Genomic DNA, 113,547 nt, shown 5'->3' with positions numbered 1-113,547 from the left:
TCATTATAGGTTGCAGATTCTCATGGTTTCTCCATTGCATGGTTGGCTTACTCTAGTTTGGCTCCAATTGCATGGAATCTAAGATTTGCTAGAAATCTCACTGATAGAGATTTTGGGGATTTAACCTCCTTGTTGTCTCGCATTGATCATTTGTCTTTGGATTCTTCCTCGAGAGATAAATTGGGGATTTAACCTTCTTGTTTTAAGATTTCCCAAGCATCTCAAGAATATTTTGCACCAATTATCCTAGGAAAAATAGTTTTGCTTACCCCTTGTTGTATGTTGAGTGACGTCTTTGCATCTTTCTTGTTATTCTCTTTGTACTCCTTTGTTTGCCTTGTGTCCACGATGCTAATGTTTCATGAACTCCTGGAACAAGGAAACCTTTCTCCACTATCTCCCATAGATCTTGAGAAATAAAGAGAGTCTTCATTTGAATACTCCAATAACCATAATTTTCCCCATCAAAAATGGGTATTTGATTGGAAGTATGGTTGAAGGTAGTGGTGTTTGAGTTTGATGCCATGGACAAGGTTTAAAGTAGAGTATGAACAAAAAAGGGTTTGGCTTTGATACCAAAAATATGGTGGGTGCAAAGTGTATTGTGTGAATTATGGCGGGACCACAAATCTAGAGAGACATATTGCAAGACCTGAAAATATAAAGAGAGATTTTTAGAGTTAGAGAGAGACAGAGAGAGAGAGAGAGAGAGAGAGAGAGAGAGCTTTGTATTGCTTGCTCTGTTGGTGTGATTTCAAACAATGCATACATGCCTTTATAGAGGCTTGGTTGCCAACCTATGAAACACAGCCACATAACGGGTAGGCTTATACATGAATCTGATACAGATGCATGTACAGAGGCAAGTTGGGCCATGCAAGTTGGGCAACTTGCAAACATATTTACAAATTAACCCAAAACAAAAACTTTATTACATATTAGTTTTTATTTTTTATTTTTATAATAGTTTTTCTCTCATTTTATTTCTCTTTTAAAATTCTCTTTTCCTTTGCATGTTGCCCTTCTTCATGATCTTCTGGCTCAGCATTTTCAGTTGCCATGAAAGAAAAAATGTGGTCTTTGATTGGGGTTCATTGTTCTGGAAAAAATATTTTTGCTTCTCCTCAAAATTCAAAAGAACCATGCATGGCACCTTTGTGCCTTCGTCCGGTGCTTTCATTCTTATGTTACAACTGAATCTGTTGGTAACATCTTACAGCTTAAAAATGAAGTTGAGATATTATTTCAACGGCTTAATACATTTGACATCTGTGATAGAATTTGGTTAATTACTAAGTATCAGCTGTTGCAGTTGCTTGTGTAGTATTAGAGGATAGTACAAAGGAATTTGCTAAGGCAGGTTCATGACCTCCTTGATAGATATGAGGGTGGATTATTTGATTTTCCTTCAGACAGTGGATCATCATAGGTTTGTTGTTATGTACCTATGTACTTGTGCCTATTTTATGGATAACTGTATCTTTTGGTAGAGGACATGTTATAGCTACAGCACTTTTCACTTCCTTGAATAATGCTTTATTTTATTATTTATTCTATATTTTCATCAATTGATTTATTTTATTTATTGTAAACAAGATTGGAAGATTTTTTCACAACCTAAATGTTTATTGTCACGAGTTTTGATTGGCAAATGTTGTCAATCTTCACCTTTTCACTATGTTAACCCTTCTAGTAATGCCTCGTGGGGATGGAAAAGCATTTTGTGGGGTAGAGATCTTACTTGTTCTAGTTTACGTTGGGTGGTGGGTGATGGCCAATCCACAAATCCCTTAGAAGCCAGTGGATTCCCTCGATGTCAGCCCCTATAAGTGGACGTAATCTGTCCACCTTGTTTCATTCTCTATATCCCTATCTCATTTTATTGATCATTATTCCCACTATTGGTGATTGAGTTTTCCTTCGGAATGTGATAATACCCATATGGGGTTTTACCTGCAATGGGAAATATTCTGGCAAGTCCGGCTATATTTGTGCTTTAGAGCTGGGTCGTATGGAAGGGGCCCCAACTGTTGTCGTTGTTCCACATAATGTGTGGATTTGGTGTCGGAAATTAAACATCCCTTCAAAATGTTTTTTTTTTTTTTTCTTTGGAAATGTCTTCATAATATTCTTCCGGTTAAATGAAATTTGCTGCAAAGGGTAATTGATTTGGATCGTTGTTGTTCATAGTGCTCAAAGGATGCTGAAATGCTAGAACACATTTTCTTTCAATGTCCTGATTCTCAAAGAATCTGGCGTGCTAAGCCTCTGGGCTTAGATTTTACATGTGATAATCCAGTCAGCTTCATTGATTGGTTTAGAAAGTGAGTTGAGATTGTTCCTGATAAGGAGGTGATCATTCATTCCATTGCTTTGTTGTGGGTGATTTGGAAGTAGAGGAATAGTGTGTTATTCCAAAACCTTAAGATTCCTACCTGTCTTAATGTGAGTCATGCACAAGAATTAATTGCTTCAACATAATCCAAAAACATGGACGACACTGGCTTGGTGGTTCAGGCAAGAGTTGACTCTATTGCTGTGTTATTTTCAATTCTTTGCATAAAATTGATGATTTTCAGGTATGAACGTTCTTTGTCGCTGGTTCTTCGTGAGTGGATGGTCACAAGACAGGTTCTGCGTGGGTTTGCTACAATCACAACCAGGAGCAGATTGCCCAGAGTGAAAAACCACTTCACCTTCCATCCCCCTTCCTTTCCGAAGCTAGAGCATGTTTGGATGCCTTACAGTGGGCTTGGGAACAGGGGATGCGGTGCATATCTATCTTTACAAACTCAAAAAGTGTCCGTCAATGTTCTTAATGGCATATCTTATCCGAATTGGACTGTTGCGACTGTTATCATGGATATAAAGAATTGTGGTAGTTCATTTCTTTTTGTAGATATATCTAAGGTGCACAGGTCTATTGTCCAGCCTGCACACAAACCTGCTAAAAAAAAAGAAGAGGTTCCCTAATTTCTAATATATCTGTTTATCTTTGTTCTCAAAAAAATAAAAAATATAAAAAGATTTTGTTTCTTGTCAAATAAGATTTGTTCAATAATTTTTTTTTTTTCTTTGTAAAATTAAAATTTATTTAATCCGCCAACCCTATTCGTATCGACCAGCCAATCCACCGCTCAATTCAGTCAATTTCAAAACCTCAGCAGATTGGCTATGAATGGAATTTTTCTCAACCTAAACCCCATTCCATCGGGTGACATGATTTGGAACCCACACGAACCCTTAGCACCCTTATTTTTTATTAAGATATTGTTGTTCAGTAAAAATGCTTTTAATTCATATTATATTATTGCCCAGCTAGCAAAATACATTATTTTACTACACCAATAAACCGTAAAACCATACCTAATCAGGGAAGTGGCGTGGAAAAATGTCACTTAAAAAAAAGTACTAACAAATCTGCATCTGATCAACTTTAATTCAAAATTAGACTTTAAAAATGACGAAACAAGTTAGAGCATTCGGGCTTCAAATGATTTTTATTTGGACTGGAAGTTTAAGTATCAAGCTCATCTGTTAATGTATTTCTCAAGCACAGTGGCTAGCAATAAGCAACCTTAGTTAGGCCAACCAAACTTATCCATAAAAAATCTTCACTAATCCAAATGCAACATAATATGTCAAAAAACGTCTTTAGAACTAAAAGACGAGTGTTTCATTTATTTTGTATGCATATTACAAGAACAAAATTCATACAAACGAAACACTTGTGCAGAGCCATTGATAATGGAAAAGTAAACTGACAGAAAAAAAATCAAACAGGTATGCCTAATTCTGAAATCTTCATTATCCTTTTGTTTATAGCAATCCTCTGTTGTTGGAGAAGTGATGCCGTAGAAGCAACCTGATCACACACACACAAACACTGTTGAATACAATGAAGTCAAGAATATATGTGTGTGTGTGAGAATGGCATTGTTGTACTTGCCTCTGCTCGAAGCCTCAAAGCCTCCCTACCAGGAATTTCTCGCAATCCTTCCATCAATTCTACAGGAAAAAAATTTAAAAAAAGAAAAAAGAAAAAAAGTGACACGAGATCAATGTTGTACCAGTTGGGAATAAAAATTTAAAAAAAAAGATACAAATGATATTCAATGATAATTGAGAGGGGTAAAGTGTTAATTAAGCCTAATGCAAATCAACCCCACCCCTTGGAAAAACTAGAAAAAATGAAATCAAATGACAATGACAAGCATGCACAAGTAAAATAAAATATACATTAGAAACAAAACAATCAAACATTATGAACAAGGAAAGATTAGGAGATATGTACCTTACATTCGTGATTAGGCCATACCAATAACATGCTGCAACAGAGTTTCTCCCACATCTCTGCCTTTGTTTATGAACGTGCATTTGTGTGTGCATACATTCTTCACACACCCCCCCCCCCCCCCCCCCCCTTCCCCCTTTTTTTCTCTTTCTGCGTAAACTATCAATTAGTCCCTCTCTCAACCAACTTTGTTATAATTTTCAATGTCCCTCAAACTTTTAATTTATTTATTTAAGCCCACCCTTTTACTTTTCAATGCAACCTTTGAACATTTTAATGTAAACCTCAGACTACTAATTTTTTTTTTTTTTTTTTTAATTTTGTTTAAGCCTTCCAACTTTCATAATTAAGTCAATGTAGTCCAATCCACTATTTGGATTAAAAAATATATATCATTTTATAGCACATGCTTCCTACGACCTAATTTTAGGGTTTACACTAAGAAAATGATAAATAAATGAGAAAAAAATTAATCAAAATTATGGAGGCAAAATCGCAAACAAATGAGTTACCTATTTAGGGTAAATTATAATTCTGTCCTGAAATATAAATAATTTAATCCAAAACTGTTAATAGTTTCCACTGCATGTTTTTTTCTCCTCACATTTAAACTATCATATTCTTAATTTAAATCTTATCTTAAAATTAAACAAATTAGGAAGCAAACAATAGTTTTCCCACACTAGGTTTTAAAAACCAAACCGGACCGGACTGGCCAATTCAATTAGTTGAATTTGTGATTAGTCTTAGTTCCGGTCCAAATAACCCATAAAAACCGTTCTAGATTGAAAACCAGAGTATTTTTGCAAAACTGTTCAAACTACAGGTTTAATCGGTAAACCTACTGAACCAGTACTGGGTCATCTTAACTAGCCAATTTGATGTCCCCTACAATTTTTTTCCAAAATTAGAGCTCTCATCTCACTTTTACATTTCTATCTCTCCTCTCATTCTATCATTGGCAAACAACGTGAAGGCTCAATCTCTCATCTTGTAGCTGTCAGGCTCTCTTCTCTCACAGTCTCATCCACAACCAGCAGCGGCAACACAATCCCAACATTCGGCAAGCAAAGCGGTCTCTCTCTCTCTCTCCCCAGTGATCGAGGCTCTCTTGCGATCATCTCCTGCTGTCTTGTGTCTCTGGTCGTCAAGTCCAGCTCCAGCCTCCACCATGGTACCCACTCTCCTCTCATCCTCCCCCTCCCATCCTCCTCTTCCCCATTGTCTCTGGTTCCTCTACCCTTCTACCTCTGTATTTCATGTTTCAGAGATAACATATAACAAATCTATATTTTTTATGTATTATTCTAAATTTTAAGTAGGTATATAAATGGGATTAAGGTTTGTTTAAAACAGGTCCATGGTGTTGGACTGGATCTCTTTATGTGTCACTGCATTTGTCCAATTTGTAAGAAGGAAAGTTTACACTACTTTACGTTTGGCTTGACAGCATCAACCGTCATTCTTTACTTCTTTCATGTTTCTCCAATACATGAATTTGTTGGTTTGACATGTAAGGCTGATCCGAACTCAAGGTTGTTAATATTGATACAAAATCTAGGAGCTGCTTTTAAAGTTCTTAAAATCCAAGAGTTGCATTCTGATGTGCTAAATATATTAGTTTTATTTTAAATTTATAAATGAATATATACTGTAAAAGTGCAAATCCGATGCTACTTGTATTTAATTTGATTTTGTTATAAAATTGTATAATGGTTGAAGCAAATAAACTTATTAACCAATGTGGTTACCTACTTTAGCTTTAAAAATTGTTACCAATATCTTAGGCTATGAAGCACGGTTACTCCGAAAATATTGTCGTACTTCTGTGGCACTTGGGTACTTCGTGGGTACGGGTTGGGTACATCAAGGGTACACCAAGCTATGAGACATTGGTGAAGACATGTTTAATTTATTAAAGAATTCTTATTTATTTTAAATTGCAAATCCTTTATTTAATGTGCCAGAGATGAAAAATGTATTTTTTTTTTTTTTGATACATCGGAAATAAATAAAAAAAATGTATTATTCAATGATGATATTGATGGAAGTGAAAATTGAAATTTCAAGTTTCTAAATTTTGCTTAACTTGCTTTTGAAATGAAACTTTATTTTGTAATTTCTCCTATTTAATGGCCATTAAAATAGCTTATAGACTTTGTTTTGGTATTCATATTGTTGAACTATGATTTCTCTTTTAATTTTTTAATTTCTTCTTTTAGTTTTGGTATTACACTTTGATTTGTAGGTTGAATCTCAAACTATAAATTATAAAAAAATAAAAAATTTATTGAAGTACTCCAGTCGTGCCCGTATCCTATTTTTTTTTAGGTCTTGCTGTATTGGTGTACCCATACTAATATCCGTACCAGCACTCATGCTTCATAGATCATAGGAAATGTTTTACATATTTTATATTTATATATAATTTTTAAATATGTATTATGTAATTTCAAAGTCGTGATTCAATTGCGGTCTGACTCCGGTTGACCTAACAATTGAACTATTAACCCATGACACGGTCACATTTCCAGTTCTCTTAATGAACAGGAACTTACAACATTGTTCCCACATCTATCAATAGACTAGATTATTAAAATTGGAGGTCACATAGAAAAATTAAGAGTTTAAGAGGGTCCAATGAATCTTGAGCAAAGTTGGAGGGCTTAAATGGAAAAATTAAACATTTGAGGGTCATATCAAAAACTAGACCAAAGTTGGTGGGATAAATTGATAGTTTACCCTTTTTCTTGTTTTTATTCTTTTTGTTGTTTATTTATTTTTTTTAGGGATGGTGACACAATCTTTCATGCAACACAAGCTCCAATAGATTTTAATTGTTTCCTTTTAATTTTCTTCTATCTTTTTTCTAAATAAAAAAATTGAATTTCATAATGCTACAATAGACAAAGAAAACCTTTGCAATCTCCTATGTTATCGTAGTTGGCAACAGAACATCTAGTTTTAATATTCTTCATTCTCCTATTGTACAACATCCTCCATTTTGATACTAACACAAGTATAAGAAGTCCATTGAATTATGATTAGGCTTGACAATACTCCACAGAGCAAACCACAGCACAAACCACTGCCTATGGCAAAAGGAATGGCCCAAAGACCAAGTAAAGACCCTAACATCATCATACCAGCCAGCAAAAATGTTATTAAAAGAAAGATATACATACCAGAAGTATGGACTTCAACGTTGGTAACAGATTTCGCAAGACGTTGGATCTGAGTTCCAGCATTCCTATCGATATTACACAAAACAATCAGTTACAAATAATTGTACAAATATGGCTACACGTGCATTAAATATGATCAGAAACAATTTCTACATTAGATCAGATTGGCCATGTTTCATATCCTTTTCAGCAAGGGCAGCCCTTTCAAGCAGTTTTCTACTCTCTTTCTTCATTAAATCAACTGAAAGGTTCAACTCTTTCACATTCTTCTCAGCTCTAAGAAACCGCGCCTGCAATATATTTGTAGCTTTAATTTGTGAGCTGAATGCTTAATTGGATTATGACAATATGACCCAATTTATCAATGCACATAAAGCCAAGAAGCTGAATACTTGTTCTTGTGCAACATACAAGTGTCGATGAAAACTGAATTCCTAAAACTAAGAGCATCAATTTCTGAATTTCACTAACAAAACTTCAAGACAATTGAGGAGAATACCTCATCACTTTGAAGTCGACCAAATGTATGACGAAACAGAAACCTTCTTGAGCCTACAGACAAAACGGGTCTGAGATATCAGGAATTAAGAATAATTTTGTAGAAAAACAATCAACAGCATTAGTAGATGTGTGCATGATTCTCGATTAAATGCTTGACAAAGAGGATAACAAAGTCTAACTGATCAAAATAAAGATGTACATAACAAAGTCTAACCGATAAGAAGATGTACATAAGACATGAACTACAAGAAGATGCTGAAACCAAATTATGAATGGGTTCCACAACCAACACCCCATGCAAAACTAGCTATTCTGAACAATTTAATATTGACTACGCAACTTTACCCTTTTTTTATGTTAACCAAATATATTATTAAAAAAAGGCACAAGGGGGTTCACAACCCATGTACAAAAGAAGACCTATAACTGGACATCAAAAACCTTATCAAAAGCTCTCTACAAGAACCAAAAATCGGTCTGCGGATGGGTTAACCTCCCCCGTGGACCAACTATGAGCATTGCTATTCAAGCCCAAAAATTAGACCCATTTTTCAAGCCCAATAACATGGCAATCAATTAGGATTATCTAAGGCAACACACTCTCTCATACATTCCCTAACCATCAACCAATCATATCACTTACACATTATTGGGTCTAGAAAATAGGTCTAGAAAGTGGGCTTATATATATCATTTTCCGACCAACTGTACAAAAAAGACAAGACTCGACTCTTAATTTTAATAATAGGTCCCTGAACACAATTGAAAGATTTTATGTTACACTTGCACCAAACCCCAAACCTTCCTCCGTTTACCCACCCGACCTACACTCCAACGAAAAAAAAATCCTTCACCTTTGTTGGAAACACCCAAGTAACACCAAACAAAAGGAGGACCAACAACCACAATTCCCGAGCCACCTCACAATAAAGAAGCAAGTGCTCTACCGTCTCTGATCATGCTTGCACATGCAACACTAGTTCACATGTGCTTGCCTTCTAATAAAAAAAGGTGAGCATTTTATGATAAACCACACACCAAACCAAAACAAAAAGGCATTTTTGATCGAGCCTTAATACCCCACACCACTCTCCCAGGGAAAGTAGAACCACAATGGCCCAAAAACACCTCATAATAGGACTTCACACTAAAAAGGCCTGAATTGTTCCTCATTCATTGGGCATCACCCCCATCTACAGTACGGATGGCATAAAAACGCCACTTCAGATCCAAAAGCTCCCCCAATGCAACACCCCAAAGGACGCCACGTGCTATAATTATATTATTACCTATCCTTGAATACCCTAAGTCAAATTTACCATCTTACCACACAAATATTTAAGGAAAAGCTTAAAAATGAGTAGTTAGGTAACTTTGAACATGAGAATCCCACTATCAACTGTTAAGACTTAGGAACTAATCACCCTTTTGAGCATAGCAAGCTTACATCAAAAGTATTTTTACATGACATAACCAAATACTTACCTTAATTTAATCAGCTTAATATACCCTAGAGATAGATATATGAATTGATAAGATGAAACCTTAGAAGATGAATACAATTGGCCAGAAATTTAAAAGTGAAAAACATGCCTTGATGAGACAAACTTAAGAATAGAAACACTTGAAGATTATTAAGAGTTAGGGGATACCTTAAGTTTAGAATTTGTGGCTACTAGGATGTGCCCATGCACTAATCGAGGAGCTTAAAGATCTTAGACTAATGTACTTGTCATTTTAATACTATACGTCATTTTGCTAATCAGGAGCAGTGTTAATTAAGTAGGATTAGTGAACCCTAATTGAGATTAATTAAGCTAAGCAAGATTAAGTTAAATCTTAATTAACTAAAGACTAATTATAACTAAAATTGATTAACTAAGCTGAGCAAGTGAAATTAGAAAAATTGGTGAAGCATACACATAGGTGAAACACACATCTCTTCTTTTGTACAAATGTCCAACTTTGTCCTACCTAGCTTTTGTCTTACCTTTAAATAAGCCAAATGCAGGGAGTGAAATCAGATTTCACTAGAAAGAGGGAGAAGAAAAGATAAAAATAGAAGAGAAGAGAAGAGAAGGAAGAAGAAAGAAGAGGAGAAAGACAGAGCGGAGAAGAAACCTTGAAGAATCAACCAAAAATCCATCTTTTAATCATCCTAAGGTAAGATTTCAAGCCTAATTCTTGTAGTAATCCTACCTATTGTCGAAGATTGAAAAGAAACTAAGATTTAATTAAGTTATTAGTGAAGAAATAAGGAAAAGAACGAAGAGAAGTACAAAAGGTTGAAGAACAAGCTACATAGTCACAGTGTTGTGAAAAGCGCGCCTAGGCACAAGGCGCAGCGAGGCGCAAGGAGTGCGCCTAAAGGGGACCAAGGCGAGGTGCATTTGATGAGTCGTGCACCTTCGACGCCACTTGGACCAAGCACAACGAAGCTCAAGGCGCGAGCCTAAGGGGTTTTATTCTGATCTAACGGCTGTGATCTGTGTGGGAGAGGCTCCAACCACATAGGATTACAACTCATATGATACAACACAACACAACCCAAATCAGTATACGACTCAAATCCCTAATCTATCGAAGAAGAAATCTGTGTTGTCTCTTTCTCTGGGCTTATCTCTCGACTTCGACTTCGACTTCGATTCATCAGGTCAGCGTTTCTTCATCTTCTTCTTCGCTGGTTGCTTTTTTTTTTTTTTCTGCTTCACTATCAACTTGCTTTCTTTTTTTTTTTGACTTTGACTTCGACTCTCTCCGCTTCTTCTTCTTCTTCTTCTTTCCTCTCTCTTTGAGTTGAGTCCCTATTAGAAGAAAAATAAATAAATAAATAAAACTTTATTAGTCTCTGTTAGTATTTTTTTTTTTGTTTTTTTTTTTCCCTTTGCTGTGATGTTGGTCAATTATTTTTCCTTTCTTTGTTAGGGAAAAAAAATTACAAATAATTAATTAATCACACATTACAATACACTGAAATTATTTTCCATTTATTAAATTTGTTGTGTAGAAAATGACATCTGAAAGTAATAGAAAAGATTCGGTGTGGCAACATGCCCATTTGGTAGAGCCTAATAATTTAAACTAGTTTTGAGCGTAATTTTTGTGGTAAAGTATCAAATAGAGGTGTTTATTGGGTGAAACAACACCTCGTGGGAGGTTATAAGAATGTCACTGCTTGCCCGGAGTGTCCAACTCATGTAAGAGAAGAGATTAGAGAGTTCATGTCAAAAAAGAAGACGCAAAAAGAAGAAACATGTTGCTTGATTTCGATGACATGGACATGGAAGATGAGGATGAAGATGATGATGTTGTTGAGATCAATGTCAATCAACGCCGTAAGTTGACAAGTAGCAGCCAAGGTTCATCCAAATCCAAATAAAAAATGACAAAGAGAAAAAGGCCTATGGATGTTTACTTGACACCCAATCCTAAATCAGTGGTAAAAAATCAAAGAGACCAAGCAAAAGGGAAGCAAACACAAATTGATGAGAATGATCCTTGCAGAAAAGAAATGAGAGCTCAAGCAATGCAAAGATTTGCAAGGTGGATGTATGATGCTGGTATCCTTTTCAATGCTGTAAGTTATAAGAGTTTTGGACCAATGATTGAAGCCATTGGGCAATATGGTCCTGGTATGAAGCCACCAACTTATCATGAAGTGCGGGTTACCCAACTCAAAAAAGAGGTGAAACATACTGAAGATGTGATGAAGAATTATAAAGAGGATTGTGCAAAATACGGGTGTTCCGTAATGGTTGAAAGCTAGACTGATAAGAGAGGGAGGACATTGATTAACTTTTTGGTAAATTGTCCAAGAGGAACAATGTTTGTTGAGTCGGTTGATGCTTCTAGCTATTTAAAGGATGGGCAGAAAGCTATTTGAGTTACTAGACAAGTTTGTGGAGAAAGTTGGAAAAGAGAATGTGGTGCAAGTTATCACTAATAGTGTTACAGCTAATGTGTTGGTGGGTAAGAATCTTTCCTCCTTTCTTACTTCAAAATTGTTTACTCATAATTTGTTTTGTAGTTAAAATTTAAAAACTTGAAAATAATAATTCTTTTTAATTGTGTTACATTATAGGGAGGTTTTTTGAAGCCAAGTATGAACACTTGTATTGGACACCATGTGCTGCTCATTGCTTGGACTAGATGTTAGAAGACATTTTCAAGATACCCCGACTGAAAAAGACATTTGAAAGGGGTATTGCAATACATGGCTACATTTACAATCAGCCTACGTTGCTAGACATGATGAGGCACTATACAAATATGAAGAATTTGATCAAGCCTGCAAAAACTAGATTTGCAACCGCCTTTCTGACTTTGTCTAGGATGCATCAACAAAAAACCAATTTGAGAAAGATGGTCACCTCCGAAGACTAGACCTCAAGCAAATGGGCAAAGGAGCCACAAGGTAAAGGAATGGCACATACTTTGTTGATGCCTTCATTTTGGAATAATGTTGTGTTGGCCCATAAGGTCTCAGGTCCTCTCGTCCAAGTGCTTAGATTGGTTGATACCGAGAAGAAACCTCTCATGGGATACATTTATGAGGCAATGGACAGGGCAAAAGAATGCACTGCAAGTTCGTTTAATCATAAAGAAGAGAAATATAATGAATCTTCGAAATCATCGACAAAAGGTGCGATATCCAATTGCATCGGCCTTTACATTCAGCTGCGCACTTTCTTAACCCAGGATTCTTTTACCCAAAAGCGTAGAGGTGCAAAAAGATCATGAAGTGATGAATGGATTTTATGAATGCATGCAAAGGTTTGTCCCGGATGTCACTATTCAAGATTTGATCACTAATGAGATGAGTATTTATACGAGGGCAGTGAGCCTTTTTGGCAAGCCTGTTGCGATTAGGCAAAGAAATACAAAGGCACCAGGTAATATATTATAGACTCGTAGAACTTATTCTTAGTAATACTTTTATTAAAACTCAATACTTGGCAAAAATTATTTCTAACTAGTAATTATTGTAGTTGATTGGTGGGCATCATATGGTTCAAAAACCCCAAACTTGTGATTAAAAAAATAGTCTTAATACTATAAATGATTAGTCTATGTTAATTTATCTATTTTTTACTAAGACCCGCACCTCGCCTTGCGCCTAGGCCCCGAGAGACCTTTAGCGCCTTGAGCCTTTAAAAACACTTGGAAGTCATGATTCTCACCATTTTCGATCTTGATTTTGGTGTTCTTGATGCATAAGAAGCTTCATCTTCATGTTTTCATATGATTTCTATGAGCCTTGCAAGCTTAATTTCTGTTTTCAAAAGGTAGAAGAGAAGGGTTTGAATAAAGAATTGAACTTAATAAAATCTCATGTCTAGATCCATGAACCTCCAAATTAAACCATGTTTTGATGTTATTGTTTTGAAAGGAGTCTTGTCTCTGTGTTTTTCTATGAGTTTTGCATGTTGTTCAATAAGTTTTCAAAGTCCCAAGTCAAGGAAACGAGAAGAGGAAAGCAAGAACAAAAGGGAAATTTCGAACTGCACTGGAACAGCCATACCCGCACGACGTGCGGTTGTGGCTCCTGCACAGCCCAATTTTTTGAGCACCAAAAACCATTCTGAAATAACCCCACATGCGGCCCCTAAGCCCCGCACGCGCAAGACCCCTGCATAAACCCATTTCAATGTTTTTCAAGCCTTGTTTGCTTATTAGGCCATTCCCATGCTTGCATTTGACATTTGTTATGCACTTGTTTAGAACTTGAATTAAGCTTAGGTAAGCCTTGAATAGTCTAAGGGGTTAAGAAAAACTAAATTAAGTTAGAGCATTCAAATTGATTTAAGGACTTACAAGTAAAGTTGCTTTCAATGCTTTATTCATGTTTTGTGTAGGACAAGCACGTTTGAGAAGACACCCTTATAATGTACAAAGACTTAGAAAATATGAGGAAGAAGAATTCCGAAAATATGAGGAAGAAGGAATATATTTCTGTTTATATTCAAAACTTCTTATCTTACAAGACCAAATGACACTCCTTATATAGGAGATATTACAAACATCATTATAACCCATTATATGCCACTTACATATTATATATTACCACTATCTACCACTATCATATTATATACATGCCACTATCTACCACCAACACCACTATCATATTCTATACATGCCACTATCCTTCACCAACACCACTATCATATTATATACATTAACACAAATTTCCAGCACTCCCCCTCAAGCTGGTTTGAAGATATCTTCCATAGCCAGCTTGCTAGTCAGCTTATCAAATTGCTTCTTGTGTAGTCCCTTCGTTAGCACATCAGCTAATTGTTCACCTGTTGGAAGGTAGGTCATACAGATTATGCCAGCATTGATTTTCTCCTTGATGAAATGTTTATCCACTTCTATATGTTTTGTGCGATCATGTAGAACTGGATTATGAGCTATAGATATAGCTGCTTTGTTGTCACAATAGACCTTCATAGGTGTCGGGTGAGAAAGCTTTAATTCTTCAAGAATTCTTTTAATCCACATTACTTCACAGATTCCATGGGCAACAGCTCTGAACTCTGCTTCTGCACTACTTCTAGCTACCACATTCTGTTTTTTACTCCGCCATGTAACTAGGTTCCCACCTACAAAGGAGCAGTATCCGGATGTTGATCTCCTGTCTGTAACACTTCCTGCCCAGTCTGCATCTGTGTATACTTCAACTTGAAGATGCCCATGTTTCTTGAACAGTAAGCCTCTCCCTGGAGTTCCTTTTAAATATCTTAAGATCTTATAAACGACCTCAAAGTGCTCTGCCCCTGGTGAGTGCATGAACTGACTTACCATGCTGACTGCAAAGGCAATATCAGGCCGCGTATGAGACAAGTAAATCAATTTCCCTACAAGTCGTTGATATTGTTCCCTCTCTTTGACTTCTTCAGCCTTAGCAGCTTGTAACTTCAAGTTAGGCTCGATCGGAGTCTCCACCATCTTACAACCAAGCATACCTGTTTCTCCAAGGAGATCAAGAACATATTTTCTCTGATTAACGAATATACCTTCCTTGGATCTTGCAAATTCCATTCCGAGGAAATACTTGAGGGCTCCCAGATCCTTAATGTGAAATTCTTTTGCGAGTTTCTCTTTGAGGGCTGCTAACTCTGCTTCATCATTACCAGTTAAAATGATGTCATCAACATAAACAATCAAAATTGCAATTTTACTATTTTTTGAATGTTTATAAAATATTGTGTGATCTGCTTGACTCTGCGAGAAGCCACAACTGATAACTGCCTTCCCAAAGCGTTCAAACCACGCTCTTGGTGATTGTTTGAGTCCGTATAATGACTTGTTCAATCTGCATACTCTGTCGCTTCCAAGTCTCTGCTCAAATCCCGGCGGTAGGCTCATGAACACCTCCTCTTCAAGATCACCATTGAGAAATGCATTTTTAATGTCAAGTTGATGTAGAGGCCAATCTGAATTTACTGCAAGAGATAACAGTACTCTGATGGAATTTATTTTCGCAACAGGAGCAAACGTCTCCTGATAGTCGATCCCATAAGTTTGAGTGAAGCCTTTAGCCACCAGTCTCGCCTTGTATCTCTCAACGCTTCCATCTGCGTTACATTTTATCGTAAACACCCATTTACACCCAACTGTTTTCTTGTCTTTGGGTAGATCAACTATCTCCCAAGTACCACTTCTCCTTAAAGCATTCATCTCCTCCATGACTGCTAATTTCCAATTCGGATCATCCAATGCTTCCTGTATATTCCTTGGAACAAACAAGTGTGAAATCCTAGATGTGAAAGCTCTATGGTTTTTAGACAGTCTTTGATAGGAGAGGTAATTTGCAATAGGATGTTTAATGCAATTTCGGACACCTTTCCTAATTGCTATAGGAACATCAAGGTCGGAAATAGAAGGAATAGGATTACCTAAAATTTCGATGCCAGAACTCGGGTGGACATTCGGGTCATTAGGATGGACATTCGGGTCATTATTCCTCAGATGAAATCGCTTCCTAGTATAAACCTGAAGCTCAGGATTTAGATCATTTTGTAATACTTCTCCCCCTAAACAAGAATCTTCTTGACTAGGCACCATAGAACTTGGTTCTCCTAAGTGATCATTATCAGACAGATGTGGTTTTTGTGTAGGATAAATGACATTGGGCAGCAGGATAGAAATATCCCAAAAACGGTCTTCTACTCCACTTGTCTCCCCCTGAAGAGAAGTGTTGGGGAAATAGGATTTTGTTTCCACAAATGACACATCCATACTCACATGAAATTTCTTGGTTTGAGGATCGAAACACTTATACCCCTTTTTGTTTGAGGAATAACCCAAAAAAACACATTTTATAGCACGGGGGTCAAGTTTTGAACGAAATTGACTGGGAACATGAGCATAAGCAGTACATCCAAAAACTTTGGCGGGTAAATCAGAAAACAACCTCGTGTCAGGAAAAAAAGTTTTGAGACAATCAAAAGGTGTTTTGTATGTTAACACCTTTGTAGGCATCCTGTTTATCAAATAAGAGGCTGTTAAAATTGCTTCACCCCATAAATATTTAGGAACATGCATGTAAAACATTATAGCACGTGCTACTTCAAGTAGATGCTTATTTTTTCGTTCTGCAATGCCATTTTGTTGAGGGGTATCCCGACATGTAGATCGGTGAAAAATTCCATTTTTTTCCAAAAACTCACCCAACTGCTCATTGAAATATTCTGTTCCATTATCAGAATGTAAAATACCAATTTTGGTTTGAAATTGATTTTCAATCATATTGTAAAAATTTGTGAATAAATTTTTCACGTCAGATTTTTTATTCATCAAATAAATCCAACATAAGCGGGTATGGTCATCAATAAATGTAACAAACCATTTTTTACCAGAAAGAGTAGTGATTTTAGAAGGGCCCCAAACATCACTATGAATCAAATAAAAAGGTTTGGAAGCCTGGTAAGGTTTTGGCAAATAAGTAGAGCGATGAAATTTTGCAAAAATGCAACTTTCACAATGAAAAGAAGAACAATCAATCCCTTTAAATAATTCTGGAAATAAATGTTTCAGATAAAGAAAACTAGGATGCCCTAGCCTATAGTGCCATAGCATTATTTTTTCTTGAACAGAGATTGAACTAGTACTATTAAAGCTCTGAGCTTTTTTATTACTAACAGGTACTTCATCAAAGTAGTAAAGACCTTCAAGCATCCTAGCACGCCCAATCATCATCCCCGAGTTCTGGTCCTGAAATTCACAATGAGATTCAAAAAATGTAACACGACAATTAGAATCCTTAGATAGTTTACTGACAGACAAAAGGTTACAGGCTAAGTTGGGGACATGAAGAACAGCATTGAGATTAATTTTCTCAGTTAGTTTAATAAATCCTTTTCCTGCAATAGGTGAAAAACTACCATCGGCTATTCTGATTTTGTCATGACCAGAACAAGGGAAATAGGTACTAAATAAATGGGAAAAACTAGTCATGTGATCGGAGGCACCGGAATCTATGATCCACGGAGAGAAGTTTAGGCAAGAGAAGGCTTTAGGATTTCTACCTGTTTGTGCCAACAAAACACTAGGAGTACCGGATGAGGAGTTGGATTTTATCAGCTTTAAGAGTTGATCAATCTGCTCTTTGTTGAAGGGACCTGAATCGGCTTCATTAGCGGTAGGAAAGCCACGATTCTTCTCTCCTTGTTTGCTGCTTTTCCAGTTGACAGGTTTGCCATGGATCTTCCAACACGTTTCGCGTGTATGGCGAGGCTTGTTGCAAAAATCACACCAGACCCGTGGCTTATCATCAAACCTGCGCTGGTAATTTGCAGCCTTGTTGGCCGCAGCATCGCTAATTAAAGCAGAAATTTCAATTGATTCACCAGTACTTTTTTTCTTAAGCATGACGCTCCTTCGGCTCTCTTCCCTTCTGACTTCGGCAAATACTTCGCCAATGGATGGGAGAGGAGGTCTGCCAATAATTCTTCCTCGCACTTCATCAAACTCAATGTTGAGGCCGGCAAGAAACTTGTAAATACGGCTGTCTTCCACAGTTTTCTTGTGGTGGTTGCAGTCGTCAACCGATTTCCATTCGTATGTGTTGAAGATGTCAAGATCCTGCCACAACCTTTTCAACGAATTGAAATATTTGGTGACGGAATCATCTCCTTGACGAATCTCTCCCAACTTCAAAGTTAATTCGAAAACTTGAGATTGATTTCCTAGGTCAGAATACATCTGACTAACATTATCCCACAATTCTTGTGCAGTAGTATAGCACATGTAATTAGAGCTTATATCCTCCTCCATGGAATTGACCAACCATGTCATAACCATGGAGTTTTCAGCGTCCCAACTGTCGAACAGCGGATCATTAACAGCAGGAGCCTTCTTGTCACCAGTGATGTAACCGATCTTTCCTTGCCCACGGATATACATCCGGACAGATTGTGACCAGCGGAGAAAATTATCACCATTTAGGCGGATGGTGGTGATTTGGACAGAGTGAGAGTTGGACGTTTTCACCGGAATGGCAGTGGCAGGGGTTGAAGTGGTTTCGGATGTGACTTCCGACATGGCTATGACGGTTTTAGGGCTGCTGTGTTTTTTGTTGCTCTGATACCAACTTAGAAAATATGAGGAAGAAGAATTCCGAAAATATGAGGAAGAAGGAATATATTTCTGTTTATATTCAAAACTTCTTATCTTACAAGACCAAATGACACTCCTTATATAGGAGATATTACAAACATCATTATAACCCATTATATGCCACTTACATATTATATATTACCACTATCTACCACTATCATATTATATACATGCCACTATCTACCACCAACACCACTATCATATTCTATACATGCCACTATCCTTCACCAACACCACTATCATATTATATACATTAACACAAATTTCCAGCTTGCAAGTTAAGCTTTGTTTTGTCTTAACAAAATTATATTATGTTTGAAACATGATCTTGTGCTTGGTTTTATTAAAAATCATTCATTTACCACTTTATTGCATTACTATTCACTGGGCAATGGCTCACTCCTCTCACACCACTTATGTCTCCAAAACTTCACATACTCCCCACTGTCCACCATAAACTGAATGTGACGGGAAAAGCAATCACATCCCCTCCGAATGGCTTTCCATAACACCTATACTCACACTCCCATCTCTTTCCTCCAATACCTCTCCCTTTCACAAACCTCCACAACCAATTCCCTAATGGCACCTAATTAAAAATGGCAAGTTAAGAACACCTAAGACCCTTTCCACAAACGGCGTGCACACAATATCCCAATCTACCAAATGATTACTTGAACTCTTCCCCGATCCCTCCCCAAGGGAAGTCTCATTGTGATTCTCCAACCTCTTTCACAACTAAAATTGGGATAATGAACAAGGACATAAATTAAGTGGGGAGGTTGGACAAGGTACTTTTAATCAAATTCAATATTGCATCTTTAGATAATTAGTGCACTTCCAACCTGCCAAAAGTCTCTAAAATCTCTATCATCGAATCCCAAACTAACCTTGCTTTAAAAGAGAAACCTAGCATACAACCAAAATAGGAAGAAGGAAAGAAATCAACCTTGTAACCAAGAATATCACCCAAAGCTTCCACGTGAGCCACCTCCCCAGACGGAATAAGAATAGATTCCACCAAATTCACTTTTAAGCATTAAATTGCCTCAAAACAAGCAACACATTGCAAAGATACCCCAAAATCAACATAGAGAAGATGGGAGACCACGATAGGGAAGCTCTCAAGTTGATTGACCTCAACGCCTCTCTCCACAATTTTGCAAAGAACCTCTATAATCAAAATAAACAGCAAAGGAGATAAAAGGTCACCTTGACATATACCTCTCGATTGCCAAAAGAAACCCAGCCAGAGAACATACACCAAAACCGATAACCCAACAAAGGAAATGCAAAATCTTATTCAATCTCTCCATTTTTGCCCAAACCCCATTTGCTCCAAACAATGATGGAGGAAATCCCAACTGACATGGTCATGCACTTTCTCAATATCGTACTTATAAATAATCCCTAGCTGACAACTCCTCAATCTAGAATCTAGCACCTCATTAGCAACCAAGACCATATCCAAAATCTCCTTCCCCCCAATCCCTTCCCTCCCACCCACAAAAGCATTATGAGACTCTACACCACTGAAGACAACAAATCTTTGAGACATGTGGCTAAGGCTTTAGCTAGCAACTTTTAAACCTCACCAAGCAAGTTGATGGGCCTTAAATCTTCAATATCCTACACAAGCCCTTTCTTAGGAATCACAGCGATAAATGGACCATTAAGGCTCTTCTCAAAAATGGCCAATGTAATAAATACTTTGACCATTCCCATAACCACCTCCTTGACTACATCCCGACAGTGCTAAAAGGAGTCATCCCATCAGGTCCCGAAACTTTTTTCACTACTCAAATAAATTTTGAAGCACAAAACACCTCAGAAAAAGGCCTCTCCAACCGACATGGCTCAACACCAAAAAACTGGAAAAGCCAGAACCCATCACAAGAGTACAACAATATCCCTGATTATCCTGACCATCTGACCTAGAGGGTTAATATTAACCAATGAGGCAATGCAACCAGCTCAGATGATTCCTTTGAAACTGACTGATGCCCATTGCGCAAGTGTGGTACCCAGAATAAAGGAGTAGTAGTATGTCATAAGCTTAGGTGTAAGGCTGGATGTGATGTCTTATGCTTGTACTTAAAAAAGCAACAGAATGTTTGTACTTGAAATAAGATATTGTGTTTGCTTATAATAATTAGAGGGCCTATATAAGAAGTTCTGGGGCTAGAGGAGAAGACATTTCTCCCTATAACTTGTATACATGTATTCCATGTGTTCTAACTACAAGACTCCTCAAAAATATGCTCATAAAAACTCACAATGCCCCCTCTAACCTCCTATGAAGAGAAATTGTTATTTCTGATAGAAAATTTTCCTATTAAGTTTCCCCTCAGTATTAGCCATGCGAAAAGTTTTCTCGTCCCCCTCTTTAAGCCACAGTTGTCTCAATCTCTATGTGACAACTCAGGTCTAACCCGACCGACCCTTAAACATTGAATAATTAGAGGTCATTAATCATTCAGGAACTTAGAACGTTGCTTAATTAATTGAATTGAAAGATTTGATATTGTGAATTTACGTTGCACACTAGTGAAAAACAGGGGGAAAGTTTGCATTTTCTGGGAGTGTGACCGATTGCACTTCCTTGGGCAATCAATCGCTTTGCAAAGATAAATTGTTGGGTTTTGAACAGTGCATATCAATCAAAAGGCAATCGATCGCAAATCTATTGCTTCAATTTGAAATTTTGAGCAGAATGTACCGATCAATAAGGGATTGCTCCCATCTGAGTGTGATTGATCACTCAGTCATTGTGATTGATCGCCAGTCCAAAAATTTGTTTAGTGTGTTTTTCTCTTTTTTTTTTTCTTTTTTTCTTTTTTTCCTTTCCTTCTCCGATTCTATCCTTCCTCTATTTACATTTTCTCTCTCTAAAAATACATTCAAGCCAACCTGCCCTCTAGCTGTAAAAGCTTTTTGGCCTATCGAAATCACAAGTTTGAACCAGCCATGACAGTCCTATTCCAGCCCTCAATAGTTCTTAACCCCAATCTACCTTCATCCTTCGGCCTACATTGGACCAGCGATTTGATCTACTTCAAGGTGGAGTTTGGCAAAAACTCAAATACAACGGTTGTAGAGCATACTAAGGGCTACATTCTCTTCGGGGTATATTTTCATTTGGACCACTTCGAGATCCTAGCGTTTTCTTCTCTTCATTGAGGTAGGAATTTTCTTGCTTTTGTTTAAATATGTATGGTATAATCTTTATGAAAGATTTGCATGTCTTGCATGAAGAGTTGAGTTTTGTTCAAATCTTTTTCTTGATATATCCTCTTAGAACTATGATTTGAACTATTAATACCTTGTTTACTTTTATTGGATGTGAAAAGCCCTAATTCTTGGAGAAGCCCTAAATTACATGAATTTCTACAAATTTGAGGAAATTGGAAATAAAACCTTTAAATGAGAAATTGGGGATGAATATTCTGAGTTGAACCTATTTTGGGAATTTGAAAATTGAAACATAAGAATGTAACTATGTTTATGAAAGCTTTGAGGCAATTCCTTATATTGTGAAATGTTGAGCTTGATAGAGATTTTTTGTGCACATGTTGGCAATCAGTGGAGGATTGCATGGTTGTGAACTTGAACTATTGTTAAACCATATTATTATGATTGGTATGAGTAATGAATCCAAGTAGTATATTTTGGTGAATTAAGCTGGCGAAAGTATCCATAATGAAAGACCGGAAACCTACGCAGAAGTACGTACCGCTTTCCTTCCGACCTATGAAGCACGGACACGGACACGCGACACGACACGGACACGACACGGACACGTAAAAACGTAAATTTTTAAAAAATAGGGGACATGATACGCTAGGGACACGTTCAATATATATAATTTTTTTTATATATTATATGTAAAATTAAAAAATATATACTATTTTTATTTATTTTTATTTATTTATTATATGTAAAATTAAAAAATATATACTATTTTTATTTATTTATTTTATTTATTATATGTAAAATTAAAAAATAAATATATTATTTGTATTTATTTACAAAAGAAAGGCATAAAAAAGAAAAAAGAAAAAAGAATAAAGAGGGAGAGCCAGACACGGCAATAAGGAAGAGGGAAGAGAGTGAGAAACAAAAAAACAGGGAGAGACAGAGAGCGAGAGCGAGAGCGAGAGGCAACGGTGAGAACACAGAGCGAGAGGCGACGGCGAGCGAGAGGCGACGGCGACGATCAGAGAGCGAGAGGCGAGACCAGAGAGAGATGGACAGAGAGAGAGGAGACGAAGACGATGAGAGACGAACACAGAGAGAGGAGACGAACAGCGACGCGAAAGAAATACCTCGATCAGAGACGAAGAGGACTCGATCTAGCCTCGATCTAGGCTACAACAGGTTCTTCCTCTCTCACTCTTTCTCTTTCTGTCTCTCTCTATCTTCAATAGGTTAGGTCTGGTTAGGGTTTCTTTCTGTTTGCGTGTCCGACAGAGTGTCCTCTTGCAAAAATTCAAAAAAAAAAGGGGACACGTTAGGTCGAGTGTCGGACACGTGTCTACCGCGTGTCCGACGCGTGTCCGTGTCCGACACGTGTCCGACACCCATACGCTGCCTCCAGAGACGTGTCCGTGCTTCATAGCTTCCGACTAATAACCGATAAAGTGGGAGTATTATTGGTGGTTCATGTATTTTAGAACCACTGACAGATATTGACCTAGGGATTCATTGTTGTGGCGTCTCAATTTGAACTTGATTACAAAAATTATTTTGATTATTTATTATGGTATTGTGAAGTTGAAAATGACAAGGTTTTAAAAATTTACATGTTATATCACATTGCATCATGATTATAGCCCATTTCTCTACTGGACTTTGGTTCAGCCCTTCATGGTTAATATTTTTTTCCGCCACCCTAATGATGAGGCTAGCGGATTACTAAACATGAATGTCTTTTTTGTTTGTTTTGTGTAGGGCCTAGGGCCATATGTGTATTCTTGTAAGGGTAAATTACACTGACACCCCCTGAGGTTTATATTTATTACAGTTTCCCCCTCACATTTGGAAAATTACACTGAGCCCCCTTGTCAGTGTAATTATTTGACGGTGTTAACTTTTAAGTTAAAATGACATATTTACCCTTAACCTTTAGATATGCTTTAAAGGGTAAATTACATTGACACCCCTTAAGGTTTCAATTTAATACGGATCCCCCCCTCGACATTTAAAAAAAAAACTAATTTAATAAAAATAAATATGAAGAGAAATATTTAATTTGTAAAAAATTATTTCTAACCACTCGAAAGATAAAAATTATATAAAAATGATAATTATTTTTTATTTTTTATTTTTTATTTCTTAACCAAATTAATTTTTAATTTTTTTTTAAAAAAATTCTAAAAATCAAACCATACATAGCTTAAGATTTTTTTGATAAGTCATTTCTTACGTTGGTAACTTATTTAATTATTTGTTAATTTTACGACATTTTTACCGTCTTATGCCTGTTTGGTAACCATTTCGTTTTCAGTTTTCAATTTATATTTACAAAAATTTAAAAAACTGTGATAAAAACTTGCTTGATAATTTTTTTTGGTTTTTAAATGGTTGTCTCAATTTATAAATTTGAGGAAAAAACATAAATTCAAAAAATGAGTTTACATTGGTTTTTAAAAAGAAATTTAAAAATTTGACTAACAAAATTTTTTTTCAATTAATTTTTTTCCCAATTAATTTTTTTTTTCAATGAATTTTTTTTTCAACTAATACTAACCGAGGGAGCAATTGGTAATGCTACTTTAAACCTTGGGGAGGGGATTGTAATTCTAAAATGTGAGGGGTGTCAATGTAATTTACCTAGTGAGGGCAAAATTGGTATTTAAAAAAATTAAATTGCTGACATGAGCAAAATCTGTTAGTTGACTTAACAGTCAACTAACTGAGGGAGCAATCTGTAATAAAATTTTAAACCACAGGGAGGGGATGCAATTTCCAAAAGGTGAGAGGGAGAACTGTAATAAATATAAATCTCAGGAGGCATCAATGTAATTTACCCTTCTTATAATTAGCCAAGCACTCATATTTGATAGAGGGAATGCCCTCTTTTACTTGTGTAAGACATAAGGCAAGATGATGTTGCTTTATTTTGATGATAGAAATACACACACATGCCATATATTCATGCCATTGAGAATGATGAATATAGGTTAAATGTGTCTTTGTAAAGTCATGTTTTGTATGGAATACATGAAAATTTTGAAGAGCGAGTTATTTATTCCATCAATATTGATCTTGTACCTTATCTGTCTTCGAACCCGTGACATTGTTAAATTGCTGTTATTGTTATCCTCAATCTAGGTTCTTCACTCTTTTCCACCTGGATCTGAGTTTTATTATTTCGGGTCATCACATTTCGCCTCCAACTAACCTCTTCCGTTTTAGCTATCCTTCTAATTCTTCCTTCACAGTAGATTTAGTAGCAAAATCCTCCACCTGTTAACCCTTCTTTTTCATCCAAGTCATGAATCTTTGATAACACTTGCACTTCCAGACTCCTAAATTACTAAACACCTACACATTCCAAATCTTTGAGCATATTTGGTACGATGAAATGGAATGAAGTGGGAATGAAATAAGAGTGAGAATGGAATACAAAGTTGAATGGAATGGAATGTCCATTCCCATTCCATTGTTTGGTTGCCAACATGGATTCACATAGGAATAGAATGATAATTCTCATTCTCATATTTGGTTATACCTATTAAACTAATAGAATGAAATAAGTTTTTATTTATTTATTTTTTTTTTATTTTGTTAAAAATTCATATAGATCATAATAATGTTGATAGTTGTAGAAGTGATGGTGTAAGTCATGGTAGTGGTGGTGGCAATGGTGGCGGTGAGAGCAATGGTAGTAGGATGGTGGTGGCGGTGGTAGGTCGTGGTGGCGGTGGTGGGTAACGGTAGTAGAGTGGTGGTTTTCTTGATGGTGGTGGTGGTGGTTTGATTTTGTGAAAGTGATGGTAGTAGTGGTAAGGTATTGGTGTGGTGGTGACAGCAGTGGTGATAATGGTGGCAATAGGTGGTGGTCATGGCATTGGCGATGGTAGTGGCGGCGTGGTGGAAAGAGGTTGTACCAAAAGGGAATGGTGGTGGTAGCTAATTGATAATCTTTTATGGTAATTTTATGATAGAATGAAATGGAATGACTATTCCTTAGGTTGAAGGAAGGAATAGGCACTCCAACATTTTGTTGGAAACTGTAGCAAACAAGGGAAAGGGAATGTAAAGCTAGAATGGGCATTCCATTCCAGCCCATTCCATCATACCAAACGTGCTCTTAAAGTTGTTCTTTAGCAATTCAACTTTTTTTTAGAACCCAACTAGAGAATCCATCTATTGAATAGCCATCCCATAAACCCGAAACTGTCCCTGAAGTCATCTAGCTCAAGCCACATATTCTCAAATCTGAAAAGACTTCACCCCCACCTAATACATGCACAATCAAGCAAGATCAACCAATGATCTTAAACAGTTCTAGGAAGAACTGATTGCACAACCTAGGAGAAATGCTCCTCCCAATATGGAGAAACCAGAACTGTCAATCTGAAACATGGTTGGTTCCTCCTGACTACCAAATCACATAAAGGTATCCCCATAAGAGGTATCATCAATAAAATTAAAAAACTCCCTCATCAATCTGACCTACTAGGCACAGCCCAACATTTCAGAAGGATATTGCACCATATTAAAATCACCGCCCGCACACCATGGGTCCTCCAATCTAAAAATTGAGTCAGAAAGCTACAACCACATCTCCTTCCCACCAGCCACTTGGCCATATAACCCCGTAAAGCAACCCTTCTCACAATCAAACTTCTCCACCAATATTTGGTCGCCCCAAAACAAACAAAATACTTCCTGCATCCCCACCACCCCCAAAGATTGCCAATCCACAAACCTGCAACCCCAAAGGCTCCTAATCTCTATTATTTAGAATATCACAATTCGATACAAACAGGTTGCATGAATTACAAATAGCTAAGAATCGTAAAAGAATTGGTGAATTACAAAACTAAATTATTGAATCGTGAATCAATACATTCACTTTTGATTTGTTGAATTCGATTTTTGGACTTTTTGTTTGCCAGAAAGGGGTCTTTAGGGTCATTGTATTCCATCATGTGCATTTTTCTCTCCATATTTACTTTCAAAGACTCAAAACATTGAAAAAGTAAGTTTTTTTTCTGTGTCTACAACATTGAATATTTTACTATCACCCCCCCCCCTTCTCTGAGGTGAGCTTTTTTATTACTTTTATTGTAAAAACTGTCATTGAGTTATTTGTTGTGTAGAAATTGAGAGTTCGAATTTGTTAGCTTCCTTTATTAAGAATCGTTGATAAAAATAAAAAATAAAAATCTAATAGGGGAAAGGTAAGGTGTCGATCGTACATAGGACCATTGTACCTTATGTAACTTTGTTAGAATTTACCATCACCTACCACCACTACCACCTCACCTACTCCACTAAACCTAACCCACTCCACTAAACCTAACCCACTACACCACTACCACCATCCACTACACCTACAACTATATAAGGAACCATTTGTAATAGACAGAAAATAAACAATTAGATATCAATCAATAATACATCAATTTTAACATGGTATCAGAGCAAGGTTAAGAATCTAGTATTTTTCGCTTCACCGGCGGGCGGCAACCTCGCCTTGGCCGCCCGTCGGACCTCAACCTAGTCCGCTAGAATTTTCTACACGTACCTTCACTCTCCTGAAACCACCGCCGTCTACAGCAGCGAAGCTCTCAACAATGGCTGCTCCGAGAGTCTCGATCGTCTTCGCAGCTCTAATCCTCTCGTTGCTGATGTATTTGGCCGAGTCAAGAAGCGACTCAAACCCGGTGTACATGCCGTGCGCGGACACCACGATCCAGAAGTCCGACGGGTTCAGCTTCGGGATCGCGTTCTCGGATAGGGGTAACTTCTTCGTCAACACATCGGTCTGCTTCGCTGCAGTGGGCTGCTCGCCGGAGTTGTTGAACGTTGTCCATGGTGGTTACGAGCATTATGTGGTGGTTCTGCAACATTTGAGTTTTGGGTGGTTATGAAAGATGTTATCTGCGGTGGGCTTTGTTTCATGGGTGGTTGTGCAATACCGTGTAGGTATGTGTACAACTGGTTTTGTTGTATGGTATTGAACTTTCCAGCCGAAAGTTGTTCAAAAGATTGTTTTGTGTCTTCTGCAAAGATGTCTAGTCCATGGGAATTTGTTCTCAACGTGGGGCAGATCAATATGGTGGCTGTTTTTCTAAATTGGTGGACTGAATTTCAGTTTTGTCTGCCATACAATACACACACAGCTGTATGATTCTTTTCTTTATTCTCCACCCACACAGCCCAACACTCTCTCTCCTCACTTTGCATCCACCGCCCAAACTTTTTTTTTTATAAAACTTATTGGTGCACTCCTTGTTCCCCACTTTCGTTATTGTATATATATATTTTTTAATATATTTTTCGTTATTCAAATATATTTTTATTATTTCTTTCTTTATTTTTCTTTCACATTATTTTTAATCTTTTTCCAATTCCATTCATACCCATATAGCTTTGCACACCAAACCATCTTTTATTCTTTTCACCGATCAACCCCGATCACAATTTTACATCATAAAAAAAAAACAAAAAAAACAAAAAAAACAAAAAAAAAAACAAAAAATCACAACAACAACAGCTTTGTTTTCTTTTCTGCAGACGGCCACCCACCGACCTACTCTGCCGCCGGTCTTTTCTTCTTGCCTCCGTCCTGGGCGGCCCTTGCCGGTGTTGCTTCCGTGTTTCCCACTCCACTGGGCACGATCACTACTCCCTGCTCCTCCACTGCAGCATACGGCAAACCTCCGAATCGGAACATCACGGTGGCCTTCCGCTTCAGCTCCTTGTTTTCTGCCTTTAGCACACTCATCTCTGCTCGCGCATCCTTATACATGCGTTGGAGCAGAGCCAGTTGGGCGTTTAACTGCTGCACCTCATTTGTCCTACTCTGCAGCCGGTGCGACAAATTTGTGACCGCAGTCATGGTTTCCACGCATGACTTCAGAGTATACTGATTGGCCTCAATATCAGTTTGCACAGCCATTTTTTGCTCCACCGACCGCATCGGAAAGTTCAACGGAGCAAACTCCGGGGCGCTTGGTTGAGGTTCCAGTGCCACCGCACCAGTTCTCTCTCTTGTTGACTCGTTGAGGTCGGGAAAAAGGGTGAGCAGTCCACGGGAAGACGAGGACGAGGCCATTTTCTGGGCAACAAAGTGTTACAGAGTGTTACAAAGTATCTTTCTCAGCAAAACGAAGAATTTTTCAGAGATTTCTCTCAGTTTTTTTGTCTCAGCTTCTGCCTCAGCTTCAGCCTTCGTCTTGGTTAAATAGCCAAGGCAGCCACGCGTATCGCGCGCCACTTGACGCCAGACGACAAACGGGCACGCCAACCAAGACATTCACGTGCCTCGCCATCATGTCCGGCACACCTTTTGATGGCACGCCTTTTTATGGATTGGGCACGCCTTTTGATGGCACGCCTTTTGAAAAATTGGGCGCACCTTTTGAGGGTGCGACTTTTTAATGGGTCCGACAAGACTCTGTAAACTGTCCCGACATTGATTCCGGTTAGCTCCTTTATGGGTCCGACAAGACTCTGTAAACTGTCCCGACATAGATTCCGGTTAGTTTCTACAAGGGTTCGACAAGACTCTGTAAACTGTCCCGACATTGATTCCGGTTAGCTTTTACATGGGTCCGACAAGACTCAGTAAACTGTCCCGACATTGATTCCGGTTAGCTCCTTCAAGGGTCCGACAAGACTCTGTAAACTGTCCCGACATTAATTCCGGTTAGTTTCTACAAGGGTCCAGCAAGACTCCGTAAACTGTCACCACAACTGTCACAACATTGTCTGCTACAACGGTCCGACATGACCCCATAAACTGTCTTCTACAACGGTCCGACATGACCCCATAAACTGTCTTCTACATCGGTCTGACACCACCATACAGTGTCCTCTACCACGTTATGACACCCCCATACAGTGTCCTCTACAACGTTATGACACCACCATTCAGTGTCTTCACCAATGGTCTGACACGACCATACAGTGTCTCCTATCCTTTTTTATTTTTCTGTATTTTCTTGTTTTGTTCCTCTCTTCAAACTCAAGTTGGTTAGTTTCTATCCTCCTTGAGTTTGCGGGGGGCTGTTAGAATTTACCATCACCTACCACCACTACCACCTCACCTACTCCACTAAACCTAACCCACTCCACTAAACCTAACCCACTACACCACTACCACCATCCACTACACCTACAACTATATAAGGAACCATTTGTAATAGACAGAAAATAAACAATTAGATATCAATCAATAATACATCAATTTTAACTAATGAATCTTGAATTCTTTCCTTCTAATTCGTATATATACATGAATGACATGGATTGCCATAAAACATAGCATAATCGAATATACAATCATCATTCAAACATAGCATAATCGACTATAACACACCCTATTAGATACATTTTTCCTACGTAGCTCCACCCCCAACAACCACAAGACCACCCCTCTCAGGAGGCAAAAGAGATACCAGTTTCCTGCGTAGCTCCACCCTCAACAACCACAAGCCCACCCCTTTTAGGAGGCAAAAGAGCAATATGGTGGCCAAATAGGTACAACATACCCTCCGAAGTCGATTATCCCATACTCTTGACCCCTTCTGAGTTCTAATAAGTATATTAGTTGCCCCTACCCCCCACTAAACCAGGTCATAGATCAGATCATATGACAATTCAACAGCACCTACAATGTCAACATAACTACAAACAATCGCCATAGAACCCTCGCCACCAATGTCCAAAAAACACAGGCCATCATGAGCAACCACCCCACAATCCTCATGAAAGCCCTCCCTAAAACCTAGAGGAGACGAGTAACAAGCCTCCTTAGATTTTGAGGTCGATGCACCACCTTCAATTGAAAGAAGTCATGATTGAACCCATACCCAAGAAAGGCACCATTGTAGAAAAAATGGATGCCAATGAAGGCAAATAGGATTGCTGCCAACTTCAAGAAATACTTGAAGCACTTCAACCCATCACCCCTCTATTCTTTAAGCATGAATTGTTCCAATGAAGCACCACATTACCAACAACCCTTTTGTCCTTGTCCATTCCAGCTCTCAAAGAATATTGAATCCCCTACAAGCTCATAGTCCAAATCATTTCCAAAAAGAGAGAGAGCTCCACTTGTCTCAGTAAACAGTGTTGGGCTCTGCGCAAAACCCAAGTTAGCCTTCAGCCTAAATAAAAAACTCCTTGAACTGGCTTTTCCCCCACCCACACCTTCAGTACTACTAGGGCCCTACATTAAACTCAAAGTCCTTCAAGATGGGCCTAGTATCAAAGCCTGGTGTTCCAATCAAGTGGGATTGGCTACAAGAATTCTTTTCTACAATTTTGCTCTGTCAAGGATATATGGTCAATGAAATCAAACAAATTCATATCTTTTCGTACTACCGCCTCCCATGTTAGTTTTAGGTCTTTTCCTACTAACATTTCCATTTATGGTAATCATATTGTACAAGACCAAACCATCTTAGCATGTTCTCTCTCAATTTATCTTTAATTGCCACAACTCAAATCATTTGACCAATATAATCATTCTAATTTTGTCTTTGTTAGTTTTACCACACATCCAAGTATCCTTACATCAATCTCAACTACACTAGTTTTACAAGTATGTCATTTCTCAGACACTAACATCCTATCCTACAAAGTATCATTGTCCTTGTAAATATATATTATAAATAAATAAATTTTGTTGGTATTCATTGATCACCTCCAACGCCCTAATCAATTGCAAATCACCTCCAAAGTACCATATATACTATGTTCTTGGTCCCAACTCCTACCATAATGGTAGAACATATCTACATCCAACCCCATCCAACCCCTTTTTTTTTTATCAGTCCCCACCCAACCCTTACAACAGCTGGAACCCTTCACCTGTCTCCTCTAACCCTGATATGAGCCAACCTGTAGTGTCCCTATCAAGTAATATCGTCATCTACCATCAAGAAACCTACCCAAAACTCTCCAATAGATTTGAATACTTCATTATCCCACAAATGAGCCAGAATAGACATCATCCTATAACCCAAAAGCAATCAGCCTAGCAACTGACCTATAACAGCTACCCACTGGCATTCTCTTTCCAAAGCTCCATTCTCCTTCCAAGATTCATTGGTCCAACCTCTTCGAAGGGAACACAAATAAGTGAAAGGCTCCACTCCACTCCAATCCAATCCAAAACCTCTCACTCCTATCAACCCTTTCCAAAGCTTTGAAACTCAACTACTCAAAGATTCAGCCTTTGGCACCGAGCCTTCAATTTTCCACAACCTACTTACATGGCATCTATCCAAATCATTTGCTAAAGAGAAGGCCACCTCTGCATAGCAATCACTCTGCTTCCTCTACGACTTCACTTTTATCACCTTGTACGGCCATTGACGACCTTTTGCTACTTGAAGAAACACCATGGTTGACTTTTCTTCTGTCGTTCTCCTCCTATGCTAAAATCCATCAAGACCTTTGGGAAACCTAGTGATCCATCCCATAAATCAAACTCAAGTACGAACAACACATCAACTTTACACAAACTACGAGCCCTAACCTACAAGAGTTCCCATCTTCATTTTTCAAACTAAAACACTCTAGCTTCCTAGATCCACCTTGCAGACTTCCGAGAAAACCCTTACCCTGTAAAAAGCTTTAGGACATCCGCCATTATATGAAAAGCCAAGGAACCTCAAAACCTAGAAAGGTTAGGGATCTCTGAAAGCCACAACTACGTCCATGTTCCACAACCAAAACTTATGTCTGGTCATCTGGTCATTAGGAGCCTCACAATCATCAAAAGTCTCGTTCACGAGCTGAAGAATCATCCTCTTCAGCATTCATAAATAACATTGGATTACTACTTAACATCACATAGTAGATACATTTTAAAATAGGAAAAACTTACATTTTTTATCATTAATCAAAAAAAGGGCACCAAAGGAATGTCTTTTGTATACAAAAAGGAAAGGGAACAACTCCCAAAATCTCAAAGCCAAAAACCCCAGACTTGTAATACTTGACTCAATTTTGAGGACCACCAATAGAGAATGGCCTTTTTTTGGTTCTTAGCAATCTGTCATCAGTCATTCTTCTCATTTCTAAGTTGAAGCAACAAGCTCCCCCTCGAACTTAAAAGCCAAAATTTCTCTATTGTGACTTGCACTAATGCAATCCTTTATGCAATTGCCTTCTATAAATGGAATCAAAACACATGGTTCAATTTTGAGGACTAGCAATGGAGAATGGGCTTTTTTTTTCTGATTGCCAACAAAAGAATGAGAATATTATTAATAAATAAATAAAGAGTACAAGAAACCAAAGAACAAGAAGTCCTCCAAGAAGAAAAATAAAAAATAAAAAGCAAACAAAGCCTCTAGCCTACACATCATACAATAGCCTCTAAACAAACAAAAGTCAACATGGCCTTTTTTGGTTCCTAGGAGGAATTCATCCACTTTTCATCTCTAAGTTAAGTTGAAGCCACAAGCTCCGGCTTGAACTAAAAGCTAAAATTTCTATTGTGCCTCTTGCACTAATGCAATTGCCTTCTATAAATGTGATAAAAACTCCCTTTCATTCTCTTCTTGAACATTTTCTTTGTTTTCATCCAAAAGAAAGAAGAGAAGTTGTGCAGACATACACATCAACTCAACCCAATAAAACCTTGATCAGTATTAGTTGGCATTGGCTATATGGATCTACAAATTGTTTTATATCTTCATTGCCCCATATTGAGATTAGAAACACATTATTGGATTTATTGCAAAATGCCATACAATGAAACACGTAGGTGTAAAACATTTGAGGGAAAAATTCAAAATCAGCTACCATCATTTGGCTGAATTTTTCTCTTTGTTTTCGAATAACAAAAGGTGTTTCATCCTCCCACTATTGGTAGAAGTTTGAATTTCATGAGATGGGAGCTTTAATTAATTGTTCTCTGACAAGTATTAGATGCATAATTAAATTAAGAGGTCAATGGGTAAAAATAGAAAATAAAAAAAAATGCATCAGATCTAATCCATACCTTGCATAAGAAGAAGGCTAGCTATAAGAGCAACTCCCCCTGCCACAAATGGATGTTCTCTTGCATCGATCAATTCATCTATAAAAAGAGATAGAACAGTGTAAAAACAAACTAAAAAAGACCAAACCCAATAATCAAAACTAACTCATTTGCCAAAAAAATTTGGCCAAGACATTAATTATTCCAAACTAATGATCCTTTAAGCATATCCTTGATGCATTGTCCACATTTCAAACCAACCACAAGACACTAGTAAATAAATATTGAAGTGATAAACTCCTGAGGTATGTCTGTATTTTGAGCCTTTAGCATATAGGAAGAATGAAAAGATTAACAATCCAATGAAATACCGAGAGGAAAATGAATTCTCACAGATGAACCCCAAAACCAGCAGTGGACTATATGGCAAAGTTATTTATTATCAAGCCATCCTTAAAAACTTCATCAACCACGTCTTTGAAAGAGAAGAAAAAACACATTGTGTGAGTCCATGGGGGTGCTTATTGCTCATTACAAGTTATAGCGAGTTACCTTTGACCTTGTTGAAGAAAACATCTTCAAAAGATTTGTAACGGGATTTAATTTGTGGAATGAAATCCTGCAAGACAACTTTAGAACAGGTTTGAGAAGCTTGAAGGACAAAAGGGAAAATGCAAAATGAGCAAGATAGAAAAAGAAAGTGAAATACTTGACCACTCTTCTACAGATTATAAGATATTAACAATCCAAAAAGAAGAACAAGTACTGCACCATAATGAACAAAAGCAACACCACTGTCACTTAAAATTTTAATCTATTTTCATAAACTTCTCAAAACTGAACTACATATTAGCAAATATGACATGGAAAAAGATTGCTCATCATCTAAAACAAGATAGCATCCAAAGAAAATCTCAAGGATCAAGATCCCACATCATTCAAAAACTTGTGAGGACTATAGTATTCATGTCAAATAAACCACACTGTTTGTCATAGCCAACTTTATGAACAACATGGGGAATAATGGTAAATTCATTACAAAAGTCAGTTGTCAGAGCTATAAATTTTTTTCATTCGCTTGATATGGCTACATAACCAGTACTTCAATGTATAACCATTGCCATGGCATCAAGAGCATCCACATCATCAACCATAATGTGGGAAATGTGGACCTTCAACACGAGGACATTTGTGCCTCCACCACTTGTTCCCTCTATAATTAAGCTGATTTGGTCTGACGTTATAGACCAAAGCACTAGATGCCTAAGCCTCAAAAGCAGAGACAAGAGGTCACAAGACACTTCAAAACAGCTGTTACAAAAATAGATTATTGGCTTGTAACAGCTGTTACAACACACTGATAACTCATCCATATATGATCTAGTATACAAAGGATTAGAGGATGCCTGGCAGATGGGTAGCAAGTGAGCACTTGATATAGGATTACAATAGCCTAATATATTGATATGTAACAATAAGAAACATTTGGATATCAATAGTTATGGTGTTATGTAACAGCATCACCTATCTTTACAGCCATGGTAAATAGTACTCTTAAGAGGATCACCTATCTTTACAGCATCACCTATCATTAGTTATGGTGTTATGTAACAGCATCACCTATCTTCACCACATATGTGCATCACATACAGAAGTGAAGTACTCCTGCTAATTTTTCAATCGAAACTCACCATTGCTTAGTTTGGCTACATATAAATATTACTGTAATGTAATGTAGACAAGTGCAAAAGATTACTCTCTTACTAGCTCGGAAAATAAACTTAAAGCAAGAAACCAAAAATGACTCAGTGCCCTTGATTATCTACCAAAATAGGTAATGTAGAGTTCATAAAATTAGGATTTTAAGAGTGGGTCAAATAAGAGTGAAAAATATTATTTTCTTGTAAGAAAAATAGACCGCTTAATAGGAAAATCTTTGTAAAAGAGGCACACAAAAAAGGAAGAAAAAAAACGTTTGCATGCACCTGATGCTAAGTCACTTCTTTTTTTTTTTATGACCGGGTGTCCGAGCCAGCTTACGCGCATCTCGGGCAAAGCCTGGGGGAGTGGCCTCTAAGCCTTGTTTGGGTTAAACTATGTAAGTGCACTTTTTTGCATAAGTGCACTTATTTGGGTCACATCAACCAATATCTCCTCTCTACTTTTCTACACATCTTTTCCTAAAAGTCAAAAAATATACTTATTTAGAACATCCCAAACAAGTCACACTTTTTGACCACTATCAAGGGAATAAATTGGTCAAACATTCACTTTGGATCCCTTAGGTTGTGGGCACCCACACTTCCTATAATATACCTTAACTCAAGAAGGCTTATCTTTAAGATGTTTAACTACAATTATTCCTACACCATTATATATTTGTCATTTCCACTACAGTAAATAAAAGTTTATATCCAGTATTTTCTATTTCTTTTGCTGTCGCACCTACGCATTTAGCTTCTTATAAGCTTACTATACGAACTTTCTTCTAATCACAATATCTACAAATTCATGGTTTTACCTTCTTTTTTTCTTTTTCTTTTTTGATAAATAAATTTATTGCCAAAAGCATCAAGAAGATGCTAAAAAACAAAACTAACACCCCATGAAAAAGGGAGGAAAACACCTAACCAATCAAATCATCTACAAAGTCCAAATAAGTAGACAAATCTAGATCTACCCTTCCCGATATCCAACTATGTGGAACACCAAAGAACCGATTCTCTAACAAAGGTAACGTCTGAGCAACCCCCTCAAATGTGTGTCGATTCCGCTCTAACCAAAGCAACCACATTAAACATAATGGGGCCAAAGCCCAAGCCTTCTTTTGCCTCTTTCCAACCCGACCCCATCCTTAACTACGGAGAACCTCCAACACCCCTTTCTGTTGAACCCACACCACTCCAAAAGTAGAAAAAATAAGCGCCCACAACCGAGAAGTCACGAAACAATGAATGAGCAAATGATCCACTGACTTTGCTTCAGCATAACACATACAACACCAATTGACTAAAACACGAAGATAGTGAACCAGATTGTCAATATGGTTTTCCCTATTAGTATGCCTATATACTAAGTCGCTATTCTAAATCCACAGTTTACCCACACTCGTCCAAAAAAGCACAAGGACCGTTACCAATTTTTCACCGCATCTAAGTGTTGATGTAGCGCCCTTAGTAGCAGAAAACTCCTACTTGGGTGACGTTTCTTACTGAGAAACAAGTTTATGCACTACCAAGTAAGAAACTTGTAAAAAACTCGCTCCCGTCAAAAAAGAAACTTGCTCCCAACTGAGATAGAAACTTTTAACTATTCAAACTTCAAACAAACAAAAGAAAAACAACTTAAACATATTGTAGTACTTCCTATTTACATAATTTGTACTTATACTTGACAAAAACAATTTGTAATTGACATTAGTCTCAAATATTTATTCATATTTTAACACATGCATTACAACTAAGTAGAAAAAATAATTGTTAAAATATATTTATATATTAAATATATAAAATATAAATACACTACCAAACTTAGAAACTTGTATATGTCCCCGTCCCCGTCCCCGTCCCCTGCCCCCACTTCGTGCAACTAAGGTGGCGTCCCTTGCCCATTTTTTGAAGCATGTAAAGGAAAGCAATGCATCGCTTACTGGGAACACCCTAGCCCATACTTGCATAGTCCTATTAAAATTCACGTTCACAAGGGATTTAACAAAGATTTTTACGTGTTGACTGTGAGGCCACTTGACACAACCCTCCTTTTCTAAGCTTGGGCGTTGTGTCCATGTTCGACACTTGCCAAACACCAACACAGCGCGAACACATGTGCATGTGTTGAACACACCACGTGGCATGTCAATTTTTGAATTATTATTTTTACAAGACACGTTAGGGACAATTCATGGGCATGTGTGTCATGTGCCAAGACCCATGATATGTTTGTGGGCTTGTTTATAATTTTATAAAACTAGTTTGGGTTCAAAGTAAATATATAAAAACAAAAATAGAAACAAAGTGAGAAAGAACAAAAATGCAGCAACATATACATTGACTCCTCCCATATCACTATGCCCTAGATTTATATTTGTATACATAACAAATAAAAATATATAAATTTAATTTGTTTTAAAATTATTTTTAAAAAAAATTTGCTATATCCATGCAATGTTTGTAATCCTAATTTGTTTTAAATTGATGAGTCTCGTATCTATACAAATGTCTGTGTTCCTTCACATGCTAATGTTCATGCTTCAAGATAAATAAATAAGAATATCCTAGCTCCACCACTATGACCACCAAGGCATTTGGTTAACCTATGAACTAGTGGTGTTCACAAGTCAGTGGGCTCAGGTTCACAGCTAGAACCGTCAATTTGACACTTCCAGCAACCGGCATCGACTGAAGTATTGCACGAACTCGACCGTACTTTGATTCGGTTTTGTCGGTCAATTTCATCGATTTCATACAAAGAACATAGAAGAAGCCACATCAGTCACATATGCAGATCTAAGAACCCACAACCATGAGAAGAAAGAGATATGAAAGAGAGGAGATCTACTAGAGTGAAGAAAAGAACTTAGTGACCTTCGAATCCCCTATTGCTATATCGATCTGATAGAGTGAATAAAACATCTGCACCATGGCCATCGCCACCGTGAGACCATCACTGCTACATCAATCACTGCCGTCACCACCACGAGTTCAAACGGGTGAGGTGAGCTTGTAGAGGAGACTCCCATCGTTAATGTCCCAGAATGAGAGAACCCAGCTATGCCGAGAGAGAGAGAGAGAGAGAGAGGGGTTTGGTTCCCTAAGTTGTCTTTCTGAATTCTACAAACTATTTTTAGTTCTTCAAGTTATATTTTTTTTAATAACTGCATTAAGAGAGAGGATGGATTTAGGTTCCTTAGGTAGTCTTTTGGATTCCATAGCTATCTTTTGAGTTCTTCAAAGTTATTTTCAAACAATACATTATGAGAATCTGACAAGAGTAATCTAGATACCATAAATATCTATACATGTGAGGACTGAATGGTTTTCTAAAGATTATCAGTCGGATCGGATTGATCGAGTTTGAGAATGACCTACCTGTGAAGGACCTCCAAGTCGCAAAAATTTAAGCCTCAAACCTGAAGTGCACCAAGCTTACACGTGAAACTGTTCACAACCCATCGGTTTGGGTCAAGTCGGACAGTTTGCTCAAGCCTACGGGTTTCATCAACACCCTTACTATGAACAATTGTATCAAAATTCTATGAAGTAATGGTAACTCTTTATGGTCGCGACTTGTGATAACACTTACTCATGTACCTCTCCAAGTGCTAACCACCACAAACCACCTATACACTTCTAGTTCTAGTCCCTAAGAGTGAGAATGCAACAAACTCATAAACTTTTAGGGCTATTGGCCAATTTGATGGAGATTTCTCGTAAACTTTCATTAGAGCCCTAGAGAAAATAACTTTAAGAGTCGATCTTCTTTGCATAAAACCAAAATACTTATGTAATACTAGCAGTACATGTCTTGCTAAACTACTACGACTGACAGCTACAGGACAAACTCATAAGTTTTTTTTTTTTTTTTTAATCAACAAGAAAAGGAATAATAATAAAAATAAAGAAGGCATACATAATGAGGACCATGAGTCCTCTCAAAATGACGACAACAAAAAAAAACCAAAAGAAAAACAACAAGAAGCCTTAAAAAAAACAAACTATGCATCACAAATAGCTTTCCAATCTCTAGATATAAAAAATCGAGGAATCCTTTAAACATGAAAAAATGAAGGCCTAAAATCTATGAAGAACAAACACCTCTCCGAATATGACATACAGGTGTCCAAAACGAGTCGAACACAAACACAGACACGTGGACACATGTTGAACACGATAAAGAGAGTCAAACACATTGGGACATGCTGAGGACACACTAAGGAAACCCTACAGACATGTTGAGGACCATTTTTTTCAAACAATATTAAATTTTTTTTTTTTTACTAAAATAGCATACTTATAAATTTAATAAAATTAAACATTTGACATAAAATAAATAATAAATACTTAAAAATGACATACAATAAATATATAAAATTATATGTTTTGAACGCGTTCCCAACGTATCTTATCCTGTATTTTTTGAAAATTTACATGTCCTCGTGTCTATATCCGTGCTTCACAGCCTAAAATGATACCAACAAACATACTCTATCTGACATTGACTCCATATTGGCAAACTTTTCATCAAAGATCCTTTCATTCCTTTCCAAACAAATAACCCAAAAAATTGCAGAAGCCACACAAAACCACAGCACCTTTGTGCTCTTATTACCTCTGAATAAGTTTAAAGACACAATTGCAGGGTTCATCCACAAACATCACTTCCTTGTGGGTGAAAAGTTTTAGAGCGCTGGAGTCTATGAATCATGTTTCTTGTGGATCACATTTTCATGCAACCAAATCTTATGAAAAACCAGTTTCTAGACAAGTTTGCACAAATGGATATTGAAATCAAACAGCAAATCAGCATAATATTGTCCAACAACCAACTGAACCTTTAGTTAACTCCTATCTAAGTAGATAGCCTACATCTATGAAGCATAGGTACTCTAAAAATATTGGCAAGTATGGAAGCAAGTGTAATGCATACGTGAAATAAGTATCCAGTAGGTGAAATACTTTGAGTACAGCATCTACATGGGACTGGTACAATATGGGTACCAGTGTTTTAAAAAGCTTCAGGCACACTGATGTGATAAGGTTTCCTATAGCATAAGCGTAAGGCGCAAGTTGTAGAAGATAAGCACAATTTTAAAATAGGCAAAGTTTTCAACATAAACAAATATATATATTGAATTCCAAAAATCATAAAACAAGTTTCACCGTTTCAAATAATTCTAAACATAACATTCAATCTTCTCAAAACCAAAAATATAATATTCAACAAAAGATATAAAGTATCACACTCACATACAACAAAAACCTCAAATTTTAAGATCATCCAACAAAAAAATGGTAAATAGAAAAAACAGAGGAAAAGAAGAAAAGGTTAATAACAAGCCACCTTTCTTGCATGCACAAGCATAACAGAGAAGAGAGAACACAGCGAAAGAAAGAAAAAAGGAGGACCCAGCAAAGAAGAAGAAGAACAGAACCCATCGAAGAAAAGAAGAAAACACAACGAAGAACTTGAAGAAGAAGCCAACATCTTTTCACTTTTTGATCGATTTTTTTAATCGTTCTCCACCTAGGGGTTTTTTTTGCACTTTCTAATCCCTTTTCAACACGTTTGGTCATCTTATATTGAAAGCTTTTAATTCCCTATATGCACACAGAAATATCATTTAATCAACAGTTGAAGTAAAAAAATACATAAAACGCATGAAGCCCGCACCGCGCGCCTCACAATAACGCCCTCACCTTAGCGTCTAAGCTGCGCCTTGCACATGTCGTCTCGCCTCGATCTGTTCGAAGCGTAGGGCAGTACCTCATTCCGCCTTGCGCTAAGGCGTGTGCCCCTTTTAAACACTGATCGGTACAGCTCGGGTACCTTGCGAGTACTTCGAGACATCAATGTAATTTTTTTTAAATATAGGAGTATCAAAAAAATTATATTGTGCGTATTTGAAGTAACTATAAAATATAAAATACTTTTGCAATTATCAAAGATATAAAAAGTACTTTGGTTATTTTTACCATTACAAAAATACTTTAATTATTTGTTGAATTTAATTTTTTAATTGTTATATATCATATTCTACAATAATATACCAATCAATGTACATGTGATGTACAGGTGCCAGCATCCGTACCCAGCTCTTAACTCCGCCAGGGTTGTTTAACAACTCCGCTGGTCCCAAGTCCTGGTAAAGAAGGAGGGTTGTGTGTTAGGTAGCTGAGAGCCAACACATAAAAAAGTCGCTCGGATCCTTTATGAAAATAAATCCTACTTTGAATCAATTAAATGCTAGGTCGTTTCCCTTAAGTGACGCTGCCTCGACGCCTGAGTGTGGTGAACAATGAGCAAAAGTTTTCGCGCTTTTCTAGACGAGCGCGGATAAAGAAACTAGTCCAAGACTGTAGGTTTAAGGTAACCACATGGAATGTAGGAACTTTAACTGGCGAGACTATGGAATTGGTAGATGTCATGATCAGGAGGAGAGTTAATATAACTTACGTACAAGAAACTAAGTGGACGGGTAAGAAAGTTAGTGAAATAGAGGATACCGATTTTAAATTATATTATAGTGGCAAGGATAGACATAAGAATGGGGTAGAAATAATAGTTGCCAAGGGCCTTGTAGAAAATGTAGTTGCAGTCAGTAGAAAATGTGGTTGCAGTCAGTAGAAAATGTGATAGAATTATGTTAGTTAAACCAGTTATTAGAGAGAATATAGTAAACGTTATTAATGCATACGCCCCCCAAGTAAGATTAAATGATCAGACTAAAAGAGATTTTTTGGACCAAATGGATGAGATATTACAAGAAATACTCGTAGAAGAGAACCTAATTATAGGTGGAGATTTCAACGACCATGTAGGAATAGATAAACTAAGTTATGAGAGGGTGCATGATGAGTATGGCTTTGGTGATAGAAATGAAGTTGGGGAGAGTATTTTAGATTTTGCGTTGGCTTCTAACTTAGTGGTGGCCAATACTATGTATAAAAAGAGAGAAGAATATTTGACAACCTTTAAGAGTGAGTCAATTATGAGCCAAATAGATTACTTTCTAGTAAGAAAAACGAACCGTCTAAAATGCAACGACTGTAAGGTGATTCTTGGAGAGAGTCTGACGTCTCAACATAGGATTTTGGTACTAGATTTATGTTTTAAAGAGCAATACCAAGTTAGGAAGAATAGTGGGCGTCATAGGACGAGATGGTGGGACCTAAAAGGAGATAAATTAGAAATATTTAAGAATAGAATAGATAAAGAAGGTAATTGGAACTCGGAAGATAATGCTAACATTATGTGGAACTCAATGGCCAATTGTATGAGGAGAATCTCAAGGGAAGTCTTTGAAGAGTCAAAAGGAAAAAGACCCAACTTTAAGGAAACTTGGTGGCAAAGAAAAGAGATTCAAGCGGTAATAAAGACGAAAAAAGTGCTTTAAAAAGTGACAGAAGGATAGAACTAAGGCAAACCTTAAGAGCTGCAGATTGGCTAATAAGGAGGCTAAAAAAGTAGTGAGAGAGGCTAAGTTCAAAGCCTATGATGACCTATACAATAGACTAGATAGTAAGGCGGGAAAGAAGAGAATATACAAACTTGCTAGGATGAAAGAGGAAAATAAGAGATTTTAATCAAGTTAAGTGCATCAAGAGTGAGGACTCTTAAAGTGTTAGTGAAGGATGAAGAGATTAAGAAGAAGTGGAAGAACTATTATGAGAAGCTGTTAAATGAAGAACATGGAGAAAGGTCAAAAGGGGAAAATGTAGCCAGTAATAAGAAAAACCAAGACTACAAGTTCTATCGCAGGATTAGAAACTTTAAAATGAATATTGTACTTAAGAAAATGAAATCGAATAAGCCTTTAGGACGCGATGATATCCCTATTAAAGCTTGCAAATATTTAGGTAAGAAGGGAGTTACTTGGTTGACTAGGTTATTTAGCAAGATTTTGTTGACTAATGCCAAAGGAGTGAAGGAAGAATATTTTAGTATTAATCTATAAGAATAAAAAAGATCTCTAGAATTGCAACAATTATAGAGGTATCAAGCTGATGTGTCATATAATGAAAGTGTGGGAGAGAGTGATGGAACGTCAATTGCAAGATATAACATAGGTGTCAGAGAATTAATTTGAATTTATGCCTGGTAGGTGAAGAATGAAAGCAATCCATCTTTTGAGGAGAGTAATAAAAAAATATAGAAAAAAGAAAAGTGATATTCATATGATTTTTATCGATCTTGAGAAAGCATACAATAGAGTGTCTCAGGATATAACCTGGTGGATGTCAGAGAAAAAAAGAATGACAAAAGGTTACATTAATGTGATTAGGGACATGTATGAAGGTTTGGTGATCAGTATTAGCTCGCCTGCTGGAGAGACAAGTAAATTTCCAATTATTATGGGGTTATACCAAGGATCAACTTTAAGTCGTTATCTTTTTGCTTTAGTTATAGATGAGTTGACGAGAAATATTCAAAATGATGCACCATGGTGCATGCTTTTTGCAAATTATATCGTGTTAATGGATGAGACTAGAGATGAAGTTAACATTAAGTTGGAGACTTTGAAAGAAGCACTTGAATCTAAAGGATTTAGGATAAGCAGAACTAAGACAGAGTACATAAAGTGTAATTAGTAACAGTAACAATGGAAGCAGATAAGAAGTGAAAATTGAGAACCGAGAACTACCTAAGAGTGAACATTTTCGTAATTTAGGATTGATTATCGCAACGGTTGAAGAGATTGGAGTGGATGTGGTTCATAGAATTAAGGCGGATGGCTTTAAGTGGAGGAGTATGTCTTGGGTACCGTACAATAAATGAGTACCCACTAGACTAAAAGGAAAGTTCTATACAATGGTTATTAGACCAGTGATGTTATATGTGACAGGATGTCGAGCAACTATGAAATAATATATAGATAAAATGAGTGTTGCTAAGATGAGGATGCTAAAATTGATGTGTAACAAGACTAGAAAAGACAAAATTAGAAATGAGTATATTTGTAAATGAGTAAAAGTAGTACCAATAGAAGATAAATTGAGAAAGAATAGATTAAGATGGTTTGGTCATATACAATGGAGACCAACAGAGGTAGTAGTGAACAAATGTGATACAGTGATGATAGATGGAAGTGTTAGGAAAAAGGACAGACCTAAATTGACGTGGGCTAATGTAGTAAATATGAATCTCCTTAATTTAACTAATCAAATGCCCGTTGATAGAGTCGAGTGAAGAATAAGGATTCAAGTAGTCGATCCCATTTGGTGGGACTTAAAGGTTTGGTTTGATTTAATATTCAGCTCTTGCACAAATACTAGGTTGGATATCTCATGAAATTCTTATGCTTATCATCAACCCGCCAAGAAATAGGCATTAACACATGGTATATATATATATATATATAGATATAGATATATTAAGAGTCGAGTAGAGAACAATAATTCATATAGCCGATCCCATTTGATGGGATATTCAGCTCTTGCACAAATACTGGGTTGGATATCTCATGAAATTCTTATGCCTATCATCAATCCGCCAAGAAATTTAGGCATTAGCACATGGTATAAAAAAATATATAGATATAGATATATTAAAAAGCAAGCAACCCAAAAACGATACAACCATAGAGATCTAGGATCAGCTAAGTCCTCATGCAAATAAACAGGAGAAGCATGTCGCGAACAAAATTTACAGGGGAAAAAAGAAACACAGAATACGATAATATGAAAACAAAGAAACTCATATTAGATTTTAATTAAACTAAAACTCAATTGCCTTGAGAAATTACTATGAAATTATAAATAAATAAAGAAAAGCAAAGGAGTAGACCTGTAGGGTGCGAAAATGAGTAGTGGAGTTGTGGTGGAGAGAACGGGCGGAGCGAATGGCCGAATCCGTGGACTGGACGACAGTCCGTGGGAGATCCTCCGAGATGTACGAATGCCATGATGATGCCGACGATGATGATGATTTCTCTTGCTCCTGCTTCGCTGTTGCTTCTCCAGTAGTCGGAGAACCAGATGCTTCCCCCATTTTCCTCAAACTCCCCCTCTCTCTCCGATCTTCTCTTCTTCCTCGAGTACGGTATTTGTTTCTTCTTTGTTATTAATTGATTAATCGGCCTCGTTTGGTAACAGATTAATTCACTAATTTTTTTGATTATTTGACTAAAAAAATAGTTACAAAAAATTTATATGTTTAAGATGATTTTTTAATTAATTACGAAAAGATGTGTAAAAAAAGAGAGAAAATAGAATTTTTAATTTTTTTGTATGAATTTTTAACTTTTTGACTAAAATAATAACTTTTTTGACTTTTTGACTAAAAACGTAAGTCCCCAAACGGGACCTTAATGCTAGGTAGGGTTGTTCAAAAAAGAACGGCCCATCCTCCAGAATAGGGTATCTTTCAGCTCAACCTTAATTTACATCGTTTTAACTATTAATTATAGTTTAAAGGGGTGTTTGGAATGTTCTAAATAATTGTATTTTTTGACTTTTTATAAAAAGATGTGTAGAAAAGTAGAGAGGAGATATTGATTGATGTGACTCAAAAAAGATAAAAAGATAAAAAATGTAGACTTATTCAGTCTTCCCAAACTTAACCTAAATTTTAAAATTTATAATTTACCTTCTAAATCGTTCCTTTTCGCTATAATTAATATATATATATATATTAACCTCTAATAAAATATTAAAACAAAAATGAGTGTAAGAGAAATTTAAAATATAAAATTTATTATAAATTAAAAGTTATATATATAAAACAAATTATGTAAAATTACTTTGTGTTATATATATAAAAAATATTATATAAATTAGTATTATATATTATGCAAATGTATGATAATTAATTAGAATATTCTTCAATTTGCCAAAACCTTCCAAACCGTAATTTGTCAATCCCCGAATCCGTCATTCGATTTGTAGTTTTACTCTCAAACCGTCTGAATCACATCGCGCACACCCCTACCCACAATATAGACAGTAGGATAGTATAAGATTTCTTAACCAATTTCTCTCTTCCAACTTTATTTTCATACTAGCGTAAATTTTTTCTTTATTCTCGAACAAAGGGTTAAGCCAATTTTGAAAAGGAAATTGTTTGAGATCTTCAAAAAATATTTATAAGAATATAATAGAATATGAGTCAATTTTTTATTTGTTATGGCATTTCCAATGGTGTATCAAATATTTCACTAAATTTGGTAAAAATTTGAGGAATTTCTCGATCTGATATCCAGCTCCCCAACGGTGAATTTTTGGTTGTCAGCAAAACGCCAGTCGACCGAGGGGACGATTAGCCGGAAGTTCGACCAGTCGACTGACAACTGCAATACGAAAAATTTATTTCCCTCCAAACCATTGGGTGTCAATGTTTCTAAATTCTCAACATTCTAAAGTCTTATTTGGATGTCTTGCATAACCATTTCAATTCCTCAGAGAGCATCTCAGAAGTAATCTGTACATTATTATCTTCAAGGGCTTGAAAAATAATGTATTTTACAACTTACAAGCCACCAAATGCATGAAGAAAGCAAGGAAGATAAATAGCATCTAACACAACTGAGGCAAAGAAATAGAACCTTTACAAACCTTGGACTTATGCTTACATTTAAATTTGCAAGAGCACCAAAATGTTAAAAGGAATTTGCAGAGATATCTTCGGGAGGGAAAAGTATCTCCTTTGCAAAATTCAGACATGCCTGACAGTAGCAATATGAGTATAATGTGTTATAGAGCAGCCAGTCAAAAGCTAAAATAAAATGGAATCAACAAAATCTGTAATATAATCAAAAAATAATTAGAGAAACATGCACTAGCAAATAGAACTTACAATGAGAGTACATAAAAAAAAGAGAATCAAAGAAAGAACCAAAACCACACTTTGGCAGAATACAACAAAACAACCGGTGAAGCAATTTAAATAGTAATTTTGAATAAAAAACTGGGTTCCAATAAAATGCCACCCATTTACCATTCAGTGAAATTTTCAACTACGATGATGACTAGGTAGACGTTCGACCGATCATCCGATAGGTCCACAACTCAATGGCCATGCACAGTAGAATGTTGAAAGGTGCCAAATATCCTCAGTTTGGTTAAACATTTTGTGCATTCTTAATTTGATATATGTTTGATGAAACCATTAGAGTAGGAAAAAAGGATATTTTTCACCAAATTTGAATTTGATGATGGATTTGGTACAACGTTGGAGATTGCCTTACATATATAATGATGGTTGGCTCAACTTTCATATCACATCATTGTGGGTGAACATACGTATTTTCAAAATACGTTTTTTTTTTAATTTCAATATTAATTAAAATCTACTACTATTATAAAAGTGTAAAGAGTCGGCATGTTTTTATTTTTTTAAATCTCAATTTTACCCTCTCAAATATACTATTATAAAAGTGTAAAGAGTCGGCACCGTTTAAACGTTAACCCTAAATGCAAGCCGATTATTCAGAAAAGCCGGCGGTCAGCCGCAAAACACACTGCTGCCATTGTTGAGGAAGTTGACCAGTTGCTTGATGCTGGGGCAATCCGGGAAGTTACCTATTCTACATGGCTGTCAAACACTATGGTTGTCAAGAAGAAAAATGGGACTTGGCGTGTTTGTGTGGATTTCACGGGCTTAAATAAAGCTTGTCCCAAGAATTTTTTTCCTCTCCCCATAATAGACCAACTCGTGGACGCCACGACGCATCATCAACGTATGAGCTTCCTCGATACCTATAGAGGCTACCATCAAATTGCCATGCATCCAGAAGACCAAGACAAAACTGCATTCCTCACCCTAAGAGGGACCTATTGCTATAAGGTAATGCCTTTTAGGCTGAAAAATGCGGGGGCAACGTACCAAAAACTAGTCACTGCCATGTTCAAGGAGCAACTTGGCCGAACTATGGAAGTGTACATTGATGATATGGTGGTCAAATCCAAAGAAGAGAAAACCCACCTGGCCGATCTGGAAAAGACATTCAGCATTCTACGCAAGTGAAAAATGAAGCTGAACGCCTCTAAATGTGCATTCGGGATTGGATCCAGCAAATTCCTTGGCTTTATTGTTAACCACCGCGGAATCGAAGCCAACCTGAGGCAAATCACTGCAATCCTTGAACTCGGTTCTCCTCGGTCGGTCAAAGAGGTTCAAAAGCTGATGGAGATGGCTGCCACGCTCAACAGGTTCATCAGTCGTTCCATAGATCGCTGTCGATAATTCTTTTATACCATTCGACAAGGTAAAGCTTTCGAATGAACCTCCGAGTGCGAAGCTGCCTTGAACGTTTGAAGACTTACCTCCGATCAGTTCCACTCTTGACGACTCCTTCAGCAGGGGATCCACTCATTTTATATCTGGCAGTCTCCGACCGAGCCGTCAACGCCGTACTGTTAAAGAAAGAGCTTAAGGAGCAACGAGCAGTGTATTATGTGAGTAAGGCAATGGTTGACGCCGAAACACGTTACCTTCCGTTGGAAAAACTCACTCTAGCCCTCGTCATGGCAGCAAGAAAACTGATGCATTACTTTCAGGGACATATCATCGGGATACTAATGGACTACCCCCTCTAGGCAGTACTCCGCAGTGCAGAAGCATCATGGCGCGTTTCAAAGTGGGCTCTTGAACTTGGCCAGTACGATATTCAGTTTCTTCCTAAAACCTCAATTAAGGGGCAAGTGCTTGCCGACTTTGTGGCCGAATTCACTAAGGGTCTTACCGACTTGAAATCCGATCAAATTCAGCAGAAGCCGAACTGGAGAATTTATGTTGGGGACATTTGGTAGTTGTACTGTGATGGATCGTCCAATCAATGCGGCAACGAAGCCGGAGTAGTGATCATGGCTCCCGACAGAGCAATAATTGAGCAGGCTGTCAAACTCGGTTTCGAAGCATCAAACAATGAGGCCGAATACGAAGCCCTGCTAACCAGCTTGCGGAATGCACATCTCTTGGGTGCTCGGCGTTTACTTATATTTTGTGATTCAAAACTTGTGATTAATCAACTAAAGGGGGAGTACGCGGCCAAAAACGACCGCATGGTCACTTATATGAAAATGGCAAATTCCTCGCTGGCAAAATTTGATCATCATGAATTGAACCAAATAACCCGTGATCAAAACACACATGCAGATGCCCTGGCTTGCCTAGCCTCCGCCATTAACTCGGAGATTAAACGGACAATTGAAGTGGGTTTCATCCCTAAGTCGAGCATTGGCCCTTCAGAGGAAGTCCAGATCAATGTCATAGAGTCAGGTCCGAGTTGGATGGACTCCATTGCTGCATTCCTATCTTCCGAACAGCTCCCGTCAGATAAGAAAGAAGCACACAAGCTGCGAAACAAAGCCCTACGATACTACTTGGATCCGTAAAGAAAGCTTTACAAAAAATCCCTTTCTGGCCCATACCCAGAATGCATTCATCCGAATAAAGTCGAGGAACTCCTGACTGAAATACATAAAGGTAGCTGTGGTGTCCATTCTGGCGGGCACTCTTTGGCCCATCGAGCTATGACACAGGGGTATTATTGGCTGACAATGAGAACTGATGCTGAATGTTACGTGAAAAAATGTGAACAGTGCCAGAATTTTTCTCCCTTAACCCATCTGCCTGTTGAAAAGTTAAGCTCTATAACCAGTCCTTGGCCATTCGCCCCAATGGGGACTTGACATCGTCATACCATTGCCTCGCGTCCCGGGCAACAAGTGATTTTTTAGTGTTGCAACAGATTATTTCACAAAATAGGTGGTAGCGGAGGCACTAACACACATTCGAGATACTGATGTGAAACATTTTGTATAGAGAAATATCATAACGCGATTCGGCATTCCAAGAGCACTTATTTCGGACAACGACACCCAGTTTGATTGCGGTGTCTACCGGGAACTGTGCAGCAAGTATGGTATTCGGCCCTATTATTCCACCCCGGCTTATCCGCAGAGTAATGGCCAAGTTGAAGCCTCCAACAAATCTATTTTGGACGGCATCAAGAAGAGGCTGGAGAAAGCTAAAGGCAGATGGGTCGAAGAATTGCCGAGTGTGTTATGGGTTCATCGCACTACTTCGAGGCTGTCCACTGGGGAGACAATGTTCACTTTGTGCTTCGGAACGCAGGCAATTATCCCCTTGGAGATCAGCCTCCCAACCTTGAAATCAAAAGTTTTTGATTTGGACCGAAACAACATGATGTTGGCCTTAGATTCGATTCTGATTGAAGAACGAAGAGACCGTGCCCTTGCATCCATGGCACGGTACCAACAGCAGCTTGCTAAGTCGTATAATCAACGTGTTCAACTACGCCGATATACACCAGAAGAGTTGGTCCCGAAGAAAGTGCTTCTAGCTGCCAAGAATCTGACTGATGGAAAACTGGGTCCTAACTGGGACGGCCCCTATCAGATCATGGGAGTAGGGGCATATCGGCTCAAAGACATGTCTAGGAGGAGTCTGCCACAGCCTTGGAATTCTACGAATTTGCGTAAATTCTATCATTAACCCGACTTGTGGGGTATGATACTTGTTTTGAATGTTCGCCGTGTACAAGTTTCATTTTTGCAATACAAAGTTTGTTATTTCCTCACTGAAATTCAGCTCATTAAAACAAGTCTTCCGATTAAGCCTCCGGATTTGGAGCGCCCTTCGTGGATATCACGATTGGCCAAGTTATAAGTCTCCGAATTCGGAGCCCCATCAGTGCATGACACTTTTGGGCCCATTAAGCCTCCGGATTCAGAGCACCCTTTGTGGATATCATGATTGGCCAAGTTAAGTCTCCAAATTCAGAGCCCCATCAGTGCATGACACTTTTGGGCCCATTAAGCCTCCAGATTTGAAACGCCCTTCGTGGATACTACGATTGGCCAAGTCTCCAAATTTGGAGCCCCGTCTCCAAATTCGGAGCCCCATCAGTGCATGACACTTTTGAGCCGATTAAGCCTCTGGATTTGGAGTGTCCTTCGTGGATATCACGATTGGCCTAGTTAAATCTCCGAATTCGGAGTCCCATCAGTGCCTGACACTTTTGGGCTGATTAAGCCTCTAGATTCGGAGCGCCATTCGTGGATATCATGATTGGCCAAGTTAAATCTCCGAATTCGGATCCCCATCAGTGTATGACACTTTTAGGCCGATTAAGCCTCCGGATTCGGAGGGCCCTTCGTAGATATCACAATTGGCCAAGTTAAGTCTCCGAATTCGGAGCCCATCAGTGCATGACACTTTTGGGCCTATTATGCCTCTAGATTCGGAGAGCCCTTTGTGGATATCACGATTGGCCAAGTTAAGTATCCGAATTTGGAGCCCCATCAGTGCATGACACTTTTGGGCCAATTAAGCCTCCGGATTCGAAGTGCCCTTCGTGGATATCACGATTGGCCAAGTTAAGTCTCTGAATTTGGAGCCCCATCAGTGCATAACACTTTTGGGCCGATTAAGCCTCCGGATTCAGAGCGCCCTTCGTGGATATCACGATTGGCCAAGTTATAAGTCTCCGAATTTGGAGCCCCATCAGTGCATGACACTTTTGGGCCGATTCAGCCTCTGGATTCGGAGCGCCCTTCGTGGATGTCACAATTGGCCAAGTTAAGTCTCTGAATTTGGAGCCCCATCAGTGCATGACACTTTTGGGCCCATTAAGCCTTCGGATTCGGAGCGCCCTTCATGGATATCACGATTGGCCAAGTTAAGTCTCTGAATTCGGACCCCCATCAGTGCATGACACTTTTGGGCTGATTAAGCCTCCCAATTCAGAGCGCCCTGTCGTGGATATCACGATTGGCCAAGTTATAAGTCTCCGAATCTGGAGCCCCATTAGTGCATGACACTTTTAGGCCGATTAAGCCTCCGGATTCGGAGCGCCCTTCATGGATATCACGATTGGCCTAGTTAAATCTCCGAATTTGGAGCCCCATCAGTGCATGACACTTTTTGGCCCATTAAGCCTCCAGATTCGGAGCGCCCTTCATGGATATCATGATTAGCCAAGTTATAAGTCTCCGAATTTGGAGCCCCATCAATACATAACACTTTTGGGCCTATTAAGCCTCCAAACTCGAAGCGCCCTTCGTGGATATCATGATTGGCCAAGTTAAGTCTCCGAATTTAGAGCCCCATCAGTACATGACACTTTTGGGCCGATTAATCCTCTGGATTCAGAGCGCCCTTCGTGGATATCACGATTGGCCAAGTTATAAGTCTCCGAATTCGGAGTCCCATCAGTGTATGACACTTTTGGGCCGATTAAGCCTCTGAATTTGGAGCGCCCATCGTGGATATCCCAATTGGCCGTCTCCGAATTCGGAGCCCCATCAGTGCACGACACTTTTGGGCCAATTAAGCCTTCGGATTCGGAGCACCCATCGTGGATATCCCGATTGGTGTAACACGTCCGCAAGGGACCCCGCTACAGTTCGGACTCGATTTGTGTCACGGTTCTTAATCTGAACCAAAGAGTCCAAATCTGGCAAATCGTTTTGAGAAAACAGATTTTTAGAAAAGAAGTGCCAAACATGGACTGCTTTGCCAGATACAGAGTCGCCACCTAAATATTTTATTTTGGGAGAATTTTGAAAACCCTGACTCGGTGCCAAAGGCCACGTGTCCGTCATCACCAAAGTTGCCTCGGCTCAGGAGCTTGGGTACGATTGGGGAAAGTCAGCTATGAGCACCCCCTCTCGCCCGATCCGAAGATCGGCCTCTACTAACCATGATATCTTGTTTTGAAAGCATTATGTGTTCTTATTCCAGTTATTAGCCTAGAATTACTATGTTATGCGCACAGCAAATAAGTATAGACCAAATCGCCTAAATTGGAACAAAACATTTCATGCTTGTTTTGAAGATGGTTTGCTACTCGCAAGTAGGCTAAAATACAGATTTTGCCACCCTTAAGTGGACTTTTAGAAAAAATAGTTTTGCCACTATCGAGTGGGCTTAAAACTCACAGTTTTAATGCATTGTCCCAATTTAAGCAATTCAACCTTCATCCACAGGCATTCAAGCAGTTATATCACATAAGCGGCTAGCCTCATGGTAATCATGCAATTATGGCAACACTCACACGCATGCGGTATGCTAAAGCAAAAGGACTTACAGAGTACTCCAAGCTAAAACAAAAACTAGTTAGTAATCATATGCATGATCCTAGTTCATGTTAAGATGGCTAATGTAACACATGCATAATGCAGCTAGAATAGGCTCGGCTATCTTGAACATAGCATGTGAAATGCAACAGATAACACGTATTCAATTTGGAATTGAAATACAAATACAGTTAGAATGATGCGCCGAGCCCGGTGCATGCAAGACAAATGTATGAATACACGCATGCATAGCATAAGGTATGCTAATTTAAATATGCCCTAGTCTACCATCATAAGCGGGTAAATAAAAGGGAAGAAAGACGTGGGGTTGGAAGACATACACACACTCACGCACACTTATTACACAATTGCCCTCACTCGGAGGGTCCAAATAAATATTACAGTTCGAATAAATAATATTAAATTAATTATTACAAAATTTCTAATCTAATTAACAAATTAAATGCAAAGAGAAGATGGCCGTAGCCCCCGCCTCGGGATGCGTGAGTGATGCATGCTCGGATTTATCTTGCCCCGAAAGCCCGTACCATACCACTGCTGCCTCTGTTTACACTGCCCTACTTCTCTGAAAACTGCCAAAATCCTGGGACAGGTTCCCTGAACCCTGTAGGACACCATCGGCTGAAGGGAATACCTACCGGCCATGGAACTTATCTATCGGTTGGGGTTTCATATTATCGGCCACCAATCCATGGCCGGTCGGCACTCTACAGTGCCGATCGGCAAAAACTCCCTGCAGAAACTAGTTTTTGACAGCAACAAGGACAGATAGTGTATGGCATAGAATTTCAAGCAAATGTATGCGCGGGCACACTCCCTATCATGCAAGGGACTCAAGGGAGTATGACCTTCGACCCTCGGGCCATCAATCATGCATTTTGATGCGTGATGGCCTAAGGAGCCAAGGTTGCAATTCAATGAAAATGCATGCAACATATAAATGAATACCAAAACCCTATCATGCCAAAGTCAAGGGCCTCGGTGACCGAGAGTTGAGACGCGTTACATCACTTGTAGTATGAACACTTCTCCCCCCTCACACTTGGTTTGACACCCCAAACCAAGCAATGCAATGCATGTTATGCAAACATGGCTCGAAAATGCAACATATCACTAAAGTGCAAAGCATGCCAAATGTAGTGCAACATATCATGGCAAGCATGTAATGTTCCTAACATGCAATGCTACAATGCAACTCATCATGCAATGCTAATATGGTACAATGCAAGCATGCGATTAGAGGCAACAAGTCACGCATACAACCATGTCCGAGAAGGGACTTAGATTGAAATGGGAGGCCTCAAACACCCCCCAAAACAGTGGCTAAAATTGCCTCAAGTGATGGACAAAATGCACTACAAACATGCAAGCCAAAAGGGGGGCCAAAGCTAAGGCATAACAAAGGGCATTCTACCACCACTAACCCAAACAAACATGGCATGAACTGTACAACCAAAAACAGAATTTTAGCATGTAAAAAGAACTCCAAAACCTACACATATGGCATCCCAAATGAAACAAACACCTAGGCATACACAATGCACATTTCAAGGCATAAGAGGGTACAACTTCAAAGCATGAGAGGAGCGATGAATGCAAGTATACAAGCATGGTTTAGGGACTGAAATGATATGCTAAGTGATTCCAAATCACCGAAATAGCCTAACCAATGCATGTTCATGACCCATACCCTTAAGGCTCTCAAGCCAAAATGCAAAGAGGTGACACCAAACATGGCAAGCATGACTGAAACAGTGGCCAACAGACCTTGAACATGGCAAAATGATGCTAATACCTTCATAATATTAGGCTAGATCATGCGAGAATCATGGCCTTAATGTATGGCATACCTCTAGGCAACCTTGAGGAGATATAAAGCAAGTATAATATGCATGAAAGAGACCAACAAACCCACATAAGATAGAGGTAAAACATGTTGTGTAAACACCAAATAAGCTCTGAAATGAAGCTAAACAAGATTAGACATGCATGCTACCACATTGAGCCAAATATGCAAACAAGAGAGAGACCAAGGGAGAGGGGTGTCCCTCCCCTATGCAAGACCTCAAACCCTCTTCTTTACCACTGAAAATCCACTGGATTTCAGTGGTGAAAAGAACCAAACACTCAAGCAAACAAAGCCTAACAATGGAAGCACCAAAAGGGCCAAACAAGGCCTAAGAGGGTGAGTTCGACCCCAAACCCCAAAACACCCTTAATGAAAGTTCTTAAGCAAGAAAATGTAAGACTTTTTTATGTTATACTCAAAGCTTGAATCAGTATGCAAGACAGGTCAAGAACCAATGCAAGATTGGGGATAATAAAGTGAAAGTCTTACCCTTGAAGAACACTTCAAGAACAGTTGGTCCAGCCACACTCTACTGAGCAAAATCAGTCCAAAATCTCAAAAAACAACCCTCAATGCCTCTCAATCTCGGAGCAAGGTGTAATGGTGTGTGTATTAGTGCAAAAGTAAGATCAAAATGCACTTTTAGGCCAAGAAAACACACACAAGGGAGGAGAGAGAGGAAAATATAGAGAGAGAGTGTGTATATATCAAATGTATATGTATATAAGCTTTGGTTTTTATGTTCAAAACTCCAACCCTTGACAATGGGCGAAGAGGGGTCCTTATATAGGCAAAGGGAAATGGTTTAAGCTTCTCAAAGAAGCTAAGTGAAAGGGGCAAAGGGGGCAAAGGAGTCAAGGCTTCTAAAGGAAGCTAAGACAGCTGGCCAAGCTTCTTGAGGAAACTTTGACAAAGGGTCAAGCTTCCTCAAGAAGCTTTGACCAAGAGGGGGCAAAAGGGGCAAAACAACCACTTCACACACGGGGAGGAGTGTTGGTGCATTCCAGCTGGCATGCACCAAGTCTGAAGGGTGCAAAAGGGGTACACCGGCCAGCAAAAGAGGTTACCGGCCAAATAAAGTGCCGGCCAACCATATAGAGTGCCGACTGGCCATTGGTTTTAAGAAACCACTGCCGGTGGCACCAATAAACGGCCGGTGATGTGCGGGGATGCCTCACAAGGCATTCCTTGCCCCTTCAAGGCAAAACACAAGTGTTTGGTGCAAAACCAGACACAAAAAGTTGAGTCGAGAGATCATGAGGCAAGGCGCGCAACCGAGACCTCCGGGAACCCAAGACGAACACAAACATGGATGATCACCGAGTGTTCAAGCGGTGACGTCCAAGTCTTGAGGACGGTCAAAAATAGGGTGTCTACAATTGGCCGTCTCCAAATTCAGAGCCCCATCAGTGCATGACACTTTTGGGCTGATTAAGTAATAGACGGAAAATGGCAAATAGCAGAAACAACTTTATAGCATTTAAAATGATAGGTTTTATTAATTAGATCATGATTACATAATTTACGTTCAAACTTGCGTTAAAAATGCTATAGTAGAATCATATATATTTGGCGTCCCCTCGTCGTCGCTCTTTTCGACTTCGTAAGCCGCAAAAGGAAAATCGTTACTCTGGTATAACGGCGACGCCGAATCAATGCCTGCAGCTCGGAGAGCCTCCGCGGCACGGAGGGCCTTGACCCACCCGTGCTTGAATCCATGATTCTCGTACCGACAAACTTCCTCGGCGAGCTTTTCTCTCATCTTGTCTATCCCAACTTTTCGTCCGTCATGGAAGCCTCGTTCATAGGCCATGGCCTTCGCATTCTCTATCGCAAACATACTTGTCGTATCTCGATCAGCAATTGCATGACTTATCAGCCGTTGCGTCACCCTTTCATCCACAATTGGGTTACCTAGACCGGCTGAGTGTGTCTCGGCAGTCTTGGCCTTCAGTTCACGCTCAGCCTTCTCCGCGCAAGCTTCTAAGTTCCGAATGCGCTCATCCTTCTGCTCTATCTCCCGTCGCGCGGCACGTAGGCGGATGCCGATTTCATAGGCGGTGTACAACCCTCTCACCACTCCATGGATGTCTTCCCGAAACACTTCGAAATCCTGTCGACTGACCATCGACTGTTGGACTTATGGTGGAAAAATTTGTCGAGTGAACTCGGTTGCCACAGTTGGGTCATGCACAATTGAATCCACCTCCGTCATCGGTTTGTTCTCCACAAAAATCGCAAAACTTAGCGATCGCAGCGTTGTACCGGATTCTCCCTTTGAGCGCGGTTGAGGAGAGCTGTCCCGTTACTGTTTCTCCCTTCTGCGCGACCTACTTCAACAACGTGGGGACTGGCGTCTCCTCTGCTCCCTTGAGGTCCTACTACCTGTGCGCATAGGCTCGCCACTACGATTCATCTCTGCGTCAAGCTCAGCCAATGTCCTCCCCTTTCCTCTGCTATTAAAGAATAGTCTATTTGACATTCACACTTATCTAACATTCTTCACAGACTGGTTGAGTCGAGTTTGAACACACAAATGGGACCTACGCACACGAAGCACTCATCCCATTTATTCCATACGGGTGCACCATCCCCAAGGTGATTTCATTAATGCCAAACTCCAAAAGCCCGGCGCCGATTGAATCATGTGCCCCAGCCGCTCCATGGGCCAATATCATTCGGTTTCAAAGTTCATGTACCTACTGGGGCAAGGGCAGATTCATCAATCTAATCGGCCACAAGGCAAGTCCTTACGCCGACCAAGTTGAGTGCCCTTGCCGCTCCATGGGCCAATATCATTCGGCGCCAGAGTTCATGCACCTGCTGGGGCAAGGGCAGATTCATCAATCTAATCGGCCACAAGGCAAGCCCTTACGCTGACCAAGTTGAGTTCCCTAGCCGTTCCATGGGCCAATATCATTCGGCGTCAAAGTTCATGCACCTGCTGGGGCAAGGGCAGATTCATCAATCTAATCGGCCACAAGGCAAGCCCTTACGCCGACCAAGTTGAGTTCCCCAGCCGCTTCATGGGCCAATATCATTCGGCGTCAGAGTTCATGCACCTGCTGGGGCAAGGGCAGATTCATCAATCTAAGGGCCAATAAAGGCGATTTCATTAATGTCAAACTCCAAATGCCCGGCGCCAACTGAATCATGTGCCCCAGCCGCTCCATGGGCCAATATCATTCGGCTTCAGAGTTCATGCACCTACTAGGGCAAGGGCAGATTCATCAATCTAATCGGCCACAAGGCAAGTCCTTATGCTGACCAAGTTGAGTGCCCCTGCCGCTCCATGGGCCAATATCATTCGGCGTCAGAGTTCATGCACCTGCTGGGCAAGGGCAAATTCATCAATCTAATCGGCCACAAGGCAAGCCCTTATGTCGACCAAGTTGAGTTCCCCAGCCGCTCCATGGGCCAATATCATTCGGCGTCAGAGTTCGTGCACCTACTGGGGCAAGGGCAGATTCATCAATCTAAGGGCCAATAAAGGCGATGTTATTAATGCCTAAACAAGGACGGATTCAATAATATAATCGGCCAGGCGCCGAATCCTTAAGCCGTTTTATTTGTTAGTCTATCGAATTTTCATGCACCTTTACAAATTGTTAACTGCTGATTCTTTTAGTTATTTGGCTAAAGAGCAAAGAGGCAGAGGGTGTTTAATTGATTCGGTTAACCTACCAGATATACTACTTACTCATATAATAAACAGAGAAGCATAAAGAATTATCATTAACAAATTAAAGACAAACAATACATGCAATAAAATGGAAAGCATGGAAAATTTTCATTAATAAATTGAGCGCTAACAACAGTCATTTTACACATGAAAATTAGCTTACATTTAAAGAAATGAAAATCTACTAACAAAAACCTACGAGAGTTGTGCATCTAAGATGCCTACCAAAAACCAAAATATCCCTTAAATCAATCTTCAGGGTCAGACACCAGCGATTCAACGTCCACCTACTCATATGGAATCGGCTGCACCAATGTCACATTCATAGCAGTGAGGGCTTTGATCCAACTGTGTTTGAAGCCCCGATTCTCGAACTTCAGCACTTCTTCCACGTAGCTTTCCAAGGCGGCATCCTTCCCAGCTTGGAATACCTTGGAAATCTCGGAGTCGGCTATTTCCTTTGCCTTCTTTGATTCTTCCAAGTCGGCTTCCAGCTTGGTGATTACCTCATTGGCCAATAGGAGCGCATCTTTGCTAGCCTTCGCCCTCTCCTCGGTGGCAAGCCTCAATTGGTCGGAATTCCTCACTCGCTCGGCCTTATAGTCGGCTCTCGCTCGTTCTTCCGCCGCCTGCGTTGCCTCAAAATCAATTCTTTGAGAGGCCATCACAACCTTGTTCTTTTCATTATCAATTTCGACTTTCAAGAAGCTGATCTGTTCTATCGCGTCATGTTGACGGCGGTCGATCTTAGCTATCCTGCCCACCGTCTACAAAACAAGGAACTAGAGCTACAACAAACAAATAAAGAGAAAAATATTTATACATATATATATGTATTAAGATGGGAGGATGCAGATAAGGCAAGTAATATACCGATAAGGCCGATTGAGCGGCCAAAGCAATTAACATTAGATCGGGCTCCGCACGGAATGTGGCTCTGTCAATCGGCAGGGATATTGAAGAGGCCATACTTAGGGCCACCGCCGAATCCTTCAACGCCGACGCATCAGAGGCAATTGGCATGTTTCTTATCCTTGGTTGAACAGTGAATGGAACAACCAAGTCCGATTCCTCAATGCGTGGCCGTTTGTCGCTTTGGTCCTCGTCCTGCACGGCTTCTTGCTTGGCCGGGCGCTTTTCCCTCCTTTGTTTAGCCTCATACGTCCGTTCCACCTGCTCCATCTTGGTGGTTTTAGTTTGAGCCGTTTCTTCTGCAATAACAAGTGATGACTCAATGACCGTGGCGGGTGGAGTTTTCAATCGAACGGCCTCGGCTCTCCTCCTAGCAGCCATCCTTTCGGCGTTCTTCCTCCGGGCAAGTTGCGTGAGCGATTCCCCAGCCATATCCTCAGGATAAGCGCCGGGAAGGTCTTCCAAGTTGTAGAAATATCTTCGAAGGAGACGTTCCCACAGCTTGATGTGGAGGGAAGGTCAGACGAATTGAGTCCGGCTTCCTTAAAGGCCCAGTTAAGAGCTTTGTCTACCTCGGTTGCCAACGGGTTCGGGTCTTCGGCGATCAGTTCGGCTGCTTATTTTTCCACGTGTTCTGAATCGGAGGCTTCTAAACCAATCTGTCTTAAATTTTTGAAGCTGGAGAAGATAAGGGCTGTAAGATGATCGTCGCCTCTCGGGATTGAAATGTTGTCTGCTGCCGAAAATGTCGCATAAGTCGACTCGTACCGCAAGAGAATGTGGGCCGCCCTTCCTTATTTTTGAAGGTTTGGACGGCTGACAAACTGTAGTGTGATTTTAATTTCTGCAAGTATAGCGTCGTCGGTTGAAACCAACACTCTCTTGAAGTCGTTGCCCGCATAAACAAAACGATAAATAGATGGATGGAGAGCAGAATACAGCTATGGTTATAAAGGAAACAAAAATGAGCTATACGGCCACCTGGTTTACCTTTTCGCATTGGCACATGATCTAGGCGATCTTCACTCTCGCCGAATTCCCAGTTGCCTCGGACAACGACCATCACGTCATCAACACGCTTGCCAGAGTTGGCAAGCATAGTCACTAAGTGATGATCGGTATCCTTGGCCCTAAGAAAGTAGCGTCCCAGTTGGCCAGTAGACTTGGCTAGGGCATAACAATGCCGAATAGCAAATATACCTAGGTTTATCCTAAGACGCCGGTTCAGCGCTATAATCCCTATTATGATGCGAAAAAAATTCACGTTAGGCTGGGAAGGGATTAGACCCCAGTGTCGAAGGACTGCCCTTAAAAATAGGTGGAGGGGAAAGCGGACTCTGTCCTCAGTAATTGACAAGAGAGGAAAGACAATTGTGCTCTCATCAGTACTCTCCATATCAGTGGTGCTATCTGCCAAAAGTGACAGATGGACGTCATCGGGAATGGAAAAATGGCGTTGGAAGCCGGAGATTCGATCCGTTGAAAGGAGCTCCTTTAAATGTTTTGCCATCCTAGCCAGCCTAAGGATTATGAAAAACTAAAAGCAAACAAGGAAACGGGATTGGAAGTGAAGGAGAAAAAAACTTACAGGAGGTAAAAGGGAAAATGAGAAACAAGGAGTTGCAGAAGCCGCGAAGTGAAGGAGTTGCACTAGAAGGCGAACTAGAGACTTTTGAGTATTCAAAACATACATTCAAAAAGACAAAATTTTAAATCACATTAAATGGAGGCAGCGTACGAAGGGGTGGGAAATCGCAATGATGACCAAAAAGCGTGTGCGTTCTGACACACATTGGGATTAGGATTAACCGCCGAATTTTTGACTTTCGAAGTTCGAAACCAAACACGCCGACTGACTAGTGCTAGTGGGGTGTTTGGGGGGCAATTGTAGGAGCTGAATAATTGGAGGTCAATAGGGCCGGATGTAGATATGAGATCAGTCAGGAACATAACTTTTATTCGGCATTGATCCTAGTCGATTGAGGAGTCGAATACAAGAATCGGCATTCCAACTAGTAGAATAAATGCCGAGTAGATGTACATGCAATGGATTGAGAGTGGGCCCGACCCTAAGGCCCAAGGGGAATAACATAAATAGAGGATCATCAGTCAGAGAAAGGTATGTGAGAACTAGTACGCTTAACTTAAGATACAAGCAATCGAGAGAGTATATACTGACTTATCCGTCGGAGTGCTAATTCCGGCACCCTTGACCAGAGTTTTCATTCATTTTTAGGTTACTAGCTGAGGATCTCGAGTGCCCCATTGGATCAAAAGAGTATTTCCAGAACCACTTCCCCACAACTAATATACATAATATTTATAATTATCCATTATAGATCAAATTACTGTGAATAATTTTGGTTGAATCTTGAAGTTGTATGCATTCGTTTGAATCTAAACAGAGGAAAGCGCATGGTTTATTTTCAAACACTTTCTTTTTGCTTAAATTATATTTTATGAACTATAATATTTTACATGGTACTTTAATAACCAAGGCATAATGTCAAAATTCTAAATAGGAATCACTTTCGTTGGTTTTATTTTTTAAATTTGTTTTTCAGTTTTTGATTTTTCATATTTTCTTAGTTTTGGTGATTAAAATTACTAAAATTTCTTCATATTTCATATTTAAATTGTACTTTTACATGAAAATCTAATATCTAATAATTTAAATAGAATTTAAAAGTAAAATATTGGTAAAAAAGTTTATAAATTCAAACATTTATTATTTTTTATTATATATATATATATATATTGTTATTATTATTATTGTTTAATATTAATAAAAAAAGTTTCCAAAAAGAATACACAACAAATTATTTTCTAATGTATTTAGATTAAGTGAATCTAAATCAAAAAGTAAAATTTTTTTAAAAAAAGTAATAAATTAAGTGAATCTAAAAAGAAAATAAAAGGGTTATTAAAAAAAAAAAAGCGTCAAAGACAAAAAAACATGAAAATCAAAAAATTCAAAACAAAAGTTTGAAAAAACAAACCAAACCAAACACTATAAACTGCTCTTTTTTTAAATCTTTCTTCACTAATCTTTAATTTTACACAAATTATTCACAAATTCCTTTCAATTTTTATGTGAATTTAATAATCTAATTAAAAAGTTGTGCATACACACAAAAATGTACACTAAACATCTACATTGTGGCCAACTATGTAATTATGAATAATTAACTTCTTATTGTTACTTATATTATATTGTTACAAAAGATTTCATATATTACTTTTGTGATATCTTATATATGTCAATGTCTACATATATAAATATATAAAAAAAATATAAATATAAATTTAAATATGTTACTATATTTATGCATTGTCAATCTGTAATGTTATATTAATATCAGATACTTTAATTTTCTAACGTGGATCGTTTTAGTAATATAGCTATATTTGCTAGGAAAAAATCGCAGAATTATATATTATTCTCCTATCAACTTGTGTTCAATGCATATATACATACATGTTATACAAACAAGTGTCCACAACAAACACTTTCAATAACAAGTCAAGACTTTGCAAAATGCCTCCATCACAATAATAATTGTATTTTTTTTTCCTCATAGAAAAAATCACATTATTGAGGGAAAATAGATTTTAAAATTCATAACAATATGATATCACCTCAAACTTCTACTCATCAAAATATTTTTATTACAATGAGCTATAATGATAAGTAAGAAGAAAAACATGAAGATGGTGAAATAAAAACTATAGAAGATCTATTGCAACTCCAAGCAAAATTAGACGAGTTGAAGTAGGAATTATTCCATATGTTATGAAGTTCAAGAAAAATAATGCACCTCATGTACACATTTTAGTCAAATTACAAGGAAAAGAAATCAAATGATATCCAAATATTATCACAGTAACTCAATGATGTAGAAAATAAATACATCAAATAAAAAGTTTTGATTAATTTTTGTCATATGCTGATTGCTTATAGATGACATAGTAGATTATGTAACTTGACATTTTCATGAAAGTGACCATACAAACACTTATAAACATGGATCTCTATAAACATCGTGAAAATAATTATGAAATTCCTATATTGATCGAAATATTAAGTTACAATATCATTGCATTTTCTTAAAAAAACTACTTCATATTTTCTACATAAATGAAAATATACTAATAATTAATGTTAGATTTTTCATCATACAAAATATTCATGGCACATAAAACGAGACTCAATATCTCTTGATGTATAAAAATATATTGTATTGATATTAATGCATTCTTACACCAATAGTGTGAAAATAATATGTAATAGTTGGTTCAATGAATTTGTATTATGAAATGAACTATTAAACAAAATTGTGTAATTGTGCAATTAATTTCACACCTTCAATTGTATTATAGGTACGGATTATGAAAAATTGAAGTGGAAAGTTAATCGAAAAATGTTTTTGTAATATTATATATTTAAAAGACCTGTCTATTGTTTATTGTTTAAGATTAAAAAAAAAAAAAAAAGATTGTGATCTTAACAATCTAGTTACAAATTAATGTTTATATTTATAAAATTTCTCATTTATCATTTAAATTCTTCAGTCGAGTATATATTCATTTCTTACTTAGTTGTATTTTAGATATAGATCAATTTATCTATACAGGTCTCCATACTTTGTATACATATCACATGCCAATTTAAAAGACAAGTATAATTACAGTACTAATAATTGATGAAAAAACACTTGTCACGTGTAACGCACGTATCCAACCACTAATAATAATAAAAATATCTCATAAGAAGCGTGTTTTCAAGTATTTAATTAAGTCTGTTTTTAATTAGCTTTAGAAACTTAATTAATAAAAAATGGATACTCTTAACTCTCACTTCTCTCACACAGACACTGACATTGCACACACTCACACCTCTCTCTCTCTATCCCTCTCTCATTGCCACACATTAGGAGTGTTCAAATTACCCAATGAATTGAAAAACCGAACCAAATTGACTTCTTTAAGTTGGATTGTTTTGATTTTTGAGTACATTGGTTTGATTCTGGATCTTCAAATCATCAAACCGTTAGTTATTGGTTTAAGCTTGGCCTAAGTTGAACCAACCCAATAACCAAACCTATTTATATATATATATAGATATATATTAAAACTTATTGACATGTCTTCACCTTATTGGTCTATTACAATGGACTTAATTATACCTAATAATTTTTCATATACAACAATTATTAAGTAAAAGAATAAAATATTAGAAGTTTGAGTAAAGTTTCGCACTTAATTTAATTTTTATTGGTTGTATTAGTGGATTTCATTTGTATTGATTATATTTAAGCTTTAGTTGGATTTAATTTATATTCGGCTGCATTAAACAATACATTGCTCTTTGTTTGTTTATCGTTAGCTTTTTGGCTTTTGAAGGTTAATAGTGTAAATTTAAGCATGCCAATAAGGATCAATCAGTCTTTAGGGAATTTTTATTGCCAACCAATTATCAGACGATTGTGTTAAAGTTCTTGCAGCCTCAATGAACATGAATTTTACTGGTCGCTTGTTTTAGGAGAAATTTATAAGAAATAATAAGTACAGAACAATTCAGAAACTGAATTTCATTGAGTGAATAGGAACTTACAATGAAATGACCCAGTCTTGAAAAGGTTTATAGCAACGACTACTTGAAAACTCCTCCTAGGAAATGAAGTGCAATACATGAATTGAAGTGCTAAAAATATAAAGAACTAGAAATGTAAAAACTGGAAAGAAAAAATGAAGTAAATAAACTGGTTTCTGGATCTGAGTCTGGGTCCCTAGATTCTGGGGCCTTCTCCTCTATTTATATTTCTCAAAGGTAACCGTCAAAATGGGCTTCCAACTGTCGAAATGCATTTCCACGATCTCTGGTCATGGCTTCGCACAATCAGCTTCCACTACGTCATTCCTTCAGTTAGGCTTCCCTTTTGTATTTGAATTCGAACTTTTGAATAACCGTTGGACCATATTACCCTGCGCCTTCTCACTGCTTCCATGTAACTAGGGATGGCAATTTGAACCTGGCCCGACGAGGACCCGCCTCCCTAACTCCGATTAGAGTGGTTTTTTCTCAAAAAATATCCCCCACAAGCTTGGGATGGTATTTAAAAATAAATCCCCGATGATTTTCGGGCCGAGGATAGTGATATATTTTCCAACCTTGGCCCCGGCCCCGACCCCGTCCCCGTCCCTGTTACCCCCCGAAGTAAACTAACTATATATAATATACCCCAGTAAACTAACTATATATAATATACCCCTCTGTTCTGTATCTCTCATTCTCTCTCTCTCTCTCTCTTTTCCTTCTACTCTCTCACTCTCGCACCTCTTCTCTCATCCTCTCACTCTCGCACATCTTTTCTCCTCCTCTCACTCTCGCACCTCTTTTCTCCCCCTCCTCAGCGCCACCGCCGAAGTCACTGTCCACCTCGCACCGCCACCTCCTCCATCCCCTCCTCTCATCTTCGCCGTCCTTCTCAGTCATCCATCACAGTCACCGTCATCGCAGTCACACAAAGATCTCAGATCTATGTTGATCTCCTCCGTCGTGTTACCGATCTTCGCCGATCTCCATCTTTGTTGATCTCCTTCATTGTCGCCGCTGATCTCCGCCGATCTCCTCTATCGTCCTCTCTCTGTGTGTATGTATACATGTATGTGTGTGTGTGTGTGTGTGTGTGTGTGTATGTATACATGTTGTTGATGATGTTGTTGTCGTTGATGATGATGTTGAAAGTTGTTGTTCATGATGTTGTTGAAACAGATTTGGGCGGGAAATTTTCGGGGTTGGGGAAACCCGATCCCCGTTGGGGGCGGGGGCGGGGACGGGGAAGGTAATAGGTCTCCCGTTGGGGATCGAGGCCGGGACGGGAAATTTTTTGCCATCGGTGATCGGGGACGGAGAGTGTGATCTCTGGCCCCGCCCAGGCCCATTGCCATTCCTACATGTAACGCAGACCCACCATTACCAATATGAACTGCCACGTGTCCATTACTGATTGGAGACTTGCATTAATTCCCCAAAACACCTTTCACGAGCCGCGTGTTAAGCTGCGACTAGCCTGTACAAAATATATAGCCAACAATTTTGTTTAAATGTGAAAGACTTGTTTGTTTTAATTATTTATTACTAATTGATTTGATTATTTTTAATATAGTGGAACTATGGTTCTAACCCAAACTAACTCGAGTTACATTCGGTTGAGTTGGATTGGTTATAGTGCATGATTGGTTTGGTTCTAGATCCAAAAATTTTAAATTGATCATGTTGGACCATTTTAATATCTTTTATTTATTTATTTATTTATATTTTTTAATATGTCATTTTGTCTTGTTCATGAATCTCATTTTGTTTGGTGAATGGAGATTTATTTGTTTTTGGTGACCTTTTGTTTTGTTTATGAATGGAGATTAATTGGAAGGTCATAGGGTTGGTGGTGAGTTAATGGTCATTATTATTATTATTATTTTTTATTTTTTATTTTTTATTTTGTAAGGTCCTAGTGGCTTATAAATTATTCCTCTCCTCTACTCTTTTCTACACCAACTATTTTTTATACTTGAGAGATTACTAGCCAAAGAAGGGTGTTTTTTCTTGGTGGAGCTTTGGGTTCACCATCTTGTACAAAGTTGGCCTGAACCATACGATAAGTGGTCAGACTCTTATATCTTGGAAAGGACAAGTCATAGTTTAGTGACTGCTACATCGGTATTTGTATTCTTCCCACTACAGTGGGGTTGATCTCCTTAAAGAAAATGAGATATCCGTGTCTCAGCCTGATCTAGTTGTATCTCATTTTCTTGCATTATTTATCAATAAAATGTAATTATTCTGGTATTTTCACCAACAATTTTAAGGAGATCAAAATGGAACAAGTACTAGAAAAAATTAATGACGGAATTGGAGATCTCAACAAACCTTTCATGTTCAAGGGAGTTCATTTTAAGAGGTAAGAAGGAAAAGTTCTTTTTTACCTCAACCTTTTGAAAGTTGCTTATGTTCTTACCGAGAAGAACCCAAAGAAAATCCCATTCGAGGATATGAATGATAAAGACTACGAGGCACATGAAGCAAAAGTGGCTTCATACGATACAGATGAGTATAAATGTCATTTTTATCTCTTAAATTGCCTTGCTGATCAATTTTATGATTACTATGACACCATTTACACTTCCACAAAGAAAATTTAGAAAGCTTTACAAACTAAGTATGATAATGAAAAGGCAGAAACAAAAAAGTATGTAGCTAGTAGATTTTTTCGCTTCCAAATGGTGGATGGAAAATCTGTTGTGAAGCAAGCACAAGATTTCCAAATGATAGTTGCAGAAGTAAGATCTGAAAGCATCAAGATTGGTGACAACTTGGTAGTTGCAGGACTTGTTGACAAGTTACCGCCATCTTGGAGAGAATTCCAAAAGAGCATGCGCCACAAACAAAAGGTGACTTCCTTAGAGGCGTTGATCACTCGTATCCGAGTCGAAGAGGAAGCTAGGGGCCAAGATGCATTAATAACACAAGAGGGTAATGACAATTCCACTACAAAGGTAAACTTTATTTCATTTATATGTTGTCTTCTATTAATTTTTGGCATGCTCACTTGTGTCATATTAATGGTAAATATGTGGGAATAATGAGTAGTTTAGGATTAATTCCTAAAGTGAATTTTTTTTTGAAAAATGTGAAGTTTGTAGTAAAGCAAAAATTACCAAGAGGCCTCATAAAAGTGTTGAGAAAAATACCGAATTGCTAGAACTATTTCACACTGATTTGTGTGAGTTTGAAAGAATTTTAACTCGTGGTGGTAACCAATATTTTATCACTTTTATTGATGATTTTTCAAAATACACAAATGTGTATTTATTAAAAATAAAAATGGTGCTTTTGAGAAATTTAAAGAATTCCTTCTTGAAGTAGAAAATCAATTCAGTAAAAAGATTAAAAGAATTAGAAGTGATAAAGGCTGGGAGTATGAATCTCTTGGATTCAACTCTTTGTTCAGTCATTGAGAATTATTCATGAGACTACTCCTCTATATTCACCTTCATCTAATGGTGTAGCTAAAAGAAAAAATAGAACGTTAATGGACTTGATGAATGCTATACTTATTGATTTAGGTGCTCCCTCAAATCTTTAGGGCGAGGCTATTTTGATAGCTTGTCACGTGATAAATAGAGTGCCACGTAATAAATAGAGTGCCACACAAAAAGACTAAAATTGTACCTTATGAGTTGTGGCGTGGGACATAAACCAAATCTAGGTTATTTAAGGGTTTGGGGTTGTTTAGCTTTTGTGAGGCTTGCAGATCCTAAACGACCTAAATTGGGTGAACAAGCTACCACTTGTACTTTTCTTGGGTGTGCGTTGCATAGTACAACTTATAGATTTTTGGATAAAGAAAATAATGTTATTTTTGAATCAGGTGATGTTATTTTCATGAAAATAAATTTTCTTTCAAATGTAGAAATAATGGGGGTCAAATAATTTCTAAAAATATTTTATCCATGCCTAGCTCTTCTATTCCATCTCAAGTTTTTCAAAAACAAGAAAATTTTCAAATCCAACCAAGAAAGAGTAAACAAGTTAGAGTTGAAAAAGATTTTGACCTTGACTATTATCTTTATAATATGGAAAAAAATTCCTCTTAGGGTGCAAGAAACTTTATCATCATTTGATGCTATTTTCTGGAGAAAGGCTGTAAATGATGAGATGGGTTCACTAATTTCAAATAAAACATAGAAGCTAGTAGATTACCTTCAAATTGTAAAACTATTTAGTGTAAATGGGTCCTTCGTAAAAAATTTTAACCAGATAGAACTATAGATAAATATAAAGTGAGGTTTGTCATTAAAGGTTTTAAGCAACAAGTTGATCTTGATTTCTTTGATACTTTTTCTCCGATTACTAGAGTTACATCCATTAGACTGTTGATAGCAATGGCTGCAATCATGATTTAAAAATTCATCAAATGGATGTGAAAACAACATTTGTAAATGCAAATCTAGATGAGGAGATTTACATGAACCAACCCGAGGGCTCTGTGGAGCCTTGCCAAGAATGCAAGGTGTGTAAGCTAACTAAATCCCTTTATGGTTTAAAATAAGCTCCTAAACAGTGGCACGAGAAATTTGATTCCTGCATATTTCAGAATGGCTATAAGACTAATGAATGTGATAAGTGCATATATTATAAAACTTATGAGAATGCACATGTGATTGTTAGCCTATATGTGGATAATTTACTTATCTTTGGCTCTAATTTGCATATTATAAATGAGACTAAAAATATGCCTAATAGCCACTTGATATGAAAGATCTTGGTGAAGCCAATTTTATTTTGGGAATTAAAATTACCAAGACTAATGATGGCATTTTTCTTGATCAATTGCATTATGTTGAGAAATTTTTTAAAAAATATAACTTTTTAGGTTGTAAACATATTGCTACTCCTTTTGGTGCAAGTATATATTTATCTGTTGTAACAAATGAAAGCGAAGTGATTAATCAAAAGCAATATGCTAGCATGATTGGTAGTTTGAGATATGCTACTGACTGTACTAGACCTAACATTGCATATGTTGTTGGAGTACTTAGCAGATTTACTAGCAAACTAAGTCGAGATCATTGGCTAGCCATGAGAAGAATTATGAGATATTTATCTGGTATAAAAAATTATGGTTTGTTTTATAACAAGTATCATGTGGTACTTGAGGGATATAGTGATGCCGATTGGAACACTTTGTTAGGTGATTCTCTCTCTACCTCGGGTTTTATTTTTACCTTGGGTGGTGGTGCTATATCTTGGAAGTCTAAAAAACATATTATAATTGCTATGCCTATAATAGAAGCTGAGTTTATAGCATTAGCTTCAGCATGTAAGGAAGCGTATTGGTTAAGAGATTCGTTACATGAAATCCTTTTTGGGAAAAATCAATTCATCCTATGTTAATTCGTTGTGATAGCATTGTTGCTATTGGTAGAGTGAATAATCATTTTTATCATGGTAAATCCAAACCTATTCGAAGAAAACACATTTATGTGAGATCCTATTTGAGTAATGGCATCATAACTGTGAATTATGTAAAATCTTGTGATAATATTGTGAATCCGTTAACTAAGGCCTTGGCAAGAGATAGGGTTTGGAATACATTGAGGAGGGATGGGTTTAAGCCTATAAAATCATAAACTATGTATGAAGATACCCAGCCTGGAGACCAGAGATCCTGTAACTAGGTTCAATGGGAAGAACGAATCATATGGTGGTTGTAAAAAATGCACTCCTTAATATTTTGTTGTCAATCCCTATGATGTAAATGCATTTGTCTTGTAATGTTGGAGAGATGAGTTTTTATACTCTTAATGAAATTCTGTAACTCTTGTTGAGTGGAGTTGTAGATACCCCATTTTTGACCGTCCTTAAGACTTGGACGTCATTGTTTGAACACTCGATGATCATCTATGTTCGTGTTCGTTTTGAGTTCTCGGAAGTCTCGGCTGCGCGCCTTGCCTTAGGATCTCTCAACTTGACTGTTTTGTGCTTGGTTGTGGACCAAGGACTTGTGGTTTTTGCACCTAAGGATAGGAAGTGGCTTGTTAGCCATCCCCTGAACCCACCGGCCATGGCCTGAGGCCACCAGCCCTGTTTTATTTCCATCGGCCAAGTGCATTGGCCGATCGGCACTGTTTTTGGTCGGCCGGCCATTGTGTTGGTCGATCGGCCATTTTTGCTGGCCGAACCCTGTTCATCTGCTTTATGCAGATATTTTGTGCTAGCTGTGCCATTATTAACCCCCTCCATACACGTGTATGGAGGGATTTGCCCCTTACTTAGTTTCTCTTAGAAGCTTTAGAATTTGGAATTCTATAAGAGGGGAGGCCCTCCTCCCTTCTCAGAGGTTCTGGAATTTAGGGTTAGAAGTTCTACATCTATCTATCTCTATATTTCCTCTCTCTTTACATTTGTGTGTGTTATTGTGCTCTAAAGTGTGTTTTGTTCATACTATTGCACACAAACACCTAGCAATACACCATCCTTGGTTGCTGAGACATTAGGGAGTTGGTGTTAGGGTTCTTGAGGTGGTTTTGATCAGAGAAAGGTGCTGGAGCCTTCTTGAAGGTGTTCTATAAGGGTAAGCTTCTTACCTTTAGATACTCCATTCTTGTCTAGGCTTTTAGCCCTTCTTGCTTACTGTTTTAAGCTTAGCTATTAACTGATAAAAGTTCTGCTTTTACTTGCTTTAGAACTTTGTTTAAGGTCATTTTGAGGTTTGGGGTTATTTACCCTCTCCAAGGCCTTGTTAGGCCTTGTTTTAGGCCATCTCTTTTGGCCCTTGTTTTAAACTTTGCATGGCCTCTCTACCACTGAAATCCAAAGGATTTTTAGTGGTGGAGAGGTGGTTTTGGTGTCCTAAATAGGAGAGGGTCATCCCCTCTCCTTATTGTCTTGAATGCTAGCATAAGTGGCTTATGTTGGTGGCTTGTATGCTTAGCTTGTTTTAGCTTTATTTCAGTGTGTATTAGGCTTTTTTTTCCCCATAATATACCTTTGTTTCAAGTTGGTTTGATGGCTTTTTATATGCTTCATATACTTGCCTTACAATCCTCTTGTTTGCCTCAACATGCATCATGTTGTAACATGTCATTTTAGCATGATTTTGGCCCAACTTCATGAAGCTTTTAGCCTTGTTTTACCATGCTAAAGCTCTGTTTTTCATTGTTTTGGTCATGCTTGCATTGTTTTGTATAGCTACCATGCAATCTAGCTTGTTAGCTTTGGGTGCCTAAGTCACTAGCATGCTTTACTTGGGTCATTTCAATGGTTTGGCATCACTTGTTATGTTATTTCAGTCCATGTATTATGCTTGTACACTTGCACTTATCACTCCTTTAATGTTTTAAAGAATTTGTGTTTTATGTCTCATGATTGGATCATTGTGTATGCTTCCATGCTTAGGTCATTTGGATGCCATCTAAGTGGTTTTTTTGGGCTCATTCTAACATGCCATAACTCTGATTTTAGTTGCTTAAGTCATGTCATGTTTGGTTTGGATAGGTGTAGTGTAACACCTCTTTTGTAGCTTTGCATGCCTCATGTTTTTGGTGTTGTGTTCTAGCATGTTTTGGCTTCATTCCTTGCATGCTTTAGACTCACTTTGACTTTCCTTAGGACTATTTTGAGTGCCCTTGGCCCTTAGGGTCTTGCCTTGCATAGCCTTGGTTTGAACCCTTTGGCTAGCTTCAAGCTTCAAGCTTTAAGCTTTCTTGCATGCTTTGCTTGTGTACTTTGGTTGGTTTGGCACCTCCCCTTACATGATTTCAGAGTTTAACATGTTCGTTACATGTCCATATTTGTCTCTTTTAAGTGTGCTTAAGAGTTGCCCTTTATACCTTAATCCTTAGGCTAATTAGCATGCATGTGTGTATGTGTTTTTGTCCATCATTTCATCACTTTGGCCACTTATTTGGACCTATTTAAGAGCTGTCCATTTTGGTTTAAGTCCATCCCCATATGTTGTTGCATGCTTGCCTTGCATGTTGTCGCATGCTTGTTGCATATTTGGTAAGTTGCATGTTGTAACATGCTAGTTCAATTGTGTCTTGTTGCATACTTAGTCCATAACATGTTGTTGCATGTTTAAGTGGTATTGCATTTGGCATGCTTTTGTTAAGTAGCTTTGCATGTTTGCATATCTTGTCCCTTTACACGTTGTCACATGTTTGCCTTGCATGCTCGAATGTCCATGTTGCATTTTGCATGCTTGTCTAAGTTGCATTGCATTTGGCATGCTTATTACCATTAGCCTTGCATGGCATTGTCCTTCACATGCTTCATGTTGCATTAGTTTTGCTTGCATGCATGCACCCCTTACCTCTTGATCAATCATGATAGAAGTTTGGGGCCCCTTGTGTGTTTTGTGCATTTCATTCCATATTGAATTGCACATTTGGCTCCTTTGGCCATCATGCATTGAAATGCGTGATTGATGGTCCGAGGGTCGAGAACCATACTCCTTTGAGTCTTAAACATGATAAGGAGGGTGGTGGTGCACACATTGCCTTGAAAATGCATTGCCATGCTCTGTTTGTCCTCTACTGCAGCAAAACAGCATTTTGCAGATGTAGATGGCCGGTCGGCCATCTCCAGTGCCGACCGGCTATGCATTGTTGGCCGAGATTCTTACATTTGGTCGATGGCACCTTCCCATTGGCCGATGACCATCCCTTTTGGACGATGGCCTCTCACAGTGTACAGGAAGTGATTCTACAGCATCACAAAGACTTGTGCAGTTTTTTTAGAGGTGTCGAGCAGTGCAAACAGAGGTAACATGTAGCATGGCAATGGATTTCCGAGCGAAGCCGTCCGAGCATGCATGCATCCCTCTTCTCGAGGCCTCTTTACTGCTTTTGTAGCTTAATTAATTTGGTTAATTAGTTAAGTATTTTGTAATAATTAATTAGTTAGTTAATTAGTTAATTTGTATTATTCTTTCAGACCCTCCGTCGAGAGGGCGAATTTTGTAATAAGTGTGCGTGAGTATGTGAATGTCTTTCAACCCCACGTCTTTCTCCCTTTTACTTACCTGCTTTCAATAGTTAGGTTTAGGTCATGTTTCAATTAGCATTCCTATGTTTGCATGTTTGCATTCATTCATCTGTACTGCATGCACCGGACTCCGTGCATCATACTAACTGCATTGTATTTCAATTCCTACTTGAATACATGATTATCAAGTTGCATCTCATATGCCATCTTAGAATAGCCGAGCCTACTTCTAGTTGCATTTTGCATGTGTTGCATTAGCCATCTTAACATGAACTAGGATCATGCATGATTTCTAACTAGTTCTTTATTTTGGCTCGGAGTACTAGGTAAGTGTTTATGCTTTAGCATCTTGTATGAGTGTAAGTGTTGCTATGATAGCATGCTTGCCATGAGGCTAATTGCTTATGTGATATAACTGCCTGAATGCCTGTGGGTGAAGGTTGGATTGTTTGAATTGGAATAATTCATCGAAATCCGTGTTTTAGCCTACTTGCGGTAGCAAAATTCAAAATCATTTCCAAACAAACGAATATGCGATGCTTTGTTTCAAATTAGGCGATCTACTCTATACTTGTGTGTTGTGCGCATCACATAGTAATTCTAGCTAATTAATCGGAATAAGAACACATATGTTTTCAAAACAAAATATCATGTTTAGTAGTGGCCGATCTTTGATCGGGCGAGCGGGGGTGCTCATAGATGACCTTCCCTAATCGTACCTAAGTTCCCTGAGCTGAGGCAACTTTGGTGATGACGGACACGTGGCCTTAGGCACGAGTCAGGGTTTCCTAAATTCTCCCAAAATAAAATATTTAGGTGGCGACTCTGTATCTGGCAAAGTAGTCCATGTTTGGCACTTCTTTCTTAAAAATTAGTTTTCCAAAACGATTTGCTGGATTTGGACTCTTTGGTGATTTATCGGTCTCGCATTGCACTTTGCGGGATTAGATTCAGAACCGTGACATTTGAGTCCGAATTGTAGCATGAGGCCTTCGGGGCGTGGCTACAGGGGTGTGTAAATTACAGGAACATCCTTGGCAAATTTCACCTATGTGAGCATAGAAGTGAGGCCACTTTCTATGAGAACAAGGTTTATTCTCAAATATGCTCATGAAAACTAGGACAAGCACAAGGCCGTAATGTGCTGGCTATTAAAAACTCATGTCAACATCTGAATTATTATGTGTGAGCAGTAATACTTTATTTCTCCTAAGTAGTCATAGTTCAAGTCTGAGACCACTACTGACTCTGGAGTAGAGGTTGTTGTTTCACTAATGAAGGTTCAATGCAGAGTATACCTTCATGATGCATAGTAATCTATCTTTGTTTGGTAATCTCTTCTCCTTGTTGATATTAAATTGAGTGGGGGATTGTTGGACCATTTTAATATATTTTATTTATTTATTTATATTTTTTTAATATGTCCTTTCGTCTTGTTCATGAATCTTATTTTGTCTTATTCATGAATCTCATTCTGTTTGGTGAATGGAGATTCATTTGTTTTTGATGACCTTTTGTTTTGTTCATGAATGGAGATTAATTGGAAGGTTATGGAGTTGGTGGTTAGTTAATGGTCATTATTATTATTATTATTATTATTATTATTATTATTATTATTATTATTATTATTATTATTATTTTTTGTATATTTTGTAAGATCCTAGTGGCTTATAAATTGTTCCTCTTATCTACTATTTTCTACACCAACTATTTTTTATACTTGAGAGATTACTAGCCAAAGAATGGTGTTTTTTCTTGGTGGAGCTTTGGGTTCACCATTTTGTACAGAGTTGGCCTGAATCACACGATGTAACAAGCCCGCGGGGGACCTCGCTACAGCTCGGACTCGGCTTTTTTCGTAGTCACGGTTCTAAGTCTGAACCAAAGAGTCCAAATCTGGCAAATTGTTTTGAGAAACTGATTTTTGAAAAAGTGCCAAACATGGACTGCTTTGCCAGATACAGAGTCGCCACCTAAATATTTTATTTTGGGAAATTTAGGAAACCCTGACTCGGTGCCAAAAGGCCACGTGTCCGTCATCACCAAAGTTGCCTCGGCTCGGGAACTTGGGTACGATTGGGGAAGGTCACTTCGTGAGCACCCCCGCTCGCCCGGTCATAGACCGGCCTCTACTAACCATGATATCAATTTTTGAAAACTTTGTGAGTTCTTGTTCCGGTTTATTAGCCTAGGTTACTATGTGATGCTCACAGCATATAAGTATAGACCGGGTCGTCCCAATTGGAACAAAACATTTCATGTTCGCTTTTTGAAAATGGTTTTGCTACCCGCAGGTAGGCTTGAAACATTTGATGATTTATTCCAATTCAGATAACCCAACCTTCACCCACAGGCATTCAGGCAGTTATATCAGATAAGCACATAGCCTCATGGTGAGCATGCTATCATGGCATTCACTCACACTCATGCAAGGATGCTAAAGCATAAAAACTCACCGAGTACTCCAAGCTAAAATAGAAACTTATTAGAAATCATGCATGAATCCTAAGTATACAGAAATGCCTAATGCAACATATGCAAAATGCAACTATAGCAGGCTCGGCTATTCTAAGATGGTATATGGAATGCCACAACTACCATGTATTCAACTTTGGAATTGAAAGTACAATGCAGTTAGTATGGTGCGCCGAGCCCGGTGCATGCAATACAGATGAATGAATGCAAACATGCTGTCATACTGTATGCTAATTGAAATATGCCCTAATCTAACCATTAAAAGCGGATAAATAAAAGGGAGAAAGACGTGGGGTTGGAAGACATACATCACACTCACCCACACTTATTACAGTTGTGCCCTCGCGCAGAGGGTCCAAATAAATAATACAGTCCGAATATTACAGTCCCGAATAAAAGAATATTACAGTCCAAAATATTACAAAATCCTAATCAATTTAAGAATTAACTAAGAAAGCAAATAAAAACTGGCATGCAAGCCAGGGACTGTCTTGCTTCTGATGGATGATGCATGTCCGGGTTGTCTTGCGCGGAAATCCACCGGAATGCCCCGATTAGCCTCTGTTTACACCTGTTCTTGAAATGCGTGCCAAATTCCGAAAAGTTGCTGATTCCTCGTTTTGCTGCAACAGAGAGCAGAAAAGGGGCATAGCAATGTATTTGCACAAATATATGCATGTCTCGATCCTCGTGCCACCAATCACGCATACCGAGGCATGATGGCCGAGGAGTCGAAATGCACAACTCAATATAGGATGAATGCACATGAAACTATAGCTAAAACCTAACTCCATCACGGATAATCCAGAGTGTCGGTGACTGGGGAATTGAGACACATTCCGTCACTCGGAATACGGAATGTACCTCGTTTCCCGTGCCCGGGCTAACTCCTATCCCGAACATGATGCAATATGCATGATATGCATGAAATGCAACTAAGATACAATCCTAACATACACAATGCTATGGAAATGAGATGCCTCGAAGTGCGTGCACACGAGCACGCAAACCGAGAAAATGACAGAATGCTATGAAGATGAGGTGCCTCGAAATGCGTGCACACGGGCACGCAAACCGAGGCGATGACAGAAACAGTGCGGATGAGGTGCCTCGAAGTGCGTGCACATGGGTACGCAAACCGAGGCGATGACAGACGCAATGAAAATGAGACGCCTCGAAGTACGTGCCCACGGGCACGCAAACCGAGGCGATGATAGATGCAATGAAAATGAGATGCCTCGAAGTACGTACCCACGGGCACGCAAACCGAGGCGATGATAGATGCAATGAAAATGAGATGCCTCGAAGTACGTGCCCACGGGCACGCAAACCGAGGTGACGATAGATGCAATGAAAATGAGATGCCTCGAAGTACGTGCCCATGGGCACGCAAACCGAGGTGACGATAGATGCAATGAAAATGAGATGCCTCGAAGTACGTGCCCACGGGTACGCAAACCGAGGCGATGATAGATGCAATGAAAATGAGATGCCTCGAAGTACGTGCCCACGGGCACGCAAACCGAGGTGATGATAGATGCAATGAAAATGAGATACCTCGAAGTACGTGCCCACGGGCACGCAAACCGAGGCGATGATAGATGCAATGAAAATGAGATGGAAATGACATGGAAATGATAAATGGGCTTATACCAACATGAGTGGGCCTCAGCCACACTCACATCGGATACCGATCGGATAAAAAAGAGGTGCCTCGAAATGCGTGCCACACGGGCACGCAAACCGAGGCGGTGATAAGACATGATGAAAATGACATGAAATGACAAATGGGCTTATACCAACATGAGTGAGCCTCAGCCACACTCACATCGGATGCCGGTAGGTGAAAATGAGGTGCCTCGAAATGCGTGCCACACGGGCACGCAAACCGAGGCAGTGGCAAAATATGATGAAATGACATGAAATGACAAATGGGCTTATACCAACATGAGTGAGCCTCAGCCGCACTCACATCGGATGCCGGTAGGTGAAAATGAGGTGCCTCGAAATGCGTGCCACACTGGCACGCAAACCGAGGCAGTGGCAAAATATGATGAAATGACATGAAATGACAAATGGGCTTATACCAACATGAGTGAGCCTCAGCCGCACTCACATCGGATGCCGGTAGGTGAAAATGAGGTGCCTTAAAATGCGTGCCACACGGGCACGCAAACCGAGGCAGTGGCAAAATATGATGAAATGACATGAAATGACAAATGGGCTTATACCAACATGAGTGAGCCTCAGCCGCACTCACATCGGATGCCGGTAGGTGAAAATGAGGTGCCTCGAAATGCGTGCCACACGGGCACGCAAACCGAGGCAGTGGCAAAATATGATGAAATGACATGAAATGACAAATGGGCTTATACCAACATGAGTGAGCCTCAGTCGCACTCACATCGGATGCCGGTAGGTGAAAATGAGGTGCCTCGAAATGCGTGCCACACGGGCACGCAAACCGAGGCAGTGGCAAAATATGATGAAATGACATGAAATGACAAATGGGCTTATACCAACATGAGTGAGCCTCAGCCGCACTCACATCGGATGCCGATCGGATAAAAAAGAGGTGCCTCGAAATGCGTGCCACACGGGCACGCAAACCGAGGCAGTGACGGAATATGATGAAACATGGCAAAAATGATATGCAAGCATGCTAATGGAATTTCAGCAACAAAATATGGGGGAAAATAGTCCCGAAATGAAGCGAAATGACATGAAATGCAAGGAAATGTCCCGAAATGCAACATTAGGTGCCCGAAACGGCCTATAGCTATGCTAAGCATGCACAATATGGACATGAAATGCAAAGACAGAAGCTAGACAGTCCCAAAAGATGCACTTTCACAGTTTATAGCATGGCCAAACAGTAAGTATAGATATGGCAAAAATGGCATGCAAGAATACGGTATTTTCAAGGGGTAATGAAGCAAGTGTATTAAGCAAAACTCAAACTGAAAAATTTCCTTCTACAACATTGAAGAGGGATAAAAAATATGAATATTTGCAGAACTGTAAAATGGCCAAAACAGTATACAAACATGCTAAAAATGTGATTCAAAATGAGGCTCAAAAGGTGCTAAAACATGGAGTATGCAAAATAATCACCAAATAGCCAAAGACCCTTGATAAAATATGAAGTATAGGCCAAAATAAGACTATCTCTAGGCCTGTAAAATGGCCAAAAACATAAGCATGGTAGGCTAACAAAACATGCAAGAATGGGGAAGAAAAGAGAGATAAAACATGAAGTGACCTATGGAGACCCCAAAACATGAAATGACCTAAATGAAACATGAAGTATGGACCAAAATAAGAACTTTTCCAGAACTGTAAAATGGCCGAAAACATAAGCATGGTAGGCTGCCATTGCATGCAAGATTGGGGAAGAAAAGAGAGATATAAAGGGAGGTACAACATGGAAGCCCCAAATGGTGTTGAGCCCTTCTTCAATGTTGAAGAGGGGCTCAAAATAAGCCTAATCACAGATTATAACATGCTCGAAAACAGATTGCTCATGGGCCAAAAATAGCATGCAAAATTATGACATACAAGATGATTAATGAAGCAAGTGTATTATGGAGGGGTCAAACAGGGTTGAGCCCTTAATGAAAAGTGAAGATGAGCTCAAAATATGGCCCTTTTCAGTTAGGGCCGGAGCTTGAAACCCAAAAGAAGTGGGGCTTAGAAATAGATCAAGAAAAGGGTTCAAAAGGGTAAAGATGTTACTTACCCTTGAAGATCAATTCTTTTGCTACTTCTTGGATGGATTTGCAGCTTCTTTAGCCTTCAAGAATCCTTCCTTGTTGCTGGAAATGAGGTAGTGGTGGTAGAGCTTGGTGGTGTAGAAGGAATGGTGGTTAGGGGACTTAGGGTTTTTTCAAGAATTGAGAAGGAAGAAGATGGAGATGGCTATGGAGACTTGAAGAGAATTTTTTTCAACCCTAACAAAGAAGGCCATCAGCTGGTTATATGGATCAAAAAGGGGGTGTAAAGGTGGGGGAGAAGGAGAGCAAAACTCCCCCACAAAATATCCCCCGGATACAGAAAATATCTGGGGGATATTGCCCCACAGCTGTAAAGGGAACAGTGTAAGGAGCACGGCCGGCCCATCACTTTTGCTGGAGGTGGCCGGCCGGCCACACCCCCTAGCCGGCCGGCTAGGGGTCAAAAGGGTCAATGTGATTTTCTGGCCGGCCAGATACTGGAGAGGTACCCCTATGTGTGTACAACACAACCATGTGGTTAGAATTCCAAGAAAGTGGGTCCAAGGGGTTCAACATTGGCTCGGAAAGAGGGGGTCAAAAGGATCAAGTTGAATTACTGGCCGGCCATGAACTTTTAGGGGCCTCTCAGGTGTGTAGATCACAGATATGTGGTTCAAAGTTCGAGAAAAAAGGTCCAAGGGGTTCAACATTAGCCCGGAAGAAAGGGGTCAAAAGGGTCAGGTGACCTTAATGGCCAGCCACCAACTTTTAGTGGCCTCTGAGGTGTGTAGATCAAAGATATGTGGTTGAAAGTTGACAACATTAGCTCCAAGGTATTCAACATTAGCCCGGAAGTTGGAAAAACGGGCGCCGGGAGGCTCCGGAGGAAAGATATCTGGCTGCTGCAACATTTACTAGCCTCCCACCCTTCAGTGACCTTCCTCGTGATAAAACAGAGGTACCTGCCAAAAATGAACGAAAACCGTTGCAAAACGAATGTTCCGGGGCCAAAACACGCAGTTCGAGGTCCCGAAAATGGGCTGTTAAGCACCGAAAATGGTATTCGACCTCGAAGTGGGTTTCTCAGCCCCCAGTGTCCCTCAAAAGGGAGCAAATAAGAAGTATGCCAAAAATCAGAGCAATAGGAGATGGTTAAGCGGTCCCGAACCGAGGCACACGGCCTGACGGCTCCGAAAACCGGGAACCGGACTCCGAAATGGGCGAAATGGCCTACGGCCACCAAATGTAGCCTACGGACATTGAGAGATAGTCTACAGGACTTCTCCCTCCCCTCAGGAAAAGAAACAGAGAAAACCGAGTCTGGTTCGCAAACCGAGACAAGGCACAGAAAAGGGTTCGGAAGTCCGGAGGCAGGGCTCACGGCCGCGACTCTGAAACTTCTGAACAAGCACATTATGCAACATCACCGAGTGCTCAACCGGTGACGTCTGAGTCTTAAGGTCGGTCAAAAATGGGGTGTCTACACACGACTAGTGGTCAGGTTGTTGTATCTTGGAGGGGACAAGTCATAGTTTAGTGATTGCTGCATCAGTATTTGGGTTCTTCTTACTGCAGTGGGCTTGATCTCGTTTTCTTTAACGAGATCTCGTTAAAGAAAACGAGATATGCAGGCCTCAGCTTGATCTAATTGTATTTCACATATAATTATTATGGTATTTTCACCAACCGATCATGATTAAGTTAATTCCAAATTTAATATTAACTGAACCAAACTAACCCATAAATATCGCTACCACACATCACGTCACACATACAATACAATCAACTACATCACGTCACACATACACACACACACACACACACACACACACACACACACACTACAACACACCTCTTGCTTAAAAAATTCAATCTAAAGAAGGTATATGACATTAGATCCAGTAAATATTTTTTATTAGTAAGAGGTCCAACCTTTGTGAAATAATTTGGTGAGAAATCGATTTTGTTATTTTCAATAACATTTTGTTTCTAATTTTATCTCTTAATTTTTCTGTTTAAATTTTTTATCTGTTTAATTTTTTTAACTATCTGTTCAAATATTTATCTATCTATTCAAATGATTTTCTATTTGTTCAAATTTATAGGGATCTATTCAATTTTTTTGCCTATCTATTCAATTTTTTCCCTTTATCTATTCAAATATCTGTCCAAAATTTATTATTTGTTCAGTTTTACCCTGAATTGTATTTGATCATTTTAAATTTTTTTTTTTTCAATCTATTGAAACACCGAGCCAAACCAAATTATGTCTATTCAATTTTGTCACTGTCTCTTCAAATCCATCCAAATTTTTTTTATCTATTCAATTTTTTAATTGGTTAAAATAGATCTGAACAGATATGATCTTTTATTTTATCTATTAAAAATCAACTATTCAACATATCTGTTGAAAATCAACTGTTCAACAGATCTGTTCAAACCTACTACTTAGAAAAAGAATCAAGTAGTGTTTGTGTTACTCAACCATTTCAGTGCTAAAAGAGATCAATTTACCGAATACAAAAGTTAAACCATCCACCAACCCCAACCAAAACCTAAACATTCATAATCAATTACAAAATTATTTTTCTTATACGTTAGATTTTTTTATAAGATTTACACACAGATTTGTTCAACTTTAGGTTTTCAATACAGATCTGTGATATATACATATATCTGATATTTATAAAACAACAAATCAAGGTATACACACACATATATAGAGAGAGGGGGAGAGAGAGAGAGATGTGAGAAATTGAGCACTGTAGTGGTGTCTTGATCGAAATGAGGTAGCAGATGGCGGTTTCGTGGCCGGTGCCGTGGCGGTGGGTTCAATGGCAGTGCTGCTCCATCGACGATGGCTCCACCAAACATGACTATCCCCTCATTCTCAAGCTCGCCGTGTCCACGCTATCTCTGCTACCAATCTCCGTTGTCTTCAACAACCCTAATCTTATCTCCATTTTGTACCTCTCCAAATTCGAACGCTGAACAACTAGTAACTCCTGAAACCCAAAGTGTAGTGCCATTGATGTATTAGAGAGAGAGAGAGAACGAGATGAGATCTTATGGTCGGCAGTGGTGGTGGATCTAGATTTCAATCTGGATTGAAGGCGGAGGATCTGGATCTGTACCGAAGGCGGTGGTGTAGGAAGAGAGAGAGAGAGAGATCACATCGCAGCCGCTATTGTCGCCGTTCTCCGTTGTCGCCACGTAGCCTTGTTCTTCTTCTGCTTCTGTAAGGCCCCGTTTGTTTTCAAAGATAGAATAGAAGGGATTGATAGTGAGAGATTAATAGTGAGGGGATTGATAGTGAGGGGATTAAGTAAAATTATGTTTATTTTTATGATAGTTGTTAGTGTAGGGATTGTCAAATTATTTTTTATAAAAAATAAATATAAAATAATAAAAAAATACAAAAAAATTAAACATTAATGTTTTAATAAAAATACCCAACATGTAAAAAAATTTTAAAAAATAAAAATAAAATAAAAAATTTCTAGAAAAAAATAAAACAAATAAAATAATGATTTTTACTTAACAAAAAATACAAAAAATTAAACATAAATGTTTAAAAAAAAAAATGCCCGACATATAAAAAATAAAATAAAAAATAAATAAAAATAAAAATTTCTAGTCCGCCGGACTATTTTTCTAATACAAAGTCCTGGAGGCCCATCCGAATCCCCTTAAGGAGGCCCATCCTAATCCGGAGCTCATTACCAATCCCCTCCTCATTTCTCAAAACAAACACAATATTAGTGGGTCCCACCTCACTACCAATCCCAATCTCCTCTCTAACTCTCTAGACAAACGGGGCCTAAGGGTTTTGAGAAAGAGGGAGGACAGAGCAGATGCAGAGAGAGAGGCGAAAAGAAAGAGAGAAGTGATACTATGGCTATTTTGGGAAGATGGTAAAATATAATTTTTTGGCTTTTAATTAAGTTTTTGGTTTTTTTAGACAAATGATTTGAGAAGTTGGTAAAAAGTTAGTTTTGACTTTTTAATTAATATTTGTTTATGATGTCAAATCACAATTAAATAACCAAACTAGCACCATTCAATTTAAAATATTTACAACTTTATCCATGTAGCACATTTTGACCCATGAGGGTAGAATTATAATTTCACTAATGACTAAAAACTAACTTCCCAAATGAAAAAAAGGGTCATGTTTAAGTGTGCAACCCTCTTAAGGTTGCACACCATATGCAACCCAATTGTTAGCTGTTAGATTACAATAATTGATCAAGACCATTGAATTGTTTAATCGTGAAAAAGTTGAAACCGGGGCAACCGGTTAATGCTTGTATTTGTATTTGCATGATTGCATCCCACTCACTCTCTGTATTTTGTCTCTATCTCTCTGTGTGTAAGGTTGAGTCGGTGTAACCCTTGATTTCCATTAACAGCGAGAAGCCCCTGCTGGGTTGGTTCCATTGACGAAGCTCTATAGGGAACAGTATAACGGGCGATTTCAAACAACAACGGAACTACAAGGCTGTGTTGGTTTGATTGCTAAAGTGAAGCCCTTCTCTCCAACTAGATATAAGGTATGGAGCTGTCTCCCTCTGTAGACGCGCCCGTGTGGGGCCCTCGCTACAGTTCGGACTCGATTTGTGTCACGGTTCTTAATCTGAACCAAAGAGTCCAAATCTGGTAAATTGTTTTGAGAAACAGATTTTGAAAAGAAGTGCCAAACATGGACTGCTTTGCCAGATACAGAGTCGCCACCTAAATATTTTTTATGGAGGAATTTAGGAAACCCTGACTCGGTGTCGAAGGCCACATGTCCGTCATCACCGGAGTTGTCTCGACTCGGGAGCTAGGGTACGATTGGGGAAGGTCAGCTATGAGCACCCCCTCTCGCCCGATCCGAAGATCGGCCTCTACTAACCGTGATATCCATTTTTGAAAACTTTATGTGTTCTTATTCCATTTATTAGCCTAGAATTATTATGTTATGCGCGCAGCAAACAAGTATAGACCAAATCGCCTAAATTGGAACAAAACATTGCATGTTCGTTTTGAAGATGGCTTGCTACTCGCAAGTAGGCTAAAATGCAAGTTTTTCCACCCTCGAGTGGGCTTTTAGAAAATATGGTTTTGCTACTATCTAGTGGGCTTAAAACTTACAGTTTTAATGCATTATTCCAATTTAGGTAATTCAACCTCCATCCACAGGCATTCAAGCAGTTATATCACATAAGCAGCTAGCCTCATGGTAATCATGCAATTATGGCAACACTCACACGCATGCGGTATGCTAAAGCAAAAGGACTTACAGAGTACTCCAAGCCAAAACAGAAATTAGTTAGTAATCATATGCATGATCCTAGTTCATGTTAAGATGGCTAATGTAACACATGCTGAATGTCACTAGAGTAGGCTCGACTAGTCTATAAATGACATGTGAAAATGCACAAATAGCATGTATTCAAGTTAGATTTGAAATACAAATGCAGTTAGCATGATGTACCGAGCTCGGTGCATGCAGGACAAATGTATGAATGCACGCATGCATTGCATAAGGTATGCTAATTTTAAAATATGCCCTAGTCTACCATCATAAACAGGTAAATAAAAGGGAAGAAAGACGTGGGATTGGAAGACATACACCCCACTCACACACACTTATTACAGATTTGCCCTCGCTCGGAGGGTACAAATAAATATTACAGTCCGAATAACAAATAAATTAATTATTACAGAATTTCTACTTAATTAAAAGAAAGAATGCAAAATGAAGGAGAAAGGTGGCCACAGCCTCCGCCTCGGGATGCGCGAATGATGCATGCTCGAACTCGCCTTGTGAGAACCCGAATATAAAAATTAAGTAAATAATTAGATAATAATAATTTTACAAATCTCAAATATTTTATTATGAATCTTTAAGTGCAAATTAAATATTATTGGAGGATCTTTTAATTAATTTTAAACCTAAAATAAATTTATGGTGAAAGTCATTGATTTAGAAGCAAGATTTATTATTAAAAAAAAAAATGGAAAAGAGGGTGTGACTTGAACTCTAGACCACAAAATTAATAAGTTAGGCTCTTACCATTTGAATTGCATGTAACTTATATATGTATTTTGTATATTTATCTATCTATTTGAACTAAGTGTACCCACCACTAGTATAAAATAAAATAAACACAAACCCTAACTCTTGTTATAATTGTTTTCCACAACACTAGCAGCCCTAGCAGCCCTAGCAGCCCTAGCAGCCGTGGGTTTATGAAGGAAAGAGAGGGGTTTTTCAATCATCAAGATTATTGTTGTAGCCAAAAAGGAGAGCTTTGGGTTGTTGTGCTGTGTGGCCTCCTAGGTTTTCTTCTCTTCTTTCTTTGTTCTTCATCCTTATTCTATAATTATTTTATTCATTCATGGAGAGGTTGTAGGTTTATGTATTTTGTAAATATATGTATACACTGTTAAGAAATCTGAGGAGCTAAATTTATGTGTAAAGAATGGGTGTAATTCTTAGTTCAAAAATTCTGCACACAATCACAAACTTTAAAAATCAAGAAATCATATCAAACGGATGAATTTTAATCTTAAATTTTTACAGTAGATCAATTACATATTGAATTGCATATCTGAATTTTTTCATAATTTTTGGGAGTCAAAATCCATATAAATTGAGGTATTTAAATCTGTCCAGGAAACCAGTCCGAAACAGTAAATTCGGGAGTGTTGTTCTCTTTGGGTATAAATCCAAAAATTATCAAATTAGTGTCATTAGAACCTGTTACGAGTCTAGTTTCTTGCATTTTTTACCTTGCGTTGATTGCTCGTGTATACTAAGAGAACCGTCAATTTCTTTAAAGTGCTGCAGAAAACAACCTGTTTGGATATAATAAATTATAGATAATTATTTTGATAAGCAAATCAAGTGAAACCAATTGGGTTTGAAACTTAGGATATATTAGATCATATCTGGAGGTTATTGGAATTTTTCGAATAGCGTGGAGTGTGTTTTGTAATTTTCAAAGTTAGCGAATAAATTGCGAAAACTTGTTTAAAACTCTGTTTTATCTTAAAGTTATTTTTAATTAAGTTTTGACCGGAACCCATGTCTTGGGTGATTTTAGACCTTGAAGAATATGAACTTAGGTAATATTTAAGAGTAACGGTGAGTTTGGTTGAGCCGTGTTAGTGCGCTTTAGTTTGGAGTTACTTAGTTCGTATTCTTTACTATTTTTAAATTAGTAGTGACGTGTAGTTTTGATATTGGTTCAGGGCACTAGTTGGACTTTCATACTCTATTCGAGGATTATATTATTTTGTTTCCAGGTGAGTAGTTTCATGCTACATATTTTTATAAATGTTCCCTTACCCTGAACTGTTGGAAAATTAAATTGTTGTTTCATGATTAAACTGTTTTGATAAATTATTATATTATCAATTGAATCAAATTATTTCTGAAACATGTGTGAACTTGGCATACTGTAAACTATTTGTTTTGGTCTCATGTTTATAATGATGAACTACCATGTTTTGCGAAACTGATGTGTATTTATTATTGGGACCATGTGTGTATTTAGTCCAGGGAAATTATTCCACTGTGTGTGGTGACTCTGGCCACTAGGGAATAGATCCGGGTTGGGCCGTGATGACTTTAGTGCTCAACGATTGTAAGGAAAAGACCTTTAAAAACAACTAGGTGACCTTCAATCGGATCGTCTTTGAGAAAAGGCCCAGGTGCCACCCTGAGGATGACTCTTAGTTCGGTATTGGATCCAACGGGGCTTATAGCCTGAGGAATGTGTGGCAGATTATTTGTTTTTCTTGGTACCTAGAAAATTATTGGTGTTCATGTTATAATCTTTTTTTTTAAGTGGAAAATGTCGTTTATCATGTTCTTGCGAGACATGAGTATTTTAAGTGTTGATTTGTAGAACCTTCTTTTTGAAACAGATTGTATTTACCAAACTGTATGCCAATCTAGTTTCTGTGATATATATCTTATTTTGGAATTGAACCCTGCTTTCAAAACTGTATTTACTATCCATGTTGCTACTTACTGAGCTATCAGCTGACTTAGTTGTTTACCATTTCCAGGTGTTAGAAGGACTTAGAGTGGACTCATGGCGTAGCAGGGACTCAAATGCATGGACCTCTAGGGCATTTATTTAATTTGTTTTAGGTTGCTTTGTTGAGTTTTGTGCATACATTGTGGTTGAGTTTTATTTAGAATTATTTTATTTTGTGGGCGGTTTGTGTCCCATTTAGTATATATATATTTTTAGGAAGTTGGTTATGACTAGTTTTCACTTGTGGTATGTCATTGGATTGAGTGTTGATTTATTTATTTATGGGCTATCGTCACATTTATTCTTTATGGTTTTGGGTTCATGTTTAGGCTTACGTGTGCCTTGGGCTAAGTCCCTGTGGGCCACGGCCGGTCATGCCCGAATTTGGGGTGTGACACGCCTTGCCCGGAAAATCCGCACCATACCAAGGCTATCTCTGCTTACACTGCCCTATCTCTCTGAAAAATTCCAAAGTGCTGGGACAGGTTTATTGCATACTGCAGAGTACCACCGGCTGGGGGAACTTCCCACCGGCAGTGCATAATTTCCATCGGCTGCTTCTGGATTTATCGGCCATTCACCATTGGCCGGTCGGCACTGAATTCTGCCGGTCGGCAGAAACTTCCTGCAGGAGACAGTTTTGACAGCAACAGAGAACAGACAGTATATGACATGGGATTTCAGGCACATGTGAGCATGGTCATGTTTCCCATCATGTGTTGAACTCAGGGGAACATGGCCCTCGATACTCGAGCCATCAATGGTGCATGATAGCCCAAGAGATCGAGCTTGCCATTTGATAAAAAAAAAAATGCATGCAACACACAAATGAGGACCAAAGCCTTATCATGTCGAAGTCAAAGGCCCCGGTGACCGAGAGTTAAGGCACGTTACATCACTTATAGTATGAACGCCCCTTTACCCTCACACTTGGTTTGACACCCCAAACCAAGTAATGCAATGCATGTTATGCAAACATGGCTTAAAATGAACATGATATCAAGATGCAAGGCATGTCAAATGCCATGCAAGTACTATGGCAAGTATGCAATGCTAGGCATGCAAGATGCAAAATGCAATGCAAACATGATCAATTTGAGCAATGGGATCAACATATTACATCACTTAATGGAGCAATTATGCAATGGACAAGAGACAAGCATGCAAAGGGGCCTTAAATCATGGAAGGGCAGACTTTGATCCACCTCAAAACAGTGGCCAAAAGTGCCTAAAAGGGTGGACAAACACTCATGCCAACAAGCAAACCAATGGTCCATAGTTTAAGGCACAAAAGGGGGCACTTCACTCCCACCAACATGACCACTCATGGCATGAATTAGACAAGTAAAAAAAGGGAATTTTTACATGCAAAAAGGGACTCCAAAACCTCCTAATATGACAGCTTAGGTGGCTCCAAAGAGGTGTATGCACCAAAGCTCATATCTAGGCATAAAAGGGTACACCCTAAGAGCATGGAAGAGGTCACAAATGCAAGCATACAAGCATGATTTATGGGCTGAAATATGACCCTAAATGATGGTAAATCATGAGGATGGCCTAGGCTATGCACGTTGGAGGTCAATATGCTCAAGGCTTACAAGCCAAAACACAAAGAGGTGACACCAAACAAGGCAAGCATGACTGAAATAAATGGCCAACAGACCTTAAACATGGTAAAATAATGCCAACACCTTCATGGAACCAAGCCAACACATGCAAGAATCATGGCCTAAGCACAAGATACAATTCTAGGCCAAATGGAGAGATGTAAAGCAAGTATATTAAGCATGCAAATGGGTACAAATCCGGCCAAAAACAGAGATCACATATGACCCAAAACACCCAAAAAACTTCTGAAATGGGGCAAAAAATGATCAAGCATGCATGTTACCCTTTTAAGCCAAAATGCAAGGAAACAAGACAATGAAGGGAGAGGGGTGTCCCTCCTCTATGCAAGACTTCAAACCACCTTCCTCACCACTAAAACCCACTGGTTTTCAGTGGTGAGAAGACCAAAACACTTAAGCAAACAAGGCCTTACCAAAGAGGCAACAAAAAGGCCAAATAAGGCCTAAGAGGGTGAGTTTGAACTCAAACCATGAAAGACTCTTAATGAAAGTTCTTAAGCATGAAAATACAAGCCTTTTTTATGTTATGCACAAAAACTAAATCAGCAAGTAAGATAGGTAAAAGACTAGTGCAAGTTTGGGGAAACTAAAGTAAAATGCTCACCCTTGAAGCACACTTCAAGAACAGCCAAGGCAGCCCCCTTCTTTTGATCAAAAACAGCCCAAAAACTCAAGAATCAACCCTCAAAGTCCTCAATCTCGGAGCAAGGTGTAATAGTGTGTGTATTGGTGCAAAAGTAAGGTAAAATCACACTTTTAGGCCAAGAAACACACACAAAGGAGGAGAGAGAGGGAGATATAGAGATAGGGTGTATCTATATGTGTAAGCTCTGGTTTTGCCTTCAAAGTCTCTAACCTAGAGCAAGGAGAAGGCCTCTCCTCTTATAGATGTCTCTCTTGCAAAGCTTATACAACAAGCTTGTTTAGAGGGAAATCCCTCCATACACGTGTATGGAGGGAAGCAGAGTTGGTGCCAGCTATCACAGCTGGCACAAAATATCTACATAAAGTAGATGAACAGTGGTCGGCTGCCCAAAAATGTCATTTTGACAAAATTGAGTGCCGACCGGCAACAAAAGGTGCCGACCGGCAGAAAAGATTGCCGATGGAAGCAAAAACCAGCCGGTGGCCTCTAGCCACTGCCGGTGGTGTGTGGGAATGCCTCACAAGGCATTCCCTGCCCCTCCAAGGCAAAACACAAGTGTTTGGTGCAAAACCAGACACAAAACGGTCAAGTTCGGAGATCCTGAGGCAGGGCGCGTAGCCGAGACCTCCGGGAACTCCAAACGAACACAAACATGGATGGTCACCGAGTGTTCGAGCGGTGACGTCTAAGTCTTGAGGACGGTCAAAAATGGGGTGTCTACAGTTGCCCCTCTTTGACAGAACTCGAAACTCATAACAATGACGGGAGTGAATGTCAAAGCCCAGAGACGACCCATTTTTGACAAGGCCGAAGACTCAGACAAACATGCAAGACAAACAAGATATGCGCCCGAAGGCAGGGGCAAAATGCAAGACAATGCACGAAGCCGAGCATAACTTAAGATCATGCAAAGAAAGCTGTAACGAAGCACACATGCAACAATTTTAAGCTAGTATACACCGAACTACACTACAATGCAGAAGGGATGTAAGAGAATCATGTAATTCTCAATACGTCTCACTCGGAGGACATAATACCTGTGCGGCTCGTCTGGTTGTATCAGCCTCAAATGAACCGTACATACAATATCGTGCCTGCAAAGAAAACAAACTTAACAGGTACAATATCGTTAACAACATGCATAATAGTGTACTCGAAATGCGTGACAACGCAAAGCAAGTAGGGAGTATAACAATGCTGCGAAGGTACAGATGTGTAAGTGGAACATGCGGTCTATGCAGGCAATGAATTTGATCGTAAGCATGCGGTCTACACAAGCAATGAAATTGGACATAAGAATGAGGTCTACACAAGTAATGAATTTGAACAAACAGGTGGTCTACTCAAGTAATGAAATTAACATGCGGTCTACGCAAGCAAAACATGCGGTCTACGCAGGTAATGAAATTGATTAATTATGCGGTCTACGCAAGCAAAACATGCGGTCTACGCAAGTAATGAAATTGATTAATTAAGCGGTCTACGCAAGCAAAACATGCGGTCTACGCAGGTAATGGAATTGATTAATCATGCGGTCTACGCAAGCAAAACATGCGGTCTATGCAGGTAATGGAATTGATTAATCATGCGGTCTACACAAGTAAAGAAAGTGATTACAAACATGCGGTCTACGCAGGTAATGTAATTAACATGCGGTCTACGCAAGTAAAGAAAGTGATTACAAACATGCGGTCTACGCAGGTAATGTAATTAACATGCGGTCTACGCAAGTGAAGAAAGTGATTACAAACATGCGGTCTACGCAAGTGAAGAAAGTGATTACAAACATGCGGTCTACGCAGGTAATGTAATTAACATGCGGTCTACGCAAGTGAAGAAAGTGATTACAAACATGTGGTCTACGCAGGTAATGTAATTAACATGCGGTCTACGCAAGTGAAGAAAGTGATTACAAACATGCGGTCTACGCAAGTAAAGAAAGTGATTACAAACATGCGGTCTACGCAGGTAATGTAATTAACATGCGGTCTACGCAAGTGAAGAAAGTGATTACAAACATGCAGTCTACGCAGGTAATGTAATTAACATGCGGTCTACGCAAGTAAAGAAAGTGATTACAAACATGCGGTCTACGCAGGTAATGTAATTAACATGCTTGAACATATGTGAGTAAAGACATATCATTTATAATGCAGGGATGTAAAACACTGTAACACAACGTAATTTGAAGCGATTTGTGGGAATCCTCAAGACATGAAAATGATATGGGAAGGAACGTTCTTCGTACGTATCGAGCATCATTCGCAGAAGTTGTGGCCTGAGGTCAACTCGAAGGTCCACGTTTCAAAAGTGCACTTCTTCGCATGGTCTCAAGTAACGAAGGTGCGAAACCACGTCGTTGACCCGAACAAAGGCATGGAAGGTGCGTTGACCGCAAAGGGGAGTTTTGCTGGTATCCATTTCGACACTTGGCTACCCTGTCATTCTATGTTTTATTTTCCTTTTTACTGGTAGTTTAAGCACATTGCACTGCCTCGGGCAGGTTTTATTCTTTCTCAAAATTATGCATTTTGCAAAGCACGTGACGGGAATGAAACAACCATTTTATTCAAAAGATGTTGTATTTGTAAACTTTCTATGCATCGCATCGCAAGGTATCACACCACAATGTGAACGAAATCGAACTCATTTTGAACACCGAGTATTCGCATCGTAATAATCAGGCAGTGAACCGACTTACAACTCGATAAGCAAATGTACAAAGGCATGATAGGACCAAACAAGCGTGAGTACAACTCGATAAATAAATCAAAAAAACTCAAAGAGAGTGAAATACAACTCGATAAACAAATGTTCAAAAACTCGACAAGCAGACAGGCGTGACTTCGCAAGAATCGATCACCGGGGGAGGGATCGGAGGTGATGGAGTTCCCCAATCCCTAGCATAAACAGCTCAGGGAACCGGGAGGAAGCCCATCGGCCAGGGGGAGAGGCCATCGGCCGCTAGGAATGCCCATCGGCCAAAAATTTGTTCGGTCGGCAAAACATGATGGCCGGTCGGCAGAATGTTTGGCCGGCCGGCTATGAATGAGGGAATCACTAGAATGTTGACACCTGTCCTCCACCCAACCTTATCTCCTACAAAAAAAACCTCAACTTCATAGTTTTTCTCAATTCTACACTGATTTGCTCTGATGGAAGAGTTTCTTGCTCAAAATCTCACAGCTTGGATTGCTAGCTTGGATGGCTCGGAAAAGTTGAATTTTCTGTGTTTCGGTATAAATGCACTATTCACTCTGGGTCGTACCCCGTTGCACCTCCCGTTTCTTCAAGCTGCGGCAAGGTTTTGGAATCTGGTGACGCATGTCTTTAGCTTCGCTGGGCAAGAGATATGTCCTACCTTTGAAGATTTCCGGGCCTTAATGGAGTCCGAGCGCGACGAGGAGCTCCTGCCCCAACTTAAATTTGGCCATGCCCAATCCCTAGGGCGAATGTGTGGACTCAGCATGCGTGACGCTCGGTGTCTGATTTGTGACGGGATGCTGGACATTCCGAGTTTGACCGATCGGTTTTCTGATGCTGGTGATCGCAACAACCATCACTGGCAAGGCTTCCGGCGACATGCCCTCTGCTTGTGTATGCTATCCCTTTTCCTATTCGTCTCAGGCTCTGGAGGGGCTAGTGTCCGGCTGATTGAGGTTGCCCAAGGCTTGAAGGAGGGTAAGAGCTGCATTGCCATGACTCTGGCCGAGACGTTAATGGGCTTAGACGCCTTTTATCGTCATGAGACGACCAGATTAGCAGGGAGTCCACTACTACTACAGGTAATATTTCCCACCCAATCTCACATTATGCATTGCTCACATCACTCGGCCCTCAAGCTCGGTCTTTTCTCACAAAACCCTATTCTCGCTTTTCTCTCCTCGTACATCTCTCTATTCTTTACTCTCTCATTTTTCATCCTTCCCCAGGTGTGGTTGATGGACAAACTGCAGGTTGTGGACTCTTGCCCAGCATATTCAGCTCGCGGCTACTTCTTCCGGCATCGTCTAGTCAATGCCTTGGATGAGGGATGGTGGTTCGCTTGGATGTGCCGTTTGTCCGCAGACCGTATTGCTTGGCGGTGTCCTTGGCTGAGCCTTCCGGCAATAAGTTACAATATGCCCCGGCAGACTGGGATTCAATTGGTTGGTCTCACTCACTGTATATTCTACTTCCCATTTCGGATTCGACGCCAATTTGGCCATGACCAGACCTGCCCGCCAGAGGGGATAGAGTATCCTGCTGCATTCCCAGCCCGAGGCGCGCAGCTCGTTTGGCAGGCCACCGCGTGGAGGATGAGGGAACTCCTGGCCCCCGCTCCTACTTTCAGTTGCACTTTGTCTGACGAGTGCGTGGATTGGCTCAACGAAGAAGCACAGATTGGGCCCAGCCTGGCATCGGAGGCTTCGACCAGCTCTGGGAGGGGACGCAGGAGCACCTGACTTGACTATGCCCCGGATTTATTGCTTTATTAGTACTTTCAAGTTTTCTTTATGAATGTAATAAAAAGCAACTTCGATTGTATGTAAGAGCAAGAGAACTCTGTTTTGAAATTAATGAAATTGAAGGTTGTGGTACTGAAAATTTTCCGCTTTGGTCCAAAAATGGTCAAAGTTGTAAAAAGATTATTTGAACAAAGTCGGCTTTTATTAAAACTTTTCAAAAATCATTTTCGATGTGGATCAGAACTGGACACGCCTGAGATCTGTCACTGAGATGCACAACCCCAGATCCCTGCAACTGGAAAGTTGTCCCTAGTCTGAAGAGCACCGCAGCACTGCACAGCAACGGAAAGTTGCCCCTAGTCTGAGTGGCACTGCACTGGAGATTCCAATGGATGCTGATAGACAAAGATGACTGAGATGATCAAATGGACAAAGTTGATCGAGGAAGTGTTATGGCTGAACTTCAGGATGAAGTTGCCTACGTATCCCAAAGATGGGAATCAAGCCTTACGTAGTTCAGGCTTAGGTTCACTCGGGTATTTTCACTCTCCTTTTGCGCTCTAACTTTTGCCAAAGCCGCCCTTTGCGGGTTTTCAGCCTTGCGAGCTCAGTTTTTATATTTTCTAATTTTTTGTGCTCTAACTTTTGCCTAGGTCGCCCTTTCGGGTTTTCGGCCTAGCGAGCCTCTCAAGGGTAATATTTCTTCAACTTGTCCATGTTGATCGGTTGGGAGAACTCCAGGCCATCTAGGTCCATCAGAACCACAGCTCCACCTGACCAGATAGCTTTGATGATGTAGGGACCGGTCCAATTGGGTCTGAACTTGCCCCTTGGGTCGTGGATGGGAGCTCGGTTGTCCTTGAGCACCAAATCCCCTTCCTTTAGATTTCTGGACTTAACCTTCTTGTTGAAAGCCCGGGCAATTCTGCGCTGATAACTTTGAACGTGATACAGTGCTTTTAGTCTTCTCTCGTCAAAGAGCATGAGTTCCTCAAACCTGCTCTGCTGCCAATCTGCCTCAGTTATTTGACACTCAGCCAATACCCGTAAGGACGGAACTTTAATTTCGATAGGTAGAACGGCCTCCATTCCATAAACTAATGAATACGGAGTCGCTCCGGTAGAAGTTCTAATTGAAGTCCTGTAGCCCCACAGAGCAAACGGCAACTTATCTGGCCAATCCCGGTAGGTTTCCACCATCTTCCGCAGTATATGCTTGATGTTCTTGTTGGCGGCCTCAACTGCTCCGTTGGTTTGCGGCCGGTATGTGGATGACTTATGAAAAGCCACGTTATATTTCTCCAACAAGTCAATCACTTCCTTCTTAAAGTGGGATCCATTATCCGAAATAATCTCGTTTGGCACCCTGTAGCGACAGATGATGTTGTTTCTGATGAACTTTGCGACGTGTGACGCCTTCAACACCGCGTATGATTGGGCCTCGACCCACTTCGTAAAGTAATCTATCGCTACCAGGATAAACTCATGCCCATTCGACCCCTTCGGGGTAACAGCTCCGATCACATCAATTCCCCAAACGGAAAATGGCCATGGGGACGTCATGTTGTATAGCTTGGATAGTGGGATGTTCATACGGTTTGCATGGATCTGGCATTTGTGGCATCGCCGAACAAAGCCGATACAATCCTCCTCCATGGTAGACCAGTAGTAGCCCTGTCTTAGGATCTTTCTGGCCAGCATTACTCCATTCATGTGTGCACCGTACTCCCCTCCATGGATGGCCTCCATCAGGCGCTTCGACTCTTCAGCTTCTACACAGAGCTTATGCATTCCCAGATGACCTCTCTTATACAGCTTACCCCCGCAGATGATGAACTGAACAGCCATTCTTCTTATTGCCCTTTTATCCTTGGCATTTGCCCCTGGCGGATATGCCTCCTTTTCCAAGAAGTTTCAAATGTCGTAATACCAGGGGTTGTCGTCCTGAGCCTTATCTATGGCGGAAATTGACTCGTACGCTGGCGCAAACTTTTGATCAATAATGACTGGACGCATCCGGACTCCGGACGGGATGTCTATCATGGAAGATAGAGTTGCTAGTGAATCTGCGAACCTGTTGTTCTCTCTTACTAGGTGGGTGAAATTTAGCTTCTCAAACCGAGGAATTAACAAATCCAAGGTTTGGTGGTAAATTATCATCCTTTCCTCTTTGACTTTCCAGTCTCCTTTTGCTTGAGATACAACAAGGTTCGAGTCCCCAATGACGTCCAAATGTCTTGCCCCTAGTTCTAGGGCTGCTTCTAGGCCAGCAATGCATGCCTCATATTCTGCTTCATTGTTTGAGACTTTGAACCGGAGCTTGAATGCTAAAGGGATACGGAAATCGTCTGGCGCTATCAGCAATACTCCTATCCCATACCCGTACTGGTTTGACGCTCCGTCGAAGTACATCGTCCAAGTTTCATCTTCGATGTGCAGAATGGCTTCATCTGGGAACAGGTACTCAACCGCTTCATCCCCTTCAACCGGGTGGTCGGCAAGGAACTCCGCTACCGCTCTTCCTTTTACTGACTTGCGTGTTACATACTTCAAATCAAATTCAGAAAGCAATAGCAGCCAACGAGCTAGCCTACCCGTAAGTGCCGGTTTCTCGAAAAGATATTTGATGGGATCCAAACGTGAAACCAACATTACAGAGTGAGCTAACAGGTAGTACCGCAGCTTCCTGGTAGCCCATACCAAGGCCAAACAAGCCTTCTCCAGCAGAGTGTAGCGGGTCTCGCAATCCAGCATCTTCTTGCTCAGATAGTAGATGGCCCTTTCCACTTTGTCTTCTGACTCTTGTGCGAGCATGCAGCCCATGGTAGTCTAAGTTACTGAAAGATACAATACCAACGGTCTCCCCGGCTCTGGTGGTGACAACACGGGCGGGTTCTGTAGATATTCTTTGATCTGTTCAAAAGCTGCTTGACATCGGCCGTCCCATTGGAACTTCTTCCCTTTCTTCAGGAGACCAAAAAGTGGTTCACAAGTCAAGGTTAATTTTGAGATAAACCGTCTTATGAATTGCACTTTACCCAGAAAGCCTCGCACCTCCTTTTCAGTCCTTGGTGGTGGCATTTCTAAGATGGCCTTGATCTTTGAAGGGTCGACCTCGATACCCCTTTGTGTAATCAGAAACCCAAGCATTTTTCCCGCTGTAACACCGAAAGTACACTTCTGGGGATTCAGCCGCAGCCGAAACTGTCTGATCCTTTGAAAAAACTTTTGTAAGGTGGTATAGTGGCCCTCTCTTTCATTGGACTTGACAATCATGTCGTCCACGTACACCTCAACCTCTTTATGGATCATATCATGCAATATTGTGGTTGCTGCCCGTTGATAAGTAGCTCCAGCGTTCTTCAACCCAAATGGCATTACTCTGTAACAGTATGTACCCCACGGGGTAGTGAACGCAGTCTTCTTCCGATCTTCGGGCGCCATTACTATCTGATTATAGCCTGAGAAGCCATCCATAAACGAAAGCAAGGCGTGTCCTGCCGTGAAATCTACCAATTCATCAATGTGCGGCAAGGGAAAGTCGTCATTCGGACTGGCCCTGTTCAAATCTCTGAATTCTACACATACCCGAATTCTGCCATCCTTCTTCGGCACCAGAACAATGTTGGCCAACCAAGTCGGGTATTCGGATACCAGCAGGAAGCCTGCATCGATTTGTTTGGTGACCTCTTCCTTGATCTTAATAGCCCAATCAGGGCGGATCCTTCTGAGTTTCTGCTTGACAGGTCGGGCCTCGGGATCAAGAGGGATCCGGTGCTGTACAATCTCAGGATCGATTCCAGGCATGTCTTCGTAGGACCACGCGAAAACATCTTTGAAATCTTTTAATAAAGCGACTAAGCGCTCGCGTTCCTCCGAAGACAACGTGGACCCGATCTGGACCAGCCGCGGGTCCTTCTCAGTACCAACATTCACGGTAGTGATTTCATCCATTAAGGGTTTAACAAATCTTTCCTGCTCTTGATCAATTAACCGTTGCAAAACCGGAGGAATTTCTTCCTCGTCGTTTTCATCAAAATTTTGAAAATCCGGATTTAAGCAATAAATCAAAGGCACAGAAAAATACTCAGAAACCACATCCACGTCGTTCTCATTAAATACTTCCAAGTCGTCTGATTCTTCTGTTACAACAGACTCAAAAGAGAAAGAAAATGACGACCTAGACAGGACTGTGGCATCCGGGTTATCACCCCCAGGAATACCGGACTCAGACTCAGTCGAGCTGGAACCTGATTCCGACTCACAGGACTCGGTGGAATCAGATTCCGGCTCACTACCTGACCCGGTGCTGCTGGACAAAAATCCTTCTTCATATTGTCAGACGAGAGAGGGTGCAATGGATGCATCCAAAATAGTTGCTGGTAGGCTCGCAGTCGTTTCGTTCCCGATCACACATACCGAGGAGCTATCCCCCAAGCACTTCCGTTCGATTGGAGGATCTGACAGCAGACATGCCAGTGCTACCCCCATTTCATTTTCAGCGTCCTCAGACTGCACTTCCCTATTTTGTTCAGCCTCAACTGATAGATCTGTTTGCCCTTCAGCGATGTCACTTTCAGGTAGCTGCAAGTCGAAGAAAATCTCAAAACCCGACACGCGCTTCTTCTCCTCGTTCAGCCATGGTTCCGGGAAGCCGCAGAACGGAAAGTCCTCCCCCTCCCAGACGAAGCGTCCGTTTAGGGTACCCTGAATGGGCCTATGCATCAACTCAAAAGGTTTTCCAACCTTCTTTGCTCTGGCTCTTCCGGCCATTTCCTTTCCTTTCCTTATCCAGTCCTCTTTGGTGGGTAGATAACCCAATCCAAAGGTATGAGGGTTGTGTGGCACTTCCGCCAATGCTGCGACGCCCTTCCGGCCGCTCTTGCCCAATCCCATCCCGGGGATGTGTTGGAGCTTGTTCATGAGATAGACTGCCTGAGCACTGACATATACCCCTTCACTAGCAGCCATAATGTCCTGTACAACCCGAGCCTCAGCCAAGGTAAAACCCGATATGAACACATCTTCCATACCGTGTTCAATTTCTAGAACAGGCGTGGATACCTCTGGCGGCGGATGAATTGATGAATTTCCGAAGACGATGGCTACTCCCTTCCCATAGGGGTATTTCACCACTTGATGTAGGGTGGAGGAGACTGCCTTTGCCTGATGCAGCCACGGCCGCCCTAAAAGCAAGTTGAAAGTCGCAGGAACCTCCAAGACATGGAAATCTATCCCATGCTGTCCCGGCCCAACCTTTGTTTGAATCTTAACTGTTCCCATTACTTCTCGGCTTGTGTTGTCATACGCCCGAATCACCTGGGCTGTTGGTACAAAATCCGCGACTTTCAAACCGATCGCATAGGCTGTCCTTGCCGGGCAGACGTTGATGGCGGACCCCGTGTCAACAAGCACCACGGGTATCCATTTATCTCTGCACTCCACAGAGATGTAGAGTGGCTTGTTATGGTTCGCACCCTCAGGTGGCAGTTCTTTGTCAGAAAAGGTCAATGCCGGAGAACTTCCCCCCGAAAAAACTAGGCCCACCAACTGTTCGGGCTTGGTGTCTATAGAAAGCTTGGCTTTGTCCATGGCTGTAAGGACAGCTTGTCTATGTACTCGAGAAGCCATAAGCAGCCCCCAGATGGAGATGTCTGCTTGTATCTTCTTCAATTGTCTCAATACGGCTTCATCTTCGAGTTGCTTTTCCTTTTGCTTCTCTGCCTCCTTATCTTTTCCAGACGCCTCCGGTTGATCTAGGTGTGGAGGTTTGAAGTACCGTCCACTCCTAGTCATGTGATTGACTTCGCCGATATACCAGGTATCATCTGGTTGGTTATCCTCCCAATCCTCGTCCGTGTGGGCAAGACATAGATCATCGTCTTCCCACCACATGCCATCTGCAGCTGACAGGCACCTGTCCGGTTCTGGCATGACTGTTCCGATACTTGCAGTACCTTTTACTCCTATGCTCGCAGCATTCTCCATTTCTGTACTTGTGGCAGTCTTAACCCCCACGTGGGCTTTTGCCTTCCTAATCCTCTTAGAATCTTCGAATTTTTCCTGTTCTGATTGTGTCAATGCAGTAGATTGTTCAATGATCCCTGTACTCAAAATGCTCCATTCCCAAGCAAAACTCTCAACACCGGCGCTCTCCGGCGATGTACTCTGTTCTTCGACCCTCCCGGCTGCTACTGACATTCCTGCCCCTGCCGGGCCTTGTTCTGACTGAAACTCTCCTACCACATCTGGCTGATCGTCCAACCATCCCATGGCCTCTGTCGCTTCCTTATAATCGAACCAGTTGATGGCTGTGTCTTCTTGATCTTGGTTATCGTAAAACTGGAACTTGGCAAGATCCTCTTCCACAGCTGTCAAATCATCCGTTCCCTGTCCTGGACTGTCTCCTTGGATTGCACACAGCTCTCCTTCTACTGGAAATTCCACATCTGGTTTATTCTGGCCCATTGGTGAAATGTAGTCATTCGGACTATAAGCATTCCCAACATCACTCCCAGACTCCGCAGACTCTGGCTCAACAACCCCCTTCTCCTTTGGAGTCTTCTCTCTCCTGTTCTCGATGGTCACCACCGCAGGCTTGGGTTGGGTTATGGAGACGTCCATCATGCACAAATCGGTGCAATCAGGAAGGAAAACCTCCGGCTTAGGTAGGTAGGAGGGTGTGATGTAGATACTAGGATCGTAGGATACGACCCCAGTGTGGATGAAATTGACTCTTTTTGGTGGTGGAGCTTGGTTATGTGTGGGGAGAGGATTTGTAGTAACATTGGGTTTCTCAGGAGGTAAGATCACCCCGTTATCAATGAGATCTTGAATCTCATGACGCAATCGAAAGCACAGGTCGGTGTCGTGACCGTGCTGCTGGTGAAACGCACAATACTTGGTCGGATTGTGGGCAGCGGGGAGTCTTTCCGATAAGGGCCGCGGCTCTAGGGGCTTCAGATGCCCTTTTCTGATCAAAACCCCCAAAGCTTTGGACAGGGGCATATAAAGCGGAGCGAAGGTTCTGGTATTTTTGGGAGGGTATTTGGCTGTTTGTGGGTTGCTTCCGGACGCACCGGAGAATGGTGTGGCTGCCATAGTTCTCGGGGAAGGGTTGGTGGTGACCATACTCACTTCGGAGGTCCTGGTAGTTGTAGCGCCACTCGGGCCTGCATTAGTATTACGATTGAAAGTTCTGCGGGGTTGCTCCCGGTCATTATCAATCAATTTGAGCAATGGGATCAACATATTACATCACTTAATGGAGCAATTATGCAATGGACAAGAGACAAGCATGCAAAGGGGCCTTAAATCATGGAAGGGCAGACCTTGATCCACCTCAAAACAGTGGCCAAAAGTGCCTAAAAGGGTGGACAAACACTCATGCCAACAAGCAAACCAATGGTCCATAGTTTAAGGCACAAAAGGGGGCACTTCACTCCCACCAACATGACCACTCATGGCATGAATTAGACAAGTAAAAAAAGGGAATCTTTACATGCAAAAAGGGACTCCAAAACCTCCTAATATGACAACTTAGGTGGCTCCAAAGAGGTGTATGCACCAAAGCTCATATCTAGGCATAAAAGGGTACACCCTAAGAGCATGGAAGAGGTCACAAATGCAAGCATACAAGCATGATTTATGGGCTGAAATATGACCCTAAATGATGGTAAATCATGAGGATGGCCTAGGCTATGCACGTTGGAGGTCAATATGCTCAAGGCTTACAAGCCAAAACACAAAGAGGTGACACCAAACAAGGCAAGCATGACTGAAATAAATGGCCAACAGACCTTAAACATGGTAAAATAATGCCAACACCTTCATGGAACCAAGCCAACACATGCAAGAATCATGGCCTAAGCACAAGATACAATTCTAGGCCAAATGGAGAGATGTAAAGCAAGTATATTAAGCATGCAAATGGGTACAAATCCGGCCAAAAACAGATATCACATATGACCCAAAACACCAAAAAAACTTCTGAAATGGGGCCAAAAATGATCAAGCATGCATGTTACCCTTTTAAGCCAAAATGCAAGGAAACATGACAATGAAGGGAGAGGGGTGTCCCTCCCCTATGCAAGACTTCAAACCACCTTTCTCACCACTGAAAACCCACTGGTTTTTAGTGGTGAGAAGACCAAAACACTTAAGCAAACAAGGCCTTACCAAAGAGGCAACAAAAAGGCCAAATAAGGCCTAAGAGGGTGAGTTTGAACTCAAACCATGAAAGACTCTTAATGAAAGTTCTTAAGCATGAAAATACAAGCCTTTTTTATGTTATGCACAAAAACTAAATCAGCAAGTAAAATAGGTAAAAGACTAGTGCAAGTTTGGGGAAACCAAAGTAAAATACTCACCCTTGAAGCACACTTCAAGAACAGCCAAGGAAGCCCCCTTCTTTTGATCAAAAACAGCCCAAAAACTCAAGAATCAACCCTCAAAGTCCTCAATCTCGGAGCAAGGTGTAATAGTGTGTGTATTGGTGCAAAAGTAAGGTAAAATCACACTTTTAGGCCAAGAAACACACACAAAGGAGGAGAGAGAGGGAGATATAGAGATAGGGTGTATCTATATGCGTAAGCTCTGGTTTTGCCTTCAAAGTCTCTAACCTAGAGCAAGGAGAAGGCCTCTCCTCTTATAGATGTCTCTCTTGCAAAGCTTATACAACAAGCTTGTTTAGAGGGAAATCCCTCCATACACGTGTATGGAGGGAAGCAGAGTTGGTGCCAGCTATCACAGCTGGCACAAAATATCTACATAAAGTAGATGAACAGTGGTCGGCTGCCCAAAAATGTCATTTTGACAAAATTGAGTGCCGATCGGCAACAAAAGGTGCCGACCGGCAGAAAAGATTGCCGATGAAAGCAAAAACCAGCCGGTGGCCTCTAGCCACTGCCGGTGGTGTGTGGGAATGCCTCACAAGGCATTCCCTGCCCCTCTAAGGCAAAACACAAGTGTTTGGTGCAAAACCAGACACAAAACGGTCAAGTTCGGAGATCCTGAGGCAGGGCGCGTAGCCGAGACCTCCGGGAACTCCAAACGAACACAAACATGGATGATCACCGAGTGTTCGAGCGGTGACGTCCAAGTCTTGAGGACGGTAAAAAATGGGGTGTCTACACCCTCTCTCTGTATCCCTCTCTGTCTCTCTGGCCTCTTCACTTCAGCTATTTTCCCTCAACTAAACCCCCATCTTAACTTTAACCACTTTACGCTTCGCTCAAACGGAAACCCCTCCATTGGCAACTAACCTTTCTCTTTCTCAAGCGAGTGTTTGTATTTGCACAAATAACTAAACCGTGTGAAAATATCATGTTTGTGTTTGTGTTAACATTTTTCGGTCATCAAGTAATTGTTTGTACTAATGTCATGTGCAGTATGGCCCCAGTGGAATTTAAAAGGGAAGGTGATGATTATGACATTCCAAATGAAGCAGATGACATTCGTTTGATGAATGAAAGTCGGGCGGAACTTTATCATGGTTACGAAGCTGGTCCGAGCAATGAAGAAGCAACCAACATGAACGTTGAAGATGGCGGAGCTGATGTGAAAAAAGAAATGGTTGACGATGCTCATCGCAATGACATGGTTGGTGATGTTGAACGTGCTATTCTGGAACAGAAATTTGATTCGGTCGAAGATGGAGAAGCTTTCTACAATGCGTATGCTAAAGCCAAGGGATTTAGTACATGAAAATCCAGATTTAACACAAATAAAGAGGGAAAGGTCGTTAGTAGGCTGTGGTTGTGTTCAAGGGAAGGTCAGAGATTACCAAAATACTTGGACCGTGTTGCTGAGAAGAGTAGAGCTCCCAAGGCATTAACAAGAGTAGGTTGCAAAGCCCAATTTCGCATACGGTATGATGCAGATGCTGGTGAAGGGGGAAAGTATGTTGTGACTCACTTCGTCGCAGACCACAGCCATGAATTGGCGGAACAACACTGTGTGATGTATCTGAGGTCACATCGCACTTTAAACAGTGCTGACAAAGCTCAAGCAATGGCTATGCGCAACGTTGGTTTGAAGACTAGCCAAATCATGGACTATATGGTAAATCAATCCGGGTCTTATGAGAATGTTGGTTTCATCTGTACGGATCTGCACAACCATATTCAAGCCAAACGTAGAGTAGAAGTTGAGGATGGTGATGCGCAGGATCCGTTGGTTTACCTATGTACAAAACTTGATGTTGATGCACGTTTTTTTTACAAGTATGATGTGTGTAACTATAACAAGTTACAAAATCTGTTCTGGGCAAATTCGAAATCGCGAGCCGACTACGCAAAGGTTGGTGATGTGTTGATATTTGACTCAACTTACAGAACCAATGCATACAAGAAACCTTTTGTCATGTTGGTTGGTGTGACTGGCCACTTTATAACCACGATATTTGCATGTGTTTTGCTAGCTAATGAGACAAGTGAGACATACACATGGGTTTGGAAACATTTATGGAGGCGATGGGCAATAAAGCACCTGTGTCCGTACTGACAGATGGGGATAAGGCGATGCGAGAGGCAATCAGAAGAGTATTTCCAGACGCAAGACATCGATTATGTAATTGGCATCTTGGGAAAAATGCTGTTTCAAATGTTCACATAAGTGGCTTTGCACATGCTTTCAAGTAGTGCATGGACATGGAAACAGATGAGACAAAGTTTGAGCATGGCTGGACGACAATGGTTGAAAAATTTGGACTTCAAACCAACAGTTGGGTGTTGGAGACATATGAGAAACGTCATATGTGGGCTGAGGCATATATGCGTGGACATTTCTTTGTTGGGATGAAGAGCACTCAGCGCTCGGAGTGTATGAATGCTTATTTCAATCCCTTCCTCCAACACAAATTGAAGCTATATGAATTTGTTAGGCACTATGATTGGGCCCTTGCAAGGATAAGATATAACAAGGCTGGAGATGATGCTGAAACAAATAACACTTTTCCGGTATTGATTACTCCATTGTGAGATATAGAGAGACATGGAGCTGAGCTATTCACCTGAAATATATTTAGAATGTTCCGTGATGAAATCTTCGAAGAGGGGAAGTTGAATGTCAAAGACATGTTCCCTTTGCCGGATGGTCAGAAATGCTACTATATTCATAAGTACAAATTGAAGGATAGATCATGGATAGTAACACACAGTCCAGCGGATGTTGCAATGAGATATTCTTGCATGAAGTTTGAGTCGTTGGGGCTACCTTGCTGTCATATGATATGTGTTATGAAAGCCGAAAATTTAACGCAAATTCCCCCAACTTGTGTGCTGCATAGATGGACAAGGGCTGCAAGCAAGGATGGCCAGCAATGGCCTCAACCCTCAATTGATAGCACTACAACACAGACGGCCCGGTATGGGATATTGAGTTCTTCCTACAATAAAATGTGTTTCTATGCCTCACAATCAACGGAAGGTTTCAAAGAGGCTAGGGATGCATGTCTTCCGATGACGAGCCGGATGAAGGAGTTATATGAGAGGAATCTGAATGATAGGAATGGAGACAAAGGGAAACATTCATTCCCTCGACAATTTGGAGTAGAAGATCCTGATGTTGTGAAGACAAAAGGGAACCCGGGACGGGCTTTGTCCAACTGTTGAAGACCAAGAAAATGTGGGAATTGCAAATGCCGTGTCCTAAGGTTCGGTTTAGCCGAACAGTGGGTAGTACCTCAGATATAGATACAACCCACATAACTGACCGTGAGTACAATGCGGAGTCATTGCCCGTTCGCTGCAAAACTGGATTGGTGGATCCAAGTACACCGCACATTAAGCAACGTATTTTTCGATGCTTCTCCTGATTCCAAGCAGCCCGTTGGCCAATACGTTAGTGTTAAAGCAGCAGTGTGCAAAAATGATTCGACCACAATTGATGAGGTGAATCAGGTAATTGTATAATTTGTATGATTTACTTATTCCCTTAATTTATTAGGTAGACAGTACTAGCTATTCAAAACACATGTAAATAATGTATGTAGTTTTCATTTTGCACAGATTGCTTTGCGTAACATGTAAATAATTGGTTACGTACAATGCCAGGAAATGGCACAACGTTACTTATGTACAAGGCCATGAGTTGTAAATTTCCCATATTGTTTAGAGTGATGTTGTCATTTGTGTTTGCAGTGACTTGTGATATTGAAAACTAATTGAAGGTGAGATATATATGGGTTGTCTGTGTATTGTTTTGGGTGAGAAATTGGCTTATGTCTGTATTCTAAGATTCCTATTGTGGGTTGCTTGTTTCTGTTCCATATTTGGTTGGATCTAACTAAAGGGTTTTTTGCGGTGTGGTTTATCAACTAACGATGTGTTTGGCTTCGTATTAATTTGTTATGACTTGTTTCGGTAAATTAGTATTATATTTCGAGTAAAATACGAATTTTGTCCATGTGGGTTTGCAAAATTACATACCAGCACATGCATTTTGTATATAATCCAAATGGCAATTAATTTTGGGTGTTACTTGGAGAAAGTAACCCAACGAACTCGTTACTTTATCTCCATGCCGATTGCTATATGAATTACGAGTAACAAACAGGAGTTGTGAAATTATTTCATGTTAACTATGAAAGTGATGGGTTTATTGTTAGTAAAATTATGGTCGGCCTATATCGACAGCAACGAAGCAGTAATTTAAAGTTGACAAGTTAAAGAAGAAAATCAAGCAATTGTGGTTTTGGTTCGAATGCCTGAAAAGGATGAAGACTTCTTTTGATGAACTGATGGTAACAAAGTAGAAAGTAACAAAGTAGAAAGTAGAAAGTAAGTTGTTGTCCTGTTGTGTTGTTTGTAACAAAGTAGAAAGTAGAAGGGAAAAAACTACTCAGAAGTTACAATGTAGAAAGTAAGTTGTTGTGTTGTTTTTCATGTCCTCTCTCTCTGCAAATATTCTGCCCTTTATAGCTATTATTTCCCACGACCCCATGATCTGCCGATTCTGCAACTGCTTCTGTGCAACTTCTGTAACTGCACAGTCATTTCCGTGTCTTGAAACCACATAAAACCTTTACTTGTACCTGTCGAAGTGCATATAATTGAAGTTGCCACCTGTGCCTAAGTCCTTTTAGCCTTTCCTCGACAGATACAGACTCCCAATTCGTTCATGTTTCCTTTTGGAGGCTGGCCACTAAATCCATGAGCACTGCCACTAATTGCTCCAGCGTGTAAGTCAGGTGGCATGCAAGATTCAATGTTAATTGATAACCCTTGTCTTCAGGTGGACTTGCCATGTGTCCTCAATTGAATGGAGCAGCTGTTGGCAGGATGTGGGAAAAATAGGTGCAAAGAGGAATTTTTTAAAAATAACCAATCATAATTTAGCTGAAAATATGAGTGAACTTTTAAAAAAAAAAAAGCAGTTTTCATTTTTTTGATTATAAACCCAAGATGTATATTTTGTTTTTGATATAAATAAGTTGTGTATTTTGGTTACGTAAAATGTAGGACAATAATTGTGTTTAAGTCATTACAATACAGAAAAAGGTTATTTCAAACATATTTTCAAGTTTACCGACATTGAATATATTTTGTTTAAATTACAGGAAAAATTCAATATTTGCTAGAGTTTGATGATTCAAAGTCGGGCAGTAACAGTGAGTGGCCAAGTGTTGTGGTTCAGTGGCCCAGTTTGCAAGGATTGTGGTTGTGTTTAGTGGACAATATTCTGTCAATTTTTGTCTCATAATGATGAGGGACATGCCCCACAATGGTGAAAAGGAAGGTCGATAGGGAAGAGTCAATATTTGGTATAGTGGACTTGAAGATTCGAAGTCAAAGGGCAGTTACAGTGGCAGTTATGGTATAGACGTGTGGGATCATGCAATGATGGGCCACAAAAACAGTATACAGATATCGAAACCAACGATCTCCCTTCTAGGCTTTTCAAGTATACTAAACCTCCACTTCTATCTGTCGATCTCCCTTTTCTTGTGTTTATTTCATGGCCACAAACTGTTTTAAGCTTCTGTCGATAGAGCAAGGCTCCTGCTTTGTCTCATGCTTCCTCCTGAAAGTGTGCCCACTAACTCATAATGATGAGGGACATGCCCCACAATGGTGAAAAGGAAGGTCGACAGGGAAGAGTCAATATTTGGTAGAGGGGACTTGAAGATTCTAAGTCAGGGGGCAGTTACAGCGGCAGTTATGGTGTAGACGTGTGGGATCATGCAATGATGGGCCACAAAAATAGTATATGGATATCGAAACCAACGATCTCCCTTCTAAGCTTTCCAATATATTAAATCTCCACTTCTATCTGTCGATCTCTCTTTTCTTGTGTTTACTACATGGCCACCAACTATTTGAAACTTCTATCGACGGAGCAAGGCTCCTACTTTGTCTCATGCTTCCTCCTGAAAAGTGTGCCCACTAACTCCATGACTGGTGCTAAAAACTTCCCCCCATCACTTCTAGGTGACCCACATGCAGAGAGCCCACTTTCAAGTACTGGACATTCCTTCAGACTTGGCCACGTGTCCTCGATTAAGTGGACCATCTGTCGACAGAGACTGGCAAAACTTGGTGCAAACAATGGCCCCCTTGTTCAAGTTAAATATCATATGAATTAACCTTGCGGGAGTTATTGAGACCCTCTCTAATCACCACCTGCACCACCACTCCACCCCCCCCACACACACGTGGGGGCTGGTGATTGAGTGAGAAGGAAAAAAAAAAAGAAGGAATTTTTTGTTTTAAAAAACTGGTCAATCAGAGAGAGAGAGGGGGTCATGGGGGTGCCCCCCTTGTGGGAGTCCAAGTCATATGATATTGAATTTCAACAAGGGGGTCCAATAGCAAATTTCTTAATACGGGCCTAAAACAAACATAAACTATAGCCCAATATAAGAGCATTTAAATATACTGGCCCCATCATAAGCTATAAAAGACCCACATTTTCAACTTCAAACCACTTTATTTCCCTCTTATTCGAACTCCCAAGACTGTACTCCTTCTTGTCAAGCATTGCCGTTCAAAACCAGAGCACCACAAAACCCTAAGCCATGGCGCCGAAAAAATCTCAACCATCTCCATCTGAGGAGAACAATGAAGACTTACTCCGCTTCTCAGACCTTATCAGAGCACGTATCGCTCCTCTAAGATTTGGTGCAACCCTATTGCCCAGCACAAGCTCTGTCGCTAAGGCTACTCTAGGCCCTACCTTCGCGTCTTACTTCCCAGACAAGCTGGCTCCATACTATCCCCTTGGTAATGGTGAGAACCTTCTTCTCAACCAACCTGGACTTAAGTGGACTAACTGGAATGTCAGCAAAAACCCACTCAGATCGTGGACGTCACCAGACTCTATTTGGCGAAGCTGGGCCAGGAGAATTGAAGGTCACAACGGTGAAGTATGGAAGCACCAGGGCGTTAGTGAAGCAATTAGACTGTTGACTAAAAATTATGACATGGACAAAGGGCTGATTGCTGCTGCTGCATGCTTTTGGTCGCAATCTTGTAACTCCCTACTTCTCAATTTTGGTATGATTTCCCCTACCATCTTAGATGTAGCTCACTTGACTAGTCTCTCAATCTTGGGCAATCCAATTCATGCTCTCCTTGAGCCTCCAAAAGTGACCTTTACTTTAAACACTAACATGTGCTATACAGATTTCGCCAAAAAATACAAAGGCGAGCCTGGCTCCCCTGTCCAGGACAAAGAAAGAACTGCTTTTTACTTACTTTGGCTTTGTGAGTTTGTTTTTTGTGTGCCTGGGTACAAGATCACGAATGAATACCTCCCCCTTGCCTTGTGTATGCAAGATGACCAACTTATGGCTTTAGCCCCTTATCTTCTTGCCACCCTTTACAAGGCCCTATTTTCCTTTGTCGACAAGAAGATTTCTGGCAACTGTGGTGGCCCCTCTTAGCTCTTCCAGGCCTGGTTGTATGCATATTTCCCTGAGGCACGACCCCAACCAACTAACACCTTGAAACCAGTTTTCCACTCGTATGCTGAGCAATTGCTCACTTATAACAGCCAACCCATCCCCACTTTCAGAAATCATCTTACCATGTTTTACAACCTTCCTTCGAAGAGACCTTCCAACTTGTACATGCCATTTCAAAACTTTGAATTCTCCTCCAGTAGACTTTGCTTCCTTTTCACAGACCCTTCTGATTTACACAATGACCAAGTCCAAGAACAAAATGAGACTTGGAGACACATTCTCACGTCTAGACATGTCTTGGTAGGCTGTTCCATATCCTCCAACAAGATGTCCAACTGCAGTTTTGAGACATACTGTCCCAATCAATGGTCCAGGCAATTAGGTCTTTCCCAGGGTATCCCTTATCCTTATTTCCACCCAACCATCCATGAGGAGATTGGGTCTAGAATCTACTTCAAAGATCCTAGGCAAGCTGAATCCATTCTGACAGAGAACACCAAAATTTTCCAAGATTTTGGGCCCTTCTTCTTCAAACCTGTTTCGGACTGCTCCATTGCTTTTGACCATTAGTGGGGGCTTATGACTGCCATTATTTTCTGCAAGCCACTTGAAACCTGCCTTCACGATACTTGTCTTCATAATCAGGGCCTCATATCCTCGCCTTCCAAGCTTAAGGCTATAGGTATCCTTCCTTCATATGCTTCATATCCCTGACTATGTCATGCATTTTTGTTTTTTTTCTCTACAACACTAACTTGTTTGACCTTTGACAGCCAAAATTGGGCCTGCTGCTAAACCATTGGTTAGGGACCAACATAAAGGCAAGGCTTCAATGGATCTAACTACTCAGACAAACACCCCCTCAGTTCCGAAATTGATGGCAGACTCTTTCGCAGCCTCGCAGAGACAAGCACAGAGAGGAACTACCACCCGTACCCCTGCCGAGACAGAGGTCACGGCGAAGAAGAGAGAAGAGCCTTCCACTGCTCCTGCTCTAAGTACAAACCTAAGTGATTGGGATATCCCTCTCAGCCAAATGGTTGGCCAAACAACATCAAATCCTTCAGTGCAGCTCTACCAAGTATGCCTTCACTTCACATATTTACATCATCTCAATTTCCATTCACGCCCGACTGATCACTTACTTTTGTGCAGAGAAAAAGAAGGAGATTACTCTTTACTGCTACTGATGATGAGGATCCTTCCACTTCTCCTCAACACATTCATCCAATTCCTAGTCCCATCAGCAATGTACCTAGAGAACCCACTGTACAACCAACTCCACCACCACCTGAAGCATCTCAACAAACTTTCTTACAACCTACTCCATAGTCTTTGCCACAGCAATCTACACAATCTGCAGCACGACATCCTTCAACTTCTCCTCAACACATTGATCTAATTCCTAGTCCCATCACCATCACCAATGTACCCAGAGAACCCACTGTAGAACCAACTCCACCACCACCTGAAGCATCTCAACAAACTTCTTTACAACCTCCTTCACAGTCTTCGCCACAGCAATCTATACAATCTGTATCACACAATTCTTCACAGCTAGAACCTCCTCCTATTGCTCTCAGGGATGTCACAGTTGGGGCTGTCCCGATGGAGGTTGATTACCCAGGGGGCACTGAGCCTGTTATTGTCCCTTCTGTCTTTAGCCCTCAACTATCACCATCCAACCCCTCCAATTCCCAAACTTCAAACACAGAATCAGAGAGGATTGATTTTGACATTTCAATCAACAGCCAATCCTCTCCAACAGATGACAATACAAATTCCCCTCAACCAGAAGTTCATAACAACCAAGGTAAATAGAAATACAAATGTGACTGTTCGTTTGAAAAAAAACAAACTTCTCTTTAAGTAATTGGTATTGTTCTCCAATTTAAAGGGATGGACATAATACACGACTCATCTCGACAACTAATGTCTGAGAAAGAACTTGAAGGTCCTCATGACTTTCCCCTGTTAGCAGAATCAGAAAAGAGCCTGAAGGTGCTGATGCTGCCATTTCATCAGTACCCAAAACAACTCCTCCTGCTGCCACAACCACAGTCGAACAAGGCCAACCGTCTGCGCGTACGTTATCAGGACAGGTACTACCATTTCCAACCTCATCCTATTTAATCTTTATTACTTGCAAG

The 113,547-nt window shown here is 39.8% G+C and overlaps 1 protein-coding gene across 1 annotated transcript; it reads right to left on the bottom strand.

Moving 5' to 3' along the window:
- Positions 1-3,639: 3,639 nt before the first annotated feature.
- On the bottom strand, positions 3,640-45,566 carry LOC114313382 (RGS1-HXK1-interacting protein 1). Its single transcript, XM_082911158.1, has 8 exons — positions 45,278-45,566; positions 34,328-34,394; positions 33,797-33,874; positions 7,979-8,031; positions 7,633-7,769; positions 7,480-7,544; positions 3,950-4,008; positions 3,640-3,865 (listed from the first exon to the last, which is right to left on the bottom strand). Exons 1-8 carry the CDS (start codon positions 45,479-45,481, stop codon positions 3,776-3,778), a joined length of 753 nt encoding a protein of 250 aa, XP_082767284.1. The 5' UTR covers positions 45,482-45,566; the 3' UTR covers positions 3,640-3,775.
- Positions 45,567-113,547: the final 67,981 nt, after the last annotated feature.

The sequence above is a fragment of the Camellia sinensis genome, unplaced genomic scaffold (assembly GCF_055761805.1).
Source record: "Camellia sinensis isolate YWXY unplaced genomic scaffold, ASM5576180v1 Unanchor1, whole genome shotgun sequence".
Taxonomy (NCBI): domain Eukaryota; kingdom Viridiplantae; phylum Streptophyta; class Magnoliopsida; order Ericales; family Theaceae; genus Camellia; species Camellia sinensis.
Note: the sequence above shows the minus strand (reverse complement) of the source record. Positions and strands in the feature narration are given on the sequence as shown.

Excerpts from the sequence above, each read along its gene's own strand:
- LOC114313382 (XM_082911158.1), bottom strand. The coding sequence starts at position 45,481 with ATGGGGGAAGCATCTGGTTCTCCGACTACTGGAGAAGCAACAGCGAAG. Across the intron at positions 34,395-45,277 it reads CTCATTTTCGCACCCTACAG|GATTTCATTCCACAAATTAA; the intron begins GTCTACTCCTTT and ends GTTGTCTTGCAG. Across the intron at positions 33,875-34,327 it reads TTTCTTCAACAAGGTCAAAG|ATGAATTGATCGATGCAAGA; the intron begins GTAACTCGCTAT and ends CTCTTTTTATAG.